The sequence below is a fragment of the Aricia agestis genome, chromosome Z, assembly GCF_905147365.1.
Source record: "Aricia agestis chromosome Z, ilAriAges1.1, whole genome shotgun sequence".
Lineage (NCBI taxonomy): Eukaryota > Metazoa > Arthropoda > Insecta > Lepidoptera > Lycaenidae > Aricia > Aricia agestis.
Window position 1 is genome coordinate 33,021,202 of NC_056428.1, and position 134,454 is coordinate 33,155,655.

At 36.4% G+C, this 134,454-nt stretch overlaps 5 protein-coding genes across 5 annotated transcripts in view; 2 read left to right on the top strand and 3 right to left on the bottom strand.

Moving 5' to 3' along the window:
• The first annotated feature begins 11,035 nt into the window (after positions 1–11,035).
• Positions 11,036–23,314, top strand: LOC121739046. The gene is made up of 8 exons (XM_042131360.1): positions 11,036–11,228; positions 18,927–19,041; positions 19,616–19,786; positions 20,157–20,454; positions 20,913–21,113; positions 21,380–21,545; positions 22,201–22,328; positions 23,004–23,314. The coding sequence occupies exons 1-8, from the start codon at positions 11,211–11,213 to the stop codon at positions 23,131–23,133; spliced, it is 1,227 nt and encodes a 408-aa protein (XP_041987294.1). The 5' UTR covers positions 11,036–11,210; the 3' UTR covers positions 23,134–23,314.
• Positions 23,315–27,584: 4,270 nt separating this feature from the next.
• Positions 27,585–65,719, bottom strand: LOC121738815 (acetyl-coenzyme A synthetase). The gene is made up of 9 exons (XM_042131065.1): positions 65,325–65,719; positions 56,646–56,841; positions 46,617–46,856; positions 42,925–43,040; positions 41,061–41,253; positions 38,421–38,554; positions 30,352–30,541; positions 29,352–29,541; positions 27,585–29,150 (listed from the first exon to the last, which is right to left on the bottom strand). The coding sequence occupies exons 1-9, from the start codon at positions 65,624–65,626 to the stop codon at positions 28,708–28,710; spliced, it is 2,004 nt and encodes a 667-aa protein (XP_041986999.1). The 5' UTR covers positions 65,627–65,719; the 3' UTR covers positions 27,585–28,707.
• A 7,541-nt stretch (positions 65,720–73,260) lies between these two features.
• LOC121738720 (membrane-bound transcription factor site-1 protease) lies at positions 73,261–105,913 on the bottom strand. Its single transcript, XM_042130946.1, has 20 exons — positions 105,527–105,913; positions 102,879–103,058; positions 100,674–100,766; positions 94,251–94,347; positions 93,346–93,566; positions 92,823–92,963; positions 91,046–91,204; positions 90,288–90,375; positions 89,491–89,672; positions 86,402–86,566; positions 84,628–84,777; positions 84,032–84,114; positions 83,478–83,683; positions 82,643–82,841; positions 82,392–82,455; positions 79,233–79,373; positions 77,954–78,088; positions 74,962–75,136; positions 74,164–74,352; positions 73,261–73,761 (listed from the first exon to the last, which is right to left on the bottom strand). Exons 1-20 carry the CDS (start codon positions 105,752–105,754, stop codon positions 73,538–73,540), a joined length of 3,120 nt encoding a protein of 1,039 aa, XP_041986880.1. The 5' UTR covers positions 105,755–105,913; the 3' UTR covers positions 73,261–73,537.
• Positions 105,914–116,878: 10,965 nt separating this feature from the next.
• Positions 116,879–119,310, top strand: LOC121738721 (palmitoyltransferase ZDHHC16). Its single transcript, XM_042130947.1, has 5 exons — positions 116,879–117,014; positions 117,185–117,332; positions 117,440–117,631; positions 117,902–118,157; positions 118,414–119,310. Exons 1-5 carry the CDS (start codon positions 116,962–116,964, stop codon positions 118,914–118,916), a joined length of 1,152 nt encoding a protein of 383 aa, XP_041986881.1. The 5' UTR covers positions 116,879–116,961; the 3' UTR covers positions 118,917–119,310.
• Positions 119,311–127,580: 8,270 nt separating this feature from the next.
• LOC121739323 (helix-loop-helix protein 13) overlaps positions 127,581–134,454 on the bottom strand; it is a 20,384-nt gene continuing 13,510 nt past the window's right edge. Inside the window, exons 4-6 of the mRNA XM_042131714.1 lie at positions 131,476–131,596; positions 128,293–128,383; positions 127,581–127,795 (exon numbers count right to left, since the gene is read on the bottom strand). Coding sequence (XP_041987648.1) covers positions 127,677–127,795; positions 128,293–128,383; positions 131,476–131,596 — 331 coding nt within the window. The 3' untranslated portion in view covers positions 127,581–127,676. The remainder of the gene's footprint in view (positions 127,796–128,292; positions 128,384–131,475; positions 131,597–134,454) is intronic.

Consider the following 134,454-nt stretch of genomic DNA (forward strand, 5'->3'; position numbering starts at 1 on the left):
TCGGCTGGTACGCTCGAAATCTAAAGCGAAAAATACGTCGTATCCCCAGAAGAACGGAGTAATAGGCTGGTACGCTCGAAATCTAAAGCGAAAAATACGTCGTATTATGCTCTTACAGCCGTAAATCTCAAGCGGTTTGGTGTTTATAAAAGGTCAATAAACAATGTTACAATTGAAACAATGTCGCTTATTAGTTGTATTATACTTTTTTCAATTATTTTAATAATTTTTATACTATAACAATTATTTTGATATGGTTAAATAGGTAAAAAAATTAACTTTCATATGAGACATCACACATTTGTTTTGGACCACTGTAATAATAATAATAATAATAATAATAATAAAGTTTATTTGCAACTACATTAATGATACATGCACACATACTTTAAAACAAGACAATTCCAAATGTACGCTGCACTATAAACAAAATAGCTTATTTTGTCTCTTTGAACAAAACGATTTTTGATATTACGCCTTTATTGCCCGGGGCCAGCGATATTATGTCTATGTGTCGAACTGTAACTCAATGGTATGTAGATTGTAGGTTTTTTTTTTTTGGGAACAAATATTATAATGACCACCAAAAAATGCACTGATACCCTAAACTTGTTTAACAAAAAAAGATAATTAACACCAAAAAAATAAAGTCTAAAATTGCAATACTACCAGCTATTTTAGTCATGACAACACTTCAAATTGTAATCGAATACCAAATATAGTAAATGATCACCAAATAAAGTAAATAATCACCAAATACAGTAAATGATCACCAAATATTGTAAATGATCACCAAATATAGTAAATGATCACTAAATATAGTAAATGATCACCAAATATAGAAAATGATTACCAAATCCTTGTGAGCAAATCAATGCAATATTTCTGTCCAAATAAATCACTACGATTGACAAAACATGTAAGCATATTATTAACAAAATAGTCGGCCAAGTGTGAGTCGGACATGGAGGGTTCCGTACCGTTATAGAACAAAATTAGACCTAAAGTTGTGTTTTTGTATAATTTTTTTATTATTATTATTACCTAATTATTGAAGGTAACATAATATAATCAAGGCCTTTGCGAAAACATCAACGTGCCTACCTACCGGTTGCCATTATTGATATCGAGCAAAAAGGCCAAAAAAATAACGTTTGTTGTATGGGAGCCCCCCTTAAATAATAATTTTATTTTATTTTAGTACTTGTTGTTATAGCGGCAACAGATATACAAAATCTGTGAAATTTTTAGAAGTCTAGCTGGAGCGGTTCTTGAGATACAGCCTAGGCCCTAGAGAAAGACAGATGGACGGATAGACGGACAAACATCGAAGTCTCAGTAATAGAGTCCCGTTTTTTGGGTTCCGTATCCAAAGGGTAGAAACGGGACTCTTTTACTAAGACTTCGTTGTCTGTCTGTCCGTCTATCTGTCTTCTTCTCATTAATAGGATATTTGCTAAATAAAAATATATTTGACTAGCTGTTGCCCGCGACTTCGTCCGCGTGGACTTCAGTTTATAGCGCGCGATGTCAACAAAATTGGTGTCAAAAGCTTTTATAAAAAAACCCTGGTACCCCTTAAATCAATACAGCTGTGCAGTGTGCACACAATAAGTATTTCATTTTTTTATATTAAACTTTATATTTTATGCCAAATTTTAAAGCTTATTTAGCCCTCCGACTACACAACTTTACCCATAAACTATTTATCATTGATAGATTTAAGGCTACGTCACTGCACAGATAAAGTACTGACTTATTTAATACCGTAGAATAGATATAACAATCGAAAAAATCGAAACTTAAATGTAAGATGATGTCTTATAGAAAGACTTTTGAGCAAGCGTCAGCGCGATGTAGAAGACGCACGGCGTCATCTATTATGAATTGTTGGAACTAACTTAATTTGAACAAATTTACGCATTTTCACCCCCTACAACCCTTTTTTCCAGTAAAAAAGTAGCCTATGTCCTTTCTCAGGCTTTAGACTATCTGTATACAAAATTTCATTAGAATCGGTTCGGTAGTTTTGGCGTTTGGCGTGAAAGCGAGACTGACAGACAGACAGACAGACATACAGAGATACTTTTGGCGTTTGGCGTGAAAGCGAGACTGACAGACAGACAGACAGACAGACAGAGATACTTTCGCATTTATAATATTAGTATAGATTATGTGCACACTGCACAGCTGTTTTTGGGTATTTTGATTAATTAAGGGCCGCGCTACACCGGAATGGCAGCGGCGAGGCGAGCACTTTCAGCGCTGCCATTCCGGTGTAGCGTTTTAAAAAGTTTTTAAATTTGACACAAATTTTGTTGACACCGCGCGCTATAAACTAAAGTCCACGCGGACGATATGAATAAAAACAATATTTTATAGTAAAGTAGGTATGATGAGTTCTGTTACAATAATAAAGTAAAAAATAAAACGCCATCTGTTTTCATATATTAGAATTAAAATGTTGATTTCATTGATATATTTTCTGGGTGGAAAATAGGCCAACACGGTACACTCGAACTCCTTTATTTTAGAGCGCCTTCTGTTGTCAACTTGTCACATATATTAGAAATGCAGTAGGAGTTCTATAAGATAAGATAGATTGATTATTATTATACCAAGTGATTATATTATTAATTAACATAATATTCTAACGTATTAAAAACTATAAACAAAAACATACTAACTAATAAGTATGATTAGTTCTATGTTACAATAAAGTAAAAAATAAAACGCCATCTGTTGAATCGTATTAGAACTAAAATGTTCATTGCATCTATATATTTCTGGATTTTTTATAATATTATACATAAAATATGTTTAAGATTTTTGAAATTTTATTTTAATACACATCCAAGACCCAGGAACATTGAACTTTTTGTTCCGCCTGCGGGACTCGAACCCAGGACCCCCGGGATGAGCGCTGGCCACGCGCAATGCGAATTCATTTTCATCGATATTTTCATGGAAATAAGATATTTTCCCACATCAAAATGTAGCCTATGTCCTTTCTCAGACTCTAGAATAACTGTATACAAAATTTCATTGCAATCGGTTCAGTAGTTTTGGCGTGAAAGCAAGACAGACAGACAGACAGACAGACAGAGATACTTTCGCATTTATAATATTAGTATGGATTATAATTTTACATTTTTGCATAAATAGGATAGCGAGATAATAAATCTTTGGTGATCATTTTACATTAAAATGCTAGTATAATGTTGGTGATCATTGACTAATTTTGGTTATCATTTTACTTTAAAATGCTAGTTTAATGTTGGTATCATTTACTAATTTTGGTGATCATTTACTTATTTTGGTGATCATTTACTATTTTTGGTTTTAAGATGTTAAATCTTTGGTTATCATTTTACATTAAAATGGTGTTCTGTCATCAGTCATCACCAAAATGATCGTTTACTATTTTTGTCTGTGAAATGTTACTATTTCTATTTTCTGGTGATCAGTTAATTATAAGCCTTTTTTTTTTGCGGAATTTTTGACTATGTCAATGTCATGAGGCCAGAGGCATTTTTTTAATTCGTCCCGGTCGGGACAGGCAAAGGGAGTGTTGCCCATACAGCCATTTCTATGTTTTCTCTATATTTTAATGAATGATAGTGAAGGCCGAAGCCAATTCTTTTATATTAACCATCTGAAATAGAGTTTTCATCAGGCCGAAGCCAATTCTTTGATATCAATAATATGAAATAAGTTTTTTCACCAGGCCGAAGCCATTTCTCATGTTTTGATCACGGACGTAAAAAAAATATTTTGATAGTATTTTACTGTCCCTTCTTCAATTTGACATATTGTCGTCATTGGTCATTGTCTTCTTATTATGGTCTTTGTCTTGACTTTGGTCTTGACCATAAACCTATAATGCTATATATTATGTCTATGGTCTTGACCATAGATAAAGTATTATAGTATAGATTAGGGCATAAACTTATAATATACTATATTATGTCTATGTAATATACTGTCGTAGACATAGACTTAATATAAACTGTAGGCAATGATGAAATACTCAAACCGATATGTTACTACCGCGCGCGTTGTGAAGCTTCAAATACGGCCCAATTGGGCCGTCTGTTGTTTAGTCTGCATCGAGCGCAGTCACGAATGTGCCGCGTCTTGTCTTACCTAAATAAATTGAAAATGACGTCGTACGTGTATCGAAAATGTACCAATTATGACTCGAAAGTAAACAAAACACATGGAATCTCTTACCACATGTCTTGATTGCAATAAATACCTCGATTATTTACATTTTCAATTATTTTTTCGAACAATCTGGAAAAAATCGAATTTTCGTCATAGCTCAGGCGAAGAAAGAGACAGCGATACAATTCGACGATTAAAAATAGAACTGTCTCTTTTACGTAAATGGTTTTTTGTATCTTTTGTTTCACTCATCTGTCAAATTTGTCAATGTCATTGACTGTAGGTTTATGGTCGTAACTCGTAGATTAGGGTGTGTCATTTTTTCCAACTTTTGATTTTTTACATGTATTTTAGTTTTCAAAAGTTGTATTTGTCAATAAAAATAATAACTGCATTTATTTTTTCTACTTAAGTTTACGTTTTTGGCTCGCTCAAAGACCTTGAAATTTGAAAAAAGCACAAAATCAGACATTCAATTAAGATTTTTTTTTTACTATTTGCACTTTTTTACTATTTTTATACGTGGGAGAGCTATTCTTCGGCACGAATGGGCCGGCTCGACCGGAGAAATACCACGTTCTCACAGAAAACCGGCGTGAAACAGTGCTTGCGCTGTGTTTCGCCGAGTGAGTTTACCGGAGGCCCAATTCCCTTCCCTATCCTCCCCTTTTCCCTTCCCTTCCCTTCCCTTCCCATCCCTACCCTCCCCTTTTATCCTATTCCCTCTTAAAAGGCCGGCAACGCACCTGCAGCTCTTCTGATGCTTCTAGTGTCCATGGGCGACGGAAGTTGCTTTCCATCAGGTGACCCGTTTGCTCGTTTGCCTCCTTATTTAAAAAAAAAATTAAAAAAAAAACAAAGGACTGTTTTAATATTATTAAGAGGATACACCAGGGGCTAGAGAAATAAATAATACGGTCGTGTAATATCTATAGCTGTCTCCCTTACCTCAAGCCTATACCGCAGAACGCGATAGAGACAACTGCAGAAAATCCAGAAAATCAACGATTCGTTTTCCCCTGATTCCTTCTCCAAAACTTAATCGATTTAAGTACTTTTTTCACTAAAGATTAAAGAAAGGCTTGAGCTGTGTTCCTATGTTTTATTTTTTTTGTATAATCTAGCCAAATCTGTTTTCTGGACGTTTGAACACAGCGGAAAATCTGGGCATTTTTTTGGGTTTTTGAACGTTCATATCTTATTTAATAATTAAATTATGAAAAAAATGAAAACATATGGACATTGTATTAGTGGCCGTAGATATTCACGAAAAAAAATTATAACTCTATTATCATTATCCAGAGAGGAAACAGGGGACAACGTTTGTATAGAAAAAAGGGCGGTGTGGACTCCTCTTAACAATGTAAACAATATCTAAAAAATATTTTAGACGTTATACGACTGTTTCTTTATATTTTATACTAGCGACCCGCCCCGGCTTCGCACGGGTATAAAATATATTATTATTATAGCCTACGTCACTAAAAAAAACTATTAAAATCGATTCAGTAGTTTTGATTTTAAATAATTTATATTCATTACTACCCGTGGCCCGCATTGGTAGGTACTGCCGCAAAAGCTACGTTCCGCAATTTTTAAATCTGTAATACCTTCGAAAATCTGTATATATATAAAACTCAAAGGTGACTGGCTGATTGACATAGTGATCTATCAACGCACAGCCCAAACCACTGGACAGATCGGGCTGAAATTTGGCATGCAGGTAGATGTTATAACGTAGGCATCAGCTAAGAAAGGATTTTGATAAATTCCAACCCCAAGGGGTTCAAATAGGGGATAGAAGTTTGTATATAGGTAATAATACTTCTTAACGCGAGCGAAGCCGCGGGCAAAAGCTCGTATTCCTATAAAATTTAAACCATAATATGCTGTAAAGGGCCATATTAATCAATAATAATCACTATAATGTATTTAAAGTATTTAATTGAATAAGGATTATTGCCGTATTAGTTAAAATCGCTTCAAAAATTAGCCATTATTTGAAGTTAAAAGTAAAATACCTATGACAAAAAAATGTTATTGTGGGATATCCTTATACGTATAATATACCATCGTGGAGTTTTCTGTAGACCTTTTCAATGTGTACAATACTTGGTACATTATTTACATGAAGAATAGACCACGTGAAAGGACTTAAATTCTTTTTTGCGGAAAATGTACGGTTTTCGTGACATTCCTAAATTACGCGGGCGAAGCCGCGCGGAACATCTATTACATAGTGGAACCCTTCCCGTGAGCGCATCCCCGCATTGGTAGCGCCCACTTCGAAACGGGCATAAATCGCAATATTTTAATTTCGCCATAACTTCTAAACCAAACGTCAAATTTTAATCATTCAAAGATCAAATATATTCTACATAAACTGTACTTAGTGATGAAATTATTTATTTTGATATGGATTATTACCATGAGTAAAATAAATCCGTTTAAATGTAGTCCAAAAAGAAATCAAGATTTTTAATTAAATAAATGGTTGTTGTGCCTCACTTGACATAGATAGGTATAGTGTGTCGCGGACATTTTTGTAGGTATTTATAAGATCTCCATTTACTTAGAACATTGTATAGTTCTATCTTTTATAGTATAGGCAGCGTACGCAAAATAAGTAAATTTTCTGGTTGTTTCCGAAAAACTGAAATATCTTACGGAAACCTATATTTTACAAAATAAAAAGTAGCCTCTGCCTATGTTACTCGTAAATAATGTAGCTTCCGAATGGTGAAAGAATTTTTAAAATCGGTCCAGTAGTTTTTGAGCCTATTCATTACAATTAAACAAACAAACAAAGTTTACCTCTTTATAATATTAGTATAAAAGTATAGATTACATACCTGCCCCCTGTTTTTATTTGACCTCATTCGACTCCTACAGTTTCGACTAAGCGGTATTTTTCAGTTATCTGAGTGGTTCAATTGTAATTTGTGAGCTAAATAATAGATAGGAATTAGTAATTCGTTTCGTTTAATTTGGTAAAACGATTAAAATCACTTCAAAACCTAAGATAGAAACGAGAGGGCGAACTAAATTACTATAGAGTTATGAAAAGATATACCGTCGCATACGAGTAGAAGAGCATATAGCAATGGTACAAAAACTAGGTTGTATAAATGTCGCAGCCGACTGATTTAAATAGCCGTTCAATCAAACAGCTAGCCCTTTGACTGAACAACGCCATTCAATCACACGGATATACGTCGCTTAGTCGACTTGCTGACTACAACGTTCAACACTACAGCTAGACAACGCTTAGCCAACTGGTTAAATGGCAAATTAATGCCTTCGGTCGTACATATTCTACCACTAGCTGTTGCCCGCGACTTCGTCCGCGTGGACTTCAGTTTATAGCGCGCGGTGTCAATAAAATTGGTGTCAAAAGCTTTTTAAAACCCTGGTACCCCTTAAATCAAAATACCCAAAACAGCCGTGTAGTGTGCACATAATATGATTTTTTTAAATTAAACTTTTTATACCTTTTAAAGCTTATTTAGCGTTACACAACTTAGCTGCATAATGCATTACACAACTTTAGCTTTGCCCAATAGCCAATACCCATAGGCCATAAACTATTTAGTATTTATTTTAGGTACGTGAGTTATTTAATAACATGTATAACAATCGAAAGAATTCTTATAGAAATACATATGAGCAACGATAGCGCGATTTAGGCGACTCTCATAAACACCCCCTTACAACCCCTTTTTACAGTAAGAAGTAGCCTATGTCCTTTCTCAGGCTTTAGACTATCTGTGTACAAAATTTCATTACAATCGGTTCAGTAGTTTTGGCGCTGTTGTTTTTGAATTTGATATCTAATCTAAGTTGGTAGGTGAGTTCTTAGTTAATACCGAATAACGTGTAAAACAATCGAAAGAATCGAAAACCCCAGCTTAACATGGTACCACCTCTTATAGAAATACGCATGAGCAAGCAATAGCGCAATCTAGGGGACTCTTGGTGTCATCTATTTTGAGTTTTTGGAACTAACTTAATTTGACCAAATTTACGCATTTTCACGCCCTTACAACCCCCTTTTCCAGTTAAAAAGTAGCCTATGTCCTTTCTCAGGCTTTAGACTATCTGTGTACAAAAAAGTCGGTTCAGTAGTTTTGGCGTGAAAGCGAGACAGACAGACAGACATACAGAGATACATATATATATATATATATATATATATATATATATATATATATATATATATATATATATATATATATATATATATATATATATATATATATATATATATATATATATATATATATAACAATATAATATATAAATATAATATATATAATATTATATATAATATATTAGTATATATATATATATATATATATATATATATATATATATATATATATATAGTATAGATAGTATAGATAAAATATATTTAAGATTTTTGAAATATTATTTTAATACACATCCAAGACCCAGGAACATTGAAAACTTTTTGTTCCGCCTGCGGGACTCGAACCTAGGACCCCCGGGATGAGCGCTGGCCACGCGTAATGCGAATTAATTTTCATCGATATTTTCATGGAAATAAGATATTTTCCCACATCAAAATGTAGCCTATGTCCTTTCTCAGACTCTAGAATAACTGTGTACAAAATTTCATTGCAATCGGTTCAGTAGTTTTGGCGTGAAAGCGAGACAGACAGACAGACGGACAGACAGACAGAGATACTTTCGCATTTATAATATTAGTATAGATTTCTACCTATGTGCTCGGCCGATGCCCGACTGACTTAGATCCGTAAAGTTCGCGCTGTCCACGATATCACCGTAGTATAATTGCGACATCAGATTTACACTGTAGGTTGTCTAGCATTGTAGTTCTTTCGTTTTGGCAGAAAAAACTCTCCCAGAGAACATGATGAGAGGTTTATTCAAACATACTGCCTTCGGTCGTACATATTCTACCATTTCTACCTATGTGCTCGGCCGATGCCCAACTGACTTAGATCCGTAAAGTTTGACTTTAAAATTTCCATGGCCGGTAACGAATTGAGATACACATTACACAGTGGTCAATTATATCCATCCAGGGTTTGGATAATCGTTTACGAATATTTGGAAAATATTTAAAGATCGACCTTTGCTAGAATTGGTAATTACTTTGGTTGTCGTAGTAAATTTCGAGGAGTTCCTTTAATTCCATTACCATTATCAAGTCACCGTTTTTAGGGTTCCGTGCCCAAAGGGTAAAAACGGCCGGGACCCTATTACTAAGACTTCGTTGTCCGTCTGTCTTCTCCAGGCTGTATCTCAAGAACCTTTATAGTTAGAGTTCTGAATTTTTTACAGATTGTGTATATCTGTTGCCGCTATAACAACAAATACTAAAAACAAAACAAAATAAATATTTAAGGAGGGCTCCCATACAAGAAACATGAATTTTTGGCCTTTTTTGCTCGATATCAATAATGACAACAGGCAGGCAGTTGAAATTTTCACAGAATCCTTAATTATATGTGTACTTTAATAATTAATAATACGATTAGAATATAATTAAAAATTTAAGGGGGCTCCCATACAAAAACACAACTTATGGCCTATTTTTTCTCTATAACTATAACGGTACGGAACCCTTCGTGCGCGAGTCCAACTCGCACTTGGCCGATTTTATTGTAAACGTGGTATCAAATTCGGGCAATCTAAACAACAAAAAAGAATTTTGAAAATCTGACCACAATCAGCAGAGTTAACATTAACTCCTCCTTTTTTGAAAGTCGGTAAAAAAAAGTATCTAAGATGTTGACCAGGGATATAAGGTATCATCATGCCAAATTTCATTGAAATCGGTCCAGCGGATTCAGAGATTAGCCTGTACAAACAGACAAACAGACAGAGAAACAAAAATTTCAAAAACAGTTAAAATGTGTTCTATTACTCTTCTACAATGCCCCTGACTCGTTTTTTTCAAGTTTATTTTCAATGTACAAAAATTTTACCTCTACGATTTTATTATAAGTATATAGATATGTTTTTGTATGGGAGCCCCTCCCATACAAAAACACAATTTTAGGTCTAATTTTGTTCTATAACGGTACAGAAACCCTCCATGTCCGACTCACACTTGGCCGACTATTTTGTTAATAATATGCTTACATGTTTTGTCAATCGTAGTGATATTTTATTTGGACAGAAATATCGCATTGATTTGCTCACAAGGATTTGGTGATCATTTACTATATTTGGTGATCATTTACTATATTTAGTGATCATTTACTATATTTGGTGATCATTTACTATAGTTGGTGGTCATTTACTATATTTGGTGATCATTTACTTAATTTGGTGATCATTTGCTATATTTGGTATTCGATTACAATTTGAAGTGTTGTCATGACTAAAATAGCTGGGTAGTATTGCAATTTTAGACTTTATTTTTTTGGTGTTAATTATCTTTTTTTGGTAAACAAGTTTAGGGTATCAGTGCATTTTTTGGTGGTCATTATATTTGTTCCCATTTTTTTCTATCGAGCAGAATTTTTCAAATTGTGTACTGAAATACCTTTGTGTATAGGAAATTTTCTCAATTTTAAAACGGTAAGTACTTATTTTATAAGTACTTAAATAATGACATTTCCTTTACTAAAAACGTGTTTTAAAAAACCCATTTTACGTAGTTGCAACAACCACAGCGCCCTAAGAGGTGTTTTGACTTTTATTCAATATCTATTGAATAGAAAGCAGGTATTTCTAATTCTATTATGGTTATTAGTTATTACCTACTTAATTATTTTGTGTGGTCTTCATTTATTTGTTTCATTACAAAAAAAAAAAACGGCACTGTCATCAAAATATTAAATTTATCCGCTCTGCCAACACCGGCCAACATAATATGGCCAACACCGCTACTGATAAGTTTTTAATTTTTATTCACACATACGTGGTATCAGCACAGAAAACAATATATTTAAGTATGGTATCAGTAGGTACTAAATTCTCTTTACTCAGCTGGTAGGTATATTTTATGTCCACACTAGCCCGGCTCGCAGCGTAGAATACACGTGGATATGGCGGACGCACAGACGGTAAGTTTTTTAATAATTTTCGCGCATTTTACTTATTTTTATCGGAGCGTTATGCGATAAGCTATTTTAATCTTATAAATTAATTTTATAAACGATTATTATTGTAATTTATCTAACAAGATTGATTATTTCGTACAATATGTTCAGAGTATATTGGACGGCGAATTATTTTTAATGTTTTGCATAGCGACAGTTTGTTTATCAGGGCGATTTACATTTTGTAGGTACTTAATACACTTTACGATAAAACTATCACGCCTATTGATTTGTGCTTTAACATAGTAATTTTTATTTAAGTATAACTAGCTGTCCCAGTGAACTTCGTGTCACCGTGGGCGTATATTTAAAGGGCTAGACTTAACAATCTGTCAGTATTTAATTACTTTAATAAAATAAAAAATATACTTAATATCAGTTTACTCAGTTAAATTGGCACTTACTATTAACAAATGACGCGACAACCTTTTATTATCATGCAAATTGTATAATATATTGAGGTTATAAGTTATAACTTAATACCTAGTTAGAATTTTTAAGGAGAAATTTAATTTCTTCTTTTTAAAGTAGGTATTTAAATAAAAGCTTTTTTTCAAAAAGTTTTTTGTTTACTTAATTTATTTTTTGTTTTTTAGTTAAATCTCTGACTAGATTTCTTAAGTCTGCTTGATTGTAGTTTATTTTGTTTCAAGAATTTGTACGACACGAAACGACACGACACGACACGACACGACACGACACGACACGACACGACACGACACGACACGACACGACACGTCACGACTCACGACACGTCAAGTCATGTTAGGATACGACACGATACGATACGACAGTTGACGACACGGCACGACAGGACACGACATGACTTTTCAATTTACTCCTTTAATAAGCCTTTTTGTTTGATACCCATATTGCAGAAGTGCTTTAAAAATAACTATATTCCCCTATCTTAGATGAGCCGCCATATTGGATGTGGAATGACATTACATTCGTTTCCGAGTTACTTTCAATGAGCCGTTTCATTTGATACCCATATTATTGTAGAAGTGCATTATAAATAACTTTATCCCCCTACCTTGATTGAGACGCTATATTGGATGTAAAATGACATTACATTCGTTTCCAAGTTACTCTCAATGAGCCCTTTCATTTGATACCCATATTGCAGAACTGCATTAAAAATAACTATACCTCTATCTTGGATGAGCCGCCATATTGGATGTAGTATGACAAAACATTCGTTTTCGAGTTACTCTCAAAAAGTAACTCGAAAACGAATAAACGACGTAAACGAAACTCTCTTCATTTAATATCCATATTGTAGAACTGCATAGAAAATAACTATTTCGCCATCTTAGATGGTCGGCCATATTGGATTTAAAGTGATGTCGCAAACAATATCATGTATTGTCATCCAAACTAAACGTGCCTGCAAAATTTCAGCTCGATCGGTTAAACATATCTACTCCAAAATTGAGTTCCAAGATTTCACCCGAACATACATACTTACATACATACAGAGCAAGTTAAATAAAAGCTTTTAATTTTTTTTTTGATTTCCTAAACACGGGGACGTCCCCTGTGGCTCAATGGTTGAGTGTGTGGCAGCTCGAGCCGAGGGTCACGGGTTCGAATACCGCCGACGGAATAAAAAGCTTTCAATGTTCCCGGGTCTGGATGTGTATTAAATATGAGTATAATATAACAAAAATCTTAAATATGTATATTAATTAATATATTTCCGTTGTCTGGTACCTGTAACACAAGTCCTTCAGGTACTTAGCACGGGGCCAGACTGACGTGGTGTGAAGCGTCCGTAGACATTATTATATTTTTAGGTAGGGAAACCTTAATTAATAAAAAAAAAATCAACACCAATTCTATAAATCTAATTTAACACTTTAAATAAAAATTAAATAACAAAACTAAATCACTGAATTGCTAGCAAACTAATTAATTACAAAATTAAACAAAAGAAAATAACAAAACTAATAATTAATTACAAAAATAACGGACACAAGCAATGGCACGTCTATCTCGCACGAATTCTCAAGGGAAAAAGAGGACGAGACACGTGGCGAGGCAGTTTTTATACACTCTGAGAGGTAGGGGGGTGGCTAGGTGAATCAGCTTCTGGTGTTGCCGCTAACAATATATTATTACACGCCCGTGCGTGTCACTTTAAAACCTGCCCGACTTCTACAAATATTTATCTGATTATAATCCGTTCAGCCGTTTTCGAGTTTTAGCGCGACTAACACAATATTTGAAAATCCATTTTTATATAATATACTACGAATATTTTAAGACTAAAATCAGCCCAATCCATTCAGCCGTTTTCGAGTTTTAGTGCGACTAACACATTTGAAAATCCATTTTTAGGGTTCCAAAGCCAAGTGGCAAAAAACGGAACCATTATAGATTCGTCATGTCTGTCTGTCTGTCTTTCTGTCTGTCTGTCTGTCTGTCCGTCCATATGTCACAGCCACTTTTCTCACAGCTATACTATTGAAACTGTGAACCGCATTAAGATTTTGATACAACAATTGAAAAATTATTAAAAATTTTAGGGGTCGGTCTCCATAGGTGCAACTGAAACAAAAAAAAAATTTCATCTAACCTATGCGTGTGCAGTATCTATGGATAGGTCTTTAAAAATCATATTGAGGTTTCTAATACCTATTTTTTCTAACCTGAATAGTTTGCGAGAGAGACTCTTCCAAAGTGGTGAAATGTGTGTGTGTGTGTCCCCTCCATCTACCTTCTTCATGATAATTCTAAAAAAATATATGATGTACATTACTATAAAAACTACCAACGAAAATTGGTTTGATCGAGATTTAGCTAGTAGTTTTTTTTATTCTTAGATCATAAATAGTAAACCTTAATTTAACTTTCATTAAATCAACTGAAAAATAAATCGAAAACCTTTTAATTTCATAGAAATAAACCTTATTGCTGCTGCGGAACCCTTCATGGGCGAGTCCAACTCGCACTTGGCCAATTTTTATATATACTTACGTAAGAAGAAGAAGATATGTAGACGTGTTATCACCAGTCAGTCAAGGTGTGACGACGCGAGCCCTCACAAAGCTCGGCTTTAGCTAGTGTACAAGTTACCCAGTACCCACCTAGCCCACTAGCTGTGCCCCGCGGTGTTACCCTCGGTTTATTAGGGAAATTAAATTATGATACTATTTTCTCCCACAGTAAAAAGTAACCTAGTCATTTTTAGTGTTCCGTAGTCAATAAGGAACCTTTATAGTTTCGGTTTGTCCGTCCGTCTGTCTGTCTGTCCGTCTACCTGTCCGTCTGTCTGTCCATCTGTCTATAGTCTCCTCTACATATCGGCGGACGCGTCGGCAGATTGTATCTGCGGATGCGTCCGCCGATGTGTAGACGGCGGTTTTTGCTTGTCTGTGGTAGGTACCTATTTGACGTCGGCCGATGCATCTGCCACACCTCCGTTTGGTGTCGGTTTTTCGACACGGATCAAAGGGATCGAGCGCGAATGCAAGGCGCCTGTCCACACGTCTGCCGATGTATCAGTATTCGACGGAAATTTAGTGGGAGTGGACGTGTAGACTAACGGCCGTTCCCAATATTTGATCTATCTCTGGTTTTGCCCTACTAGAGATAGTAATAGCTCACAATTGACATAAAATATATGTCTCTAATGTCTAATGTGAGCTATTCCTATCTCTAGTAGGGCCAAACCAGAGATAGATCAAATATTGGGAACCGCCGTAAGCGATAACTTGATAATGGCGAAATATAGAGATAAGGGTCATAAAAATACGTGCGATAGCTCATTAGATTCGGGAAGACGTCTAGAAAAATGTATCGGAAGCATGTATTAGCACACAAAAAATTGCAAAAGTTATAAGCAAATTAGGTTGCAAAAAAAAAGGCATTATGTTTTTTGTTAAAAACTCCGAAACTATTAACATTTAAGAAATTAAAAAAAAAGATTCTTAAAGAAGAGGAAATTTCCATAAAAAAATCCCAACTCCCGGAATTCTATCTCTATCCATACTAATATTATAAATGCGAAAGTATCTCTGTCTGTCTGTCTGTCTGTCTGTCTGTCTTGCTTTCACGCCAAAACTACTGAACCGATTGCAATGAAATTTTGTACACAGTTATTCTAGAGTCTGAGAAAGGACATAGGCTACATTTTGATGTGGGAAAATATCATATTTCCATGAAAATATCGATGAAAATGAATTCGCATTGCGCGTGGCCAGCGCTCATCCCGGGGGTCCTGGGTTCGAGTCCCGCAGGCGGAACAAAAAGTTTTCAATGTTCCTGGGTCTTGGATGTGTACTAAAATAAAATTTCAAAAATCTTAAACATATTTTATGTATAATATTATAAAAAATCCAGAAATATATCGATGCAATGAACATTTTAGTTCTAATACGATTCAACAGATGGCGTTTTATTTTTTACTTTATTGTAACATAGAACTAATCATACTTATTAGTTAGTATGTTTTTGTTTATAGTTTTTAATACGTTAGAATATTATGTTTAATAATATAATCACTTGGTATAATAATAATCAATCTATCTTATCTTATAGAACTCCTACTGCATTTCTAATATATGTGATAAGTTGACAGCAGAAGGCGCTCTAAAATAAAGGAGTTTGAGTGTACCGTGTTGGCCTATATTCCATCCAGAAAATATATCAATGCAATCAACATTTTAATTCTAATATATGAAAACAGATGGCGTTTTAATTTTTACTTTATTATTGTAACAGAACTAATCATACCTACTTTACTATATAATATTGTTTTTATTCATAACTAGCTGTTGCCCGTGACATCGTCTGCGTGGACTTTAGTTTATAGCGCGCGGTGTCAACAAAATTTGTGTCAAATTTAAAAACTTTTTAAAACCCTGGTAAGTGCTTCCGGTGTAGCGCGGCCCTTAATTAATCAAAATACCCAAAAACAGCTATGCAGTGTGCACATAATCTATACTAATATTATAAATGCGAAAGTATCTCTGTCTGTCTGTCTGTCTGTCAGTCTCGCTTTCACGCCAAACGCCAAAAGTATCTCTGTCTGTCTGTCTGTCTGTCTGTCAGTCTCGCTTTCACGCCAAACGCCAAAACTTTTCTTTTTTTAATGAAATAAGGGGACAAACGAGCAAACCAGTCACCTGATGGGAAGCAACTTCCGTCGCCCATGGACACTCGCAGCATCAGAAGAGCTGCAACTGCGTTGCCGGCCTTTTAAGAGGGAATAGGGTAATAGGGGAGGGTAGGGAAGGGAAGGGAAGGGAATAGTTGAGGGTAGGGAAGGGAATAGGGTAGGGGTTAGGGGATTGGGCCTCCGGTAAACTCACTCACTCGGCGAAACACAGCGCAAGCGCTGTTTCACGTCGGTTTTCTGTGAGAACGTGGTATTTATCCGGTCGAGCCGGCCCATTCGTGCCGAAGCATGGCTCTCCCACGTATAAACCGAACCGATTGTAATAAAATTTTGTATACAGATAGTCTAAAGCCTGAGAAAGGACATAGGTTACTTTTTTACTGGAAAAAAGGGTTGTAAGGGGGTGAAAATGCGTAAATTTGTTCAAATTAAGTTAGTTCCAACAATTTATAATAGATGGCGCCGTGCGTCTTCTACATCGCGCTGACGCTTGCTCAAAAGTCTTTCTATAACACGTGATATCATCTTACATTTAAGTTTCGATTTTTTTCGATTGTTATATCTATTCTACGGTATTAAATAACTCAGTACTTTATCTGTACAGTGACGTAACCTTAAATCTATCAATGATAAATAGTTTATGGGTAAAGTTGTGTAATTGGAGGGCTAAATAAGCTTTAAAATTTGGCATAAAATATAAAGTTTAATATAAAAAAATGAAATACTTATTGTGTGCACACTGCACAGCTGTATTGATTTAAGGGGTACCAGGGTTTTTTTACACCAATTTTTGACACCAATTTTGTTGACATCGCGCGCTATAAACTGAAGTCCACGCGGACGAAGTCGCGGGCAACAGCTAGTTATTTATAATTTTAATTTAACGCTGAAAGTAAGCCTCCGCGCGGCATTTTTAGGTAACGCGCGGCTTCAAATCCGAGCACGTCACACTGATTATTTTTTTAAAGGTATTATATATTAATTTAAAATTTTCAAAAACTTATGGTGTATTCCGAACACTTCAAAGAATTTGCTTCCGTTGGGAATTTAACTTAAAGTTAATTTTTCAACAAATTAGACAAATGTTAACTAACGAAATTTTTTCGAACTTCCGTCCTCATTGTACTTTTAAGAAAACTTTTAAATAATTTTCGTAAAATTTTTCACTTCGTGGAGCCCTTGATATAAACATACTTAACAAGATCACGCCATAAAAGTTTAAAAAAATTTAATACTTTGTTTATAATCATTTTTGAACTTGAACAAAAAACTAGAAAACCACGTAATATTGTCAAAAAAAAGTTGTTTCATTTATTATCACGTACTTAATTGATTTGATGTCAATGAAGGACATGTATTAACTAGAAAATTTTTTTTTTCCGCCATTTGCTAATAAAAAATTTATTAACCAATTAAGAGTATTTCGATGCTTTTAAAAATATTTTTTTCTTACCTTTATTCTCTTGAAAATATTATGATTTTTAGAAACAAAAATTTTTCTTAAGAACAAATTTTTTATTGTTTATAATCGTTTTTTAAATATTTCTATTGTTTAAATTATTATTTTAGAAAAAAAAATCCTCTTCTGTCTGTCTGTCTGTTTGTCTGTCTGTCTGTCCGCGGTTTTTCTCAGATACTTTAAGTCCTACAAAGTTACAAAGTTACAAAGCTACGCGGCATGAATGCACACCATACCGACAAAATGGTATAGAAAATCCGGTATATATATTTATTTTCTCTAATGATAAAATTAGAAACAATAATATGGTAACTTCCATACACATCGACATCAGTCATCAATTGATAGGCGGTGATTTTATTTTCCGCCCCACCGAGTGGGGTGTCGTTGGATAGGTTTTTTTTAAATATTACGAGTGTTCAAAGATCATTTTCCGATTTAGGGATATAGGAATAGCTAAAAGGTGGCTTCTGGAAATGTGAAAAAATTCACGGGAGTAGTAAATATGCTGAATTTAAAAGGAAAACTATCACGGCTAAGAAGACTTCATAAGTTATTGAGTAAGTAGTAATAGTCGATCAACTAAAAAAAGTATTCGGTGAGGTATATAAATAAAGGAACTTTTCGTTCAAATTCCTTTGAAAATAACTGAGAATAGGTATAATGTTGTTAGTAGTGTAAAACACGTTATAAATGTACCATCGAGGAAGTTGATTCCTATGAAATTGACAGACCAACGTAATAATAATAATTCATTGACCATACAAAAATAAAAAATAAAAACTAGCGGTACTGCAGAACCCTATATTATTGCGCGTGGCCTGACACGCACTTGGACGGTTTTTTGGGCAAGGCAAGGCAAGGGGGCCTCGCACCCCTTGGACCACAACGCTTGTTGTCCAAGGGGTGCGAGTCCCTTTAGACCGCGAGGCCGCGCCGTGGGTGGTCGCCCACACCGCCCACGCTTTACGCCGCCTCTGAATCCAGGGTTCATCTAACCCCATAGATTTTTATCTTACAAGCATCTGGAAGTCTCAAACGAACAACCGTTTTACTCACCACTTCTCGTATTTTTCAGTGGTGGCAGTGGCTGGTACTCACAAACGACATCAAGACGCTATGGGCAGCGCAGCCGTCGTATATGATCTCGCAAGCTGTCTACATGCTGGCTGGTCTCATCACGCTTGTACACGGTATGTACGACGTCAAACAGCTTGGCAAGCTGTTTGCATAATGTGCAAGACTTGACGTGGTTTAATATTGCTCTAGGCAACATACTTGCTATGCATTGCTATAGAGTACCTATACACTATAGACCATAGCACTCAGGTGATACAGCTGATGTGTGTGTCTGACCTCAAAGTTGTGATAGTTTTCTTAACCTTTGATCTAAATTATCAATTTATAACCAATTTGGGTGTGACCTTGATAGGAAAACAAAACAATATATACGTATCAAAACTGCTCACAGCCAATGTAACGGCTACTACAACACTAAAAGTTACGACTTACGATAAGACTTATCTACTTAATCTATCATTCAATCAATAAAATCAGCCTAAATTCGTCCACTGCTGGACATAGGCCTCTCTCAATGAATGCCAAGATGGACGATCTCCTGCTACTCTCATCCAACACGGGCCCGAACTAAACGGAGATCGTCGTCCCTCCTAGTTGGAGGTCGACATACATCTATTTAAACTCAGTAGGTACCTACTAGGTACTAACTTATCATAATTTGAATATCTAATATTATTATTTTTTCAGCTTTTAAGAAAGGCGGAAGATGGCCTTACTTCTGGTTGGGAACCATGCTGCATGGGATTTACGCTGACAATTTCTGGCACTTCGTTCTTCCGGATTATGATAACTTCTGGCATTCCCAAACCCCTGTCATGCTTATGGGTGCCAGATTACCTCTTCATATTATACTGCTCTGTAAGAAACTAAGTATACCTAAGTTATTCACTATAAATTCATTATATTATTTTGAATCTATAGACAGAAGACAAGTTTAACCTACTTAAATCTAGCATTCACATTATGGAAGTTCTTATTTGTTTCGATCTGGCCCATCCATTTTGGTCAAAAGAAGTTTTATACGATACTGGATGTTGCCCACAACTTCATTCGTATATAACGCGGGAAACGTACATTTTCCGTGATACAGACCATCCCGTCTCTTCCATTAACACGTCACAGCTAAAGTATAAAGTTCATACTTCAGCCGTCAGATACGACTCACCAATCACCATCAAAAGTATGATACTAACGTACGAATTTATACTAATTCGCATTTTTTCTCTAGACCCAGCGTTCATGTACCACGCCGCATACGCTGTCTCCAAGTTGAATCTGCCGAGATACGCGGAGCCATTTGCTGTGGGCCTACTGACTGTCCTCATAGATATCCCCTACGATATCGTCGCCGTGAAGTTTGTCCACTGGACCTGGCACGACACGGACCCCAACATCTACGACCGACACTACTGGGTGCCATGGAACTCCTACTACTTCCACGCCACGTTCTCAGCTAGCTTCTACTACCTGTTCATTGCTAGCAGAGGTTGGTTCGCGCCAAGCGTCGCGCAGTGGACTTCTTCGAAGTAAGTTTTGGTTTTTACTTGCAGGATAGATGAGTTATGAAAAGCTTCATGGTTACTATAATGATTAGGTTCCTTTAGTTCTTCTATGGTCAATGCGTGTCTTCTGTAAGAGAATTTTTAATTGTAAATGATAATAATAATTTTTATATTCTGAGATCTTATGGTAACCCGGGTTTTCCATCGTACCTTATCTACGAATAATAAAAACTAAGGAATCGTAACTCCTATACTATTACCGTTTTAAATTTGGTTCCTTTTGATCTGTCTTATAACGTCAGCCTAGTACCGCTCAAGGTCACCTAAATATTGCAAATGTATTGAAAATTGAAATGTGTACCTACCTTAATTTTTTGACAAGTATTGTAGAGCATGTTTTTTGACGGAGTTACTTTTCCTTAGTTTTTAATATTCGTAGTACCTTATATTGAAAATTGATGTCAAACCACCCATTCTTTCAGGAAATCCGCCGAGTGGAAATCTCTTCTAGTGGCTACACTCTTGGGTATGCCTGGCGGAGTTCTGGCATTCGTGCCAATCTACCACCCTCTACACGACCAACTGAAAATACACTCTGAAGTCACGTTTTTCCTGCTGTTCGCGATCTACTCGGTTATAGTGTTACGTGGACTTCTTAGCGAGCGCGAAAAAAGGATTGTGAAGCAAGTATTTGTTCAAATTAAATCGCCAATTAAGATATAATGTTTTAATGAGCAATCGGACTGCGGGACGATCTTATTATACATTTGCGGTAAACTGTTTATTAAATAAAAATTAAGAAATCATTACGAGTCTCTAAGTGCAGTAATTATAAAGATACAAATGAATTGCTTCGATGTTAACTTTCCTCTTGTAATTATTAAAATCCCACTTCTGATATAACTTTTTATCGGTTCTATATTATATTTCTGATACTATATATTTTCAGACTGACTGCTATAGACTTCGTCCTACTAGCACAGTTGGCTCTACACTACCTCACTTACTGGGCGTTTGTGGTCTTCCTACACCCTGAGAGAGAATGGTCTACTGGTCTACACGAGCCGGTTGGTCCTTGTAACGAGAAGGCAACCTTGGTCACGCCATTTGGACAGGTAACTACTTATAAAGTACTTACTGACTTAGGGTTAAGGTCAATTTTTACCGCAACGCGACGCGTAGATGCATTTCTAAAAGCGCCTTCACCTGCCGCGCGACAGTCTTTTGTATAGAAGTCGCGCGGCTGCAGCGCTGCTGCCGCAGTGCTTGCGACGTAATGTGAAGGCAGCCTAAATTTGTACTGAATTGACAGATTTTGCAAATCTGCAAATCTGACAGAATTCTTGCAAATCTGTCATATCCATACAAATTTAGAAATACAACTAGTAAGTACGCTTCGTGTTGGGGTCTGAATTGACCCTTAGGCGGAAAGTAAGCATACAAAACTTTTGAATCGATTTTGACGAGTACTCAGTGGCGTAACTATATTGTGGCAGGGCTGGCAAAAGGCCCCCGACCCAAAAGCAGATTTTTTTTATACTTAAGTACATTGTTTAATTATTAACATGACGATTTTTACTGATAGGGCCCTTCAATTTGCCACGGGCCTCGGATGTTGTAGTTACGCCACTGCGAGTACGGTAGACATACAGTAAGCTTCGGATAAACATTGCCTTTTTATACCGTGACGTACTAGCGTAGTACAATATTTCCGTGGGATTGTGATCTGAAGCATGAAAACGCCTTTAATTTCTGTAATTCATATTTCAGACCTTGTACAAACGCAAATACTTTTGCCCGACCGACTACGATGAAAAGTACTTCGATTTCAAGTGCGTCGGCAACAAACTACCAGAAAATGGCTCCACTTGGTACACCATCTGTGGAATGCCTTTTGAGTAAGTTAAGCTGTACTGCTTATTTAGGTTTAATTAGCTTTAGTCCACACTACGTGACAAACCATGTATGCAGGCAAAATACGTACGCTTTTTACTCTAAGGGTCAATTTAGACCGCAACGCGACGCGTAGATCTACGCGTCGCGTATGCATTAACCTAAAGGAGGGGCATTTCGTACCCACTAATGTAGCATTTTGAGAAATTTGAGATATATACGAAATGAAAGGACTTGAAAAGTTAAACATTTTACTGTACGACAAAAAATCTCTAAACAATGGGAGAAAAAGTTGACGAGGATAGAAGGTAAAAAAAATCGCAAACACCCTATATTATGAGTTGCTGGTCATTTCTGAAAAGTAATCGTATATTTAATAAAGCAAACTTGAGGAAAGAGTTGTATTTTAGTACTTATATTGTTTCATATTTTAAAGAAATGTACGGGAAAACAATAAAACCATAAAAATCTAACCTTTTCTGGATTTTACCGTATATTATGACCTTGTAGAAATTGTTTATACCGTACTTAATAAGCAATACCAGCGAATGGTGCAATAATACAGGATGTTTTATTTTTCCTAAGAAATAAAAAAAAACATCCTTAGTTATTATTGCACCATTCGCTAGTCTTGCTAAATAATAAAAATTTCTCCAAAGTGATGTAAGACATTTTTCCAGAAACCGTGCTGAGTACTTAACAGTGATCTCCACTATTCTGATAGTAGCTGGTGGTGTGTTCTACGCTATATTCAAACCATCGCATACTCCCACCGCGACCCCAGTATCCAAGAAGCAGAAGACGCGATAAAGAAGATCATAGAGCCCAAATACAATTGTTATGCACTTGTTTTCATCTCCAGTGTTGTAGATATACATACTATATTTACCTTCTATCAGGTGACTTGTATGCTCGATTATAAATACCGCTACCTACACAAATCTGTACATTTTGTTATGGTTGATTTTTTTCTATTTTCGTTTATTTAAATAAAATCGTTAACGAGTACTTAAAAAGTGTTAGGGCCTGTTTCACCACTTTCTGATAAAGTGCCTAATAGGCTATTCACAACTTTTTTGACAGATTCTCCATACTGGATCTGCCAAGTTCATTGGTGGATAGCCTTAGGGGGGTATTACATTATCATTTATATTGGATCATTTCTATGATCATATATAGGATCCAATATATATGATCATTTGATCATATCTGTATATTACATTATCATATTTCATAGATCCTATTTTACGTCATACGTGGTTTCAATAGCCAATGGAGAGCGCTAACGCTCACAGGTATTGACGTCAGGGTTACTAGATCTCAGAGAATTCGATTTGTCAAAAGACATCGTCATTTTTAATATGGCTTGTTTTTTGTTATTTCAGCAAGATTATCCAAGTATATAATTAGAAAAATAATTACATTACATTATTTGAAACATATTAACGAACAATAAATTAAAAACTCTTTTTTATATTAAATAACTGGCAACACCTATTTCTATGACCGTATGGATCCAATCTCTCAGCAAATGTCAAAAATCTATGATCAAGGAAGAAATGAATCATATGTCTATATTACATTATCCAATATCATTGACTCAATGATCTCGGATCCAATATAATGATAATCTAATATCCCCCCTATCAGGAAGTGGTGAAACAGACCCTTAGTATTCATTTGTGCACCTAATAAGTAGCGGCATTAATACAAAGATAGTATCTAAAAAGTGAAAAGTATCTAAGCTTACCAAGGTCCAAGACATATAAATAATAGAACACTATAGTACTGAGATAAGGGAAATTACCTTCTTTGATTAGACCGTAGTAGGTCTGAAAGTGTTGACTGGGGTCATAAATTAGTAGAATGTACATGGGCGTTACCAGGATTTCAGCTAGGATGGTCGATCTGGTATATTGAAACAAAAAATCCTGAAAATTTACTTTTATTAATCTGACTGAAAAGATAATTTGTTTCAAACACTTCATTTTGCGTAGAGTTGGTAACACGTTTATTTCCACTTACCAGGAAAATTTACGTTTATTTCATCTTCTAGGGGCGTACCTGGGTACGCCCATGAGAATGTTCGAAAGATGTTTTATGTCCGTTACTCAAATGTTCCGCAAAAAAATATTGATTAACATTTTATGACTCTAGAGAGAAATCAAACATTTTCTATTATTTATCACTTTAATGATATGTTTAGTTCAACATACAATCACAATTTAATAATCCTTACATTTAATAGCACAGGTCGCTGCGTCTATAACATAGTAACAACATCAAAGTCCTACAGGACTAAACTCACATTTATTACAGACTACTGTGATCCAAAATCTTCTAAAAATTAATAAAAATGTCAAATCATACGGCAATCCATTATTTTTATACAAATACAAAATGCATTTAAATATTTGTTGTAATTAATGCCCGTTTTCACCTGTTTCCAACTGTACCAAAATTTTTCCTTTGTTTTCAGTTTTCACCAATCACGTCTTCCAAGTTATAATATTATTATAGTCATCTATTACTGTCTATTAGAGCTTTTGGTGAAAACGAGCATTAGTATTTTTGCTGTACATAAAACAAACTTTTAACAATACATACGCAATATAATATTACTTCAAGTAAATCCGTTTAAAAAAAGTTTTTGAACAAAATTGTGCTGAAACGGGATAGCCCGTTTATAAGTCTAGAAGTTGGGACTATAAGATGGGAGAACGCCAAGAAAAATCAGAGCACAGAAAGTAGAAGTCCAGGTACGGGCCAATGTAAAGTTAAAAATCGCAGCGTTTCTGACAAAATTAATATTGTTAATGACAAAAGGTAAATTACCTTCAGCTCGATTGTTTTGGCAATTGGCATTTGGCATAGACTTTTATTTTCATTTCAATAGTCCGAATATTCCGTGACTTTCTGAATTCTGGAAAGTAATATAGTCCAAGTCTAAAACAATTCAGAAAACGGAAACAAAGAATGGATGTTGTGCAGATTCTATAAGCTATTTCCACAACTTTTACTTAAAAAATACATATATTACACGGTAATGCCGGTTTTCACCAAAAGGATCATAATTCATAATGCATCATAAATGTCCCTTAGAGTCTGGTGGTATTTTTGCGACTTCGTTTTCACCAACACTCATAAGTGTTAGTAAAATCGTAAGAAATAAGCAGCGGGTATAGTATCCAGAATGGTAATAATTATATTATCACCACTACACTTAGCGTTTGGTGAAAACGGCCATAACCCACAACTATATCGTAATAATATTACAGTACGTAGGTGCGTCTTCTGTCATATTCTTGAGCTTAAATCTTCGACACTGCGTTGTATTTTTTTATTCATTATCATCAGCGATTCTATGCGGGTGTCAGCTACATAGGTATATTTTAAGCGTTATGTAAAATAAATTTTATACGAACTCATCATAATTCATACAATGTCGCAGCTTTAAGCGTAAGCAATAGAAAGCATTTCCTACTTACAAATCAAAAAAGCAGTAAAGAAATCAACTTACCTAAAGTATAAGCTTATGCTTATAATTTTTATTGCACAATAATTAACACAATAATAATAATTATTATTCTAGGTAGATTCTATTTCTGGATGTATTTGGCTTGCAATAACTTTCAGTAATATTAAAATATTGATTTTCCTTATATTTAAAATAGATAGTTTTTATGAGAAATATTTTGAAAATGTCAGTAATAACCATCTTAATTTATAATTTATAACGAGTAAGTACCTAAGTATTGCTTTTAGGTTTCAAACTGGTTGTACTTAAACCCTCGGGAAAAGGATAGGCAGGTTACTGCAGATAAAGATATTGTAAATGATTACTTGGATTGATCCAGACTGCTTTAGATTATTATCTTAGTCCTATACCGTACATACCTAATGTTACCAGAAGCCACAATTTACTTTTTATTTTGGTATTTCTAGTGTAAAGTTTAACCATGGCTGTTTAACTACTGATTTTTATTACAAAATAATTATTATTTTTAGTGACTCGAAATTTCCTAAAGTTGTGGGGTAAATCAACTGTTGACGCGGTCAGCTGAAGTCAATAGCCTCAGCTTCTAAAATGTTTGTTTAACATTCAAGACTAAATTTTCCAACTACTAGGTAATGGTTTCATTTTCACATATCGTTTTCCTAAACTTTCAAATGTTTTTTCTACCAAGTAGATTTTCCATAAGCCAATAAAAATAAATCCTGTATCCAAATACCTGCGATTGATTTTACTAAAACGTATTATTTCTAATCTATGATCAGAAGTGTTTTATAATCTGTTACATAGGTATAACCAATAATATGCAATTTATAGGCAACACCCACCCAGTACCCACCCATACAAACTTCAATATTACTTCAATATAAAACACTAAAGTTTGTTATAAATAACATTTTAATAAAGGTTACGCAATATAATATCTAAATAATAACTATTTCCTCGATCACATACAGATAAAGGTCATTTTATTAGCACGCAACAATTATACATAATAATAATATAATATAGCTTTTTTTCTTTGTCTCTCAATTTAACTCTTAATATCTCATTTCAAGATTATTTTAATGTCTTTAAGCCTGAGTTACTGAGGCCCACTTCTGCACTTGCTTTGCTGGTTAAAGATACCCTGGGTTAAATATCACACCAAGGTGAACCTTAACAAGATTCATACAAGCATACAAGTGGACCTCAGAATATTTTTATTGCTACCGAACCTAATATAGGCTATAGCCTATAACTTTAACCGCCGTACTCAGAGACATTTAATTACGATTAACCTTCAATTTAATGAAGAGTTTGACAGATAATGTATGGAGCTTATGTCAAAATTTAGAATTAATTACAATTAAGTAATTAATGTTCACTCTGAGTGCGGCAGTAGGAGTGTCAATGAGCACTAAATGAAGTGAGTGAAGACTTAACTTAAGCACCATATTTGTTTGTCATCAAAATGTCAACTAAATTAGTAGGCCCATTTGCACCAATCTGGGTTGTTGCTAATCTTGTAAAGTGCTAATCCTATTTACTTACTTCAATATAAGGACTTTGAATAACAGAGATTATAATATGATAGGTAATATACAATATTTGTTTAAGGATTAAGTATATTTGATTCAAACTGATGCAAGTGGACCTAAAAATATTAACTTAGTTTTAATTTGTTTGTTGTGCAATTTAACAATCAGATGATTCTACTTTACTTTTACGAAAACTAAACAAAAATAAATTAAACCATAATATCTAATATCATAACCAAAAAATTAAAAATAAACTTACGAATAATATCAATTAGGATAAAATTTCTAAATTAAGTAATAATCGATCAATTAAATTATAATACAGCCCTATTTTATCCATAATTCATAAACCACAACAAATTCCAATATTAGCTTCTAACTCCACTACGTTTACCTACATCTACTACGAGTCCTACTAAGGATACCATAATTTATTAAAATATAAAGTAACTACTTCGTAAATAAATCACAAATTATAAAGCAAATTACATAAAAAATGTTTACAACTATGGAATGATACATTTAATCGTTGATTGGCAGAATAATTTACTACGACATTGATGAAATATCCTCGCTTTTTATTGGGCTTATTACTTTTATCTAGGCCTGGATTTTAATATATTTTTAAATAATAATCCAACCAAGTGAAATTAACCAAGTGTTAATAAACACCCATTGATCCATAGACATAGAGTGCATTGATCTGGCAGATTCGCCACGTATTAACCGAAGATTAACCACTAATTTAGTTATTGTGCAACCGGCTCAACTCTGGCCCATGCTTTTAATTTAACTGTACCGCGTTGCTACACTTTGTACAATATAACAGTCACTACTGTTCATTGCAAAATAACTTAATTAAAAAACGTATTTTACCTTAGAAATAAATAGAGTTCTTAGAAATTAGAATATATTCGTTTAACAATACCCTCATAAATACATAGCTTTGGAATATTATTCCAAGGAACACCATATTAAATTAAACTAATACTAAGCATACCCGCTATTAAATAGATAAAACCAGTATTACCAAACCAGTAACCAGTATTGGTACCATTACCTAAAGCGGCATAAGCCATTTATTTGGCTGCAAAATATTAATAATAATACATAATATAAAGAAAATTTGTAAAACTGGACAAGATTCGTATTATCTCCGAAAAAAGGATTTTTCAAACATCCATTTTGAAAGTTGGTTAAAAGCTAAATATTTTTGTTGCGAATACGAGTTGGCTTTTAAACAATTTACAAATAACCACTAGGGTAAACTGCTACTTGTGCGTTTTGGTAAACTTAATACATGCGTATATTGTGATCAACAATCAACATAAATCAGACATCACCAACCTTTTACTTCTGGGGCCGGTTTTTGAACAGCTCTTCCACAATGGACGGATCGGTAAGTGTGGAGGTATCGCCAATATTTTTATCACCGATTGCGATTTTCCGGAGAATTCTCCTCATAATCTTTCCGGACCTGGTCTTGGGTAGACCTGGGGCGTATTGTATGACGTCAGGGGCCGCAAAAGCTCCGATCCGACCCCTGACGAGTTTCTTTAGGCAGTTGACTAGGTCGTCGTCGAATTTGGCACCCTCGTTTAAGATTACGAAGCAATACAGGGACTCGCCTTTGACGGGGTGGGGTTTGGAGACTACAGCTGCTTCCGATACCCTCGGTTCTTCGGTCAGGACTCCTTCCACTTCGGAAGTGGACATCAGATGCCCAGACACGTTGAGCATGTCGTCGATTCGACCAGTCACCCATAGGAAGCCATCTTCATCGCGACGAGCACCTGTAAAAGAAAAGTGTTAATTAAGAAATTAATTTATAAATTAAAAAATTAATTTAGGCTGTTTCGCTACTTGCAAGAAACAGAAATATATTCCTGCGCCTAATAAATAATAACAGTGCATGCATACATAAATCAACGATGGCATTTTGTTATTAAATCTTTGTACACATACGAAAATTAAAATAGGTACACAGCACTTACCATCACCCGTACAGTAGTATCCAGGGAACTTGGAGAAGTAGGTGCTCTCGAAGCGGTCGTGGTCTCCGAAGAGAGTCCTCATAATGCTGGGCCAGGGTCTGGCGAACACCAGGTAGCCCTCACCGGGGCCTTCGACAATCTTGCCCTCCTCGTCCAGAAGAGCTGGTTCTACACCGAAGAACGGGAAACCCTGAAGGTATAGGGTCATAATTATAATCAGTAATAATACACTTGTGTTAAACATGTATTATAGTACATTGTATGCTTTTTTGTCTGGCGAATTACCCACAATAATTATGTTATGTCAGTTGTCACAAATGAAAAGGTTAATGGCCATTTTCACCAACCGCCTGTTGAGATTTTACCAAATTTAGTATGTAATATTTACCATATTCATATTTTAATAAGGAGGTACTAATAGTACCTCCTTATTAAAATATGAATATGTTTTTTTTTTTAATGAAATAAGCGGTCAAACGAGCAAACGGGTCACCTGATGGAAAGCAACTTCCGTCGCCCATGAACACTCGCAGCATCAGAAGAGCTGCAAGTGCGTTGCCGGCCTTTTAAGAGGGAATAGGGTAATAGCGGAGGGTAGGGAAGGGAAGGGAAGGGAATAGTTGAGGGTAGGGAAGGGAATAGGGTAGGGGTTAGGGGATTGGGCCTCCGGTAAACTCACTCACTCGGCGAAACACAGCGAAAGCGCTGTTTCACGCCGGTTTTCTGTGAGAACGTGGTATTTATCCGGTCGAGCCAGCCCATTCGTGCCGAAGCATGGTTCTCCCACGTATATATGGTATGGCCAATTGTCTACGGAAATATGCGCTGATTTTTGGTGAAAAATTAAAAGACCGACCGTTTTCACCAATTTTTTTAGATCTTAGAGTCTTAGAGCTTGAGAATTTACCTAGGCGTTGGTGAAAATGTTAGAGTGTTATTTTTACCAAATATTAGAGTGCTATTTTCACCAACTGTGCGAAATCTTACTAGCAATACTCACAGCAGATCCAGGCTTCATGGGCGTAGCTCCAGGTAGTGGAGTAAGCACGTGTCCCCCGGTCTCCGTCTGGAAGAAGGTGTCGGATATCGAGCAGCGGCCGCCCCCAATCACGTTGTAGTACCAGTGCCACGCCTCAGGGTTGATCGGTTCGCCGACACTGGCTAGTACACGCAGGGATTGCAGGTTGTGTCTGAAATGGATAAGCTTCATTGATGAGCGAGCTGATGATGAATTATAGGGAACGAAGGTGCTGGTAATTACTGGCATCGACGTCACAATGTTTTGATTCCAATTTAGGCTATGATCTATCATCTAATACCAGTAGCGGTGTTAGGGGGTCTTGGGGGACGTCTATTCGTTATTGTTGTTATCCATACTAATATTATAAAAGCAAAAGTGAGTGTCTCTCTGTTACCTCTTCACGCCGCTGAACCGATTTGGCACGGAGATTCTTTGAGTCCCGGGACAGGACATACTTGCCTATTTTTTATCATGAAAAAATGTACGGTCTCCGCGCGATAAATGATTTTACGCAACGGAGTTGGGGGCGTCATCCAGTAGAAATATTAATATTTTTGCACAGATGAAAGGAAAAGCATGCCAAGTGCGAGTTGGCCATGCCAGCCCATGAAGGGTTCCGCAGCAGCAATAAGGTTTATTTTTATGAAATTAAAAAGGTTTTGATTTATTTTTATATTTCAGTTGATTTAATGAAAGTTTATTTATTTAATGTTTATCATTTATAACGAAAAAAAAACTACTAGATCTCGTTCAAACCAATTTTCGTTGGTAGTTTTTATAGTAATGTACATCATATATTTTTTTTATACTTATCATTCCCCTACTTTAGAAGTTAGAGGGGGGTGACACACATTTCACCACTTCTCGCAAACTATTCAGGTTAGAAAAAAATTATATTAGAAACCTCAATATGATTTTTGAAGACCTATCCATAGATACCCCATACGCATGATACTTTAGAAGTTAGAGGGGGGTGACACACATTTCACCACTTCTCGCAAACTATTCAGGTTAGAAAATAATTATATTAGAAACCTCAATATGATTTTTGAAGACCTATCCATAGATACCCCATACGCATGATATGAGTACGAACAATACTTTTTTTTTTACCCAGACGAAAAATATTTTTTTTGTTTCAGTTGTACCTATGGAGACACCTTAAATTTTTTATGGTTTATCAATTTTTATATCAAAATCTTAATGCGGTTCACAGACTACCTACATATACTTACCAAGTTTCAATAGTATAGCTCTTATAGTTTCGGAGAAAAGTGGCTGTGACATACGGAGGGACAGACAGACAGACAGACAGACAGACATGACGAATGTATAAGGGTTCCGTTTTTGCCATTTGGCTACGGAACCCTAAAAATATACTTAACTCGTATATTATAACGTAACAGTCAGGTATAAGTTAAAGTAGAAATGGAGATTGCATTTTAATATTGAAAATTATATCTACTTATCTGCCTATTGTGGTTAGGTAAATGAGTAATATTATATTATTATTGTTTATGATACGCATGTCCTCAATAGCCTAGTAGTACCTTTGCCTAGACAGTTGACGAACCTACATCATGTGGTCGGTCACGAACTCACGACTCACGTCGGTGTGAAGCTTGTCACACACAGAGCAGGTAATGTAAAGATGTATATTATAGCACGATACATCTCGATACATCTCAATACATCTTTCTATAGAAATCGTCAATAGACCACACACAGCAGCTATAATGTATATTTTTACATCTTCGTATCTTAAAATACCGAGCTATATCAAAATATATATTTATATTTTGATACATCTAAATACATCTCAATACATCTCAACATATTTCTGTATATTACGATACATCTCTTCTCTTCGTAGGGTGTTCAAAAATTTCTGTGATTACATTATATGTGTATGATAGACAGATACACATAGTGTTGCCACTTGCCACCTTAGCACAGCACTTCACAGCAGGTACTGCAGGCAGTTTTTTTTAATGAAATTAGGGGGCAAACGAGAACGTCGCCCATGGACACTCGCAGCATCAGAAGAGCTGCAAGTGCGTTGCCGGCCTTTTAAGAGGGAATAGGGTAATAGGGAAGGGTAGGGAAGGGAAGGGAATAGGGGAGGGTAGGGAGAGGAATAGGGGATTGGGCCTCCGGTAAACTCACTCACTCGGCGAAACATAGCGCAAGCGCTGTTTCACGCCGGCTTTCTGTGAGAACGTGGTATTTCTCCGGTCGAGCCAACCCATTCGTGCCGAAGCATGGCTCTCCCACGTATAATAATTATAAACTGTTCCCCAGAGCCTATATTTTCAATCAAATATCTTCAATCCACATCGTTCTGTTTTTGGCATAATATGTAACAATGCGCGCATCAAAATTACGATCCGAAACATCTTCTGATGAACTATCTAGTGAATCTAATTGCAAGTAATTTGAAAGGCCATAGTATTACAACATTAAAAATAAGAACAGCCTGTATAACACTTTAGCAGCTGAAATGTGCGTCAAGCGGGGCGTTTAGCATTGAAATGTAGGGAAAGATACATTACATTACCTACCTGTTGCGTGTGATACATTAATATAATGTAAAGATATACATCCCGGGATGTAATGTACATTAATATACTTTACCTGCTCTGTCTGTGACAGCCTTAAAATATTGTCAATAATAATTATTGAATGTTAGATGTGATCGGTCGGATGGGTTTGACTTAACGCGATCAAATTATTTAGGTCCGCCTTCTGCCTACCAACCAACTTCTCTGATAGTACCTACTTAGGTATGAATGTGCATTTGCGTTTTATACTTAGCTGCTAATAATAATATTACTACTACTGAGTACTGACAGGCGCGGTCGCAGCCTACAATTTTGGAGGGGGTCAGACAGTAGCGGGGGAGGGGGGGTTACAATGAAGTGTCGGAAGTTCCTAGTTTAAGGGCGATATGGTATTTTGCTTATTGATGTGAACTGAATATGAAGCATATCATCTATTTTTGTTTACTCGACAATTAAGCAAGACTATTAGGGTGTCAAGGACCAATAGGCGAGCCTCAAACAAGGTAATGTTTGTAAGTATTACAAAACCGTAATTTTTGTAATGTTTGTATTTAAACACATATTAATAGTGCTTGTGCCAACCAAGAGGTTAGCAAAGTAGTCAATGATATTTTACTTATACAGATATGTTACGTCCATACTATTTTCCGGCTTAAATCTCTTCCGAACAATTTTCAAATTCAAAATTGCAAACATTGACAAATTTAACAGATAAGTGAAACAAAAGATACGAAAAACCATTTACATAAAAGAGACAGTTCTATTTTTAAACGTCGAATCGTATCGCTGTCTCTTTTTTCGCCTTAGCTATGACGAAAATTTGATTTTTCCAAATTGTTCGAAAAAATAATTGAAAATGTAAATAATCGAGGTATTTATTGCAATCAAGACATGTGGTAAGAGATTCCATGTATTTTGTTAACTTTCGAGTCATAATTAGTACATTTTCGATACACGTACGACGTCATTTTCAATTTATTTAGGTAAGACAAGACGCGGCACATTCGTGACTGCGCTCGATACAGACTAAACAACAGACGGCCCAATTGGGCCGTATTTGAATCTTCACAACGCGCGCGGTAGTAACATATCTGCTTTGAATTTTTCATCATTGAAAGTAGTAAATAATAAAATAATATAAAACATTTACTTGATGTCTTAAGACTTGAGTTGAGACGAGTTTTTTTCTTTAGAACTAATTATAGTCAGAACTCAGAGCTGATAAGCTAGCACTAGATAGGAACCGGCTCTTTGTATCATCATTCAAAATATTATATTTTTTGCCCTTGTACTTCGTTCTCATCCCTCATTTATGTTTTTGGTAGGATTTAGTGGAAGAAATAGACTTACTAGTTAGGTCCTAGGGCTTAGGAATTAGGATAGTGACAGAAAGTCTTTAGTTAAAAGATCTTAGTGAAAAAATCTTAAAACTCTTGCATTTGTCTTTTTAGATCTGCTAAATTAAGAGCGAAATGGTTCAATCATCTTAGGGCTTAGTCAAATCATTAAGTATATTATTATTTGCTCACGTTTTATGAAAAAGATAATTTACACGTAAAGATAATTTTTCACGCGTTCTTGTTTACTAACTTGTAGATAACAAGAACGCGTGAAAAATTATTATCTTTAAGTGCCCAAGCAAATGCTGACAAATGAGATTTCTAATTGGTCGCTCTTAAGCATTAGTGTCCTAACCCGCAATTTTTTTTGTCGTTAAATTTTTAATGCAGTCTTGTTCTAAATCATCTAAAGAACATAATTGCATTCATAACTCAATACGTAATTTTTGTGTGGGTTAGTACACGAATGCTTAACAGCGTCCAATTATTGTGTGAGGTCGATTCGTAAAATACGTTGAATAGCCCCTGATACTTATTCTGTTTTTTAGTGTATTTCATAGTTATTATTTATTTAAATAAATATGGTACTGAACGCTACAGGACCTAACGGACGTGATCTATATGTATAGGGTGTAACAAAACTAAGTAATAATACTTAAGGGTGTGTACTGTGTACGTGTTCCTTGTAGAGAGTTCAGTGTGAAAGTAGCATAGCTGAAAGACCAAATCTTTTTTCCACTTTTGTATGGGCAAGCGGCCCAGTATCGCGAGTTACCCCATACAAAAGTGGAAACATTTTTTGGTATCTCAACACCGCTACTTTCATACTGAACTCTCTGCAAGGAACACGTACACACCCTTAAGTATTATCACTTTGTTCATGGCTTATATTTAAATGTATTTATTAAAAATAATGATCTCGCATGTGTATTACGAGATTTATGTACTTATAACAAGTCATGGTCTGATAACAAGCTGAAGTGACTTTGCGCTGACATTGAAATTAAGTGAGCCAATTGATAGGTCATATCAAGTCGAACACTGAAAGGTCTCACGGCATAATATTACGAGAACTATTCTGCTAAAAAGGCTTCTTAGAAGTTAAACAGCGATTTCTAATAAACACGGCCTCTGTGAAAATCGGTTTTACTTCTATATTTTTAGATTTAAATAATGAGTATTGAATGGCAACTATATTGTTAGTTTACTAGGTACTTGGTATTAGGGTTGTTGAGGAAGTGATTATGAGGAAGAGGAGGAGGAAGAGGAATTGTCACGCGTAAATTTTGAGGATGCGGATGAGGAAGAGGATATTTTATGAGGAAGAGGATGCGGATGAGGAAGCGGAAGAGGAAGCGGATGAGGAAGAGGAAGATAGAAAATTATAAATACTAGCGGACCCAACCCAAACTTTTGTACATAACTTTGTACATACTTTGTACATAACGTACTAGGTACATACATTACACAAAAAATAATTAAAAGGGCATTTTCCAGTGAACCAAACTATGAATCTAAATTCTAAACCATTCTCAAAACACACACAATAAAGAATCATCAAAATCAGTCTAGCAATAAGGGCCGCGCTACATCGGAATGAGTAATGACAGCGGCGAGGCGAGCCGAGGGTTGCAAAATTACGTAATTTTACCGAAAACGCTGGTAAAATACGCGTATTTTACGGTAATTTATATATATTACGGTAAAATTACCGGCTACGTATGTATGCGAAAAGTATAGCGGGGGGTGAGAAGAGCGTGTAGTTGCAAGTTGCAACTTGCAACATACTTACGTTCGGCGGGGCTAAAATTTGAAGAATCATACTGACTGCACTATACGTGCATTTAGTAAATTATTCCACGAAATCAAGCAAAAGTGTGGGATTATTTCCAAGTGCTAAGTGAACATGACAAAAGGAAACATGTGATGTGTATATTTTGTAATACGGAGTACAAAAATGCTAATGCTACTCGGATGACAGAACATTTTGAGAAATGTAAAAAGTGTCCTAATGATGTTAAATTATTATTTATTAGTTATTTTTGCATAATAGTCATACGTTCAATGCCTTGGTAGTTATCCAGTTCATGAGAAATGAATTTACAGAACATAAGATTATTAAGTCTTATGTTTTCACCAACTTCAGTAATATTTGTCTGGACATATACATTTTGACTATTTCTTTTTTAAAGAAGACTGCAATTATTACTAACTAAAAAGGTAAAATACGATTTAACTCTTGTTAAATTGAATTTTACCTAATTTTACCGTAATTTACGTAATTTATTTATATTTTACGTAAAATATGGTAAAAAACCGAATTTTACGAAAGTAATATTACCGCTTTACATCCCTCGGAGCGCTTTCAGTGTCATATATATGACTAGCTGTTGCCCGCGACTTCATCCACGTTAACATAGTATAATAACAAAGATGGATAGTTTTCTCCTTTTTATTTTTGAGGTTCCTTATACAAAGGGTAAAAACGGACCCTATTTAAGCAAACGTTAAACGCAAACGTCAATAAACTTTCATGTTTCTAACTCAAGAAATGACGGACTTTCATTGCAACTTTCCACCCCTATTTCACCCCCTTGGGGGTAGAATTTTCAAAAACGCTTAAACACGTATCCAATCATTTTTTATCAGTAACCCAAACATAAAATTTCATGTTTCTAACTCAAGAAATAACGGAGTTTCATTCAAACTTTCAACCCCAATTTCACCCCGTTGGGGGTAAAATTTCAAAAAACACTTAAATACGTATCCATTAATTTTTAATCAGTAACCCAAAAATAAAGTTTCATGTTTCTAACTCAAGAAATGACGGACTTTCATTAAAACTTTCAACCCTTATTTCACCCCCTTCGGGGTAAAATTTTCAAAATTCCTTCCTTAGTGGGTGTCTACTTAATAAAACAACCCTACTCACCAAATTTCATGGCTGTAACTTTTACAGTTTTTGCTCAGCGATGATGAATCAGTCAGTCAGTCAGTCAGGACATGTAATTTTATAAGTATAAGATTTTAAACTTTATCTTCATTATTGTAATACATAGTACCGCTTGAGAAGTCTACGGCCGCCCGTGGCCGTTGTACTATGTATTACAAAAATGAAGATAAAGTTTAAAATCTTATGACACTGAAAGTGCTCGCGTCGCCGCTGCCATTCTGGTGTGTCGCGGCTCTTAGGCTGTTTAGACACACGCCGCAGCGGCGCCGCTGCAATACTCATCTTTGCCCTCAGGGAGAAACCACACGGGTGCGGTGCGGCACCGCTCCGGCGCCGCGCCGCCGCGCCAGAGCGTGATTGGATACGCGACGCGCATGCGCAGTGTAATTCCTCATAAATTGCTCTTAAATTTTGAGGAAGCGATAGCGGAAGAGGAATTTTTATTTTTATTTATGAGGAATGCGGTAACGGTTGAGGAACCCAAAATATTGCGGAACTTCCTCATTATGAGGAAGCGGAAGAGGAATCCTCAGCAACCCTACTTGGTATGTACTATCAGAGAAGTTGATTCATAGGCAGATGGCGGTCCATGGCGGACCAACGTAGATTGGTCGCGTTACGTCAAAACCAGCCTACACACATACAGTTAATATACCTAGCGGAATAGAGCAACAATCTCGAGCTGTCAAACGTAACCGAAATTGGTTTTCATCTGTGTGAAAAATATGTGTACGTATACACTTACACAAGCATGATTGAACATTGCGGCACGTGCCGACTGGACGTCAAAAAAAGAGTACTACTGTCATGTATCACACGTCTCTTTTTACCACGCAGTGTTACTGATAGTGACATCTCTCTTGCTCAGACCTTTGTTTCTCTATTCCGCTAGGTATATTACTAACTTTATGAACTCAACCAAAATTGAGTTACAGCCTGGAGACATACAGACAGACGGACAGACATCGAAGTCTCAGTAATAAGGTCCCGTTTTTACCCTTTGGTTACGGAACCCTAAAAAGTGTCTAAAGGCTCTGACTACAGGTCTACAGCTCGACAAGGCTTTAAATGAACGTGACGAAAAAAGGAACTAACGCTGCCATCATACAAAAACGTCATTTTTGACAGTACACCTTTACCAGCAGCGCTCCCGTCCACGTTCATGTTTTGTCAAGTTTGTCGCACTTTACTCACTTGGCCACAAGCCCATCTCCGAACTTCATGAGCGATCGTATGGCGGTGGGCGCCGTATAGAACTGCGTCACCTTGTACTTTTCCACTATGGACCAGTAGCGGTCGTTATCCGGATAGAACGGGGTGCCTTCGAACTGAAACAATGAGAATAGACTAAAGCAAAATTGACGATTTTATAATATTATTTTTATACTTGAAAATAAGCCCCGAATTGTTTTATTTCAATAAAATTAAAATAAATTACTTATTATATAATTACTTACAAAAAACAAAAAAAAAAAAACAATTTTTTCGCTCTTACTCTCATACAAAAGACACTATTTTTATCTTTAAATAACGATACGGAACCCTTCGTGCGCGAGTCCGACTCGCACTTGGCCGATTATTTACTGGTAGCGTCAATAGGTCTCTTGTAGCAATAATTAAATTGCAATTGTTTTTCCTTAACCTAGGATCTAATACCGAAGAGGTAGAGTCGTTTACGACAGTTCTAGAGTATATTTTCATTGAATGGTTAATAAGTACATTTTTTATTATTATTTTTGATACAATACATCGCGCCTTTCTTTTCATATAATAAATCGTTTAAAAATATAAAAAACAAAATTATTCGACTATCAACACTTCGTTAAGTTGCAGAAATTTTAGTCCAATGGTTCTGCAACTAATAACGGTGTTATTTAACCCAGAACTTGAACAAGGCTTGGTCATCTTAAAATACATATCATGAATATTTCTATGTATGACAATAACAATAACTAGCGTGCAGTAGTGGAAATATTGTTTTAAAACAAATGTTATATTGTGGTACAAGTACTACAGAAATCGGTCAAATTATGAACTAAGATGTCAATGCAGAAGCGTAGCACTAGCGTGCCTTGGTATAATAAAATTTTTGGAGGCCCCTAGGAAAGTTAAAACTACTCACAAAAGAGAAAAAATCGTATATGGTGTTGCCAACTTTACGCGGGCAAAAAAGGAATTGGTTACTTTAACTTTGTCATTTGTGAATAAAAAAAAATCATAATAATTGTATGTACTAGGAAAGTTTTTATTAATTTGTAGGTACGCACGTTGCGGCCCAATGGCTCCTAGGCCCCATATAATCGAGACGGCAGAATGCAGATAAGGCGGTAGCTACACCCCTGTCAATGCCGTATCAAATGAGTATGATCATACTAAAACACCAATTTCCTCATTCAACAATTTAGCAAAGGTTTCGCAAGAAATCCAAAATTATGACGTCAGTCCTCAATACTCAGTAGCGTAGACTATAAAGTATTAAGTAGACTACCTCAGTACCGTGAACTGTCACGGGTTTCTCCGCTAGCTGACTCAATGTTTCCGTATATTAAACGGAGTTGTTTACCGGAGATCGTAGGTTCGATTCCATACACTGTATAGTCATATCGTGGACGAAGTACTATCAGAGAAATTGATTCGTAGGCGGACCAACGTAATTTGGTCAGTTTATGTCCATGCGAGCCTAATCACGCCTAATATAAAATACTAGATGACGCCCGCAACTCCGTTGCACGGTGCACCGTACATTTTTCCAGGATAAAAACTATCCTATGTCCTTTCCCGAGACTCAAAGTATCTCTATACAAAATTTCAGCAAAATCGGTTCAGCGGTTCGGGCGTAAAGAGGTAACAGACAGACAGACAGACACACTTTCGCATATACATATAATATTAGTATGGATTAAATGGACATTACCCGACCAAATGACGTAGGTCCGTCGTCTGCCTTTGAATCAATTTCTTTAATGGTACAAAACTTTGTGTTGTCAAGTCATACAATTTCTGTAAATTCCCCTGTGATTTCTCTTTTAGTTAGATAGCCGTTATTATGTAGGTACTTAGCTCTTCACAGTAAGGACAATCGATATCAAACGTGGCCAATTACTGACGAATATGCAACCTCTCTACGCTCTACAGATAATAATTATCGCCTATATTTGCTTATCACGAGCCAACGACGTTGGCACACAGCCTTTTCACGTTGGCCCAACGCGACGTGAAGAGGCTGTGTTAGTTTTAACTATAGTCAGAGACTTAGACCCAACTTCACCTACGTCGGTTAGTGTTAATAGCTTGTTAAATGTCATGTCTTCTCTTTCATTAGTATGAAAAACCAACACAGACAACGTGATACTAATTCGAGCATTAACTTTCAGTATACGTCGATAAAATTGGACCTTAAAGTGACTATGAAAACAAGATTATAATTAGGCCCTTAATTATTTAATTAGGTATATGGGGCAAGCGTATAACTATACCGAAATTAAATACGGGTCGTTGTATTTTAAACGATGTGTTGTATCAATGATTAACCTATTTCAGTAGAGTCATGAATATTGCAAGTCAGTTTTACTTTAAGTATGCAGCATAGCATTTAATTTTATAGGAGTTGGCAAATTTACAATTAGACAATTAATTAGAGCTAGATCTCGAAATTTTTCGAAACGAAAACCCTTTAATATAAAAAGATAAACGACTTCTAATAACCTTAGAAACCGGCCTGCATAGTTACGTTTCTTGCGACAGCTATGCAACAGTAGATATTATGCAGAATCTGCTGTCAAACGGCTGATGGCTGTTCTGGCTTCTGCCGAAAGCTACGTAAGAAACACTCACCACGAGCGATGTAGCAGCATTAGCCAAAGGCGCGTACACCACATAAGTATGTCCGGTGATCCAGCCAACATCAGCAGTACACCAGAACACGTCCTTATCCCTGTAGTCGAAGACGTAGCGGAAGCTGGTAGCAGAGTGGAGGAGGTAGCCAGCGGTCGTGTGTAACACACCCTTAGGCTTGCCCGTCGAACCGCTAGATGATAGAGAAACAAAATCATCAATAGAGTAAGAGACGGACGGAGAGAAATTAATAGAGTAAGAGACGGGAATATTATTTGCGCGAATTTCAATGAAATATCTATTTAGCGGTGTAAGCGTGAGGCCTGCAGTAACAGACAGACAGATATTCAAATTCGCTCGGATTATTATTATGGATTATACCAAGTTTTCTCCGGCTATGAACTAATAAAATTCGGATCAACACTATCTATAGCCATTCGAGAAGAAAAGGCAAAACAAACTTAAGTAATACACGACAAATTCTTTAAGTACCTATAAAACGTTACTTCCTATAGGAAGTGAGTACATTTTTTAATGTAGTCATATTGACATTGACTGTACGTTGTTCATGTTTAGAAAGGTACTCGTAATACGATTGCTACAGGAAATTAACAATCTTTTTATCTGCTCTACATGTTACGTTTAGGGTCCTAATAATTTAAATCATGTTTTTGTACCTACAAAGAACACCTTTTTGGGAAATACTTTATAAAGTATTTCCCAAAAAGATGTTCTTTATAGGTACTTACAAAGACCGTGAAATCCACAAAAAACCTTATTTTTTCATTGTTAAACAAACAATAAACATTAAGATATTATTATTATAATTAACGTCTTCGGAAGGTCTTCAGTAACAGCTATATAGCATTATCTTTAAAACTTTAACCTTTATTAACCTAACCCCATTAAAAGTCATATTTAAGAGACTTCCTTAAAAGGCGGTTAATATTACCAACGTGATATTAGTGACCTACTGTCCTACTGATTGTCATGAACGACCTTAATTACGAAGGAAAGGGTTAGCAATTACCGAGAGGAAAACCCAAAGAAAGGTTATCTTAAAATAGCGATAAGGACAAATCGAATGGTGTGCGAATAATAAAAAAGGTGGAGCGAATAATTCGTTCGACAAAAAGTCAGGTAATAATCATTGGTACGGTGCACAGATATCTACGTAGGTTATAATGTGGCGGTTAACATCTTTGCATCTACGGCCGCACTCTTGATTTAATTACTTAACTTTAATTTAGTCTAGATATTGACGTAATTCTCATACCTTTTTTAAATTAAGCAAATTAAGCTTTCGAGTAATCATTAAATGTCTCTAGGTGCCCTAGGTGGGTGTTAGCCTGTTAGGTCATCGCACATTTATCAATACGCTCGAGCCGAACGCGCCTCATTAGGGATCCGTACCCCAAAGGGTAAAAATGGGACCCTAATACTAAGACTTGTCTGTCTGTCCGTCTGTCTGTCAGCAGGCTGTTCCATACAAGAAACGTGATTTTTTGGCTTTTTTTTCTCGATTTCAAAAATGTAACAATTAGACAGTTGAAATTTGTATAAAATCCTTTATTATATGTGTAAGTACTTTAATAATTAATAATAATATTATAAGTTATAATAAAAATAAAAATGAGGGAAGCTCCCATATAAAAAACACAATTTGTGGCTTAGTTTTGCTTTATAATGGTACGTAACCGTTCGTGCGCGAGTCTGACTCGCACTTGGCCGTTTTTTTAGAAGTCGTTGTATGAAATGATGTAAAACCTCGCACATTCGTCCGCACCGTTTTCGCCGCATATCGCGTACTATGCCGTATGTGGTGCGTTCTGACAAATGTGCGATCAGCTTTAGCGAGTATTACCTTGTGTACAGCATGAAAAGTGGGTCTTCCGCCTCCATCCATTCCGGTGGGCAGATGGTGGACTGTCCTTCTACGAAGTCGTGCCACCACACGTCAACATCGTCGTTCCAGTTATACTAAAATATTATAATAATCAATTATTTTAAATATGACAGAGTATTTAAGTAGGTTAGTATACAATTATCTTATATCGTTAGTAACTGTATAATATACTAGACGTTTCGTGCGGCTTCGCCCGCGTAAATTAGACATTTCACAGACAAATTAGTCCACGAAAAATAGTCTATATCCTTCACGTGGTCCATTTCTTATTTGTGCCAAATAACAGAAAAATTGCTCCGGTAGTTCGTGAGATAAGCCCTTTCAAATAACTTCCCCCGTTTTTTTCCACATTTTCCTCTATTTCTTCGCTCCTATTAGTCTTAGCGTGATAAAATATAGCCTATATCCTTTCTCAATAAATGGGCTATCTACCACTGAAAGAATTTTTCAAATCGGATCAGTATGTTACGTGCTAGGGTTCGAGGATTTGGAGAGAAAAGACCTGGTGACTCTCTTGAAGACTTTATTCACTAAGTCTAGGTCACACAAGCACACACTAGGTCACAACACTTAGCACTAAGTCCAAACACTAATCACTAGGTCCAATCACTAAGAACTATCACTGTCCTAGGTCGTAGCCAAGTCGCAGGTTTCACTGGTTCACTCACTATTTGTCACTCCGAAATCGCCTCGAAGATCGCTCAGATCGAACTGAATTGCCGAGCCGTCTACCTGCGGCTTTTTATATGGCGAGACGAATTCCAGAAAGTTCCCGATACACGTAAACAAGTAAACAAGTGTCGGAACTTTCTAGGAGGCTCGAGCATGTAACACAATAAACATAAACAACTAAACACGTTACACGTAAACAAAATAAACCGGTAAACACGTAAACAAGACACTTCTAGAAAGTTCGAGCACAGTCTATTCGAGTATGTACTAGCGCACCTAACGCCATCTAGTATTAAGTAGGGGATTTATGTTGCGTGTGTTCCCTCGGTAAGTTTTGCTGGTTTGTCGCTAGATGGCACTACGTGTCCGTATACCATGTACCGTAACAAGTAGTTCCTGAGATTAACGCGTTCAAATAAGCCCTTTCAAATAATTTCCTCCCGTTTTTTTCCACGTTTTCCTTTATTTCTTCGCTCCTATTAGTCTTAGCGTGATAAAATATAGCCTTTCTCGATAAATGGGCTATCTAACACTTTTTTTACTTTGATTTTTGAAATCGGACCGGTAGTCCCTGAGATTAGCGCGTTCAAACAAACAAACAAACTCTTCCGCTTTATAATATTATAATATATAATATTAATAGTTTATAGTATAGACATTATACAGTTACTAACGAAAATATTTACACGGCACAAATAATTTAAGTCTTAGTAAGTATGCGTAAAGTCTGCTTGTCTACCTCTATACCTACCTCCTTGTCACATTTATAAAGTATACACTTCGTCGACCTCCCAAGGTGGGACATCTAGTACTTTATAGTTTACTAGCGGCCCGCCCCGGCTTCGCACGGGTGGACATTGATTTTTAAATATTTTTTTTTCAATCTTATTTCTTAGTCAATCTTTATGTTAAGCAGAACATAAAAATGGTTTACACTATTTAGCCTGTAACTACTATATTATGATTATTATACTTACACATTTTTATTGTATTTTTTTTATATTTAAAGTGTTATGTTTGATTATTTTATCCTTACCTACAGAAGATACTATTATTTATACTATTTTGCAATTTCTAAATGTATTTTTTTTGTTTAAAGTATTTTATGTTTTTTTTGTAGTTTTATGCTTTATTATTTTATGCTTACCTACATCATACATGTGTAAAAGATTCCATTAAAATTGGGTTAAAGCTTCCCTGTAAACGATATTTGATGTTGTTTTATTTTGTGGCAGCAAAATAAATTGATTATCAGCAGCTCCAACTCGCGATAGGCCAACGCATAGTTGACCATGAGTAAAACATTTATTACTCTATGGTAAAACATTCTTTTCGTAGATCGATACCTACTAATTTGAAAGTCTGACCTAATTATACTTCCATCGGCATCGTGGGTATTGCAGACATCGCAGCCACAATAGATCTTCAATAATTGTTATGCTGGCAGCCGGCTGCCGCTATTGGAGATTTATAGTTATATAAATTAATTATAATAGCAATCAAAAATAATAGTCATTCAAATCGTAATTAATTAATGAAGCACTATAATATTATCCCATCAATGAAGCGGCACCCGGCTGTCGCATAACTATTATATTATAAATCTATTGTGATTCCCACGATCGAGGTAATAATAATTAATATTTACGTGGACTCTCCGGGCGAGCACACCCGCGCGGCGCGCCTTGACGACGCCCAATTCGCACCGTGCAGCAGAAATCGTAATATTTTAATTTCGCCATAACATTAAAACCAAACGTCCAATTTTAATCATTCAAAGACCAAATATTATCTACATTAACTGTGCTTAGTAATGAAATAATTTATTTTGATAAGAATTATTGCCATGAGTAAAATAAAGGCATTTAAATGTAGTCCAAAAACATTTCAAGATTTTTTAATAAAAAAATGGTTATTGTGCCTCACTCAACATAGATAGGTATAGTGTGTCGCGGACTTTTTTGTAGATATTTAAAAGATCTACAATTACTTAGAACATTTTATGGTTCTATCTTTTATAGTTTAGGCAGCGTACGCGAAAAAAGTAACATTTCTGGTTGATTTTTTACACCTTGCGTCTGAAAATCCCAAATATCTTACGGAACCCTATTTTTTTCCAAAATAAAATTTAGCCTATGTTCAGCAGAATTAATGTAGGATTCCAATGGTAAAAGAATCTTTCAAATCGGTCCAGTAGTTTCGGAGCCTATTCAAGACAAACAAACAATCAAATCTTTCCTCTTTATAATAGTAGTGTAGATGGATGAACCCATTAACAGAGTAGACAGAATGATAGAGTATACCGACTTAGAACTGATGTTGAAATTTTTAAATTTGACGTTTTATGACGAAAATCGTCGCTAGGGTTGTTAACTTGTTACCTACGAATTTAAAACTATGACATATTCGATGGACGTGTTCCTCTTTGGTCGTATTGTTGTTTGTGTTTTGGCACATGCGATTAAAATTGTCAGAATCCAATTTTGAAATCTTTATTTTAAATATTTAAAAATAAATTATATCAGCCAGCGCGAGGCACATTCCGTTCATAATCCTAGTGAAACCCGACGAATTTGATAGATATTGAAACCTGTCCGTCTCTTTGCAGTCGAACTACTGGTCGTTATGTCTATTGTGCCATTAACGTCATAATATGAGAGAGACATAAGACAACCAACCTTGAATAGCTGTTATGTACGCGTCAATATTTTTATTACTCAGTAGTCAGTAGGTACATAGACATTCGACACAGATGGTGACCGGAACCTCATTGTGATGAAATTCGTTAATTACGTGAGATAAAAACTACACTCAGACTCTATCTACATACCGATCAGAAAAAGTTCAGAGGTTTTAGCAGAGGAAAAAGGCAGACAAACAGACACGTTTTAATATATAATGTTAGTAAGCCAATACAGATTGTAGAGCGTATACATGCTCTACAAACTAAATCTTTAGAGCCAAAAATCCCAACTAACCATACTCGACAGATCATCAGGCAACTTCCCGCAAGCCGTGACTCGCTTCAAGTGAGACACGACAATGCACTTTTCGATGGAGTGATTGAACTTGGTCTTCGCCTTCTGCATCGCATCATCGCACATCTGCTTGAGGTTCAGCAGCTTTTCCCCACGCCAGGCCCCATCTGCCGTCACCAGGACCTTGGCCTCGCATGCCGACATGCGCTCCGCGAGGGAATCGCACGAGAAACCTGCGAACTGTATGTAAATTGTTATTTCGAGATAGCCAGTAGGCCAACTACGAAACCGTTTTGAGACTCAAACAATCGACTGAGAATGCCGCGTGAGCCGCGTCCTGCTCTTAGCTCTAACAACGTAATTTCTCGTTTGTTAGAGTAGGACGCGGCATGCTCGTACGATTGTTTGAGTCTCAAAACGGTTTCGTGGTACGGCCAGTGGATACGGATTGCGTCCTATAGATTGATTGAATAACGGCCCATCCACATTCGACATCTCCACGTCACGATGTCGTCAACGTGGAACGGTGAAGTCGTGGCACGGTACGTTGACGTGACGTGAAAATTAACATCAACGTAACGTGAAAATGCACGTCACGGTGTAACAACATTTTATGTCTTATTTTTCTTAAATCTCTTTCTCCGTCTTTTTAGCAAAAGCAGGATACGTATTGTGCGGTCCCTATCTAGATAAGTAGTAAAGAATGTAGCAGTTTTACAAGGCATGGTGACGTACTTATGTTGCTACACCGTGACGTGCATTTTCACGTTATGTTGACGTAAATTTTCACGTAACGTCAACGTACCGTGCCACGTTACCGCACCGTTACACGTTGACGACGTCGTAACGTGGAGATGTGGACAGGCCTTTAGATACAAAATACGCCATGCTCTGTAGTATTCAAAATTGAATACTTGAATACTAAATACTACAGCAGACTTAGCATGGCCACAGTAGAAATGCTAAAGAATAGAAACGCTGACAGTCTTTGCGGACAAACTGACACTGACTTTCCTTTGTTAGTCCATCACCTTGTTTACTTTACCTTAAGAATACCTAAACCTTTCTATGGTGGCCATGCTAAGCCTGCTGTGCATGGCATTCTTTGAATCTGATTCAGTGAGCGTCTGTACAAACTAGAGCTGGAGTAGACTGTGGGAGAAACGTAATATTGTATTAGAGATAAAAGAGACAGCTATTGAAGAGAACTAGAGATCGCCCAATGGTCGAAATTCGACCTTAGTTTCAACGACCTTAGGACTATTACCTATATTTTGTAAAAAAATATTGACTTTATCATATTTTTTTCAAATCTGTCTCTGGGACTCAGCTGATCTCAGACTGGCCGTGTAAGCATTGTCTAACGGCGGTTCCCAATATTTGATCTATCTCTGGTTTGGCCCTACTAGAGATAGGAATAGCTCACATTAGACATTAGAGACATATATTTAATGTCAATTGTGAGCTATTACTATCTCTAGTAGGGCAAAACCAGAGATAGATCAAATATTGGGAACGGCCGTTATAGTATCTAAGATTCAATAAAAAAATATAATTCATTTTCAATTTGTCACCTTGTTGTCAACAGACTTCAACCATAAATAAAAGAGTATAATTCGTATGTATAGGCTTGTCACTCAAAAATCTGTCATTTTTCCTAGTGTGTGTGTTGTAGTGTGTGTAATGTTTTATTTGTAAAAAAAATGTATGATAAAAGCATAGTTTCAAAATAATATTAGCTCGATGCACTTTTTCACCATATAAACTATAACTGTGCAAAGTTTCATTCCCCATTTTTCGTCAAAAGGGATACAAAGTTTTTGGCTCACGTATATATATATATATATATATATATATATATATATATATATATATATATATATATATATATATATATATATATATATATATATATATATATATATACTAGATGTCCCGCGCGGCTTCGCCCGCGTAAATTAGAAATTTTACAGAATCCGTAGGTACATTTTCCCATAAAAAATATTTCCCCCGTTTTTCCCACATTTTCCTGAGTTTCTTCTGTCGTATTAGTCTTAGAGTAATAATATAATATAACCTTCTCGATAAATGATGAGTCTTACTCGATAAATGAGATCATTTATCGAGTAAGACTAAATAATGAGTCTTACTCGATAAATGAGATAGATATCTAACACTGAGATAAGTTTTTAAATCGGACCTGTAGTTTCTGAGATTGACGCGTTCAAGCAAACATACTCTTCAGGTTTATAATATTAGGTAGATATAGATTTTTTTTTAATTATCGCTTGACAAACTTGAGTCTCGATCTAAAAGACTATGAAATGGTATAATATGGTAGTGATGATGATGATAATGATGATGAAGAATGTAATTTGCATAGTAGCATATGCTTTCTGTTCTTAAAGCAACGCCGAAACTCCCAAACTTGTATCTATAAAGAATCAGGAATTCTCGCAGCACCTTCCGAACCACGGTATACCAGGTATATCTCGGTGCAAAATCTTACTTGTTGGTAGCATATGCTTAGAATACTTCTCACGAAACCGAAGTCACCACATGTTTCCCTATAAGTTTTGAGGAGTTCCCTCGATTACTTATGGATCCTTCATCAGATCACCACTTTTCTGAATATAATACCAAATTGGGATGATACCCTATATACCAAAAGAAAAATTTTGAAAATCGGTTAAAATTGTAGCCTATGTGTTATTTATTTAATATTTTAATCAGCACATGAATTGAATAACAAAATTTTTTTCAAATTAATCGTAGCACCATCTGTCAGGACAAACTAAAATTGAAATAGAATAATATTGAATGCGATGATAGCGCCGTCCGCCGGATCTAATGTAAAACATTCCAAAATCAACAACTCCTTATAAATAAGAAATTAATTGAAAAAACATTTTCCAGTAGACCAAACTGTAAATCTAAACCATTCTCGAATCTCCACGAACACACACAAAAAATTTCATCAAAATTGGTCCAGTCGTTTAGGAGGAGTTCAGTCACATACACACGCACACAAGAAATATATATATTAAGATATATTAAGATATATATATATATATATGTTCATTGACGTACGCCGCTAGTCGCTACATTTGAACAATTTATAATAACGATAGGTACATTAATCATTCTACGAATAAGCGTAGCGTGCCTTTACTGCCTTAGTAGGAAAGGTTTAAAAATTTTTTGTCAGGAAAGCATGCCTTTTTTACTTTTCTCATATTTTGTGAATTTAATCAAAGAAATGGAAAGTTTCTACTACTTTTTCCTTGTGGCCCGGGGGGCCCGTGTAATTGATACGGCATATACGGCGTTAGCTACGCCCCTGATATCTTAATATTCATCATTCATATAATCGTCTGTAACAGTTTCTTATGAAAATTATATTAATCAGTCGTTAAGAGAAGACGTTAAGAAATACTATGAAGAACTAAAATAATTGTAGTGTTTTCTCACAGGCCACTACAACTTGACACGAATTTTGGTCAAGGCCTAGCATGAGAGCCGCCCCAACCTAACATGCTACAATATAAAAACATATTATGCCTACCCACAGGCCACAACAGAATGTCTGTGTTTTATGATTATTCATTATTGAAAAAGAAATTCAACTCCGAAAAAAAAATTATTAAAGAAAAGTACCCATTATTATACAGTGTGTAACAAAAATAAGTGATAATACTTTAGGGTGTGTACGTGTTCCTTGTAGAGAGTTCACTGTGACAGTAGCAGCTCTGAAAGACGATTTTTTTTTCACTTTTGTATGGGCAAGGGCCCGAGCGTCACGAGTTTCCCCATATAAAAGTGAAAAAAAAATTTGGTCTTTCAGCGCTGCTACTTTCACAGTGAACTCTCTACAAGGAACACGTACACACCCTAAAGTATTATCGCTTATTTTTGTTACACCCTGTATATATTAAATACACAATATCTGAGTGTGGCCGTTAAATATTCATTATTCATACCTTTTTTTTTTTTTTTTTTTTGCGCCGAGAAAATGCTTTTAAGCATCTTGCGGGGGATGGGGTCCTATTCGCAAGTATGTGGGTCTCTGCTGCGTCCGAAGATGGTGGTGGACGTAGCCCCTACCCACTAAAAACTCGGCGGTACTCCACTATGCGCCTTGGGCGGGCCGCGGGATCGCGTGAGCCTACACCACGACTCCGCCGGCGAGCGCCTGCTGCTGCGCAGGCTCTTCTCTGTTGGGGCTTTTTGCCCTGCCGAGGCCAAGAGAGGCCCCAATGGGCTTGCATGAGCCATTTATGGCTTACGTTGCGATGCACAGGAGTACGTTGTGCATCGCGACCAACTCGGGGACTCGGTTCCATGGGTAACGGCATCCCCACGCCGCCACCCCGAGCTCCCCTCCTAAGGCGGAACATAGCGGTCATCATGGTTGATCGCCCGTCTTCGCCTAGGCCTTCTCGAGCGAAGTGAACCAAGACGCGCCGCCCTTTCTCTCACGCGCTCGGCCTCTTCCTTGGCGGAGATAACTGCTTCCGCAAAGTTCTCCACCGCCCGCCATTTATCTTGGCTCTCCAGCATTGCACGTATTAATGCTGAGAGCGTTGTGTCTTGTCCGGTAATATTTGTCATGTCCGTTCGATGGTTGTCCCATGCAGGGCACGTCGAAATCGTGTGTTGGGCCGTGTCACATGTCTCAATACAGTGGTGACAGGCTGTTGTCTCTTCCCGTTTAACTATCTCACACAGGTACCGACGGAAACAACCATGTCCAGTCAATACCTGTGTGAGGCGGAACGTCAAAGCACCAAACTTCCTACGCACCCATTCTTTTAGAACAGGACGTAGAGCTGATAGTATATCAATGCTGACTCGCGGTTGTTCGAGCCGCTCCGACCACAGATCGACTGCTTTATCATTTGCCGAGTTTCGCCACCGCTGTATGAGATCAAACGGTGGGATATTCCCCTCATCCCGTATAGATTGGCAGCGCCAGTAGACTTCAGCCAAGGCTAAGGCTTCTAAGTCCCAAGGCACACTTCCTGCTAATGCGCATGCGGCGTCTTTCGAGACGGTACGATACATACACTCGTATCGCCATTGTCCTCTGCAGCTTCCCGAGAACCAAACGATTTTCGGGGCGCAGGTTATCTGTCCATATGGGCGCACCGTACATTACCATCGACTTAATGACGCCAAGGTAAAGACGTCATTATTCATACCTACTACATCAGGTAATGAGGGCACGTCGGTTAATTATAAAATAGGTAGATCTCAAGACTTCTTGTGAATGTTTTACATAATTTAAAGATAATAATTGATAAAGCTGTTATTATTTATTACATTTCTTTATAATCTATATTTTATACATATAATAAAATCGTAAGAGACTCAATTCTGTACATTGAATATTTTTGAAAAATAATACTTGGAACGTAATCTACAATCGATATGGAAGCCAAAAATATAGTTTTTAGAATTTTTGTCTGTTTGTCTGTATGTATGTCCGGGATAAACTCAGAAAGTACTGGATGGATTTACTTTAAATTTTGCACTAATATTACTTAGAGGTCGGGTCAACACATCGGCTATATATTATTACGATATCTCCTAGGGTAGGGGGAAGGGGCTCAAGTTTCAATATTTTTAGTCTTTTTCTCATTTCGCTAAAACGGTGCGTTGTAGAGAAAAAAAGTTCGGTACATAATGAAAGCTCCGTGGTTTAGTGGTTAGAGCGTCGCTCTCGACTCCGGAGGTCGTGGGTTCGAATCCCGCGTTGGAAACATGTTATTTCCAAGTTTGGTTAGGACAATGCAGGCTAATCACCTGATTGTCTGACAAGTAAGATGATCCATGCGTCGGATGGGCATGTAAAAAGTCGGTCCTGCGCCTGATCTCTCGCCGGTCGTGTCGGTCTTCCGTCCCACTGGGTTATGAGAGTAAAGGAATAGAGAGTGCTCTTGTGTACTGCGCACACACTTGGGCACTATAAAATCACTCCTGCGTACCTGGTCTGGTTTCAATGAAACCGGCCACCGAAACCGGTGTGGGGAGTATTATATTATTTATTATTATTATCGACTAGGGTGGGGGGAGTGGCTCAAGTTTCAATATTTTTAGTTTTTTGCTCATTTCGCTAAAACGGTGCGCTGTAGAAAAAAAAGTTCGGTACATAATGAAAGCTCATAAAATTTTCTACAAATTTCTCCTTTTCACTTTGTATCTATCTCAACTCCTTGCCTTGCTATGAGCTTTTATCTATCTTATCTATACAGATTTCGAGTGTCGTTTGATTTATATGCAGCGAGCTTCGGCGCCGGTCGTTTCTTGTTGGGGGGGGGGGGGGGGCTGGGCCCCCCCAACCCCCCCCCCCCCCCCTCCTCCTTAAAATTTTTATTAAACAAAACGATGTCGCGTAGCATTTCTCCATTTTTAAGAAGAAATTTAAAAACTACACTAAACATACGGTTTTCGAGTGTCATTTGATTTGGGGGGGCGCAGCTATCTATACATATAATAAAATCGTAAGAGACTCAATTCTGTACATTGAATATTTTTGAAAAATAATACTTGGAACGTGATCTACAATCGATATGGAAGCCAAAAATATAGTTTTTAGAATTGTTTTCTGTTTGTCTGATTGTCTGTTTGTCTGTATGTATGTCCGGGATAAACTCAGAAAGTACTGGATGGATTTACTTCAAATTTTGCACGAATATTACTTAGAGGTCGGGTCAACACATCGGCTATATATTATTACGATATCTCCTAGGGTGGGGGGAAGGGGCTCAAGTTTCAATATTTTTAGTCTTTTTCTCATTTCGCTAAAACGGTGCGTTGTAGAGAAAAAAAGTTCGGTACATAATGAAAGCTCATAAAATTTTCTACAAATTTTTCCTTTACACTTTGTATCTATCTACACTCCTTGCCAGCGAGCTTCGGCACCGGTCGTTTCTTCCTTAAAATTTTCTTTAAAGAAAACGATGTCGCGTAGACATATTTCTCCATTTTTAAGAACAAATTTAAAAACTACACTAAACATACGGTTTTCGAGTGTCATTTGATTTGGGGGGGCTGTGCCCCCCCAAACCCCTCCCCCCACCATGGATCTGTTACTTATAACGAAATGGTGTCCTGGCGTTTGTATTGCGCCTAATTTCTCCTTTTTAGGAACAAACTAAGTCATCTATACATAATATAATAAAATCGTAAGCAACTCAATTCTGTACATTGAATATTTTTGAAAAATAATACTTGGGACGTGATCTACTATGCTGACGCGGACGAAGTCGCGGGCACCAGCTAGTTATTAAATATTACATAAATAAATTAATTATCTGTTACGTATAATGCACCATAGAACTGTATAAACAATATTAATAATATTAACTATTTAACATAATATTATCCGCTTTATACAGCGTGATTTAATAAACTCGCTCGTATGGCGTACCTACTTACTTACTAAAAACTTTTATACAACTTAATGTTAATAAATAATTAAATACGCTGGAGAGATGAAAGTTCCCAAATGTGTGCGCAATACATAGTACACTCTATATTCGTTCGGCCCACCTGATGGGAGAGAGTGATGCTCTCTCCCATCAGGTGGGCCGAACGAACTGGCGCAGGATTGACTTTGCAGTTTGCATGCCGTTTACGCATGGACGGCCTGTCCCACTCGCGTGTTTAGGTACCGAACTGTAAGTACTCCTTTAAAGAGGCAGATCACAAGGGACTGACAAGCGAGCGGTGACGCGCGCGCAAGAAAAACAAAGGCCTGAGCAAGAGAGATGTCACTATCAGTAACACTGCGTGGTAAAAAGAGACGTGTGATACATGACAGCAGCACTCTTTTTTTGACGTGCCGCACGTTGACAATTTAATCTCATAGAAGTCATGTTCAATCATGCTTGTGTAAGTGTATACGTACACATATTTTTCACACAGATGAAAACCAATTTCGGTTTCGTTTGACATCTCGAGACTGTTGCTCTATTCCGCTAGGTATATTAACTTTATGTTTAAATCACTCATTGACAGCCTTTGTGACGTTTGTGAGACGCGGTCAATGGCTTGCAACGCTGAAACATCAATTGTAATGTATCCGTCTTGCTCTTGCATAAATCCATCATAGAAAGGCAAGATATGCGAGGTTTTGACTAGGAGTAGTAGGTGCCTCTGTTATGTGACACAAACTACAAAAACATTTGTAGCATTGAAGTTGATTTAGATTTGAGACCAAAAATTTGCAACGTCAAATGAAGAGAATCAATTTAGCAGGACCCTAGACGAGCAATTAACGGCCGTTCCCAATATTTGATCTATCTCTGGTTTCTCCCTACTATAGTTTGTGCGTTTTAAGATGATATGGGTGACAGTTTTCATATTCCTTGCTACGGGTTTTTTTTACAAGAAAACAAAAAAATCAAAATGTAATAAATTATATTCCATTTACAAAAACAAATGTTTCCTATAATTAAAAATGAATAAAAACGAAAAGTTGCTAAATGGTTGGCATTTAGCAACTTTTTTTATTAATATAAAATTATAAATATTAACTGTAAAAATTATTGTTACGAAAACATTTCAAAAATGTCATATGCATGAAACGGAACTTATGTCAATAGAGATTGACTCTGCTGAATCGAAATCAAATCGATAAAAAAGGGCGGCCATCTTAAATCGCCGGCACCACTGAAATGTCAGTACGAAATCGATAATTTCGATTGCAATTCCTTTACGAAGTGATTCGATATTTTTAAATTATCGATTAATTTTTGTTAGGTAACTTACCTAGTATTGCCAATTATAATGTGTCACGCATATCATCATAAAACGCACAAACTATAGAGATAGGAATAGCTCACATTAGACATTAGAGACATCTAATGTCAATTGTGAGCTATTCCTATCTCTAGTAGGGCAAAACCAGAGATATATCAAATATTAGGAACGGCCGTTAATGAGCAATATCGCGATTGCGTTATATTATTGACCGTCTAGGGTTGATATTGAACATCGCGCGCCTTAAATCTAATTATTGTCAAATAAACTCTTCAATAAAATTAAAGCGCGATATTACACAATGAAATTGATCGTCTAGGGGCCGGCTTAAATGTAGATTTAAATATGAATTTAGGTAATGAATTGCTTACTTAAGAGCCCATATGACCCTAACTTGACTACATACTTTAACCTAGATCTCAAAATCTGTAAGGTCTAGAAAACTGATTTTTTGACACAAGTAACTTCAGTTCATAAAGATTAAATGCTCAAGACGAAAATACGATTACTCAAAAAATGCTCGATAGTTTCTTTTTTACAAAAAACCTTGTTTTAGACACATTTTTGCTTGGATCTTCGAAGTTTGCTGTCCTTTCTTTAATATTTTTTAATATCTAAAAAGGTATTGATAAAACCTAAATTTGCTCAAAACACTTTTTTCATAATCATTATAGTTCGTCTTTTATTCAAGTAAAACTAACTCGGCGATGATTCCGCGCCGTCCTTTTTCACCTGGCATATGAAAGACGGGCGTGAGTGTGAAGAGAGAAGGACGATGTTTGATTTTTAGAGTCAGGTGAGCTCTTAAACAATCTAGGTACCTTCTGCGTAGACTTGCCTAAGAATTACTGTGTAGACTCGCCTGAATTAATTACTATTATTTAAGTTACAAGTTTATCTTATGTTAACCTTTAACGCTAAAGTATGTAGATAGTGTAATCCAACTCTACAGTAATTGACTGTTAAAGCACTAAGCAGTAGAGAGCAATCCTTATGGCCTGTATCACCACTTCCTGCTAAGTGCCGGATAGGCTACGTACATCAGGAAGTGGTGATACAGCAGCCCTTAATCTCGCTAGCATCCCAGGTAGAACCTCAGCTTTAGTCTCTCAAATTGACGCTATAATATAATAAAAATAGTTCAACTTAATGTCTGGAAGAAACTGAGAGTTAGTCGCTGGCAAAAGGATCTGACTGGTACTCAAAATAACTAGTCACTTACTTGAATATCTTTACAAATCTCATAAATATAGATAATCTTACCACGACTGAATGCACAGCGCCGATCCTCGCGCAGGCCAGCATACACACAATGGTCTCCATAACCATCGGCATATAGATAGAGACCTTATCTCCCTTACGAATGCCATTCTCCCGGAGCGCATTAGCAAATTGGCACACCAGTGACAATAGCTTTTTGTACGTTATCCGACTGTAGTCGTCTGGGTGATTGCCTTCCCTGGTAACAAGAGAATATCATTAAAGACGTATCATAAAGATGTGATATTATATTAAACTAGTGATCCGCCCGGGCTTCGCACGGGTATAAAACATATTATAGCCTATGTAACTCACTGAAGAAATTATTAAAATAGGTTCATTAGTTTTTAATTATAAGTATTCATTACTACCCGTGGCCCGCATAGGCCGGTAAGTACCGCTGCAAAAGCTACTTCCCGCAATTTTTAAATCTGTAATGTCTTCGAAAATATTCATTTAAATCATAATATGCTGTAAATTGATTGATGACGCCCGCGACTCTGTTGCGCCAAAATTCGTTTATCGCGCGGGAACCGTACATTTTTCCGGGATAAAAAGTATCCTATGTCCTTTCCCGTGACTCAAAGTATCCCCATACCAAATTTCAGCAAAATCGGTTCAGCGATTTAGGCGTGAAGAGGTAACAGACAGACAGACAGACACACTTTCGCATTTATAATATTAGTATTTCAGCAAAATAGGTTCAGCGATTTAGGCGTGAAGAGGTAACAGACAGATAGACAGACACACTTTCGCATTTATAATATTAGTATTTCAGCCATGGGCGTACCGAGGGGCGGGCAGGAGGGGGGTGCAGCTGACAGACCTTTTTTGCAATGTAAGCGAAAAAAATCACGACGTAGTCGTCTCTTACTCGTCATAAATTTGCTCTTTTTTATGATTTAAGTATGTGAACCGCATATGAATATTTTCATGCTTGTAAAGGAGTCATATTATGTAAGTCGAGAAGCATTGGACGAATCTCTGTTCTGCGACCAAGCCTAGAACCAATATATAGTAAGTACTTAACAATTTGTTATGAGAAATGTGATGACGAATGACGATGATGATGACAATTACATAATATATCTACTGTCATTGAGATAGGACAATAGTTTGACTCGTAATCACATAATATAGTATATAGTATGTCATCTTATCACTTATCTCAATGTATGAACATGAAACTGTTACAGTGTTTGTTTCTATTATTTTACCGAGATAAAATTTCCTACTGCATTATGCATAATTATTATTTTTATAATGAAAATGGTTTATTATTATTGATTATTATAATGCCACCTGCTACGTAGCGGGTTTCTAGTAATATTTTTATAGTATTCAATATTTATTAGTTAGGTACTACACGACGCTTGCAACTCCGTCGCGCCAAAATTCATTAATTACGCAGGGACCGTACATTTTTCCGGGATAAAAAGTATCCTATGTTTTTTACCGGGACTCAATATATCTCCATATCGAATTTCAGCAAAATCGGTTTAGCGGTTTGGGCGTGAAAAGGTAACAGACAGACAGACACACTTTCGCATACATAATGTTACGTGCAAGGGTTCGAGGATGGGTCACTGGTGTGGCTGCATAACCCAACTCGCCGAAAAGGCAAATCTCCAAAGTTGCAGACCAAGTGGGACGGCCCATACAAAGTGGTTACCCGATTGAATGATGTGACTTACAGGATTCAAAAGCAACCAAGAGGGACATTCAAAGTAGTACACATAGACCGTCTGGCGCGTTACCATGGCAGTAACAATGATGCTCGGGACGAACATCTCTAAGAGGGGAGTAGTGTTACGGTACATGGTATACGGACACGTGGTGTCATCTAGCGACAAACCAGCGAAACTTACCGAGGGAGCACAGGCAACATAAATCCCCTACTCAATACTAGATGGCATGAGATGCGCAAGTACATACTCGAACCTTCTAGAAAAGTCCAACATTTTGTTTACGTGTTTACCGGTTTATTTTGTTTACGTGTTTAGTTGTTTACTTTTATTGTGGTACATGCTCGAGCCTCCTAGAAAGTTCCCACGGTTGTTTACTTGTTTACGTGAATCGGAAACTTTCTGGAATTCGTCTCGCCATATAAAAAGCCGCAGGCAGGCCCGGCAATTCAGTTCGGTTCGAGCGATCATCAAGGCGATTTCGGAGTGACAACAAGTGATCAATAGTGAGTGAACCAGTGAAACCTTCGACTTGGCTACGACCTAGGACAGTATATTTAGATAGTGCTTAGTGATTGGACCTAGTGATCAGTGTTTGGACTTAGTGCTAAGTGTTGTGACCTAGTGTGTGCTTGTGTGACCTAGACTTAGTGAATAAAGTCTTCAAGAGAGTCAGCAAGTCTTACTCTCCAAATCCTCGAACCCTAGCACGTAACAATAATATTAGCAATTTAGCAAGGATAATACTCGTATAATGTATAAAAATTTTACTAATTAATTAACAAAAACAAAAAGACAATAACGTTTAAAACCACCTCTCCACGTTAGCCCATATAATATTATGGGCTATCAGAATTCAGACGCGATTACAAACGTGTACCTAGAGTAGGGTTGCCATCCGTCTGGATTTCCCCGGATTTGTCCTAGTTTGAAGGGCGTCCGGGGACCGTCCGGCCGGGTTTTTGAAAACATTTCCATTTATAAGAAAAATAAGAAACGCTCTCAAATTTCTTCATACATTTTCGCCCGATCAAGAACGCGGCGAGCGTCGTAACCGCCACTGTGCGTGGGCAACACTGAAAATGTTTAGAACTGGCCAGTTAGAAACATTGCTAATGAATTCTTTTTTAAATTTAAATTTTAGAACTCTTTGGTAACCTAATGTAGTATATTACATTCATTTGTCACACTGAGGTAGTAAGTACTACGTACTAGAGCAGCTATTGCGAACAAAAAACATGTCGCACTTGAGGTATGAGCGGGGTGGGAGGCGGGGCGGTGATTGATATAGATCAGTACCGCAGAAGTGACACAGTTTTGTGCCTACACTCGAATGAATGCAGAATCTATTTGAGTAAGTGGATAAAATAAAAATAAAAATTCACTTTTTTATAAAATTTATAATTAATATGGATCCATAGTCCACTATAGCTAATTACCTTATTTAAATTACTTAAATATTTTCAAATATGTACCATAATAAAATTATTATAATGTACGCATGTATAATGTACGTAATATTTTAAATACATATTACCAAAATACAAACTCATCTACGTGAGTAAGTACGTCATTCCACAGCTTCATTCATCGTCGTCTTATCATAGATTTCTGATTCTGCCTACATTACAATCTGAATCTACTACTCTATGACAATGCAAAATGGCGCGCGTCTTCGCCTAGTAATTGAATGTTCGTATTTTAATTTAAATAATTAAATAAGAATGCTAATACCGATGAAATGTTATTGCGTTGCATTTGGAAGTGTTACTGGAATCATTTTTGCAGTATCTTAATTCTTAACCCACAACTAGGCATTTTTGCGACTTTTTTTGGTTTCGTTTTTGATTGTGGTACGTCTGGCGCGCAGAAGAGCTCGCGGGCGACTAAGTGCACTGCTGCTATATAGATTATGTTGAATGTGACCAAGCATTGCGGTGCGTTGTCGAGTCTAGTACGTAGTACATACTATGTCAGTGATTTGTCATTTGTTTTTTGTAAATTGGCGGTGAATATAAAACTCGAGTTACACGTGAAAATGAAGCTAACGCGAGAAAATGTTCGGTCAATGATTTATTATGACTTTCGTTGTGGACTCAACAACAAAGCTATGATAGGCTGCAATTAGCATTTCTTAATAAAGCCCCATCTCGTGCCACTATTTACAATTGGTTTAAAGAGTTTAAGCGTGGACGTAGAAATCTCAGTGATGATCCGCGTGAGGGACGTCCTTTAACAGCGACTACTGAAAATAACATCAGTGCTGTGTCAGTGCTGTGCGACGCATGAAAGAGGAAGATATACCTACCAGGACATACGGGCAAGCCTAGGCATTGGTATGAGACAACATTTAGGCGTCAGTAAGCTTTGTACCACATAGATTCCCCATACTTTAACTGACGACCAGAAACGCCTTCGCATAGACTGGTATCGCCAAATGTTTGATAAGTTCAACGGTGGTGACTCAAATGCTGTATTTGACATCGTCACAGGTAATGAAAGCTGGATATATATTGCTACAAACCCGAAACCAAAAGACAATCAGCTCAGTGGGTGTTTCTTTCGAGGATCAGCCAACTAAGGTAAAGAAAGGAATAGTTAAGGAAAAAAGATGATTGCCTCATTCTTCGGTCAGAAAGGTCATTTCGCGACAGTTGTGCTAGAAGATGAAAGGACAGTTTACTGCAGACTGGTATGTCAATCGTTGTTTGTCTGTTATTATGCCCCCATTATTGAAATAAGTATTAATAATTATAATATGTGAATATTCAATATTGTGATTTGTGATACGTGAATCGAACAATGATATTCTATGTTACTGTATTTTAGAAACTCATTGGAATCGAAGGTGTACAATTCGATTATGGCGAAAAAAATTTTTTTCTTGAACTGTTAATAGTCTATGGTCTTAACTCTTAAACTTAAGAGACTATAAAACGTAGAGCTAAGGTAAGGTCATCAATAATAGAGTCTGGCTAGCGAAAGATGATACTGGAAAAAGGCGGTAAATTAAAAAAATCTACGTATGGCAACCTTGTCTATAGTCGGAATTATAGTTTTGATACTTGATTATTAATGACAATAATATTATATTTTAGTTTTGATAACTCATTTCAAGAATAAGTTTATTGTTGTTGTTTACTTAAATTTTATTTTGCAATACCTACATTTCATTGTGTTTTGTTTTTGACGAAAACTCTTGCATGTTTTTGTCGGAGTATTAAAACGTCTTCTTTAATACTTACCGTACATCATGAAATATATTACAAAATATAATTTAACCAAACAATTATCTTCATTTTCTTAAGCTAAATTGTCACTACTGTTTCTAAGTTTAAATATCATTTAATTTAAATCTTAAATAATTTCCTATATTATATTATTACTCGCAAGCATCATAGATTGTATTAATTATACTCAAATATGTTTATTTAATACATACTTGTACATGCCTGAAACCAATAACCCTCCCTTGCAAGGTGATTAAAAACAAAGGATTAAGGGGAGATGAAAAAACAACACAGAAAATCAAAGGTTGCGGAATTTTTTTTCGCATTTTATATAAACATTCGAAAGGTTTTTTTATACAGTTTATTTACAATTGTTGTCATTTTGTTCGACAACTTTTTGCCATCTTGTTGGTCGGGAAACGATCCCATTGCTATAAAAATTTTGGGGCTTCTGATGAAAAAACTGCGACAAGTGGTTTTGGCAGTCCTCTTGTGATGTCTGCCTGACACTGCCTAAGGAATCCTGCAGCGATTTAAACAGGTGGAAATCTGAAGGTGCAAGGTCAGGACTATACGGTGGATACATTAACACCTCCCAGCCAAACTCCCGTAACCATACGCCTTTATTTATGTGGCCTTCCTTTTTTATTCCTTTTTAGGGTACAAACACTGATATCTGAAAATATGTTCATAAATAAAATAATCATTCAATAACAAGGTTGCTTTCAGGTATTTTTTTTTGTAACGTTAGGGTCTTACCGGTCCTCAGGAACTACTTGAATTGTAGGAATGAAATAAAGTACAAAATTTGTGTCTCTTAATGATCAATCTAGTCAACTGGGTAGCAAGTTTACAAACGTAATTAATTTAAATAAAATAATTTCGTTTTCAGGGAGTCAAAAAATGACTATTTTAAAAATTGATTTTCTCAAAAAATAAGTAAAATGCGCACACGGGAGTTCTACTCTTGCGTTTGAAATATAAGACGCCATCGATTCATTGCATTAATTTAGTCATGTCCGATTTTGGGGATTTCTAAAACATTGTGCGGTCTAAGAAGAAATCTCACCAGGGAACTGATTTTGTCTTTAAACACTCTTCTTGGAACATAATATCTCATAATTTATTTATGCTTGATATTTTAACTTGCATAACTGAATCCTTTGCATCATTCATGTTACCCGCAAAACAATAAATTCAATTAAATGATAGATTTTAATTAATTGTAATTGAAAGTATCAAAATCTTTTACCTGTACTTACCAATGCACTGGGATATTTCATGTAAACAATCTTGTTTTTGTTTAAAAATTGCATCCTTTTCACTTCTTTTTTGTTCGTATTTACTAATCATAGCTAAAAGCAGTTTTCGCAAATCTCTTTTCAAAGTTTTCGTCACGTTTAAATTAGAAAATCACAGAAATATTTTTCACTTTGACACATAAACAACAGATGCTATAGGTGACACTGACGTTAATGACAGTGTTACCATAATCAGTTTTGGAATAAAAAGCCAGTCTCATCTTTCGCTAGCCAGACAGATAGGATATATTACTGCAATATTTTCACGCTAGGGGCAGCACCAGCTTAGATAGTAAACAAAAAGTTTTGTTCGACGTTTGACAACGTTTCTGTCAATATTCTGTTACGACGTGTGCAACATGTCGGATTTTGTTCGGATAATTTACGCCCTCTGCTCCGACCTTTGCTTAATATTCCCTATTGTCAGGTAAATAGAATAACAAATTAGAAAATTATTGAATAATTCAGTTATTATGCTGACCCACACGTGTTTTGCAAAGTTAGATATTTCTCGGCTTACATAATTAATTTTTAATAGCATATTTCCGTAAATTACTAACAACAATAATAAATTATAACTGTAATATACATAGGAAGAAATAACATAACGTATATAGTAGGTACTAAGAGCATAGAATAGTTACGAAATAATGATTACTAATGCTCATTAAAATCTCTTGTATCTCTGGTCTAGAGATAAAAGCTGAATCAAGTTAAAATCATGTCTACAAAAAATTATACTTACACGAAAATATAGTTGAGATTTTTTTCTTACACTCGTTGTTAGTTTATTACGCGTTACTTGTTACCGTTGTAACGGCAGAATAATTTGAGGCAACGGTATAATACTTATAATGTTTTGAAAGCGCAGAAAGCATTTGGCGAATCAAAAGGGAGCCTACAGCAACTTCAGCTTATGTAAACTTCTAATATTCATTTACGAATTAATAAACGAAGAATAAAATAGGACTAACTACTGTTTTTGTAGTATACGTTGGAAAAATTATTCGAGAGACAGCGATAGCAACATGGATGAGTAATGGGGCTGTTTTACCACTTACTGATAAGTGTCGGTTAGGCTATCCACAACTTACCTGACAGATACTCTATACTCTATCTGTCAGATAAGTTGTGGAAAGCCTATCTGGCACTTATCAGTAGATGGTGAAATAGGCCCTTAGTTTTATCTAGTTTTTCGATCAAAATAAAGTTTTAATGGCAGTCAAACACAGAGTATGCAATCCCGCATCTTTCAAAATCGATCAATCGAAAATCTACAGGCATGCGGTGGCGAAATCCAACTTCCGACACATTTACCATTATTTACCTAAGCATGATGAGTTTATGGTGACGAGATAATAATAGTATTTTAAAAAGATAAAACCGACTTTAAAATTGTAAATAAGTAACTGAGAATTAAAATTATCTACCTCAAAAACTACTGAACGCGACAAAGTTATCCCACCAAAAACATTTTCATGTAAAAATGTTGCCAAGATGAGAACATAATATTATAGTTCGTCGTGTCAAAAAGTAGTGAGATCTCATGTAGAGCCAAGTTTCTAACCTTACATACTCAACCCTAAATCTAAAAACCTTAATTTTACCCTAAAGCGCGGCAAAATATTTGATAATAATATTATAATGTGTCAGCCGCACGAGGAGAATCTATAAACTCTATACATTAGTCAAAATCGGTGGCCTAAATTTCAGCTTTCTAAGACTTCAGGAAGTACCCTAACAGTTTTGATGATCGGTGAGTCAGTGACCAAATTGTGGAACCTATAAAATCTAAAGTATAATAGCTACGATATTCAAAATTTGCGCATTTAATAACTATACCCATGTCATTATATCTTAAAAATTTCAACTATCTGGCATTATTCAAACCAAAGTTACGAGGGTTCAAAAATACGACGAAACGTTTCGAGAAAAGGAAGGTAGTGCCCTTGCGCGCTTCGCTTGGCTCATCTTGGCGGGGGCACTCCCGTGCCCCCAGATAGTTATTTCTTGACTGCATATAAAGGGGCCGTCCATTTATTACCTACCTACGTGATACGTCACACAAAAAATGACATTTTAAAACAATGATACAAAGTGCATGTTGTTTATGTTAATTTGTATATTAATGTTAATTATAATATTTAATATTTTATCGTATACGATAAAATACAAATATCTTAAAAACAACAAAAAAACAAATGAGAATTATGTCTAATAGAAAACAGAATTAAAACAAGCCGAAATAATAAATAAAAAAATAGAATTCGCTAGTTGCTGATAAATGTACAAAAAAGCATAATCTACAAAGTGGTAAAGCATATTTTGTAATCAAGTCAATTAAATAAAAATAGATCCAAAACTCATATAAAAATCAGTGAGTAAAAAAATCAATAAATTCGCGCGCCGTCTCAGTGAGGTGCACTCGCTCAGCTGTTTATTGATTCCTGCTTTAAGTTTGCTTACCAATAATATGCGATCTTGTCCCCGTGTCCGTTCCTCACGTTGCGATCTAACAGATTAAAGCACACATTCGTGACGGCCCCTTCCATCCACTTGATGAAAATATTGCCCTTTTCTATATTGAAATTGTACGAGACGAAATTTCCGGGTTGGTATGGTGTCTGCCAGTAGAATTCATTGGCGATCTCCGACCAGAAACCTTCCGGGTCTTCGATGGATTTTTTGTGCATCTTCTTGTACTCGTCGAAGGACGGCAGCAGAGATTTTTCCACGACATAGTCCGACGGGTGGTAAACTCGCGACATGGTGACTGTTTGCGCTGAATATCGCGCGATAATAATAGCCGCGACCGCGAATTGCCGACTGCCGACTACCTACTGAGTACGACCGACCGTTTGACGTTTGGCCGACTGCAAAAAGCCGATTACGTATAGAATGACGCATGCATGGGAGGCGCATGCGCGCGCGGTGCTCGGACGAATTTCACCGTGGTAGGTATCTACGCCAGCATGCATGCTCTCTGATTTTCAGTAATTATTCTGTAATTACGCGGCAGATGCTAAGGGATGTGATATCACGGCCGGCTTAGGTAGCTAATTATCTTTAGAGGGAGAGTCGGATGATGGGAATGGGATGATGTAACTCTGATACGGTGCGCCGTTGCTAATGTCCCGGCCTCAATATCACTATCGCGGGACAAGGTTACCGCAGAGAGCATGAAATCTGCTATTTAACCGTCTAATGCCTGTCTAATTATAACGTGTAATGACCATAAAGTTAAAGTGACTCAAAGTTAATATACCTAGTTAGGAATATTAACTTTATGGTAATGACCGAATAATAAACACATTTTAACTACACATAAAGTTGTAATATGAACCCGCTTACTTTTGAGTTGTTTCTGTATTAACATATCTATTTTCATCTGGACACGTAACATAATATTATGATAGTCTATTGAAAACACCTAACAGAAGCATGTACCTAAATAAGTATTTTTCTTACATCAAACCGCAAATAATCTCAAACATTTTCCACCGCTCAAACCTTTGACATCCGGGTCAAAACACTACTCTAATTATTGCTAGATACATCGCGAGTCACGACAGTATTATGTGTTAACTTCAGTACATTGTACAGTACATACCCACTGACCTACAACATTGTATGCCTAATCAGTAATCACTAATGCCACTTCGAATATTCAAATCATCACCAACCTACATCTGAATGAAACTTTGAACATTCATTAAGTCGCTTAAACCGAGTCACTTGCACCAGTCTGGGTTAAGTTATTACTGGTGTCGAGATATCGTGCCGTCATTACCATTATAAAAACAAGGGAGACAAACATTAAATTAAACCATAAACCAACCATAACACCTAAAATTCATAATGTTCATTACATGGGTTTGACAAAACAGAAAAATTAGTGTAGGTCGAGTGGGCATCGATCTAGTTATGCAGATGTTATGTCATATTTCCTACTCGGGTAGGCCATGGATGGGTACTTCAGAAGCTGGGCTCCAATTTTTGAATCAACAGTTTTTCAGGGTTCCCGATTTGAAGCCTATGCGAACAAGTGCATATATACGTAGTACTTATTATATCTCAGTGAATCAGTGATATAAAGTTATATTTTACAGCGATATAAAGTTTTATTATACGCAACGAAAAAATAAATTATGTAATATTAAAAATATGTTTGGCTAAGAGTAATATTTTTACCTAAACTTCATCCACGACTACATCGCGCACGTATAAAGTGGTTTCGGTACGGTAGGACAAAATTTAATTACTAATAAATAAGTGTTCTACTACTTAGTAGTTCGGTGTTCTAGCCAGTTTTATAAACTAAGCAAAATTGTATCTTTTTTCAATAAAAAATATATATGTAAAAATAACATTTTTATTGTAATTACTAATTATACTGTACAAATCTATAACTCAGATATATCTTATACCTGCATTAAAATAAATAAATAACATTATTTAATTTCACTAAAATAAAATATTATGATTTATGCCGTTTAAAGTTGTGTACGTTATCTTTTTTTATTACATATTATCTACAATAGTATAATGTACTTAAATGAGATGTTGCACGTAAAATTATTCATGTCATATTAGGATATTATAAGTAAGACCACTTGCGCTAACCTGGGTTATAGTTAATCCTCGGTTAAATATAGTTTAATTAAGACTGGGTTGCACCAACTAACTTTAACTTTAACCTTAACTATAACCGGAAAAATTGACAAAATGTCGTATGAGAATATGGGGTGTTTGGACGCCATATTTAACTTTAACTTTACCCACGCCTCTGGTGCAATCCAGTCTAAGACGGGGTTGCACCAGCTAACTTTAACTTTAACTGTAACTTTAACAACGGTGCAAAATGTCAAATCTTTGGTTAAAGTTAAATACGGCGTCCTTACCTCCGCTCATACGTGAATTTCTCCGGTTAAAGTTAAAGCTAAAGGACGCCATATTTAAGTATAAAAATAACTTTAGTTAAACTTTAACTTTAACCACGCCTCTGGTGCAACCCAACTTTAGCGTTAACTTGAATTATCCGGACTTACTCTGTGTCCGAACTTACCCTGATTAACTATACATAATATTACTAGATGTCCCGCGCGGCTTCGCCCGCGTAAATTAGAAATTTTACAGAATCCGTAGGTACATTTTCCCATAAAAAATATTTCCCCCGTTTTTCCCACATTTTCCTGAGTTTCTTCTGTCGTATTAGTCTTAGAGTAATAATATAATATAACCTTCTCGATAAATGATGAGTCTTACTCGATAAATGATCTATCTAACACTGAGATAAGTTTTTAAATCGGACCTGTAGTTTCTGAGATTGACGCGTTCAAGCAAACATACTCTTCAGGTTTATAATATTAGGTAGATATAGATTTTTTTTAATTATCGCTTGACAAACTCGAGTCTCGATCTAAAAGACTATGAAATGGTATAATATGGTAGTGATGATGATGATGATGATGATGATGAAGAATGTAATTTGCACAGTAGCATATGCTTTCTGTTCTTAAAACAACGCCGAAACTCCCAAACTTGTATCTATAAAGAATCAAGAATTCTCTCAGCACCTTCCGAACCACGGTATACCAGGTATATCTCGGTGCAAAATCTTACTTGTTGGTAGCATATGCTTAGAATACTTCTCACGAAACCAAAGTCACCATATGTTTCCCTATAAGTTTTGAGGAGTTCCCTCGATTACTTATGGATCCTTCATCAGATCACCACTTTTCTGAATATAATACCAAATTGGGATGATACCCTATATACCAAAAGAAAAATTTTGAAAATCGGTTAACAAACGGCGGAGTAATCGTTGAATATAAGAAAACGAACATAACACCTCCCCCATTTTGAAAGTCGGTTAAAATTGTAGCCTATGTGTTATTTATTTAATATTTTAATCAGCACATGAATTGAATAACAAAATTTTTTTCAAATTAATCGTAGCACCATCTGTCAGGACAAACTAAAATTGAAATAGAATAATATTGAATGCGATGATAGCGCCGTCCGCCGGATCTAATGTAAAACATTCCAAAATCAACAACTCCTTATAAATAAGAAATTAATTGAAAAAACATTTTCCAGTAGACCAAACTGTAAATCTAAACCATTCTCGAATCTCCACGAACACACACAAAAAATTTCATCAAAATTGGTCCAGTCGTTTAGGAGGAGTTCAGTCACATACACACGCACACAAGAAATATATATATTAAGATAATCTCGCTCGAAGAATTTCGTATAGGTAGTTAAGTATATGAAAGAGAAGGTGTGATTTTATTGCAGGTTGTTATAACCCAGATTTGTGCAAGTGGGCCCTTGACTGGCAAGTTTAGGCGATTTAAATGTAACGGTCAATCGTAAACTTATCAATAAAATTATTGCGTTTAAATATTCGCCTTTCGAACTAGTAAGAGTTGATATTATTAAGTATTATTATTGTCTGTAGACTATAATAATACTTAATAATAATTATTATTGTAAGGTATTCGTTGTATCGTCTTGCTCAGAATTAATCTAAAACATGGTAATAGTAAAAAAAAATACCTACTTAGGTACCTACATAAATTTTTAGTCTCATCTGAAATTATCTTTGGCATTATTATGTTTATTAGTAATTTTTTGCTCTAAAACGCGTTATTATTGTTATTGAGTCATGTTTAAGGTAAAATATTTACTAAGTATTTGAATTGTAAGTATCTTTTGTGCAGTGGACAAGGGGTGATTCACATGTTACGTCACAGTCAGGAGAGTGATGTTAAAGCCACCCAGAAATCTTAACCAAAAGCTTCCCCAAAAAATGATCCGGACACAGATCATTGGACGATTCCATAGACAATAAGATATTATAGCTCCCGGCTCTTACATATTTTCACTTGCATAATATAATATATTATAAGTACTTTTACTGTCTTGTAACTTTTAATATAGTATAATATATTAGAAGTTACAAGACATGCATCGACAACGAATCGCGATTAGTTAGACGCTACGTAAATATCTTTAATAAAAACCGACCAAGTGTATGTCGGGCCACGCGCAATACAGGGTTCCGTAGTAACGCTCGTTTTTTTTTTAATTTTTTGTATGGTCAATAAATGTAAATTTCTAACGTGTTTTATACTACTAACAACATCATCTCAGCTACTTTCAAAGGAATTTGAACGAAAAGTTCCTTTATACTTCGCCAAATATATTACATGTTTTTTAGTTGATCGACAATTACTCAATATATTATGATGTCTTCTTACCCGTGATAGTTTTCCTTTTAAATTCAGCATATTTGCTACTCCCGGGATTTTTTTCACATTTCCAGAAGCAGCCGTTTAGCTGGTAGAAGGGGGGACACTGGACTCTAACGATTTTTTCCACTTTAAAACTAAATATTTCATAAACGGATCTCTAACTCGGAAAATGATCTATGAATACTCATAAGTCATAATATTTAAAAAAAAATATCCAACGACACCCCACACGATGGGATGGACTCTAAAAAAAATTTCATCCCCGCTTGAAGTGTAAGGTACCCTAAAACAATATTTTTTTAAGATTTCATGTACCATTTTGTCGGCATCATTAATACATAATAATAAATTCATGCCAAATTACAGCTTTGTAGGTCCTATGGTTATTGCTCAGAAGCAAAACCGAGGACAGACAGTGAGACAGACGGACAGACAGACAGACGGGTACACAGATGGACAGACTGACGGACGGACAGACCGAAACGGATATAAGGATTCCTTGTTGACTACGGAACCCTTAAAAGGGTATATTCCATAGGTTATTATAAGAAATATTAAGAGTCCGAGTGTCATCGAAATTCTCATACAAACGTAAACCAAGATCATTTCCCATACGAGAATATTTACCATACTAGACGTTCCGCGCGGCTTCGCCCGCGTAAATTAGATATTTAACAGACAAATTACTCCACAAAAAACTCTTAATGGCCCAACACCCATAGTAATAAGTCAAAATGTTGCGTGACGTAACACGTGAATACCCTATGGTGGCTACAATACTATAAGAGGTAGTGAAATATTTTAAGTAGACATTTTAATACGAATATCACATTAGGTAACATGATGATGATGGAATGTTACGACTCCAACATTACAATATTTAAAACCCAGGAAAATGATTATACCCTCGTAGCTTCTCTATTGTAGCAACACAGGTTTGTTACGACCTGGAACGACCGTTTTCGACGATTCATATTATTATGAAACACCTTCCTTTTCAATCTTAAAGTAGATTAAGAATCCGCGAGTTGATATTTCATAATAAGAATTGAACTAGAGTTATAAAGGGGCCATTTTATACCTACGTACGTAAGTTAATGACGTAATTGATCCTTACAAAAGTTAACTAACACTATTAATTCAAACTATCTACTTAACTAACGTTTAAAGTAAAAAAAAAACTATTTACATTCTATTTTTAACTAAATTAACTTCAGACAAGGTAAATTTTAAAACGGTCACTACATAATAGCAAGCGTTCAAACAATAAATGATTTTTGATATAATATAATTACGTTATTTAAAATAATCTATAGTGGACCTAAAAGTAAAATATGCCCACAATTCACTAAGTACAATTAAGTACTTACTTACTCATGGAACTAATAGTATATTATAAGTATACATTATTTGCGAGCATAGTTAAGTTTTACAAAGGAACAGTGACTTATGTAGGTATTCAGTAATGTTACAACTTTGCTGTAATGTGAATAACAATAATAATAATCAATCATAATTACATATTATTTCCCTCCTACTGATTAGGCCAATCTTCGTTTTTCGGTAAAAATCGATTACCGACGTGTGAGAAACGACAACACTCCAAATAACGTTACCAAGATAATCACTACACAGTGTAGTGTAACATAATATGTATTTAATTTTCTCACAAATTCATGACGTTATCACAGTTTTTTAAATAGCCAGGGGCATTATATTATAAGTATAATATAGAAACGTTAAACTATGTCAAAGTAATTCATAATAATAAAATAGCATTTCAAACTACATTATGTGTAATGTATATAGAGTAAATATAAATATAGACTATAGAAAAGTTTAAGGTTTTACCGACATAAAAGGCTGTTTGGGCGCGAAGCCTAAATCAGAACCAAAAGTTAATATACCTAGCGGAAAAAAGAAAAACCTGAGCAAGCAAGATGTCACTATCAGTAACATCACTAACACTGCGTGGTAAAAAGAGACGTGTGATATATGACAGCAGAACCATTTTTTTTCATCTGTTTGACGTCCAGTCGGCACTTATTGGCACTCATCGGCACGTTGACAATTTAATCTCTTAGAAAGGTGATTGTGTAAGTGTATACGTAAACAGATTTTTACACACAGACGTAAATCAATTTCAGTTTCGTTTGACAGCTCGAGATTGTTGCTCTATTCCGCTAGGTTCTTTATGATCAGAACTAACGCTATATGTTGTAAAATATAACTTGACACTGGAGACAGCTATTTGACAAGCTCTTCTTCCTGTTTCGATATCGTCAAATACTTGGATGACGTTGTTGACAGTAGGACGAGAGTGTATGACAACCACTGACCTCCATTATACAAGTACGCTGGACTTATGATACCCTTTGAAATGACAGCTATTTTTTGTGCCTATTTGAAGCGGAATCAGCGCCCCAATGCAGGGGAAGAGAACTAAATCTGACGTAAAAATGACGTTTGAAAGTCGCCATATTGGCGCTGATAACAGTAGTGAGAGTACTTGGAACTAATACTAGTGATGACAACCAATAATGATTAAGCGGCCATTTGCAATTTACTTCAAATTTAGTCTCTTCCCCCGCATTGGGGGCGCTGATTCCGCTTCAAATAGGCAATAGGCACAAACAGCAGGTGGGTATCATAAGTCCAGCATACTTGTATAATGGAGGTCAGTGATAACAGTTGTTTCTTTTGAAGTGACACTTTACAAATAGTAGCGTTAGTTCTTACGTCGGTCACGCACCGGAACATCTTTGAAGGATTGTATGCAAGGCTCAATCTTGGAGTACCTAATGTATTCATAAGTATATAATATTATATATATTTACACGGACGCACGAAATATTATTATTTTTAACATGCATGTTAAAATAACACTTGTCAAAGAGATTGTGAGTAGACTGGATTATTCATACCCATCTACGATTGTCTAATATAATTCAATAGCTCTGTCAATAAATATAACCATAGAGTAATAAATATACCTGGTCTCTGATATAACTAATAATCTCTCAGTTTGTGCTCTATAATATATGTTATATCTGTAGGCATCCTCTCATTTTCAGATATAATGGGACCAAAACCTATAATTTTCAATAATTACGTTTTTTTACCTATGCCTCCGATTCTTTACAATTATTTAGCATTGGTCCTATTTCAGTCAGACACTCCTTAAAGCTAAAGTTCTAAAGCCTCGTAATATTTACACATGAAAAGTAGATGCTTTTTTTCAGTTCATAACTATGTAACACACATTAACACTTCGCTTTAAAACGTCTCGCTTTGGTAACACGATAGCAATATTTAAAAGACGCAAACACTCTTGACACAGATAAAATCCAACAAAAGCGGCATACATGATCGCAGTCGCCTTTTTAATCCGCTAAGATAAACCTGCAATGTTTGCATATGCTAAGTGGCAAGTGATATGATTCTTCTTCGTCTGAATCTCCGTCCGTATCGCTTCCAGAAGATGACGCAACAGTAAAGGATAAGCATTAGCGCGGAGAAGGTGAGCAGTCTGCTCATTAGGGTGGAGTCTCCGGGGTCGGTGTCCTGGTGAGGCCGGGATGGGGCCGCGCCTGAGCCGCGCCATGCACGAGGCGCTGCCTCAGTCCCTTCCACTTCGGGAGCACCTGGCAAATCATGAAATAACAAAGTATAAACTACATAAAATGGAGGCTATACTTGACGCAATTATTGTTTTCACCTACAGTTAGCGATACAGAACTATAGATGAAAGTTTTTTTTTCAGTGACCTTACACAGGCATCTTCACAAAAAACTTTTCTAATCTAATACTAATTCAGTAATTCCGATTACTACTATCCTTAAAAACTCAAGCTTGCTTAAGTCTTGTCTAGAAAGAGCAAAATCTCAACTATTTACGAACAAAACTTTTGTGTACGTTATAGCATCGATTCACGCGTTGGCGCACGTCATAACAACCTCTATAAGTCCACGGAACTTTAAGGAAACCGATCTGACGAAAAATCGAATTGTTGTCTGGGGATCTTATAGTGTCACTATTTCACTCACTTATGCTCTTAGGGTCAGTAGGTTGGTGTCTGGGCGCCAGTGTCCGCGCAGCTGGCGGCGTATGTACAGGTTTCGGCGGTATTGGTGACTCGCTTACACACTCGGGTAGCTGTCGCGGCCCGCTCCCGTCCTTTGATAGGACTCGGGAGTATAGATGGAGGCGACCACCTTCCGCACGCTTGGGAAGGTCTGTAAAAATTATAATATTTTAAAGCAAATCCATTTTGTATTTAAAAACATTTAAATTAGATTTATCCTTAGTACTCACATGCGGTTTTGCTCGTTGGTTTTACTCCAAATCGAGTACTTAATAATTTCTGTGTGGACCGCAAAACTCACAGCTCGAAGGCTCGCATCGAGCCGGCTCGATGGAAATAAATACATAATATATCGATTTAGAATAAAACTATCGAGCACTGCTGAATGTGTGGACGAAATCCCAAACCGCGGGTTTTGCTCAACGTTATTGCTCGTTCGAGCAAAACCGTATGTGATTACTTAGCATTACAAACACTTATAATAAACATGGCAGAATTATACTTTGAAGCACGTTTCCACAGTATCCTTGTAGTACGCCGGTCTACATAACGTTACCTTTAATAGTAGTTAACAAAGGACAGAATAATGAAAACATTCCTATGTGTTAACTAGGCAATGTGCAAAATATCAACACGGTGGCAGGTCACGGCGTCGTCCTCGAGCGAGGTCGGCATAATATGTCCTACTACTGAATGCAAATACAGCCATTAACAGAAGATGACAGGATAATGAGAAAAGCAATAAAGCATATTTTCTTACCAGACGGTATAATATGCACGTCTCTATGGTGCCTGGGCGCGGCGGCGTCCTTGAGCGAGGTCGGTAGATGTCCCACCAACGCGTACTGCAATCCGGCCAACAGCAGCCAGTGGCAGGACCGCGCCGCGCCGCCTTCGAGACAAGAGGAGTCGCCATATACAACTATACGACCCGCCTGGAGGTATAAATACAGGTTTAGTATTATATTGTACTAAAAACAATGTTTAGCAATTTTTTTTTTTCACTTTTTACTCTTTCACACGTGGGAGTCATGCTTTGGCGTCAATAAACCGGCTCAACTATGTACCATGGCTTCACAGAGATGCGAAATAACGTTTACGTTGTGTTCGTGATTATTCAGGAACGTGAAAATGCAAATTACGGGTTGGTATTTGAATCACGCATTATAGGGAGAGGGGTGGGAACGGTGGCATTTTATAGGGTCTAGTTACCCCTTTCAAATGACACCTGATTTGTGTCTAGGAGACGCATAGTTATTTTTAACCCATCGATCGTAGAATAACGAGACACAATAACTTGTCTATTGTTATCGCGGCCGGATGCGGCCGCTTAGGGCTTCATAAATTAATACGTGTTTGAAGTTACGTGTGACGGAACGTTAGTTTTTGTTATCGTGTCTTTAATATTAATTTTTCACCATTGTTACGTTTTGTTTTACGCGTAATTCGTAGTAAAATGTTTTTAAGTTTCATAAATATAAGAACAGTATACAATCTTTAGCTAATTAATTATAGCAATATATCACACACAATTTTTGTAAACCACCCAGAAATAGTACGGAGGATACGAAAAATCGGAAATTTTCTATTTTCTTCAATTTTGAATAGGCATTAATATTATGAATGCAGAAGTAGAACACCCGCGTGTCAAATCGAAATAGTTTTGATGCTACGAGCTACCAAAGTTTAGCGTTTTTTTGCGGCCCGGAAGGGAAAAATCCATATTTCTCAAAACTTTTACGTAATAAATAAAATTTTGTATACCACCTGAAAGCCCATTAAATAAGGCATATTTCAAGCTTTTTTCCTTTTTCACCGTATCAATATTTTACAAACAATAAAATAATTTTCATTTTTAGCTTTTTTTTTTATCCAAAACTAAACAAAAGATGCAATCAAAAATATCGACAAATTAAAGGTATACAAGCATTCTATACGCACAAAAAAATCACCCGTGAGACCCGTTTACTACCACTGCTAAATCAATTTATTTAATTTACAAACTTAATTGTCAACAGGGTTATCAAACGACGCAACGCTGTATTATTTGTAGTCTTTTCGTTTCCACTTACCTTGATTTTTTAAAATAAATACTGGAAATAATATTAATTGTTTGAAGTATTACGAACTGACATCCGATTTTTTTACTGATTTCCAAAAAAAGAGGAGGTTTTATATTTTTTCTAAGACTTATTTTTGATAATTTTAAATATACTCATTAAAAGCGTATATAACTTTCATACTATAAATGTTAATATATTATGTGACTATATTTTCTCCATTCACATCATCCATTGAAAAACGTATGACAGCTCTAACTTAGGATTTCACGATCAAATATCTCCAGTTGTAAACGGATGTTACAGGTGTTTTTTTTTGTGCGTATACAATGCTTATCTTATATCTTTAAACGAGCAATTCTTGTATATATATATATGTAACTTTTGTAGAAGCTCCTACCTTTATTTCGTTATGTTAGTTATAGTATATGGCGGCCACAATTGTATGACCGCAATAATAATATAAAAAAACTGTATTTTTGCGACCTACCATACTACCATACAAACAAATATTGCAATAAAAATTTTGTGAGCAACTAATTGTTTTAACGACACAACAACTGCTAAAGCTATTCCAGCAGATGGCGTTGTTAAGTAACACGAAGGCAATGAGTGTTTGCTATAGGTACCGAGCAAAGCTCGGTCATCCAGGTACTATACCTTTAATTTGTCGATATTTTCGATTGCATCTTTTGTTTGGTTTTGGAAAAAAAAAAAAACCTAAAAATGAAAACGATTTTACTGTAGGTAAAATATCGACACGGCGGAACAGGAAAAAAGCTTGAAATATACCTTATTTAATAGGCTTTCAGGTGGAATACAAAATTTTATTTATTGCGTAAAAATTTTGGAGATATATGGATTTTTCGCTTCCGGGCCGCAAAAAATCGCTAAACTTTGGTAGCTCGTAGAATAAAAACTATTGCGAATTGACACGCGGGTGTTCTACTCTCGCATTCATAATACTAATGCCTATTTAAAATTGAAGAAAAAAGAAAATTTCCGATTTTTCGTCTCGGCTCCGTCGACTCATAATTAAAGCCAGTTGTTATAATATAATATATCTATAAAATATATAAGTATACAGAGTGCAATGAAACTTTTAGTTAGTTAACCAGGGTGCAAATAATGACCATGAGTGCCTATAATTTGTTACGCAAGGGCGATAGGCTTGCGATAGGGCATTGCATTCCCGCAGCGTCGGAGCTATATACTTATAAGACATAGAACCGATTTTGCCCACACCCAAAAAAAGACAAATTTTGTCGTAAGTCCACTAATTTGGTTGTTTTATTGAATATAACCTCAAACAATAAAAAATATTTTCGTGGTAACTACTGATTTCCTAACTTTAGGGAGGGGGAGGGGAGTCCCCCTCTCCCCCCTTCCCTCCGCCCCCGCCCCCTCCTTATAATGCATAATTCAAATGCAACCCCCAAATTACTAGAAGAGTTATAAGTGTAAATTGTCTGGTGGACCATACGCAACAGCAAAAGCTTACCATATTAATTTTAGTGTTTCCTGATTTATCGCATAATATAATAAGATTAGAATCTTACGTAAGATTTTCTGCTGTTGTTTCTCCAAATTAGTTCCGGAACCGGTGGTGAGCAGTAATTTCGACTTTCAGAAGAAAGATTTTTTTATTTATTTACACTGAATAACAATTATTTGATTCGATTTGAAACTTACCTTAGGCACTTGGTCACTGGTACTGTTGGTGTAATCTCTAGTTTCGCCGTCAGTTTGTAGCAGTCCCAGTATCGGTACGTCGACTGTCTCGCCGGTCGACCCACCCCCACCGCTATTTTTCTCCGTAGACATTATCTGACAAAACAACAACACTTGTTAGTTGTTACATACTATGCCTTCTTTTGCATTAATAGAACAAAATCTAGAGAGGTATTTAACGTTATTTTAAATCAACAGACGAAATTGAAATTGCTAATTTATCTTGTGCTTTTTTTTGTATATTTTGCTGCGTTTTATTACGGGATAACAATACATTTTATTATAAAGATCTTATTTAAATATGATATCAATTGCAACTGTTTAAAATAGTAAATAGTTACGATTGTATGCATGTTATAAAAGATACTTACTTAAATATAATTGATGGTAGTAAGTAGTAACACTCTAAACATTGAAAAATAACAAACATAAGTGGGAAATCAATTTAAACATTAAATCGATATAGTATTTTAAAAAGATAAAACCGACTTCAAAATTGTACGTTATTAAGAATTAAAATTTAAAATTCTCTAATTTAAAAACTACTGAACCGATTTTAATGGCAGTATTCCCTAAGTTGAACAATACCTAGTAGAACTAAAAAATAATCACTTAAATCAGCCTTGCAGTTCCGGAGATAAAATGCGAACGCAAACATAAAAACATACATGGGTACATACATACATTTGTTCAGACGCTGATATAGTCTAACACAGGGGTCACCAAATGGCGGACCGCGGTCCGCGTCCGGACCGCAGAAACATTGTGTGCGGACCAAGCATGTTCTTCTTTAAAAATTAATTTCAGTCTCGACATACTGATGAACTTGTAGCAGCAAAAATTGACACTCTCTCTCATTCATACAAATAAACACTTTTGTAATTTCCGTAATTACATTTGTTTAATAAATATTTTTTTTAAATGTGTGGACCGCAAAGGTCATTATTTCTTAAAACGGACCCCGAGCGAAACTAATTGGTGACCCGTGGTCTAACATATCATACGGAAACTGGGCAGTTCTGGAAATATTACACGCGTCGAATTGATAACTTCCTTTTTGAAGTCGATTAAAAATGCAAAAAGAAAATACCTACACCTATTATAAGACCTCAGAACTATTTTTATATACACTACAGTGCATATTATTTCCAATTTAATTTGTTTAATGTTAAAATTATTGTTGGTTAGCAAAAATAATAATAAAAACTCTAGATACAAAAAGCTTTTAAAATATACTTACATGCTGCCCTTGGTCAGTCAATTTGGCGGTCAACAAAATGCCATGTTCGGGGAAGCTGTGTATGTGTGTGCCACTGGCGTAGTACATTCTGTGGCCGCCTAGCTTGAAAGAACCTTCGAATACTCGATCACCAAATGCTACCTGTAACAAAGGTTAATTTAAAACAGATTATTATTACTGCAATTTTACTTACTACAATACTTTTTGAATCGAAAAAAAATTATTATTTTTAACCAAAAATTTAAACCGACATCCAGGGTACAAACAATAGTAATTTATAATGAACAAAAAAGTATTAAATAATTTAATAATTCTTACTCTTTGAAGTGCCTTAGGCATGATTCTCCTAAACCTCAACTATTTCTGTACACAATCTTCATTATTTTGAAGACGGTACCAGCTAATAATACTGAGTTCTATGACAAAATATTTTTTATATTTAAAACTGGTACCGACTTCAAAATAATGAAGATATTGTGTACAGAAATAGTTGAGGTTTAGGAGAATTATGCCTAAGGCACTTCAAAGAGTAAGAATTATTAAATTATTTAATACTTTTTTGTTCATTATAAATTATTATTGTTTTTACCCTGGAAGACAGTTTTAATTTTTGGTTAAAAATAATAATTTCACTCTTTTTAGTCATTTATGAGGTTTCCTGTACAGACTAATGTGTTATGCAGTATGCTTAGTGACTTTGGATCCAGGATGCACTTTCTTGATGTGAGAACTCATTGTCTGAGATCACTACCACTTCAGAATTGCTTAAGCAACTCCAAGCATATACCACTGTATAATATGCTTCGCGTTAATCAAGCAATGATAAAATTAATGTTCATACGCCTGTCTTTAAAGGCTCTAAAGTTCTGTTCAGTGACTTTCTTTCTATCATTACACTAATGAAAACTCATCAGCTCAACATAATATAGTATTATGCTCAAATATAACTATAATCGTCCGTATAAATTTTAAGGAGATTAGCATACCTCAAAGATCTCATGATCAAATTGCTAACTTGGTAACCTTAACACCAAGGTCGAATCATTTGCATTGAAATAACATTATATTTTTTTAAATCGTTCGACAAATTCGGGTTTCGATCTTAAAGACGATTAAAAGTACCAATAATAGGGTTATAATTAGATAATTCATGGTCTGGTGACTGGTGGTAGTGATGATGATGATGATGATGAATGTAACTTGCATAGTAGCATATGCTTTCAGTTCTTAAACCAACTCCGAATGTCGCAAACTTTTATTTATAAGGAATCCGGAGCTCTCTTAGCACCTTCGGAACCATGGTATATTATCAAATCGCAAAATCTTGATTTTTGGTAGCATATGCTTAGGATACTTCTCATATAATCGAAATCACTATATGTTTCCATATAAATTTTAAGGAGTTCCCTCGATTACTCATGGATTTATGGTGGAATAGTGGTGATGATGATGATGATTAATTAAATTTGCATAGTAGTATATGCTTTCAGTTCTTAAGACAACGCCGAAACCCCCAAATAGGTATCTATAAGGAGTAAGGAGTTTTGTTCACCACCTTCGAACCATGGTGTATCCTGGTGCAAAATCTTACTTTTTGGTAACATATACCTGAAATGCTTTATATGAAACCAAAAAAACCATATGTTTCCATTTGAATTTTGAGGAGTTCCTTCGATTACTCATGGATCCCATCATCAGGTCACCACTTTTGTGAAAATGGGACCAAATTGGAGTGAAACCTAATATAACAAAACAAAAATTTTGAAAATCGGTTCACAAACGGCGGAGTAATCGTTGAACATACATAAAAAAAAACATATCCACAGCCGAACGTATTTAACCTCCTCGTTTTTGGAAGTCGGTTAAAAATTGATATTATCTGGGGGCACGGGGTCGGGAACGCCCCCGCCAAGATAAGCCAGCGAAGCGCGCAAGGGCACTACCTACCTTTTCAGGAAACGTTTCATCGTATTTTTGAACCCTCGTAACTTGGTTTGGATAATGCCAGATACTTATTTGAAATCAGTCACAATCGGTGTCTTGGCCATTTTGTTATTCGTCATGCTTTGGGCTTTGAACTTAACATATTACTTTTCTGTTGTACTTAATAACTTTTATTTTAAAATGGCCAGGCCACCGATTTTGACTAATATGTAGAGTTTTTAGATTCTTCTCGTACGGCTGACACATTTAATGTTATTATCAAGTATTTTGCCGCGCTTTAGTGTAAAATTAAGGTATTTAGATTTAGGGCTGAGTATGTAAGGTTAGAAACTTTTTTTTTTAAAGAAGGCAGGTCGCTGTAGCCCTGACGTCACTGCGACCCATGAGGATCTATTGTGCCTCCTTCGCACTAGAGTATCATCCCCAACCCAATACTGCTCATAAATTGAACGATATGGTTGGGGTTGGTGCCACGAATTTCCTCCGTGGACGAGTATTTGTGGCGACCAAGGTGCCTGTTCCTGCTCTGTAGGAGAGCAGGTCAGTCGAGGAGAAGGTGAATAGGTGTTTCATCCTCCCCCTCACAGAATCTGCAAGTCGTTATGCTACAAATACCCATTCTGTTTGTTGAGCTTGCAGTGCCCAGTTAGGCTTCTGGTAAGGATTCTTAATTGGTTCCTACCCAAGGTGCACTAATTCTGATTGTTTCTTGTTGAAGTCAGGAATTAGTGCCTTGGAGTGTTCAAGGCCAGGGGTCTCAACTCTCAGCCCATTGCTTCCGGCATAGTCTGTGACCCCATTCCTTGAGCACTTGCTTTGTGGTACTGGGAGTTATACCAAGACTGGTTCTGGACCATATATGAGACTCTCGGCCCCAAGCCTAGCCAGAAACTTGGCTCTACATGATATCTCACTACTTTTTGACACCACGAACTATATGTTCTCATCTTGGCAACATTTTTACATGAAAATGTTTTTGGTGGGATTATTAATGGACACGAACTTGTATTAGGATAAATGGTGTCGATAACATTGTCATTATTGACAATATTCGCAATTACATTATCAACTTTAGCACAAAAATGGGACTAAGCTTAACCGTCCAGGAAAATTATGATGTTTTGTGGGATTCTATTTTGAATGCACTTCAGTTGTCAGTGACTGTAGTGGGCTGCAGAGATGATTTTGATTTTAGTTCGTGAACTAAAAACTTACTTGGTACATGCTTAGAAGGTCGTTTAGAGCAGGAATGTTCGATCCACCTGTCTCTGGTGTCCACCTGAAAATAAGAAGATATGAACAAAATGTTGAGAAACATATTACTTAGGTATATGTTTGTGTATATGTTTGTGTGATGACAAAAAATAAAAATGACACCTCTCAGGTCACAAATATAAGCCTTTTACGATAAAATATTTTGAGTTTGTACCTTTATTGATTTTAAAATGTGTACGGTGTCTCCTTACCATTGCCGCGTATTTTCATCGTAGAAATTGACGTGACGTAACAAAGACGCGTTGTACCAGTCAGCGAAGACTACTAACGATAAACCCGAGTCCACAGCTTTTTTGAGAGTCGCCATTTCTTCAGGAAAGTACTCGTCTTCTGGGTCCACTAATAACAGTGCTCCATACAGAGACGTGTTAACACACGTCAACGGCGTACCTGAAAATTATTTTTAGTTTTGTCAACTGTTGTTGTTTAGTGTTAATGCTGTTTTATCAACTGCATTAAGAAATCTTACTTTTATTTTATTTAGGTTCTTTTCGCCGTGTTAGTTCCCGAACACGTGGTAGGCACCATAGTTCCGACGTTCAGAAAGATTTTTGTAAAAATTCCCAGTTAGTATGACTAGCTGCCCGAAGTGAAAAAGGAATTGTATCTGGGTTATTATGGGGTTGGATTTAACATAAACTTTTCCTACACTTTTGGCTAGATATACAACATTATGTCAGCGCAATTTCACAGCTGTCTGTGTTTTTGTGGCCCGTATTAATAAAAGGTTGAGCACCACTGCTCTAGAGTGCTTATTTTCCTGTAATAGTAAATCATGACCCGACAAAAGCGTCTCCCATGCTGTATCCACACATGCCGCCGGCTTACACCGGATGCGCCACCAGACAGACGCGGCCTGCGGTGGCGGTGGCGGTCAGTTGGATGACTTGTGTCTTGTGTCATGACGTGTGTCTGTGTCGTTCCCAGAACTCTCAAGTCATCCAACTGACGGCCACCGCCACCGCCACCGCAAGCCGCGTCTGTCTGGGAGACGCTTTACACTGCAAAGGTTTGATAGACACTCACCCATAACCTCCAAGTAGAAGCCATGTTCCCTCAGCCGTCGGTACATGTCTCTGAAGTTTGTGTGTATATGATCCGCGTGCCAATCTAATGGATCATGCTTGGCCTTGAGATCGTCTCGCGGAAAGTACCCACTTGGGTATCGCAGACTGTGGTACTGGTCCCATAGGAGCCGACGCTCTCTCACTGGTACTGGTATTATGCGAGCTCTGGTGATGTTAATATAATTGTAATATAAGAAATATTCGGTACGAATTGATAGCTTCCTCGGTATCATGGGATTCGTTTTTTACTTTTGGCAAAAAAAAACCTTATAAAAATTAAGGGAACCGATCGACGCGACCGCGAAAAGACCGCGTGATGTCACGACTGCGATCAAACGATATCGCACGCTATCAATACAATTTGATAATAGAATGGAAATTACGAGGTAAGCGAATTGGACACCGGAAAAGGCCGATAATATCACATTAATCAAGAAGTAGGCAATCGATGGGAATTCAACATAATGTGTATAATTATATGTAATATTAAACAACTTAAAACAAAACTCGTACCGTAGTGGCAGCATCAGCGTAGTATTCCTCGTGGCCCCCTCGCCAGTTTCATCGTGACTCTCGATAGTCACATTTACATGTCCCTAAAAACATTTAATGCATGTCACTTTTTTTATTAACAGCTAGAATGTAAAGTAAAATTAGTTTTCCTGTTTAAGAGTGAACGGATATCGAAAAGGGTTGCGTTAAAAATACCATCAACATACTAACAATAACAGAGCGTTTTCTTACATCTTATTCGAAGTATGACGGATAATAACTAAGATGTTTGACTGTGTCTTTGCTATATCAGTAAATTTAATTATTTTAGACCGTTTAAAATTTCATAAATAATGCCAAAAAGCTGTATAGAACTTATTTTTCAAAATTATAAAAAAAATTTTGGAGCCATCATAAGTAAAATATTTAGCCAATTCATTGCCAAGATTTTACGTTTGTGGTAAGCATTAACTGCTTATCGTAAACGTATAATTGAGCCACCCCGACCACGGCCACAGCAACTCACTGAAGTCTGCCAACACCGACAGTATTATGCCATGGGGTAAGTGCGGATGCCAGGATACTTATAAATCATAACATGTGGCTAAGGTGTTTACCTCAACAATCCCGTCGTACTTCGCTCCCTGCTCTAGCACGGTAAAGCTGAGAGCCAACCACCCCGACCAGGGCCACAACACCTCGCTGTAGTCCGCCGACACCGACAGCATAATGCCATGGGGTAAGTGCGGATGCCAGGATACTTTCGTCTGTTGGAGCGGAATTTCAGAACATAAATGTTATATGATTAGAATTATTATCAAAATATACTAACTGCATAAGTTATAAGAAAACAATAATAAATAACATCAACATTTCTTAAGGTTAAAATTATAAAAAACAATATCTTCACAAGTTCATAATAAATAACAAAATTGTCTCTTATAGGTCGAGAAGATCTCTAAGATCGTAAAGAAACTGAAGTGGACTGAGCAGTATCTACCAACACACAAACAATACAATAGCTACACAGATTAGCCCATAGCGTGTACTACACAAACTTTTTTATACGCGCCACTATAAGCAGGTCTTGATGTCGCGGAGCGAAACCAAAATTATTTAGGGTTAAAAAAATAACGATGGTCAAAATTATCAATTTACGTGGGTCACTAACAAAGTCCCGGTGCGGCGGGCCGCAGGCTGGTGTATACTAACGTCACATATCTGCCCATAGCGTCCATACCCTTCCCACTCCTCACGCTACCAAAAAGGCCTAATAAATCGAACACTGTACCTTTGATTATATACTACACTAGATAGAACCTAAGTCGCTCGATTCCGTCGAAAATATTGTGCCCAACTGTTGGACACAACACCGCGATTCGCCCGTCAGTGCTATTTGTGACATCACTGAATACGCACGCCACGCGCTTGATAAAAGTTGTTAAAAAAGTGATTGAAAATGGCGATTTGCGCCACAGAAATGACAGAAGACGGTTAAAAACGAATAAAAAAGTCACCTATCATCGTTAAATAATCCTGAAGTCATTTATTTCGCAGCAAAATATTTATTGTTTTAAGTAATTTTTCGCAATTCTTACTTGACTTTTTTTGCCAGTGTTGTAATTTTTTTAATGAAAATTTTCCTCCATAATGTTATGAGTTGTGGTTGCATCGATCTATATAGATTTTACTTCATTTAATTTTTATTTTACACAACTCTTACTTGACTTTTTTGCCAGTGTTGTCAGTTTTTATTGAAAATTTCCCACCATAATATGAGTAGTGGTTGGATCGATATGGTTAAAAAATTAAAAATATATAATTGTGCTAACTTGGTTTCGTTTTTATTTGTCACAGCTCTTACTTGACTTTTTTGCCGGTGTTGTCAGTTTTTTAATGAAAATTTTTCACCATATTACCTCTCGTCTGTCAAGACGACGCCCGAATAAATAAACAATATAAGCCAGCTTAGAATTGTTTCTCTTCTTGTTACACTTCTTACAACGTAAACAATAAAACAGAGATGCAACTAAACGCCGCCAATACATGAGTTACATTAGCCAATACAAACATACATAATATATTTACAATTATAATATTTGACTCAAATCGTACACACGAATCAATCCCGATCGATTTATCCTATTTATCGGGAGGTATGTTAATAGGTGGCAACATTTTGCACGCACACATAGACATATTGAATGACATAACGCGAGTGTAAAACAAAGCGGTCACGCACACAAGCATAGAAGAGCTGGCCTGTTTTTGCGAGCGTATTTTTTAGGCGACGCTCTATCTAGTGTAGTATATAATCAAAGCACTGCACATTCCATTATTTCCGAACGACTCAAAAGTTATGAATTATGCTTTTAAGTAAAAATTACTTACCACATCCCCAGCAACGCCTAAGCCGTTGATAACCGTAACGTTGACTATCGTAGGCTGGGCGCTATAGAACAGCGGTTGGGTACAGTACGGCCACATGTACTGGCATTCCGTGAGATCGATGTACGGGGGCGAAAGACTCGCTTGAGGCTCGTACTCGCGTAGGAACTGTAACAAGATGTTGCTCGTAACATGTGTTAATAAAAGTCAATTCAGACCGCGTAGACGCATTTCTAAATTTGTACGAATTGACAGACTTCATTTGTGTGAGAGCGGTGAGACGTCTTGCTGTTAAATCCATACAAATTAAGAAATGCAACTAAGGTTCTTTTTACATGCATACGGTTGCAGCACGTTCGCCGTGCCGTACAAAGTAGAAATGTATGAGCTACTTAGACAGCTTTCACATGGCACGGCTTAGTAGCGCATACATTTCTACTTTGTACGGCACGGCGACCGTGCCGCAACCGTATGCATGTGAAAAGGGCCCAAGTGTCGCTTGCTGTTTGTATTCGATGGGTCTGAATTGATCCTTAAACAAATACTAACGGCCGCGGCCATAGAGGTTGTCACTTAACTTTAATGAATTTTCTGTGGAACCCTTCAATTAAAGTAGGTACAAAATTATTAAATGACTCTGTGTGAGGCCGTAGGTAGTCTAATGCCGTCATTTTGGGCAGTGACGTCACACTGCAATAAAACGCTGCTTATATTTGTGCGAATGTTAAAAAGAAATAGACATGGCAGGATGTTTATTGTATTTTCATCTAGACCACTTTACCATTTTTATTAGAGAAAAATTAGCCCAACAAACATTTCAGTCGAGTAAGAAGAAATTACGCGATTCATAGTTGTCTAAACGTCGCAAAGAAGTCGTTTTATGCTGTTACCCGACATAGCGCCTCCAATAGTTATACGACTAGTTGTCGTGTAAGAACGTCGTAAAAACGTCTTTACGACTGATTTATACGACTATTACACTACATTCAGTCGTGTAACCAGTGTGGTGGTATAAGAAACGTCTATGCGACTTTTACGCTGACCTTCATCGTATTAGTGTTGCGAATACTACCTTTACACGACAATAGTATTAGAGTTTTATAAAATACTCTTACACGTCATTCAGTGAATTTGAACCCCTCTTTACGACCTTTACGTGACGGAATGTAGTATAAGAGTTAAAAAATTCACCAAAGTCTACAATCACCGCCATTCATTTGTTTCTTTGTAAAAATAATTTAACGTAGTTGTGATGGATAGAAAAAGCTGGGCTAGTGTAAAAAAGAGCGGAAACTTTAAGAGAAAAGTAAAAAAGAACTATGCATCATTCCTTTCCTCTAATTGCATCATATCGAATATAGGTACATGGCAAGCTAATTATAATACAACTGGAGATGGTTCCGTACAAAATTTTATAAGTTCTGTGCAGAGTAGTTCTGTGCAGAGTAGTTCCGTGCAGAGTAGTTCCGTGCAACTTAATTGTAATCCAAGCTCAGATAGTGCTTATTATTACAGAAATCACATTCATCGTCTGGGTAATGATCGTATATGGCAAACAAAGCGCAACTCGGACACCAGAAAAAATCAAAATTTATCATGTATTGAACAGTTTCCTTAGTTAGCATAAAATGTGCAGGGTATTCGGCACTATTGGTATAAAATCCGCAACCAAAACACCGATCAGCGCGTACAAAATGTGTAGATTTCCATGGCCATTTTAAATTCATATGTATCAATGTAATGAAATCTAATTTATTTAAAAACTTATCAATATCCATTGTATCACGATTGATTTCTTTACTCATTGATCAACTAATAACTGTATAGAAAGATTGATAAGGTTTTAGGCTCTTGTTAATAACTTAACTGAACCCTAAACTCGATTCTATGGCGGAATGTTTATGCGAATTGACACAGCGCGTGTTGTGTAGAAGTTATCTAGGAGTCTCGTTTTGCACTTTGAATCGTATAGAGGTAACTGTTTGCACTTTCTTTAAAAATACTAAATGATATATCATTTATTTTAAAAATCTCACTGGCGCATTTATTATTTACTTAAAACTAGCACGTAATACTCGATAAAATTTATTTCCCATCAGATCAACAGCCCTTGAACTTGAGTTTCGAAGTAAACACACAACAGAATAAATAAAATGGCTGAGACTACATCCAACAATAAATTTGACAGTCAGTTTCTTCCCGACAGCATTTCATTAATTTAATATAGGTACTATCCAGTCACTTTTACAACCAAGTTTCGTACAGTTACTCAATTGAATGTCGTGAAGCAGCGGTGAAAACCGCTACAACGCGACAAAAAGTGCGCTACACGACTTCTTCACGACTTCTTCACGACCACTTCCCGACAAAAAATGCCCTACATGACTTCTTTACGGCCAAAAAGTAAGTTATGCGACGGCTACAGGACTTGTATACGTCATTGAGTCGTGTAAAATGGGCCTTTTCTTGGTGATGTCGACGTTTTAGCGACGTTGCGGCAACCAGCTTATACGATCAAAAGTTAGAGTTGGCACGTTGCGGCGACCAGTCAAATGTTTGTTGGGTAGGTCACTCTCATACTCAAATAATATGACATACGCCTATTTGACGGTAGGCGCTAGTAAGGTCAAGTTTTCCGTGGCCCTGCTCGAGCATGTGGAACCCGGCCGTCGTCTGGCTGTCACTCTGAGCGCCTGTTTGACCGACGCGGGAGAGAGTAAGCAAGACAGCCTCTCACGGTACATCTGGTACTGGTTCATCGGCTACCTCGTCCACTAGCCGCAATGTACCGCAGCCTGGGCGACTCCGCATCGGTAACATCGGGTTTTCTCACTACACCGACCGGTCAGCAAGCAGAGCACATCTCTCCTGGTCAGCACGTAGCATCGGCCCCGCACGGCAGCTCACAGTTCCGACTCACTGGGACTCACTGCAACAGTTCCGACTCGGAAGTGCGTCGGTATATATACGACAGCTGAAATGTATCAAGTGGGCTTCGGCCTGACGGACGGACGGACGGTCGGAAGATCTTCCTTTGCGGTCTCCACGCATAATCCCACATAGTTATACAATAATTCGCCTTACGTACTGACCTGGTAGGCGCTAATAAGGTCCAGTTTCCCGTGGCCCTGCTCGAACATGTTGAAGCCTGGCAGTCTTCTGGCGGTCACGCTGAGTGCCTGCTTCACTGAAGCGGGCGAGAGGTTTTGTCGAGGCACGCCGCTAGCTAGCAGAGCTATAGCACCAGCTACTACTGGGGATGCGACTGATGTGCCTAGAATATGGAATAAGTTACTCATAAGCGGGCTGGGCCCTTAAGCTATTGTAAATAACGATGTTTTATGACACAACTGTTTATTTCATAATTTGCAATTATTCCGTTTTAATAACATCTAATTAGGGCATTGGTAATGACTAATGAGTAATGACTTATGACAATAATTTAGATGAAGTCACAATAGATCCTAACGTATTGCAGCGATATTAGGGCTCACATGACCTGCCTTTAAAGTTCTAACAAATAAAATCAAAAGACAATTTTACAGTTTACCCCTCGCCAATAACTAAAATAAGCTTGCTGGTTTTGTGTGACATTTGTCTTTCCAAACGTATAAATTATGTATTAAGTACATTATTAAGGTTTTTGGATGCAAAGACATTGTCTTAGTGTGAAAATATTTTAAATATTGCAAGGTGATTGATGTTTATTACTAGATTAGAAGATGAACAAGGTAGCACTGCCGTCTAAAATAAAAATAAAATATATTTTTATTCAAAATGGGTATCATGATACACTTTTTGAAAGTCGAACGAAGAAACTACGTTGCCTACCACCGGTTCGGGAACTACCCCGCCGAGAAGAACCGGCTTAAGTTATAATAGAACTTACCGCTCAGAGATTTGCAACCACCGTTCACACTGGATCCACGCACGCCGCTACCGTACGTCACAATATCTGGCTTCATACGTCCATAGCCCTAAACATAAATAAAATCATCTATGACAAAGTGCTATAATATCATATTATGATAAAGTCCAAATAAAATTTTGGCTCAAGTAATTACAATAAAAGAAGTTGATTCATAAACAGATAGTCACATTATAGCCTAGAGGCCAAATTATTATTGGACAGGATATTATGTCATTTCCATGTTAGTCGCGATTTGTCGGCTGTGTTTGATATAACGCGGCCGAATTACGTAGGTCCGCCGTATGCCTATGAATCAACTTCTCTGATAGTACAGTCACTGTTGTTATTTTTTATAATGACTATTATGTTATTATTATTTTGCAAATTGGACGCACGTAAGAGCCAGTCCACACCGCGCGTTGCGTCGACGCAGCGCTGCCGTTTGACGCATAGCCGGCCACACGGGCGCTGTGTCATCGCAGCGTTATTACGAAGCAGTGTTAACGTCAACAACACCCCCTCCCGCTTCGCTTCGCGGACAGCAGCCCCCGAGGGCTGCTGTCCGCGTCATGTGTGCGTTGCGACGACGCAGCGCGCCGTGTGAACACCTTGGTTATTTGTATGTAAAACAACGCAACGGCAGCGCTGCGTCGACGCAACGCTGACGCAACGCGCCGTGCGTACTGGCGCCTCCTTCTCTCTCTATGCAGAGTATAATAAAAGAGGAAATATCTTACATTAGGCAGTTCCCAAGTGGTCATCCCTCGTGAAGAGAACTTGGCAATGCGATCGTCGAACCCGATCCCGCCCACTCCGATCACATCCATCTGATCCGCCGGGTTGTTGAGGGTTCCGTATAAGGGACCATCGTTGCCGATAGCTGATACCATAATCACCTGAAAAAATAATTAGAATAGTAAGTGCTGTGAGTATTTTATGGCCACGCAATAGCTTATACTTAAAGTAGTTCAAGAATATTAGCGGAAAATTTGGCAAATTAATTATTATTTCTAAAATTCTGGGCCTAAAAATTAAAAAAAAAACAGAGAATAGTTCTATACCTATAGATTACAAGAAAACATAAAAAGTCTATGGTGTTTAAAGGAACACCGTTTAACGAGTACGAATGCTTATATTTCGCTAAATGGCCGCATGAAGTGCATTAAAAAAAATAGCATAGCAACAGTACCTAAATAAAATAGTTCAAAAATAAATTATACCTTTTTAAAGAGAAAATATACTATTCTTCACTTTTGACATAATACATATACATAATATCTTGGTGGTAGGTGTGAAATTATTCAAAAAACTAAACGATTAGCAAATATAATGGATAAATTATTATTAAAATCGTTCGTATTTGGTGGCAGATTGCGCTGAAACTGTAAGTGTATCGCTTTTGTATGTATGAGAGGTTTATAGTAAATTTATCAATAATTATTTCGTTCCTACATACTTTTTAATTTTTAAGTATCGAGTACGGTTCATTATTTAAGTGAAGTGGAAACTACGCGTTTCAGGACATATTCGAGTAATAGACAAACACACTTTCACGAAGTGTATCTGTCTTTTTCTTTTTCTCGCTTAAACCGGCGAAAAGATTTTCATCTATATATATAAAAATGGATTTTCAAATGTGTTAGTCGCGCTAAAACTCGTAAACGGCTGGACGGATTGGGCTGATTTTAGTCTTAAAATATTCGTAGAAGTCCAGGGAGGTTTTAAAGTAACACGAAGTTCACCGGGACAGCTAGTGTTTGATACAAATATCCTTTTGCCACAGAAGAGGACATAGGATATACTGTACTCGGCGAAACATGGCAGTAGCGGTCATTGACTCCCTGTCAATAACTTATCATTTTCTATACAAAGCCGCGATTGATAACACCTGACACTTCACTGTCAATCGCGGTTCCAGCGCCATAAACCAATTTCCGTACGCAGGAAATTCGCTGGCAGCATTTTGTAGTCTACAATGCTAACCTAGTCTTAGTTTAATACTAGCAATAATTATCATAGTTAGAAATATTACATTTCATAAAAACAACTATTTCAATATAACATTGTGTAATAAAGTGAGGTCGCATTTTATAGCTTCATTATTACAAACAAGGATATGAAATCTTAACTCTAATATAGCAGACATTATTTAAAAAATTACACATAAAATACCTTGTATTTGAGACCTACGTTACAAAGCATTGTAAGTTCATTTTGTCATTTCTTTAGGGTTCCGTACCCAAAGGGTAAAAACGGGTCCCTGTTACTGAGACTTCGATGTATGTCCGACTGTCTCCAGGCTCAAGAACCGCTATAGCTAGACTTCTGAAATTTTCATAGATTGTGTATTTCTGTTGCCGCTATAACAACAAATACTAAAAATAAAATTAATATTAAAGGAGAGCTCCTATACAAAATAACACAATTTTTTGCCAACTTTCTCGCTCTCTCTCGACTCGCACTTGGCCGATTTTTTATTAAGTTGAATGGGATTTTTTTCGTTTTAGAACTTACCTTATTGGCACTAAGTTCCCAAACCTTGTCAACGAAAGGGTAATCCATAAAATCAGGTCCACCGATACTCAAGTTCAACACATCAATTTTCTTCATTATAGCATAGTTGAACGCATCTAGAAACCACGATGTGTAGGACACCTTAAAGGAGAAATATTTGTATTTAAATTAATAATAATAATATGTTTATTGCCAAAACTTTTTTACTGATTCTATCTTAAAATTTACTTAAGACTAGGATGTAGACACAAAAGTTTGGAACTTCTACTAGGAAAAATCACCTTTTCGAATTTTTTTTACGGAGCTATAACCAAATACAACCGCACAAGCTAACCGAGCCCGAGAAAAAAAAAGTAATATAGATAAAGTACATTTTTATATTTAAAAAGAAAGACTTTTCAATTCCGATATTTTTAAAATACTCTTTTTGAACTACAAATATATAAAGATGCCAAAATCGCTTTTTTATTTGAAAAATAAGTATATCCTAAAAAGGTAACTTCAGAAACCATTCTCAATTTACCTGATTATCCGTAAAAACTCGGAATATATGGAGGTCTGCATCAGGGGCGAAGCCAAGACAGTCAGCCCTGGAGGCAATAATGCCAGCCACGAAGGTTCCGTGCCCCAGTGCATCATCCAGGGTATTCTCACCCGTCCAATCTGTACGCTCCTTAACGCGTCCAAAGTGCGGATGGTTTCGAGCCAAACCCGTATCAAATACTGCCACCTTTATGCCTTCACCTTTGAAGAAAATTCTTGTTAGTGTTTCTATTTTATCTGGTTGGTGGTTGTAGTCAAATACTTACATAGCAAAGAAAGACAGTACTGTGTGTTCGTTAGTATAGCGTACTGCGTAACTAACCGTACTAAAGTCATTATTATAACTTTTTGTCACGGCGAGCGAAGCGAGCCCTATTATATATATCCCACAACCCTGAACATTTTGTGGTACACTTTAGGGAAAAACTATCACGCCTATTGATTTGTGCTTTAACCACCGATAAACATTGTATGTTTCTTTTGAACAAAATTAATAATCTAGACTCCAGAGAATCGTTAGCTAACTTTTTGAAGCCTGTCTCAACACAAAAGTTAGTAAATATTAGCTTACGTTCAGCGGCTAACAATCAATTTGATATGGATTGTGACATTTTTTCTTTGTCCTGAAGGCAGGTCATTGTAGCCCTGATGACTCCTTCGCATTAGAGTACCGTCCCCAACCCAATGCTGCTCATAAATTATGTCGTTGGGGTTAGTGCCACGGATTTTGACATAATATTAAAATACTTATTATAATATAAATGATATAATCCAATATTTTATCTGTCAAATCTTCATTTAATTAAAATTAAGTTATCATTAAATGTCACTTGAGTGTTGCTGTAACGAATAATTCCTTTCTCAGTATATAATATTAGTAATTACCTGTAACTCCAAGTGACCACAGCAGATCCGCCTTTAAAACAGACGTTATTTGTCTAGGAACTGTCCTCAGTAGCTTCCTAGACGAAAATCCTCCGTTCTGAAAGTAAATATGTAATGATACCTATTACTAAATAAATAGTAATTAAATAAGATTAAACTTGAATTTAGATATATATACTTATATGGTATATATATATATATAAGGTTTCGCTAGATCGCAAATCATATTATAAAACAAAGTCACTTTTTTTCCCTCATGTCCCTTTGTTCTCTTCTTTAAAATTACGCAACGGATTTTGATGCGGTTTTCTTTAATATATAGAGTGATTCAAGAGGAAAGTTATAGGCATAATAATATTCATTAAATAGTGAAGAAATACTGTTATTGTTGGGGTTTCTAATGTGATGTCGTAAATAATTACATTTTTTGACCGACTTCAAAAAAGGAGGAGGTAATACGTTCGGCTGTATGTATGTTTTTTTTTTATATGTATGTTCAATTATTGCTCAGCCGTTTGTGGTCCGATTCACAAAATTCTTTTTGTGTTGTATAGGGTTTAACTCAAATTTGGTACCATGTTCAAAAAAATTGGGTTTCGTAAGATATTTGGGTTTTTCGGACGCCAGGTGTAAAATCAACCAGAAAAGTTACTTATTTTGCGGACGCTGCCGAAACTATAAAAAATAGAACCATAAAATGTTCTAAGCAGTTGTAGATCTTATAAATGTCTACAAAAAAGTCCGCGACACACTATACTTATCTATGTCGAGTGAGGCACAATAACTTTTTTATTTAAAATCTTGAATTTTTTTTAACTACATTTAAACGCGTTTATTTTACTTATGCTATTAATCCTTATCAAAATAAATTATTTCATCACTGAGTACAGTTTATGTAGATAACATTTGGTCTTTGAATGGTTAAAATTGGTCGATTGGTTTTGAAATTATGGCGAAATTAAAATATAATGATAGTGGGCGTCACCAAGCAGAGGTGCGCGTGCGGAAGGAAGACAATCTGTGCAGTGTGCACTATGCATCCCTTTGGATAATGACTGCGTCCGCGTCGTCGATGTCAGTGTTGGAGTCTGTGAATTGACCTGGGAATCGTTTTGCTGACCGAGTCCTTTATGGGTAGGCTTTTTGCAGCCGTAACCCTTATGATATAACTATGACCGCTAGTAATAATATGTACAACTCTTAGACAACAAGCTATAATATTATAGCCTTGTGGTCTCATAGGTAACTAAAAAGGGTAAAATAATTATTTTTTAACAAAAAATTAAAAACCGACTTCCAAGGGAAAAACAAAAGTAATATTTTTAAAAATAATCTAAAAAAATCAAATAATTACTATTCCTTATTATAGTGCCGTCTTCAGACTTCGCCTAAACCTGAACTATAATATCTGTACTCAATCTTCATGCTTTTGAAGTCGGTACCAGCGTACCTTGGCGTAAGTTCTATGTCAAGGATCTCAGAACTTTTCCGGGCTGGTAGCGACTTCAAAAGCATGAAGATTGAACAAAGCATGGAACAATTAATATTATCAAAGATATGTGCATCTGACAAAAAAGTTATCGTTTGTGGTGACTTTAATATTAATTTATTAGACTTGAACTCTACTACGGTTAGATTCACATCTCTATTTAAATCATATAACCTAAATTACTTGTTTTATGAGCCAACAAGAATCTGTGACACAACGGCAACTTGTATTGATAATATTTTTACAAATGTCACTCCATACTTAGCTCTGATCACTGTGGGTAACTCTAGCCTCATTTAATATACATTGCGATAGTTACCTAGAGGAAAAGCGTGTGTTTGTTCCTGTGAATACAAAACGTATTGAGAAGTTTAGAAATAACTTAACTTTCAACTTAGGTTCACATTTGCAATTATTATTGGGTGAGTCAAATAGTTCAGATGAAGCATTTAACAAATTGTTTAAGATGATAAGAACCCAATTTAATACTGTATTCACTCCTAGAACGGTTAGAAAGAGCCATAAAAAAAAATTACAGTATGGGCAACTACAAGAATTAAAATAAGCAGGCAAAGATTATATGAATTATATGATGAAAAATCCATGAATACTAGTGATAAATTCAAAACATATATAAAAAACTATTCAAAGATTTTTAAAAAAGTTTGTAAAGCCGCTAAGGCTATTCACATCTATACTAATATTATAATTGGGAAGAGTTTGTTTGTTTGTTTGAACGCGCTACTCTCAGGAACTACTGGTCTGATTTGAAAAATTCTTTTAGTTTTAGATAGCCCATTTATCGAGAAAGGCTAAAGGCTATATTTTATCGCGCTAAGACTAATAGGAACGAAGAAATAGAGGAAAATGTAGAAAAAAACGGGGGAAATTATTTGAAAGGGCTTATCTCACGAACTACTGGATCAATTTTTCTGTTATTTGGCACAGATAAGAAGTAGACCACGTAAAGGATCATAGGCTATTTTTTGTTGACTAATTTTCTGTGAAATATCTAAATTACGAGGGCGATGCTGCACGAAACGTTATTTTTAGCAAGGTAACGACATCACGTGTAAACGGTTAGACCCATTTTGCTGAAATTTGGTATAAAGATACTTTGAGTCCCGAAAAAGAACATAGGATACATTTTATCCCGGAAAATGTACGGTTACTGTACAATATGATTTGCGCGTAAACTATTCAATCTATTTTGATGGAATTTGGTATGGAGATACTTGGAGTCTCGGGAACGGACAAGGAATACTAATTTTGTCCCGGAAAATGTACGGTTCCCGCACAATAAACTTTTATGGTTATCACCTAAACTATTCAATCTGTTTTGATAAAATTTAGTATGGCAATACTTTCAGTCTGGGGAAAGGACAAGGGATACTTTTTATCCCGAAAAATATACGGTTCCCGCACAATAAACTTTTATGATTCTCGCCTTAACTATTTGGCATGGAGATTGGAGATACTAATTTGAATCTGGGACAAGGAATGATTTTGTCCCGGAAAATGTGCGGTTTCCACACAATTATATACTTTTCTGATTTGCGCGTAAACGACTCAATCGATGTATGGGAACAACTATAAACTAAAGTCCACGCGGACGAAGTTTCGGGCAACAGCTAGTTAGGAATAAAATTAAAAATTCGAAAAATAAAATTAAAACTACTTGGAAAGTTATAGCTGCTGGTATAGGTCTTCTTTATAGTATATTTGAAGCATGGGAGGACTCGCAGGATGCCCTAGGGGTTTTTTGCGACCTCTCCAAGGCTTTTGACTGTGTTGAGCATGCTACATTGATCAGGAAATTGCACCACTATGGCATTAGGGATTTGGCACTCAACCTTTTGACATCTTACCTCAAAAGTAGAACTCAAAAGGTTGACATTAATAGTAAAAGCTCCAATGGGACCAAAATAGACTTAGGCGTCCCACAGGGATCCCTTTTAGGTCCATTTCTTTTTCTCATCTACATAAATGACTTACCTTATCTTGTTAAGGACGATGAGATAGTACTTTTTGCTAATGACACTTCACTTATTTTTAAAGTGAAGCGACAACAGCCAAATTACGACGAGGTAAATAGTGCTCTCTCAAAAATAGAACATTGGTTTAACGTTAATAACTTACTTCTAAATTCTAAGAAAACTAAATGTTTAAAAATTACTTTGCCCAACGTTAGGCAAGTTAAAACCAATTTACTATTAAATGATGAGAAGATGAATTTGGTGGACACCACTGTATTCTTAGGCATTACACTAGACAGTAAATTACAGTGGGGTCCTCATATTGCTAATCTTGCAGATAGGCTCAGTTCTGCAGCATACGCAGTCAGAAAAATACGGGAAATTTCTGACGAAGACACAGCAAGACTAGTTTATTTCAGTTATTTTCATAGTGGAATGTCGTATGGCATCCTCTTATGGGGAAACGCTGCCGACATTAATACAATTTTTGTGCTGCAGAAGCGAGCTATACGTTCAATTTATAAAATGTCAGCTTTTGAATCTCTGAGAGAAAAGTTTAAAGAAATTGGTATTCTAACTGTTGCTTCTCAATACATTTTGGATAATGTATTATATGTTAGAAAGAATCTTAGTAAATTTACAAACAAAAGTGACAGTCACGGAAGAAACACTAGAAATAAGTACAAACTAGAAATACCGGTGATCAGACTTAGTAAAGTTAGTAAATCTTTTAAAGGTCAATGTATACGCCTTTACAATAAAATCCCAGAAAACGTTCAAAATCTTTCCATTATTAAATTTAAAAAAGTAGTCAAAGAGCATTTGTGTAACAAAGCCTATTATAAGGTCAATGATTTCATAAACGATGGCACATCTTGGGAGTAGGATGGCTGCTTGCAAGGCTATTTCTACATTATTTTATGACTTATATAATATGTATGTATATTGACATTGTATAATTTTAAGTTACAACATTGTAAACCTTATTTTAAAAGATTAATTTTTTTCCCACTTTTTTTGGTAAAAAAGTGGGCCCCGTGCGAGTTTCTTACGCCGGTTCTTCTCGCCGGGTTAGTTCCCGAACCGGTGGTAGGCATCATGTAGACTTTCAGAGAACATTTTAAAAATTTATTCTGAATAAAAAAGTTTGAGTTTGAGATTGAGTACAGAATTACAGAAATTATAGTTGAGGCTTAGGCGAAGTCTGAAAACGGCACTATAATAAGGAATAGTAAGTATTTGATTATTTTTAGATTATTTTTAAGAATATTACTTTTGTTTTTACCTTGGAAGTCGGTTTTAATTTTTTGTTAAAAAATAATATTTTCCGCTTACATTGCAAACGCAGGCTGAACCCTACGAGATTTATCAACATAATGTACCAAGTATAATGTACACATTGAAAAGGTCTACAGAAAACTCCGCGATGGTACATGTCTATCTCTTATGGATATCCCACAATAACCTTTTTTTTGTCATTTTCTTTTTACGACAAATAATGGCTAATTTTCGAAGCAATTTTAATTAATACAGCATTAATCCTTATCCAATTAAATAACTTAAATATATTGTTGAATTAATGTAGATGTTTATTGTTTATTGCCCTTTACAGCATACGATTTAAATGAATATTTTCGAAGATATTACAGCTATAAAAATTACAGGAAGTAGCTTTTGCGGCGGTACCGACCAATGCGGGCCACGGCCCACGGGTAGTACTAATGAATACAAGCACAGAATATATATTAGTAGTACCAACAGAATTCCCACTCGTGCATCCCGTTTAAAAAATTAACAACTCATGCTACGATACTATAAAGTTCAAATTCCGACCGCGCAGTGCTAGGTGCCTACAATTATATTTGCCTACATGTGCGCTCTCTTTCTATCGCGTAAGAGGCACCCCTTTCTGACGAAATCAAGATTGTCACCTTTTAAAAAATAAAATAATCTTCTCTTAATTACTATAGCTACTAATAGCAAACTTTTTATAGTAATTATCAGATTTTAGTAACCCAAAGTATATTTTATAAAAGTTTTATATTCGATTATAGTGTAGGAGCTGGTCAGGATTTTTTTACAACTCAAACATAGTAACTTGTGTTTATTTATATGTAGTATGCGGTTTGTTTGTAACAAATTGGTTTATTTGCTATCTTTGTGTATTTTTTTTTATCTTCTTTTGTATATTAAAGTCTTAAATTACTTTATTGAAATATGTCTTTGACTTTTTTCAATTGTTCACATTTATCAGATTAATAACGATTCTGTCACAGCGGCTAAATCAGTACGTAGATATTATATACGACGAAAAAATCTTGCGCGCGCGTCACCGCTCGCTTGTGAGTCCCTTGTGATCTGCCCCTTTACAGTTCGATACCTAAACGCGCGAGTGGGACAGGCCTGATACAGGTCAAAACTGCTCATTTTTTCAGTGGCTACTCATATATTTTATACCCGATGCGAAGCCGGGGCGGGTCGCTAGTGAACTGTATTACACAGGGTGCAATTAAACCTTCCTGCCAATTTTTTTCCAGGGCTTAGGTATCATTAGGCGAGTCCATTATACACATATTTTATCCCATTTTAAATCGTTGCAGAACGGTCACTCGCGGCGCGGGGGAATGAGAAGGGGTGACGCGCAGGCGACGCGTCGTGTCCATTAATTGTAGTGTTTTTTAGGATAACTTTCGGTAGTTATTTCTCAACATTTTAGTACTGAGTGATTATAAAAGAAAAAATACGTGTATTTTTATTTTTAACAAGGATCAATATATCAAAATTTGGCAGGAAGGTTTAACCACCCTGTATTATTATGATCTTTTTAGAAAGCCTATAGGTATTATCAATAATCCCAAAAAATAGTTTTTAAGTTTACTTTGAAAGAATTGATCGCAAAAACTCGACTGATTTTAACCCTCCTGTTGGCGGAGTCGGGTAAAAAAATATTGATCTTACCTCACGTATTTGTCTAAAGGAATTAAGACCCCTGGCTCTATATTCATTTTTCCTCCAACCATTGTAAAGACAACCTGATGGTCCACAGTCATCCTGTAAATTGTTATTTTGTTATAGCACTTGACTCTAGAGTAAAATAAAATCCTATTTTAGAGCTCTGTCCTAGAAGGGTTTAAAACTTAAAAGGGAACACTATATTAACTGCCGCACTAAAAGACATTTATTTGCCTTTTTAGGGTTCCGTTGCCAAATGGCAAAAAACGGAACCCTTATAGATTCGTCAAGTCTGTCTGTCTGTCCGTCCGTATGTCACAGCCACTTTTCTCCGAAACTCCGAAACTATAAGAGCTATACTATTGAAACTTGGTAAGTAGATGTAGTCTGTGAACCGCTTTAAGATCTTGATACAAAAACGGAAAAATTATTAAAAAATTTTAGGGGTCCCCATAGATACAACTGAAACAAAAAAAATTTTTTCATCTAACCTATGCGTGTAAGGTATCTTTGGATAGGTCTTCAAAAATCATATTGAGGTTAGTTTGCGAGAGTGACTCTTCCAAAGTGGTAAAATTGTGTCTACCCCCCCCCCCCCCCCCCCCCCTCCTCTAACTTCTAAAGTAGATGATAAGTCTAAAAAAAATATATGATGTACATTACTACAAAAACTACCAATGAAAATTGGTTCGAACGAGATCTAGCCAGTAGTTTTTTTTATACGTCATAAATGGTAAACCTTGATTTAACTTTCATTAAATCAACTGAAAATATATGAAAATAAATTAAAAACCTCTTAATTTCATAAAAATAAACCTTATTGCTGCTGCGGAATCCTTCATGGGCGAGTCCAACTCGCCAAATTTTTTATTTATAAATGAATATTTTCACATAGGCTCCATACATTTTCTGTCAAAATCTACATTGTCTAAACCTACGAATAATAAAAACTAAGGAAGAGTAACTCCGTCAAAAAAAGTGCACCAAAAGGCTACAAAATGTGACATGACAAAATGAAAAATGGGGATGGTAGGTGCATGAAATTTTGCACAGTTATAGTTTATAATACGGTGAATGAGTGCATCGAACTAATATTATTTTAAAATTATGCTTTTATCATACATTTTTTTAACAAATAAAACATAACACACACTACAACACACACATGAGAAATGACAGATTTTTGAGTGACGAGCCTGTACATACGAATTATACTCTTTTATTTATGGTTGAAGTCTGTTGACAAATTGAAAATGGATTATAGTTTTTTTTATTGAATCTAAGATACTATTAGACAATGCTTACACGGCCAGTCTAAGATCAAGAGACAAGAGTTGAAAAAAAAAATGATAAAGTCAATATCTTTTACAAAATATAGGTAGTAGTCCTAATGTCCTCGAAACTAAGGTCGAATTTCGACCATTGGGCGATCTCTAGTTATACTAAATGCGAAAAGATGATATGGGTATTCTCATATTTATTGCTACGGATATTTTTACAACAAAACAAAAAAATCATAATGTAATAATTAATTACGTTCAATCGACAAAAATAAGTATTTCCTTTAATATCGTAAATTGTAAATGAACAAAAATAAAAAACTGCTAACTGTTTTAAAATATTATATATTAATTGTGAGTTATAAGTACCTTTACGTAAGTTCAATTCTGTAATAATTTAGCACATAGATTTCCGTAATCATGTATATTATTATTATCGATGTCTTAAGGATCAGAGGAAAATGTTTGATTTTAAAATAATAATTATATGCTTGTTTCTACGTGATAGTAGATGTGCTTGGTGTATACTGCATAATACTATCCGCTTTTGACAATTATTGTTTCATAACTATGACAATGACAAAATGCCGCGCAGGCTGTCGTCCGGCGCGCAATATTATGATACGTTACTTGGGATACGACCTTGGGGAAATTTTGAATTGTCATATTTTCGTGTTCGAAAAGGAGCCAAATTTAAAACGGTTGAAGTATGGGTGTTACGTTTCCTTAGTTTTTATTATTCGTAGGTCTAAACCGAAGTTCCGCGGTGGAAGTTCGGCATGATTCCGCCAGTTTATTTTAAATTAGGTACCGATGACACATCATGCCGAAATTCTGTCGCGTTATAGTGGAGAGATAGATTTAATGAAGGATTTAATCCTTCATTAAATCTATCTCTCCACTATGTCAATATTTAATAGGTCTAAAGTACCTCTCTAATGTATTTGATGGTTCGATGCACTTGTCGCTGGACGGTAACTCTTTGGACAGCTGGATGTTCCCTCAAAGCCTCTATAGCAGCCTTACTATGTTCTCCTATTGAGATCACATCAAAATCACTCGGGTAGTCTTTGGCAGGGTTATTCCGATGCAGTACAGTCCAATTGGAAACCTGAAAATAAATAGTAAACTACACTGTATATTGAAAAAAACTCAGCAAGTATAAATTCATAATATTGCTAAAGTTTTATTTCACAAGCACGTACGTAAGGACATATAGTGCCATCTAGCGTCAAACCAGCGAAACTTATCGAGGGAACACCGACAACATAAATCCCTTACTCAATACTAGATGGCGCGCAAGTACATACTCGAACCTTCTAGAAAGTCCCAACATTTGTTTACGTGTTTACCGGTTTATTTTGTTTACGTGTTTAGTTGTTTATGTTTATTGTGGTACATGCTCGAGCCTCCTAGAATTTTCCCACACTTGTTTACTTGTTTACGTGTATCGGGAACTTTCTGGAATTCGTCTCGCCATATAAAAAGCCGCTGGTAGACGGCCCGAAATTCAGTTCAGTTCGAACGATCGTCAAGGCGGAGTGAAGACAAGTGAGCAATAGTGAGTGAACCAGTGAAACCTACGACTTGGCTACGACCTAGGACAGTGATAGTGCTTAGTGTTTTGGACTTAGTGCTAAGTGTTGTGATCTAGTGTGTGCTTGTGTGACCTGGACTTAGTGAATAAAGTCTTCAAGAGAGTCAGCAGGTCTGTCTCTCCAGATCCTCGAACCCTAGCACGTAACAATATTTATTGAGCAAAATATTAAAAATAAGTTATAAGTTACTAGCGACCCGCCCCGGCTTTGCATCGGCTATAAAATATACTATAGCCACTGAAAAAATGATTAAAATCGATTCAGCAGTTCTGACTTATATCTAGACACGCGGTAGCGTGGCAAGCCAAGGTCCAGCATAACAGAACTGGCGAGCAGCTCCGTGTGTAATATGACACGAACCATTTGCAGCTACTTTAGACCCCCTCATAATTCAGAAACTATTTCACATAAACATTTTAAATTTGGCTCATATAATGAGACTTGCGAGATAAATATAATATGATCTAAACATAAACACAGCTCAAACGGTTTTTAAGATATGAATGTCCGAAAATCTACATTTTTATCACTGACTGACCCACAGATCGAAATTCTAACCACAGAAAACCGCTTGCGCTGTGTTTCGCCAAGTGAGTTAGTTTACCGGAGGCCCAATCCCCTACCCTATTCCCTTCCCTACCCTCCCCTATTACCCTATTCCCTCTTAAAAGGCCGGCAACGCATCTGCAGCTCTCTGATGCTGCGAGTGTCCATGGGCGACGGAAGTTGCTTTCCATCAGGTGACCCATTTGCTTGTTTGCCCCCATATTTCATTCCAGTTCCAGATGACCTAGGAGGCTGAAATTTGGAATCCAGCTTGGTAATTGTGTGTAAACGTAGGAAAAAATAAAAAAACAAAAAATATCGGTCAAGTGCGAGTCGGACAGAGCGAAACTAGGCAAAAATTTTATTTTTTGTATGGAGACCCCCCCTCAAATATTTATTTTATTTTTATTATAAATTATGAAAGTAAAAGTACAATTAAAGATTTTGTGAATATGTATTACAAGTGTCTACCGGCTGCCATTATTGATTTTGAGCAGAAAAGGCCAAAAAAATCATGTTTATTGCATACAATAAAAAAAATTCAAAGGTGAATAGCTCCAAAACTGGGGGGTTTCTCAGTGTGGATTTGGTACGGGGGTGTTTACCCCTCCTCCCCTTTTCCTCCTCACCACCGCTCCCCATCAATTTTGGGGTAGGTTTATGCACCTTTACCCAAAGCATTTTATTAATTTGTAATTATCATAATTTGAAAAATGCAATACACTTGCAATAAAATATTGCAAATGTAAAAATTATTGACAAAGTTTTAACATTTATTACTATTTTGCAATGCAGGAATGAATGTTAATTCATCATCGAATCAACCTGTGACCGAGACACAATAGAAATTCTATTGTGTCTCATTTTTCCACGATTGACGGGTTAATGCCATACTCAATTAGTCAGATGTATATTTTTAATCCTATAACAATAGTAAACTGCAGCAGGTTAATGCCATACTCAACTAGTCAGATGTATATTTTAGATCCTATGACAATAGTAAACAACTGCAGCGTTATATTATAATAACTTTAAAACACTGACAAACAGTAAGTGTAAACAAATCTTATATCTTTAAACAAGCAAGTCTTGTATACTTATATATAATTGGAATCGACACGAACGATTTTCATGAAATTTAGTATATAGGGGGTTTCGGAGGCGATAAATCGACCTAGCTAGGAATCATTTGTAGAAAATGTCATTTTATTTGTGTTTTATCGAATACCAAGCAAAGCTCGGTCAAATAGCTAGTTATTATTATTGTAAATGTTCACTATATTTGATAAAAAAATATGTTGAGCTAATAATATTACACCTACAGCTACTATTACAGTATTAATTTCCGAAGCATGGAATGGTGGTAAACACAAAATATTTTATATAATTGAAGAGACATTTAAATTAAATGTCTCATAACACGTCTTATACTTACACCTGCATTCTTCAGTGCGGCACTTATGTAGTTTTCTCTTGTCTTCTTAGGAAAGTAGCCTTTGAACGTAATTATATGTTCACTGCTTACAACGTCTGAAGTAAATTCATACTCCACACGCGAGGATACAGTAGCATTACACATACTTTCAGAGTCGCCAAGTACACCACTTGTCCATATATTTAAGTAACCGATCGTGAGCAAACATAGTAAACGGGATAACCCCATTGTAAGTCGTATTTAGCAATAGTAATTCACATGTTTTTAAAACAGTAACTTAAAAAAAAGAAATACAATGAGTTACCAAATCTCTGGTTTTCTATCTTGCAAAGATAGTTTTTTATTGACATTGTTTTCAAATACCATACAGAAATAATTATATTATAATCTATAAAATCCGTTTATTTATTGAATAATAATGATAATAATCCACAAATAGCTGAATTATGAGGGTCAACTACCTCTACCGCAGAATACCTACAGGGTTGCCAGATGCAATTCGATTTCCCCCAAACTGATTTTTATATTTCCCCAAAATGATACGTTTTCAAAAAAAAATCCCCAATCGCTTTGTTACAGAAAAAAAAGCGAATATAAAATTGAAACTACTTTTATTCGATCTAGTATTTTCAATCACTCGACATTTAAACAAATACACAACACATGGGTCGCTCGCTCGACCAAAGAGACAATTTTTTTAAGGGGTGACAGACATGCGTGTAAGTACGCGGACTATGGCTCGACGATCTTAGGAGTTAGGCTGGTATATAGATATGGTCTCAAGACTCCAAATTTTGACAGCCAACCAATCACAGAGCCTGAACCGTGTCTTGAGACCGAGATGCATCTTGAGTACTGACTATTTATACCAGCCTTCCAGTGCCAGTTCCAGTAATCCAGTGTGAGCGATTCTCGTGTGTCACCGACGCGAGCCGAGTAAGTTCGCGAACTTAAAACCCGCGTAATTTAAGTTCGTATGTCTGTCAGGCCTTTTACGCACTCGACCAAACAAACCAAAACAAACAAACAACAAATTTGCCAGGATGTTAATCGAATGAAAAGGACGTTGGTTTCATTTGTTTGTTATGTTTTTTAGAAGTGCTAACCCCAAAAAATCCCCATAGTGTATTAATTTTCCCCAAACATTTCCCCAAAGATACTGTTTCCCCAAATTTTCGCCTAGAGTCAAAATTTTCCCCAGAATTGCGAAAAAAAACCCCCAATCTGGCAACCCTGAATACCTATCCAATTGGAAGTGTTGCCAGCTAATCAACTATTCAAAACATTTTCCCCCTAAAAGGGCTCATTCACGGCAGGACTGCATGGCAGTCCTGCAGTGAATGGGCCTCACTGATTGGTTCACACTCGGTACTGATGGGTATTTTTTTCGTTTATATACAGAAAAACGATCACTGACCTTATTCCTCGAAATGTTTTTATAATGAGCAAAATTTAAAAAAAATGGACAATCCCCATTCCATCTTAAAGATGGCTTTCGGATATTAGCCGCGAGCGACTGCGACCGGTAAAAAATTCAAATAAAATGCTACTTTATGACATAGAATATAGGTATCATTTTCTAATGACATTTGCGTACTGGCGACCCATGCTGCCGCCGCGCGCGCACGGCGACGACGTAAAAGCTAGTGGTTGAGTAAAATGAAACCTAAAGCCTATGTCATAAAGTGACATTTCGTTTGAATTTTCGTCCGTCGCGGTCGCTCGCGGCAAAGATCCGAAAGTCTTTAAGGTTGTTATTAAAAAATATATTCCATTCTTCATTCATTGTGTGAAGCATGGGGGAGGTGTTCATATCACTGCATAGAAAATGAAATTCAAATTCAAATGTCTTTATTGCCAGAATGTTGTTGATACGAGTATAAAGGTCTTATTCACTACTTATAATTCTAATATTCTGCCATAACAATGGCGTGCAATTAAATTAAATATATAAGTAATATTAATTAATACCCACATCTTACAAAGAATTTTATATATAATTTGTCAATTGAAGAAATATATTATAAGCTTCATATAAAACAAAATACATTTCAAATTGAATAACTATACAATAATAATAATTACATTACATAGAAAATATTTATGTCATAAGAGATTTTAATTAATTAATTTTATTGCATCATACATTGAATTATTGGTCTATAATTGTCAAATTTAATTAATTTTAATAGATAATATATATGTTATACATTGCATTATTTTTCTTTAAATGTCATATATTCGTTTAATGTGTAAAAACAATTGTTTAATAGCCATTTAGTAATTTGTCTTTTAAAGTTACTTGCATTTAATGATTTAAAATTATCTGGTAATTTATTAAAAATATTAATGGCGTTAATACAGTACACATTTTTCCTATATACATCCATGTGGCACTGTGGCATGTACAGTTTATATTTGTATCTTGCTGTAGCACTTCTATTGTTGACATCAGCATTTTTTGGAAAGTAGTGCGAATGTTGCTTAACAAAAACACAAATATCTCTTATATACAAGCATACCAAAGGGAGGATCTGTAATTTCTGAAAAATTGGTTTGCAACTATCTAATGGGGAAGCTCCACAGATTGCCCTTACACACTTCTTCTGAACTTTAAATGCCCTATCAATTTCAACAGAGTTTCCCCATAGTAGTAGCCCATATGAGAGTACAGACGAAACATTTCCGTGGTATGCACAACGTGCTGCTTCGGTCGAGACTTTTAGACGTAATATTTTAATTGCGTATATAAACTTGTCAATTTTATCGCATACATGGTTTACATGATCCTTCCAGTCACAGTGTCTATCTACAATGATTACTAAAAATTTTGCTGAATTAACTTCTTCTATAGCAGTGCCCTCAATGTTAATATTCAAGTCAATAGGTCGTGTTCTATAATCTCTAAATTGTATTAATTTTGTTTTATTTATATTAATTTTTAAATTATTATTATTAAGCCATGTCATGATTTTTGAAATTGTATTATAAATGTCATTTTGAAAATAATTTATATTTTTACGCTTAATTATAGCCGTGGTGTCTGCAAATAAAATTGTATATTGATCTGTTACGTTAGGAAGGTCATTAATGTAAATTAAAAAAAGTAACGGACCTAGTATGCTACCTTGCGGGACCCCGAAATTATTAGGTAAAAAGTCCGACCTGGTAGTAGATTGAATATACCATGCAAATACAAGATATAATAATAGTGAAACAGAAAAAACCAGAACAAGCAAATATGTACAGCAAAATTTTGTTTCTTAGCCTTTAAAGATACACAGAGTACATAAACATAAATACAATATAAAATATAAATATACCTATTAAATATAAAAGGAAGAGAATTCATAATATTACAACTAGAGCCTAATGTGATTATGAGCAATGAACGAGCATAAGATGTCTATAAATGGAGAATATATTAACGATAAAATAGATTTAAGATTAGTGGGACGAGGAATATTAGGAGGAAGATAATCGTACAATGAAAGGTTGTTTTCGCAAGCAAAAAATATATGGTCTGGAGAGCCTTCATCCAAGCCACATTCACACAATGAGCTATCCCTCACCCTTATTTTATCTAGAAAAGCGCGCCTTTCCACTATAACAGCTTCCCGCCTTTTTTCTTGACAGGTATTAAATTATGTTAGCGTGTTCCTAAACTGTTACCAGTATACTGGCCTGATAGCTTAGGCCAATGAACGCTTAGGTTTAACTTTAAGATATTAGAAAGAAAGGAGGAACTTATTTCTGCTTACGACAATCGTTTTATTTATTCGAGTCTATTTTTTACAACACAATAATAACAGTTGCTAGGATACATAAGAATAATAGACAATAGTTCAAAACTATATATGCGACCTTCTTAACATTCCCTCTCCTCTGAAGCAACTGTTCGTTATCTGTATATTCCAGCTAGCTTGCACAGCTCCGAAAGCCTCGGCTTGAATAGCGGCTTTGTCAAAAAGTCTGCTAGTTGATCATTTGTATCAACCTTCTCAACTCTTATGTCCTTTTCTAGGACACACTGCCTTATGAAAAAATGTCTCAGCTTTATGTGCTTTGTGCGCTGGTGCGTTTCATAAGGTGGATCATAAGCCAATCTTATGGCGGATTCGTTATCTATGTACAATGGCGTGCTCTCTACCAGAGTGTTAGCCTGCATAAATTTGACGATCCGTCTAATCCAAATAATCTCTCTGGCGGCTTCGCTAGCTGCTATTATTTCTGCCTCTGTAGACGATATAGCGACAGTAGTCTGACGTTTACTTTGCCATCCTATAGCACCATTGGCGTTGAGGCAAATCATGCCGCTGGTGGAGCGTCCAGTCGATTGATCACCACCGTGATCAGCATCACTGTAGCATTCTATGCCTTGGCCCGCAGTGGAAGACTTGTACGTGATACCGTACTCTATGGTGCCTTTAACATAGCGTAGGATTCGCTTTACTCTCGCTACGTCTTCTGGTGTTGGGCTATCTAGCTTGCGTGACACTATTCCAACCGCATAGGCAATATCTGGTCTAGTGCCAACCATCAAGTATGAGAGTGCTCCAACTACTTGTCTATATGGAAAGTCATGATAATCATTTTGATCTTTTGAAGCTGGCACGCTGTCTTTTACGATCGGGGTTACTGCGGCTTTGCAATCCTGCATTCCAAACCGTTGTAAAAGCTTCTTTGCGTAACTTTTCTGATCAATTTTGATTGAGCCATCTGATTTCTGGTTTATTTCTAAACCTAAGAAATAGGAACCGTTACTCGTCGTGATTTTAAATCTTTGCCGCATTTCGTTCAGAAACACCTCAGTTTCTATTGAACTCGCTGAAGCTATTAATCCATCATCAACGTATAACGCTATCAGTAGCTTTCTCTTTCCCTCTCCTCTTTTAAACAAGCAGGGGTCGCTCTGACTCTGTTTGAAACCAAGTTTGAGGATGTGTTCAGTAATGGTGGAGTTCCAGCATCGCGGAGCTTGTTTAAGTCCATAAAGACTCCTTTTAAGCTTGCAAACCTTACCATCATTGTTTGAGTATCCTTCAGGAGGCTTCATATAAATCTCCTCTTTTAATGTGCCATACAGAAAGGCGGTTGAGACATCAAACTGAGATAGAGACAGGTTTTCTTGTGCAGCTACACTTAGTAGTGCTCTTATGGTGCTTGTTTTTGCAACAGGGCTGAAGGTTTCATAATAATCCAAACCTTTTTTCTGTGAAAAACCTCTAATTACAAGTCGGGCTTTATATTTATCAATCGACCCATCTGGATTCGTCTTGATCTTAAAAATCCACTTGCTTGAGATTGCTTTTCTGCCTTTAGGTAAATCTACCATCTCCCATGTCTCATTTTCTTTCAGAGAATTAATCTCATTATCCATTGCCTTTTTCCACTCATTTGAATCCTTACATGTTATTGCTTCCTTAAATGTGTTCGGCTCTATCAGTTGTTCATCGTTAATTGAATTCATACAAACGGTGCAGACAAAGTCTTGATATTTAGCCGGTGGCTTAAGATTTGATCGCTCTCTTAGCATCATCCTACCTTCAGCTTCAACCTCAGATGCAGTCAGTGGGGTGTCTGCCCTTGACTCACTTGCATCGTTGACTTCATAGTCTGCTTCGATGTCATCGTGAACATCTTCATCAAAGGATTGTTCCGTCTCAGGAAATGTCTGTTCTGCCATAGCCATGTCATCTTCAAAAGCAGCTCCATTCTCTGCACGCGATGGTTCAGTAGCACGCTCTACTTGCTGAGAGGGCAGTGCTATACCTTCATCGTGGCTTGTCAATGGCTGCTGGTTTTCTATGACGGCCGGTCTAAAACTTTCAATTTCACGAGGTATGACGAAGTCAAATGTGGTGTCAGGTCTTTTATCAGCAGTACTGTTCGGTGTGGCTATGGGCTCGTCAGATTCTTCTGGATGACCGATTAGAGGATTCTCATCAAAAATCACATCTCTCGAACGAATCAATTTGAAGGTGCTGCTGTCCCATATACGGTAGCCATCATCAGCATCATAGCCGATAAGTATACCCTTCTGTGCCTTCTTGTCTAACTTCTTTCGTCTTTGTTTCGGAACATGTGGATAACAGTGGGATCCTATTATTCTTAAGTGGTGTATTCTGGGCTTCTTCTGGTGCCATAACTCATACGGTGATCTATCACCTACAGTGGTAGGACCTGTCCTGTTTAAAATGTACACCGCTGCAGATACCATTTCAGCCCATAATGCAGGAGGAATTTCAGCATGTGCGTACATTAGACTTCGTGCCATTTCCACAACTGTCCTGTTGTCCCTTTCAGTTGGGTTCTGTTGTGGCGTATAGGGCATAGTCAATCGTTGTACAATTCCTTCCTTCTTGAGAGTAGTTTGTACTTTCGCGTTGACAAACTCTCCGCCATTGTCGCTCAGTAGTTCTTTAATAACAACTCCAGATGCTTTGACTTCAGCGAGCATGAGCAGCAACTTTGCGTGTACTTCAGCTTTCTGTTTCATAAAATATACAAATCTGTACTTAGTATATGCATCTTCGAAGAGGACGAAGTATCGTAAGTTTGTGATAGAATATGGGAAGGGCCCGCATACGTCTGCATATACCAGTTCTCCGGGTTTTGTCGCTTTATCTCTGGTCCCAAACTTTAGACGGTGGGATTTTCCATAGATGCATCCTTCACAGAGTTCTTTAGTTGCTGGTACTTTTATGGCAAATTCCTTCTCTATCACTTTCTTAACGTGACTCTTATTTTGATGTCCAAATCTTTCGTGATATAGCTGTAACAGATTAGAGGTTGTGGACACATGATTAACTCGTACAGTTGGTTGTAGACATCTTAAATTTAGTTTATATAGTCCTCCAAACTTGCTGCGAGTACCAATCAGTTTCAGCTGTCCATCAATCTTTATTGTGCATTTTTGTGTGGTAGACTCAAAAACGCTTTTGTCCGAAATATCATGGGTGGCGAGGACTGAGAATAAATTCTTGCTAATGCCGGGTACGTACCATACATTTTTTAGTAATATTGATACTGGTTTACCGTTTATATCAGCCTCTGCGAGAATATTTCCGATGCCCAGGGCTTCAATACATTGGCCATTCGCGCCAGTCACTGTATGACGGCTCTCGAAATATTTAAAGGTCAGGAAGAAGTCACTCCGATTGGTCACGTGACTGGTCGCCCCATTATCAACGTACCAATTTAAATCCTTCTTATCACCAAAATCTGGCTGTATTGACATTGCCTCTGCGGTCTTGGATTCCTTGGGAGGTTTTGGAGGTTTTCCATCCTGGATCCACCGCTTGCAAGTTTTTACCCTGTGACCCTTATCCTTGCAGTAGTTGCATTTGAGATCTTTGAAATTATTCTTTTTCTTATCACCCCTCTTGGTTTTCGCGTACAATGCTTCTGCAGATGTGTCGTCAGTAACTTGCGTGTCTGTCTGACGCAACACTCTCTCATGTGCGCATAGCTGACTTGTCAGATTCTCGACTGAGCGTTCCTTCTTTGAAATCAATAGCCAACTGGCCCTAAATCCAAGATATTCAGGAGGTAATGTGTCTAATATTTTACATACAAGGAGAATTTCTGGTAATTTTGCCTCGTTCTGTAGTTCTAAACACAATTCACTCCAGATGTTCTTTAAAATTGACACATGTGTAATTATGTCATGATCTGGGTCCTTTTTGTAGCTGAAGAATTTCAGGCATAGGTCGTATGTCTTGTCTACACACGTACCTCCATAGATGCGCTCAAGTTCATCCCACATGTCTTTAGCAGCATCAAATCGCAGAAACTTTTGCAAAACATCATCGGACATGTTTGTCGTTAGCAAAATTAAAATGGCGCTGTTCAAATTTTCAAAACTTTGAAGTTCATTTTCATATCTAGCCTTTTCATCGCTAGTTGCCGTAAGCGCCAAGGATGGTCTTATTTTCTTACCTTCAAGGATATCTAAGCCACCCGGCATTGCTTTGAGGACAATGAAAATTTTGAACCTCCATGTTTTGTAATTCTTGGAATCTAATTTTCCAATTTGAATCTTGCTCGCATTTAATGCTTGTTCCATTATTATTTCACGCTCTGCTACCACTTTAAGATATTAGAAAGAAAGGAGGAACTTATTTCTGCTTACGACAATCGTTTTATTTATTCGAGTCTATTTTTTACAACACAATAATAACAGTTGCTAGGATACATAAGAATAATAGACAATAGTTCAAAACTATATATGCGACCTTCTTAACATTTAAGATATTTTAAATTATGTCACACTTGACAGTACACTAATATTTTTTGGAAACACAACCCATATGTAGTCAGTGATGCCAACCTGCAGATAATTTCAGATCGGTGAGGAACCGATAGAAAATCTAGAAGTGTCTATCCTTACGCCATCTTGTTAAGATTGTTAAAATTAAAATTAAAAAATATAAATGAAAATCCCTCATTGCAAAAGTTTAAGTGCAATGATATTATAGAAGAACTCAAAGCAGATAAATTATGATACTACTGCGCGCGTTGTGAAGATTCAAATACGGCCCAACTGGGCCGTCTGCGGGGCTAAAATGGTCGTTTTGGAGAATCATATTATGAATCATGTTATGATTCATTTTTTTTAATCGCAATTTATACGTGGGCGGTGGGAGAGCCATACTTCGGCACGAATGGGCCGGCTCGACCGGAGAAATACCACGTTCTCACAGAAAACCGGCGTGAAACAGCGCTTGCGCTGTGTTTCGCCGAGTGAGTGAGTTTACCGGAGGCCCAATCCCCTAACCCCTACCCTATTCCCTTCCCTACCCTCAACTATTCCCTTCCCTTCCCTTCCCTACCCTATTCCCTCTTAAAAGGTCGGCAACGCACCTGCAGCTTTTCTGATCCTGAGAGTGTTCATGGGCGACGGAAGTTGCTTTCCATCAGGTGACCCGTTTGCTCGTTTGCCCCCTTATTTCATTAAAGAAAAAAATGCAAGTCTGCTTGCAATTCATGTCGTAATTTGTACTAATTTGACATTTGTCAGTTTGACAGTTTTGACAATTCATTTGCTGAATTGATTGAGAGGAATTGCTAAATGTGACCATTTTAGCCCCCCTGTTGTTTAGTATGCATCGAGCGCAGTCACGAATGTGCCACGTCTTGTCTTACCTAAATAAATGGAAAGTGCCGTCGTGTGTGTTTCGAAAATGTACCAAATAAGACTCGAAAGTAAACAAAACACATGGAATCCCTTACCACATGTCTTGTATTCAATAAATACCTCGATTATTTACATTTTCCATTATTTTTTCGAACAATCTGGAAAAAATTGAATTTTCGTCATAGGCTCATAGAGTCTGGCTAGCGAAAGATGTGACTGGCTTTTTATTCCAAAAATGATTATGGTAACACTGTCACTAACGTCATTGTCACCTATAGCATCTGTTGTACATATTATGTGTCAAAGTGAAAAATATTTCTATGATTTACGTGATTTTCTAATTTAAACATGACGAAAACTTTGAAAAGAAATTTGCGAAAACTGCTTTTTGCTATGATTAGTAAACAAACAAAAAAAAATGAAAAGGATGCAATTTTTAAACAAAAACAAGATTGTTTACATGAAATATCCCAGTGCCAGTGCATTGGTGAGTACAGGTAAAAGATTTTCATACTTTCTAGCTCAGGCGAAGAAAGAGACAGCGATAAGGTTTTGACTTTTGACCAATGACCATTGAGATACTATTTAAAGGAGAGGGCCTTATATCGGTGTATAAGCGTCAATAGCGTATAATGTTATGTCCTACCTACTAAGACATAACAAAGGAGTCGGTCTGCATATTTCATGTAATAAAAGTTTCAATAAAGTTTTTAGTGAACATTTTATACTAGTTATTGTTGAGTTTTGTTGTTCCGCTAAATAATAAACCATAAGAATGGCCAAGGAATGATTTAACATTAAATACGTAAGTTTTGAACAACGTTTTTTGGGCTTTTCAATCGGTATTTTTGTAAGCTAAAAAAATAATTTATAAGTTTAATAATCCCTTATTCGTGCTATATATTAAGGCATTAGGTTGGTTTTAGTTCTGACTTATAATTATTGACGTTGACATATTTTGACAATTTAAATAAGTTTGCACAGTCTATGGTTTGCACCATTTACTTGTGGATTTCATATACTTGGATCTGAAAAGAAATTAAAATTTCTTTAATGTTTTACGAACAATTTACGAAAGACATATTACAGAACTTAATTTAAACTTAAGGAAAATTCTACGAAAGACTAGGCGGTATGGTCGAAAGCCTACAGATTTTTTTTTTGGACCCAAGGCCTGCGCCTTGGGTGCAAAAAAAAAAATCTGTCAAACTGAAAACTGACAACTGAAAGAGTTTTGGCGGGCATGTCATTTTCAAACTTCTTCTACTTTTTATTGTTGGTGTGGTTTTTATTATTTTTTCTCAAATTGTATTATTTGGGTTTTTGATGTTAAAATATTAGCCATTAAATATCCGTTATCTTGAACAAGTGCAGGTAAGATGTTGTCAAAAAGAAAATGTTATAATTCCTGTGACATTTGGTGTGAATATCGGTAAATAGGGCTTATTCTTCCGTGAATTTTAGCTAAAACATCGTTATAATAACTTTATCATCCTATTCATTGGAATATTATTGCGTCTTTTTCAAGTTGAAATGTATCAAGTTTTACATTCTTTTGCCCAGTTTTGTAGCAATTATTGATGGTATTCCCTGGTATTACCATAAACCTATACAGTATATATTATGTCTATGGGTAAATATAAAAGAATTGGCTTCGGCCTTCACTATCATTCATTAAATAGAGAAAACATAGAAATGGCTGTATGGGCAACGCTCCCTTTGCCTGTCCCGACCGGGACGAATTAACAAAAAAAAAAATGTCTATGGGTATTACCATAAGCCTATAAGACAGTATATATTATGTCTATGAGTATTACCGATAGTTGTCTACCCTTATGCCATCTTGTTACTAAACTGGAAACTGTTTGACAATCAAATTTAAAAAATAGGAAAATCCCTCATTTAGGTATCCACCATAGACTTAATATATACTGATATACTGTAGCATTATAGGTTTAAGGTATCCATTTTGTGAAAAAAACTTTGACTCCATAGAGTATAGTAAAGTATGTCAACGTCAATGTCAAAAAAAGTAAATCTGTGGCAGATTTTTAAAAATTATTTTGTAATGCCGTAAATAATAAACCTGATTTTGTTTTAATTTTTCTACTGATTGAAAATAAAATAGTATTTAAACTCTTTGTGAATAAAGAATTGTTTGATTTATTATTTCCAAAATATATAGGTATTTATAATTTAGAGGCCTACTCAAAACTCGAAACATTCGATTTGTGATTCATAAAATCTTTTCCCTGAAATTTATTGCCGAAAGAATCTAAATAATAAATAGGCAAAAATGGTGGTCTTGCAATGGCGATTTCGTTGGCGAGAAATATTTCGAGCTATAAGGTAAATTATATTGACTTTGAGCTATAGGTAAACTTACACTCACGCCCTGTTGTGTATTTTATTTTACATCTGTTTTCCCACTCAGTTTATAATAATAAGTATCTTACATTTTAACAACATGATAAAATAAGATAATAAATAAGCAACTACTTATTTTTTGCTTTTTATAGGACTTTTGTCTCATGGAGGATATCACAGATTATGCTTACATTTCGATCTCTCACATATAATGAGCACATGAGCCAAAGCTACTTGGTTGATTGTTTATTGGAGCCAATATATTGGTTTGTTGACAATTTTGCTGGATACTTAGGAAGGGTAAGTTAGAATGTGATATTTTGCTTAATGGGTTCCCAGGAGAATCAAATTATGATGCTGAATAACTTTTGTAAAATATCCCCTAACATTAATAACAATCATTTCAGGTGTTTGTTTTTTGTGTGACTATTTTGACAAGTGCAGTAGTTGCAATAGCCTACTGGGTGGGTCTACCATACTGGTGGCAGAAGAACCCTTATGTAACTGTATTTTTAGTTATATTTGGTAATTGGCTGCTTCTCAATATTGTATTCCATTACTATATGGGAGTGAAGACTCAACCAGGACATCCGCCGCATGTAAGAACCTTATTTTTTTTATAATGTGCAGAAAACAGAATATAGTAAGAGACTTACACAACTACGACTAATGTGTTGTGTTACAACAACACTAAACTGACTTTCTTTAGTTTCTGCTGTGTTTTAACAAGGTCTAAAGCATGAGAGAAAGAACTCTGACTCAACCTAATTATAACTTATTTAGTATTCACATTTCAATACCTATAAGCTCATCAATAACAAAAAAATACTATATTGCATACTTTAATTCACTTTATATATAAATTTTAGGGTTCTATGATATCAGAGGCTGCCAGTATTTGCAAGAAATGTATATCTCCCAAGCCACCACGAACACACCACTGTTCGGTGTGTGATAGATGCATACTAGCCATGGATCACCACTGCCCTTGGCTGAACAACTGTGTTGGATATTACAATGCTAGATATTTCTACCTGTACATGATTTATATGGTAGCTGGAGTGCTGTTTTTGATCATTGCTGGGCTTGATTTGGGCTATCAAGTATTATGGGTGAATGATACAGGCAAGCATATTATGATTTATTCTCTTACAAAATTATTACAACTTAAAATTGTGTCTTCCAAACTCTTCTGAACGCACATCATTTTCTAATTGATTGTATAATGAGTTACAAGGAATTTACATTATATTTTAACTGCTTACTCTATAGATAGATAGTGTAAATATTTATTTTGATTTCATAATACTTGAACTGTTTTTTAATACATAATAAATAATAATACTGTGTGTGATTTAATTTGTCAATATTGATATTCCAGGTGGTATCATACCCAACAATGACCCAGATTTAATTGGGCATCCAGTGCGGATGAACAAAAGTGGTGTGTTGGTGCCTGTAAAGGTATTCGTTGAATATGATTCTTTTAATTTTCCCCGAGAACATGTTCTGCCTACACCACCCATTACTGAGTGCCAACGAATAACAGCACATCCCTGGAAAAGGAAAGCCGTAGTTTTTATGGCCATCACTTGTGTAGCAGTGTTATTTGCATTAGGAACCCTAACAATTATGCATGGGCAGAACATAAGTAGAGGCGAGACAAGTGTGGAGGCACATATTAATGCGCAATTGAAAAAGACACATAAAAATAAGTTTCGAAATCCGTACGACTTTGGTAGACGAAAAAACTGGCGTTTGTTCTTAGGCTTGATACAGGGTAGGAGTTTTATAAGGCATGTGTTGCTACCTTCTAGTCACGCTCCACCTGGATCGGGCCTAGTGTGGCATACCGTCCATAACACTTTAGAAGACTGGCCTTAGTAGATTTGTAGGGTTAAATAAGTTCATTCCACTATAGGTGCAAATTAATTTGCAAAGATACATACTAGACATTCTGGACTGCTTTTCCATTAGAGATCTGCAGAGAATGTATTTTTAAGATCTAATTGGAGCACAGTGCTGAGCGTTCAGGCAAATAAAACAATCTTATTGTTTCCTTGCAATGTAGCTACTAGATGGGTGGAAATGTACCCCAAGACATGTTGATGTGTATGCATAACTTTGTAGGCTTAGCTTAGCCTTAACCAATTCTGGTAAAATAAAAGATTTGATAAAAGCAATAATACAAGGTACCTTTAAAATATTATTAAAATTTATAGTTAGTACTATAAACACAAATGTCTAGCTATTTCCATGATAAAGTATATTAAGTATATATTATAACAATTTACAGCCGTTCCCAATATTTGATCTATCTCTGGTTTTGCCCTACTAGAGATAGGAATAGCTCATAATTGACATAAAATATATGTCTCTAATGTCTAATGTGAGCTATTCCTATCTCTAGTAGGGCAAAACCAGAGATAGATTAAATATTGGGAATGGCCATTAGTTAGTGGTTATTAAATGTTGGGAAAAATAATTTACCATCATACAAAAGTGCTAACTGCTTTGGTGCTTTTACTGCCAGCTAGAATACTTAATAATAATATCTATGGACACTTTATTACAACTAAAACAAGCAAAAGTTACAACTAAATAGGTAAGAGCCAGTCCACACGGCGCGTTATTTATTTTAATTATTTCTCTAAATAAATAAAATAATCTATCTAAATACCTTCACAAATAAATATACAGATAATTTATTAAGTAATATTTTGTTGTTTACTTTGACATAATATTTTAATATTATTGTACAGTATACCTTGTAGAAACTGTTTTATTTTTACATTATGTTTAACCGTTAAGAGGGCGACGAACCCAAAAAATCAAACATCGTCCTTCTCTCTTCACACTCACGCCTGTCTTTCATATGCCAGGTGAAAAAGGACGACCGACGACGTCCCGTTTGGGGGCTCTGTGTAATAGACATCAACGTCCCAACACCAATGGCCTTGGCTGGCTACGTCTTCGGTGGTCGAACGCGTCCCGCTCGCGTATTCGCTCGGCCTCCTCTTTGGCAGCCATGACTTGCCCATCAAAGTCTTCAACCGCCCTCCATCCTTGATTGCTGCCCAGTATCGAGCAAACCAATGCTGGGAGCGAGGTGTCATACCCGATGGCGGCCGTGAGGGCCGCACGTTGTCACAGTGTGATAGGTCGTGTCCCTGTCTTCGTCGCAATGGTGGCATCTTGGGGTCTCTTCCCTTCCGCCGATCTTGCACAGGGTCCGACCGAAGCGCCCGTGCCCGGTCAGCACCTGTGTGAGGCGAAATGAGAGAGTGCCTTCCTTGCGATCGAGCCTCTGTCTGAGTACTGGGCGGATGGCCAGAATACGTAATAAATAAGTCCACGCTGGCTTGCGGCTCTTCCAGCCGCTCTTGTCACAAATCAATCGCCATGTCTCTCGCATCGCTCCTCCACCGACGTACGGCGTCCGGTAGGGGGTTGCTGCCTCCCGCGCGGACCGCAGCGCAACACGCGCATGGAGATTTTTAATTTTTTTAAACGTGCAAAAGGCCCTCCACACATTTTTCCAGGGAGAGCCAGAGAGCACTTCGTCGTATCTTCAACAGCGGAGGTCCAAGAGCTGACCCCTGTGGAACGCCGGCGCCGCAGTCTACCTCTTCCTCCTCCCATCCATCCTGGGTTGGTAAAGTTTCCAGCAATGATCACAGGACCCGTTGCTCCGCTGATGAACGCGGTAAGCCGCATGAGAAAGGCTTCGAAGTCCGCCAATTTGGTCTATTGGGGGAGAAGTAAACCCCCACAGCAGTGAGGGCCCCCAGATTTGCGACAACGAAGCCTCTACCCCTCGTTGTTTTCCCCGGGGATGGGGGGCCGATTGTGGGACCGAAGACCAGAGAAACCGTTGAGTCTATGTCACCGATCCAGTCGCTTCTGGGAAGGATGCGGTACGGTTCCAATATGAAGGCGGTGTCCTGCGCCTGAGCGCAGTGGTTCAGATTGCCCTGCAGATGGAATGCAGTGCCTGCCGTAGGTGATATGACGGCTTGCTCTTTTTAAAGCTCCTCCTCGTTTTAGGTGCCGGCTTGCCGCATAGTTTGCTCCCGATGCTGTGGTCGGCCGGCTTCCCGTTTGCTTCAAACACAGTGCGGTGCGTTTACGCACTGCGCAGTTGACTGATCCGGTTGACCGTAGTGGAGGCAGAGTTGGCTGCGATCGATTTCTTTCGAGCAAGCGGCCCGGGTCTGCCCGGTCTCGTGGCACTTGTAGCAGCGCATGGGGAGTGCTTCCGTTTCTCTGTCGTCGGATTTCTCCGACTTTTATATCTGAAGGAGCGCAACCGCCGGGCAATGGCTTCCGCGATTTCCGACGCCGTTGCCGCATCATCCAGTCCCATAATGCGCAATTCAGCGCACTTCTGGGGTCTGGAGATGTGGACGTCTTCTTCGCCCAAGACAGCCCTTAGCCTTGCCGCCAGGGCATGTGCATTTTCCTTACATCATGTGCCTGTTTGAATCTGACAGCTGGGATTTCCATGACTGACAGGTCCACTTGTCCTTTCGCTCTGTCTATTATGTCTTTGTAAGACATGCCGCGTTTTCTTGCACCCTGCTGCAGTGTTATGATGAGCGCCGCAGTCTTAGAGGCGCGTAATTTTCCTATCCTCTTTTTCTTAGGTGACTCACTCTGTTGTCTTCTTGACTCTTTCCTTTTATGAACCATTTCCTTCTTCTAAAATACTACCGCCGACCATTCTTCCGAAGGGGTGAATCGTGGCGCCGCTGATGTCGCCTCTATGGCAGCAGCTGATTTTTTTGTCTTCCTTTTCTTCTGAGCCGGGCCAGTGTTGAGTGGCTGTAGTGTTGACACCTCTGGTACCGGCTCAGGTCTCTCTATTTGTGGCGGCCCTGCCGGTGTTGGAGCAGGCGTCGCATTCTTTTATTCTATCCGTTGCGAGTGGGGGACGCAGGCGCGGCTCCGGTAGGAGCCTAGGTAGGGCCTGTAGACCCTCCCGATTTCCCCGAGGGAGCGCCCCGCCGTGTCTATCAGCGGCCGCACTTTATTGAGTTCGTATCTGAGGGCGAAGCCTTTACTTCGGCGAGCTCTCTGGAGACTCGTTTGTTGGCCTGCTCCAGCCGCCAGCGCTCGCATCTCCTCCGTTTTGGAACGCTGCAGGAGTTCCTCGGTCGCATCTCGGATTGCCTTCATTGCATTCTTCAGATGCTTCACGTATTGACCGCTGAGGTTCTATGTCTTGGTGGCTACCGTAGAAATCACCTCTAGGCTCTTGGTGATCGTAGAGCCTAGTTTAGCCGAGGTAACGTCTTCCTCTTCCTTGTCCGATACTGTCACGTCCGTGTAAAAGGAAGCCTCCGACAGCTGGCGCGAAAGTTCTTGCGCCATCTCCGATGCGAGCCGTTCGGCCTCAGCCTGTTTAGCCTTACGCTCTTCCCTTCTCTGATGGAGACCTGCGTACTGGCCAGTGGTTGGTGGCCTGCCCCTACCGCGTTACTGCGTATGCATAATAGGTATTTTTTTTCTTATCGGTAATTGAAAGACACTTAAAAAATAGAAACAACGTTGAAAGAATGACTCTGATAGCTTAAAAATTCACCAAGATATGGCAATTCAAATATCTCATAAAAAAGACCTGCCCGAAACGCTCCATACAAAGTGCTACGAAAGTATGACGTCAGTCTTTCGTAGTTTTTATGCATGGGGAGACAACTTTGTTCGACAGGTATATTAAATATTGCGTTTATGAAAGTGGTTTCGTAACAAAAGTTGCTTATAATTGGATAAGTTATCGAATTGTATACAAATATTAAGAAATTTAATTGAAAAAAAAAATCGACTTGAATATCCAACTTTGAAGGCGCATAACAAAAAAAATACAAATGCTATCAAGCCGAAATTTTGGGAACACTTATTTTTACCGTGATTTCTTTATTTTATTAACAAAATTCGCTAATCTTTGACCTTGTCATCATCCCTATTGTGCCGTGTGGTAGATAAGTCAGTCTTACGTCTTCTCGTGCGAGAAGCATGCATAAGCAAAACTGTGGTCAAGCATGCACGTGTGGTAGGCGCCTTACCTACTTCATCATCTAGCTAATTAATATATGTAGCCATACATAGAGTCCATATCTTTTTGATTTCAAAAGCCTCTATTTATGCAAAAAATCGGCCAAGTGCGAGTCGGGATCGCTCACGAATGGTTCCGTACCATTACAGAGAGAAATCAGAAAGTATGCAAAAAATGTGTTTTTTGTATGGGACTTAAATATTTATTTTATTTCAATTTTAGTATAAATAATTAAATTACAAATATAATTAAGGGTTTTGTGAAAATTTAAAGCGTTTAGCTGTTCCCATTATTGATTTCGAGCAAATAAAGACAACAAAATCACGTTTGATGTATTGCCTGTTTAATGGAAGCCTTGTATATTAATCCTTGTATATAGCGGTTCTTCAAGAACCGCTATATACAGCCTGGAGAGTTGGAGACAGACAGACGGACAGGCAGACATAGAAGTCTCATGAATAGGGTCCCGTTTGTACCCTTGGGTACAGAACCTTAAAAAACGACAGTTTTCAAATTCTTAGTTACCCACTCCATCCATTCATGTTTTCAATTAGGTATATTATGTATGAAAATAATTCACCCTGTATAAAATAGTTGTGTTAATCTAGTCCAGACTACACATAGCAGATAAGATCACTCTAGTATAGAAATTAGAAACTAATACCTAGTAAAATAAAAGACTTATGATAAATAAAAGATTTTGTAATTAATAATATTTATTTTCTTTTACTGCATATAAATCATAATTTACACTTATTCCTATTACTAGATCCTACTCTACAATCTATATATTGCACCATGACTAGAAAATTATTTTGTAATAATATTCAAATGAATAATTCTAGAAACATTAACTTATGGTATACAATATTATTATGTACTTAAATAATAAATTATACAATGTGTTTTGTAATACAAAAATATAATATTTACTAGGTAAAAAAGTTGACAAAAATAATATATAAAATCTCTTGCATCTCTAACTCTATCTATATTCGGTTTGATAAATTAAAATTGTTTGTTAAATACACATAAATTGCAGTTCATAGATAGTATAAAAATCACATAAATGGTGTATCTACTGTTAGTAAGAGATACTTTGAAACTTCTTACAAACAAAAATAATATTGTTAAGTATTAAGAAATTAATAAATTACAGCATTTTCATAAGTAGGTATTGCTCTTTTTTTTAATTCAAAGTAACATTTATGCAATAAATCATTATAAATAATAATAATAATGATGATTTATTGCATAAATGTGGTTCAAAAAGGTCTTACAATATTATTTAAATGGATCCAACATTCTGCCTATAAGTGGCGTGCAAAATAATTTTAAATTTTATGACATTAACATAATTATAAAAAGTAATAAATTTAAATATTATCTCATTACATTATACATATTCCATTTCATTAAATTATTAAGAATTATTTAAATAAAGGCATTACCTACATGAAATAAATTAAAAAAGAAGAAGAAGAAAAAAAAAATGTCAGCATCAGTCATGACTCATGTGTCAGTGTCATACAAAGTTTGTAAACATAATTTATGCATGGTCTAATACAATTTTTTATTTGTTTTGAGATATAATATATAGCATAATATTATGATTTAAAAAAAAATTATTATTTCAAGGCTAATACTTTAAATAATGAGATTACTTTTAAAATTCATTGTTCTATATTACCGAGTAGATGTTTAATTAATACGATTAATTTATTTATCTATACTAATATTATAATTGGGAAGAGTTTGTTTGTTTGCTTGGACGCGCTAATTGAAAAAAATAAAAAGATACTTTGAGGAACTACTGGTCCGATTTGAAAAATTATTTCAGTGTTAGATAGCCCGTTTATCGAGGAAGGCTATAGGCTATATTTTATCACGCTAATACTAATAGGAGCGAAGAAATAGAGGAAAGTGTGGAAAAAACGGGGGGAAATTATTTGAAAGGGCTTATTTGAACGCGCTAATCTCAGGAACTACTGGTCCGATTTGAAAAATTATTTCAGTGTTAGATAGCCTATTTATCGAGGAAGGCTATAGGTTATATTTTATTGCGCTAAAACTAATAGAATCGAAGAAATAGAGGACAGTGTGGAAAAAACGGGATAAATTATTTGAAATGGCTTATTTGAACGCGCTAATCTCAGGAACTACTGGTTCGATTTGAAAAATTCTTTCAGTGTTAGATAGCCCATTTATCGAGAAAGGCTATATTTTATCACGCTAAGACTAACAGGAGCGAAGAAATAGAGGAAAATGTGAAAAAACGGGGGAAATTATTTGAAAGCGCTTATTTGAACGCGCTATCTATCTCACGAACTACTGGAGCAATTTTTCTGTTTTTTGGCACAGATAAGAAGTAGACCACGTGAAGGATGAAGGACCATAGGCAATTTTTTGTGTACTAATTTATCTGTGAAATATCTAATTTTTGCTAAGCTCCGCGGAACGTTATATTTCGCGTGGTCACGATATCACGCGTAAACGGCTGGACCCATTTTGCTGAAATTTGGTATAAAGATACTTTGAGTCCCGAAAAAGAACATAGGATACATTTTGTCCCGGAAAAATGTACGGTTACTGCACAATATACGCGTAAATTATTCAATCTATTTTGATGGAATTTGGTATGGAGATACTTTGAGTCTCGGGAAAGGATAAGGAATACTAATTTTGTCCCGGAAAATGTACGGTTCCCGCACAATAAACTTTTATGATTATCGCCTAAACTATTCAATCTATTTTGATGAAATTTGGTATGGCAATACTTTTAGTCTCGAGAATAACAACAAAAAAAAAAACAAGGGATACTTTTTATCCCGGAAAATATACGGTTCCCGCACAATAAACTTTTATGATTCTCGCCTAAACTACTATTTTGATGAAATTTGGCATAGAGATTGGAGATACTAATTTGAATCTGGAACAACTGACAAGGAATGTTTTTGTCCCGGAAAAGTGTGTTCCCACACAATATACTTTTCTGATTTGCGCGTAAACGACTCAATCGATGGACGGGAACAACTATAAACTAAAGTCCACGCGGACGAAGTCGCGGGCAACAGCTAGTATCTAACAAGTATATAAAATTCTGGTGTCAGTGGTGGCACGGCCTCGCGGGGTGCGTGGTTGAACTCCTTTGAAACGGCTCGACCGATTTTCGTGCATCTTAACAAGTATATCGGCTAGGGTAGCGAATCGGACAACATCTACTTTTTATATTGATAAGTGAATTTGTCAGAAGTGATAACGCCTTCCCCAAGACCCTGGGGTAGACATTTGCCCAGCAGTGGGACAGCATAGGCTAATTGAAAAAAAAAGTGAATTTGTTGTAATAGTTAATTACATAAATTACAACTCGAGACTGACGGCGACCATTGTTTGTACTTTGTGTGACAGGATATCGATGGACGTTGCCATGGTGATATACTTATTTAGTCACTTCAATAAAATAATATCCAGGGAAAAAATGGAAATACTTTATACAGCAAAACAACGTTTGCCGGAACAGCTAGACGTAGTCATATAAAAACGTTATCCTATTGCTCTCTCTAGCTTGTGATTTAAAATTCTACTTGAAGTACATATATTACAGTTGCGTAATGCGTTGATATGTTAACCTATTACTATTGTAAATATGTATATGTTTAATATGGAAGTCATTGTTTGGCACATATTTATATACTTTTATACTTGGTGTTTCGTCTCAATGTCGACATTGCATTCTAAAATTCGTCACACACCAGTGATTGCATACACTTAATACAAAGGCATTCGGCAAACATTGTTCGGTTTCTGACATACCCACTACCCAGTTTGTCCTCTTAGTAGTGATAAGGTCGAAAAATGGTTAATCGTAATAGAGGACCAATTCTCAAATGTCACTCCGATCTCAGGCTGTCACCGTCACATTGCATCTAGACGCATGTGGGGCTGTGATCGAAGCGACATTCGTGGTATGATCGCCCCAGAATCCAATCAAAATAAACAGTGTGGTTAAAGATCTTTTGTATGGTATTGCAGCATAAGATTTCGCTAGGACCATACCTAATAGCTATGTCCACACTATGCGCTTTCGTCTTCAATTTTCGTCATCTTCTTTCATTCAAGTTTCGTTTTGACGCGATTGAATATAATTGAATGCGTCAACGAACGCAACGCCAACATTGTCATTTTTGTTTTTTTGGATACGGTCAGAGGACATGCGTCACTTTCGCTGTTGACTGCGCTATAACGCATGCCCTTGACGCACAGAAAAAGGCACAGTGTGGACAAAGCTATTGAGTAATGTATAACAGATCTCTAGCTTATGTCTACTATGATGCAACGAAAGTGTTTTTAATAAAAGTTTAAATCTAAAGGTGCCTCTCCACGTCAGGCCTTGAATCACGATAGATAAACCTGATTTAAAATAAAAGTATTTAAATAGAAGTTGATCTTGATGGGCAAATAAAGACGAATATTCTACATGTTTATAAGCGACCGTCTCTATTTTTCCATCATTGGCCAACCTGGAGGGGCCGCTACGTGTTCCATTTCTATTTTTAAATTCAAAAACTTAATGGTTTGAGATCTTGCAATTAATTGTGAGGGTACTGCAGATTTTCTGAGCTGAGCGCCAAGGAGGTAAGGACACTCCGCCTCTGAGGGTTGACGCCAAGGTTCTCCCAGTTTATCCATGACAGCCTCGCCGTCAGATCTGTGAAATCATGACAGTTGAAAAATACATACTTAAATATTACTTTCATACTGATGTACTGAACTCGGAAGTGTGTCTATTTGTTACCTTATTTGTCTGTTTGTTACTTTTTCGCGTTTCAACCGCTTAACTGGCCATTTAGCCGAAACTTTTTCGTTATATTTAGAATCGCCGATCAAAATGTATGGAATTGACATAAGACGAGTCGAACGTCAACGTCATATTAACGAACGTTTATGTCAATTCCATGCATTTAACATTATCATCGGCGATTCTTAGATAACGAAGCGAAAACGAAAAGATTTTGGCTCATCCCTCTGATTTTGATGAAATTTGTAATATTAAAAATCTCTTTCACCGCTTTCGCAGTAAACTCTGTATAAGGGACATATACACCCTGTAGATGCTTTAGATCCCGGCAAAGGGCATACTCGAAAGTCTCCAGAGTCATGAACAGTCAAACTATGGAAAGTTAAAACTAACAAACAAAAACTTGCCACTTGTGTTCCAATGAGCCCTATCCGCCTTTATCTCTCCACGTAGACACTTCTCTACGTAAGTTAGTGGATCATAGTCTGCATCCAAAACCTAGAAAAAATATAATTTGTTAGAAATAGTAGCCCTAATATTATATCATCTCATAGCATGCACTATCGATAATAATAATTATTATTATAGATAGTGCATGCTATGAGATACCCTACCCTACCCTACCTACCCTACCTTACCCTATAGAGTACATTAATTGTCTACGATCTATTCGTAGACAATGGGGATTGTCCATTTTTTTTAAATTTTGCTCATTACAAAAACATTTCGAGGAATAAGGTCAGTGATCGTTTTTCTGTATATAAACGAAAAAAATACCCATTAGTTACTTATATTTTTGAACACATATGTTTAACCTTAGTTTGACCTTCAATGGCGTTAAATTAGCAATAAATTCGACCAACATTACGTTTCGAACTTTTGGTAAGCTTCTCGTATCAGCTTTCACATAATGAGAACTTGAATTTGACGAACCAGCCTTTATAAATAAGATTGAAAGGAAATTTAAAACATACTGCAGAGGTCAATTGTCCGCCGATGATGACGTCAGAGCGAAACTTTAAAAATTTATTGAGAAAAAACTAGCCAATGAATTTCAAAATTATTTAATTTATATTCTTAAAATACCCTATTTTAACGAAAAAAAATATAAAAAGTACATGTGATTTTTTTTGGACAATGCCAATAATGTGCTCTATAGGGTAAGTACATTTATCTAGCTAGAGCCTAGCCCCCTTACTAATAAACGCTGTATAAGCTTTGAATAGTTATACAGTGTTTTGTGTTTTTTCAATCCAATTAAAAATGTCATTTGTGTGACAAGAACAAAACTCTGTATACTATTCAAAACTTAAAACTATTCAAAACTATTCAAAACTTATACAACGTTTATTAGTAAGGAGGTATAGGTATAGGTAATCGCTTTATTTGTCCATCATGGTAAACGGGCTGCGTTACTATAGTTTGCAGTAAGTATAAAGCCGTACACACTAAAAGTTTAGTTCAGAAATGGAATATGTAAGGAATGTATAAAAATCCAAAATTGGAATCTTCTCAAGCCTCTATTTTTAACCCCCGACAAAAAAGGGGGGTGTTATAAGTTTGACGTATCTGTCTGTCTGTCTGTTTGTTTGTGTGTGTATCTGTCTGTGGCATCGTAGCATCCAAAGCGGTGGACCGATTTTGATCTAGTTTTTTTGTTTGAAAGCTGACATGATCGAGAGTGTTCTTAGCTATAAATTCATCATCATCAGCCTGCTCAGTGCTAGACAATCAGGGTTTATCTGGTTCATGAAAGGCCGTTAGCAACTTGTAGTCATTTGATGGGCTTTATATTTCATTCCAGTTCATGACATTTGTGAATATATACAATATACGTATATGTACATAATGATAGAAAGTTGACCTGGTGCTGCAGCATCACCTGGTAATCAATAGGGTATCCAATTCCTCGCCAACTTAGAGCAGAGGTTTCATGTTTGGGCTCATTTTAATTGCGATAACCAGTAAGAAGTAGATAAAGTTTAAACAGTAAATATTTACATGCTACTGCTGCAGCATCACCTGGATTCTATAGGAACCGAGCTTCGTATGAACCCAAAGTGGAGGCTTCATGTTTGGGCTCATATTAACGGCCTCATCGAAAAGGACATTAATAGATCATGAGAATATGATTCTGTTGATAGGAATTATTCTGCACTATAACCAACACAAGTTTAAAAAGTATGAAATAAAATTAAATTAGGAAATTTAAAAAAAACCCCGTCAAAACAACTTTAAAAAGTAATGAAATAATATTTACTGTCTTTAGGGCCCAGTAGTCCCTAAAATGAGCAGGTCGATGTCTGTCAGTACGAATATCGACGTTAAGGACATTAAAATAACATTCATATCAGCGCGCCTTGTACAGTGGCTGTTACGCGCTCGCCGCGTGCCTTGATAATAGATAATGGGAGTAAAAACCTTTTGTTTTTAAAAGCTTTTATTTATTGCTCTGTATGTATGTAAGTATGTATGTTCGGGTGAAATCTTGGAACTCAATTTTGAAGTAGATATATTTAACCGATCGAGCTGAAATTTTGCAAGCACGTTTAGTTCGGATGACAATACATGATATTGTATGTGACATCACCAGAGATCGGAATTGGGTGTGTGAAAATACCTAAAGTTTGCAGCGGGACATAGTATGGAGCTGTTACAACCACTTAAGTTAAACCGGTTTTGGATTTTACAGGTTCAGTTTTGTATTTTTTTTTAACATGTTCTTACCTTTGAAACACCGATTACACACACCGAAAAAAAGATTAAAACCACATTAGCATTTTGCAGACATGTAAAATTCTGTGTTGGGCCGACAAAGAAAAATTGAGACTAAAAAATTAATTTAGAACTGTATAAGCAGCTTGTAAATGTTTATAGTTCGGTGTTTCAAGTTTTTCAGGAAAAACGGGTTTTAAAAAACCCATTTTACGTAGAATTGCAACAACCAGAGCGCCTTAAGTTCAAATAATTCCTAACTTGTGTAAAGTAATATTTTAGTCCATAATTGTTGTCAAGGTGTGTCGGGGGACCGCTAATGTAGATGTTTGATTTCACATAATAAGTTTAAGCATCAATTCACAGCGATCTGAATTGAGATAGGTAATCAGTGACTTGGCGGTTGTAGGTTGCAGTTTACTTGGCGGTCCCCCCGACACACCGTGACAACAATTATGGACTAAAATATTACTTTACACAAGTTAGGAATTATTTGAACTTAAAGGCAGTAAATATTATTTCATTACTTTTTAAAGTTGTTTTGGCGGGGGTTATTTTAAATTTCTTAATTTAATTTTTTGTTCTGTGGCAAAGTAGGCTTCGTAGTTTTACATACACCAAGGAGTATCAAAATTCAAAACTACGAAACATGACCAACAGCAGACACGAATAGTTCCAAAAACCCAAAAAAGCCTGTAAGGTATTTTAAATACTACCTGCTCTCTTTTTAACAAGCTTTTATTAACTTCACCTCTATGTATGTACAAACATGTTTGTAACTCTCCGTTGGAGTAAGAGACGCTTTCTCTTACTCAAGCGTAGAGTTTTTAGTTTTTGAAACTTTTTTATTATTATTTTCTCTCTTTGTTTCTTACCTCCCTGAGCAAGGCGATGTAGGCGATCGCGAGGCGCAGCGTATCGATCTTGCTGAGGCGCTTCTCGTAGGGGAACGTCGGCACGTGGACTCGCAGTTCGTCGAACGCCGAGTTTATACTGCTAAAGTTAGAATTTATACACAGGTTATAGTAGGTACTAGAAGAGTGTGAATGTAATTTTGATAACATATATAATGCCAAATTATTATTGGACGATGAAGCTGATCGCATATTTGTCAGCACCGTACACGTCGAACGCTCTACGCACCCACATAGAACACGAAGTGCGGCGCGTACGGTGCGGACTGCGGACGAATGTGCGAGGCTTACCATCATTGATCATAATAATATTTTCATGCAACGAATCCTAAAATGCGACGCGTTCGGCGCTGATAAATGTGTGATCACGTTAAGAAGGCGACTAACCCAAAAAATCAAACATCGTCCTTTTCTCTTCACACTCACGCCCGTCTATCATATGCCAGACGCGGATTCATCTCCAAATTAGTTTTTTCTCAAAAACTCGATAAATATGCAATTTTTTAAAAATCCGCTAGGTCAGTTTCTCAATGATAGAATTTTATAAAATGTGTCAAAATATTAAATTAGTTCAATGCACGATGGCAATAAAATAAAAATTCTTGAAAATTAGATGCATCTTTGTGATCTTTTTCTATCGAGAAAATTTTAAGATATCGTGTTTTTGCTCAGATCGAATTCTTGGAAATATAATGTAGTAACTAGTATCTAATTTTAGAAAATGAAACAATTCGTGGCTTTTTTTAAGTATAAAAATGAATTATAAAATCGAACATTTTGGGTTAGTCGCCTCCTTAAGGGTGATATTTGGGGCCATAGCCGCAGGATTGACTGATGCAAACGATTACGAAGGTGTAGCGACTATTGTTCATCCATTGACGGATGAATCTGGGTATTCATCCGTCAATGGACGAACAATCGGAGCATTGCAATAATGGTGGCAATAATAATAATACATAATAATAAAACACTTTATTGCTCATTTGCTAAAAAGTACACGTAACATGAGTTCAAATTAAAACAGTTCATAATATCTTACGAATATTAAATAGATAATGTCAGTCGATTTTATGTTTCCACGTGCACATAATATTATATATCAGAAATTCAGCACATAATATTGTACTTCAATAGTAATCACTTACCGAACCGTCAGTCTAAACTAAACTATTAGATACCGTACTAGATTGCTAGTAAACTAGTCAATCAACTACAACGACGCGACGGGCGATCGGATACACTCCATTATTGTAATTTGTATTATGTAGAGAATATAGCTCAGCTCATGGATCAGTCGTTATTGTACATGTACGTAAGGGCTAGTTTCACAATCGAAATAATGAGTGACGATTAGTTTAAATCCGAAAGTTTTGCTGCAATAAACTTACTAAGTGATACCGCCAACATCCGGCGGAATAAAAATGTGGTAGTAAAGTTATCGTCTAAAGTACTCTAAACTAAATAGTCTAGAGTTACATAGATACTTAAAGGTATTAAAATATCACGTACCCAGGGCGGTAGTTATCAACTGTCTAATTCAGCTATACTAAACCTGCGGCCCGCCGGGACTTCATCAGTGGCTCGCATGAACCATTTAACATCTATTTCTAATATTAAATCGCCCATGACTATTAACAATGTCGGATGTGAAAAATGACAACTTTACAGGAGAGCGATTCAAAGTCTAAATTGTGCATAACTTTTTACTTATTTCAAGTAGGATCATGAAATTTCAGGGTAATACTATAAAAGTTATTTACATTTGATATGTTATTATGAGTATCTCGTATTTTATGTCTAAATATGAAAAAAGTCACTTCTGACCTTTTTAACGTGGTACGAGTAATGCTGATTTGTCGAAAGTGCCAGAACCGACATTGTTGCTTGTAGAAAATCGACGATTGCTTGTCGGAAGTGGCATTTACGTCATTGTTAAGTGATAACTGTTAATTTAAAAATATGTCGCATGTAGAAATTACCAACAAAAACGACAAATAAAGAAAAAAAATTGACTTGACTTCTGTCAAATAAAACGTAAAAACAATGTACGTATGAAAATACAAAACATTTCTTATGATTTAAATAATTCGGAAAATCAAATTTTCATCCGAAATGAAATCTTACTTAAAACATTGAAATTAAAAATTATTACCAACACTATTTTGTTGACTTTTTGATAGCATAACATAAATTAAATAAACAAAATAAAAAAAAATATATATTAATTATAAAGAAAAAGTTTGTTTTAAATTATACAGAGAAAAAGTTTTGTTTGTATTGAATGGGCTCAATAACTACTGAACTAATTTTAAAAATTCTTTTACTTTTGGAAAGCTACATCATTTGCAAAGAACACAGGCTATGTATTATTCTGAAAAATATTAGGGATCCTACCGAAAATAGCAAAATTAGAACCCAGTGGTAAAAATTTGCCAAAAATTTCATTATTTCGCTTCCGCTACGAAAAATACTGATGATACATCAAAATAATGTTATACATGTTTATAGTACTCATCATTATCTACAAAAAAGCCCAGGGCAGCTTATGTCTATCTTTTACTCGTATGTTTAACGAATAATAACCATTACTTTCATTAAAAAATTTACTTCAAATCATCTCCTTCTAGCGTGACTTTTTTTGCATATTCGTTATTAATCCTTACCTACATAAATATCAAAATATTAATTGGAATTATGTGAAAAATAGAATTGTCCTTTAAATTATTACCATGGGCCAAATATTTTAGAAGTAAGGACAGTTTGATTAAAGCTCAAAATAAGGCGCCCGCACCGACGCGGCAACGGCGGCGGCTACCACCAATGTGTAATGGAAAATATTATATTTGCAAGTCGAACGACCGGCTATCGATCTCATCTAGATCTTCCAAATATGCTGGAGAGATGATAGTGCCTAAATGTGTGGGGAATACAGAAAGTGCT

Coding starts and splice junctions, on each gene's coding strand:
- LOC121738720 (XM_042130946.1), bottom strand. CDS start 105,754: ATGGGGTTATCCCGTTTACTATGTTTGCTCACGATCGGTTACTTAAAT. Junction 91,205..92,822: donor GGGAACTTAGTGCCAATAAG/GTAAGTTCTAAA, acceptor TTATTTTTTCAG/GTGATTATGGTATCAGCTAT. Junction 84,115..84,627: donor AGTACGACGGGATTGTTGAG/GTAAACACCTTA, acceptor AAATGTTTTTAG/GGACATGTAAATGTGACTAT.
- LOC121738721 (XM_042130947.1), top strand. CDS start 116,962: ATGGTGGTCTTGCAATGGCGATTTCGTTGGCGAGAAATATTTCGAGCT. Junction 117,333..117,439: donor TTGCTGGATACTTAGGAAGG/GTAAGTTAGAAT, acceptor CAATCATTTCAG/GTGTTTGTTTTTTGTGTGAC. Junction 117,632..117,901: donor AACCAGGACATCCGCCGCAT/GTAAGAACCTTA, acceptor TATAAATTTTAG/GGTTCTATGATATCAGAGGC.
- LOC121739046 (XM_042131360.1), top strand. Junction 19,787..20,156: donor TCTTCATATTATACTGCTCT/GTAAGAAACTAA, acceptor TTTTTTCTCTAG/ACCCAGCGTTCATGTACCAC. Junction 22,329..23,003: donor ATCTGTGGAATGCCTTTTGA/GTAAGTTAAGCT, acceptor ACATTTTTCCAG/AAACCGTGCTGAGTACTTAA.
- LOC121738815 (XM_042131065.1), bottom strand. CDS start 65,626: ATGTCGCGAGTTTACCACCCGTCGGACTATGTCGTGGAAAAATCTCTG. Junction 38,555..41,060: donor ATGCTGCTACATCGCTCGTG/GTGAGTGTTTCT, acceptor TCATTGTTTCAG/TTCGAAGGCACCCCGTTCTA. Junction 30,542..38,420: donor GGAGATGGGCTTGTGGCCAA/GTGAGTAAAGTG, acceptor TATCCATTTCAG/ACACAACCTGCAATCCCTGC.